Source organism: Agelaius phoeniceus, chromosome 17 (assembly GCF_051311805.1).
Source record: "Agelaius phoeniceus isolate bAgePho1 chromosome 17, bAgePho1.hap1, whole genome shotgun sequence".
Classification (NCBI taxonomy): Eukaryota; Metazoa; Chordata; class Aves; order Passeriformes; family Icteridae; genus Agelaius; species Agelaius phoeniceus.
This window is the reverse complement of record NC_135281.1, coordinates 13409566-13519567: the sequence shown is the minus strand read 5'-3', so window position 1 is coordinate 13519567 and position 110002 is coordinate 13409566. Positions and strand designations below refer to the sequence as shown.

The 110002-nt window shown below is 45.7% G+C and overlaps 1 protein-coding gene, 1 long non-coding RNA gene and 1 other non-coding gene across 4 annotated transcripts; 1 reads left to right on the top strand and 2 right to left on the bottom strand.

Annotated features, from left to right (window-relative positions):
* Positions 1–45085: 45085 nt before the first annotated feature.
* LOC129127825 (uncharacterized) lies at positions 45086–57479 on the bottom strand. Its single transcript, XR_013184575.1, has 8 exons — positions 56673–57479; positions 55963–56215; positions 53386–53519; positions 52401–52525; positions 51675–51822; positions 50288–50437; positions 48573–48693; positions 45086–47453 (listed from the first exon to the last, which is right to left on the bottom strand). It is a non-coding gene; the product is annotated as an uncharacterized LOC129127825 (transcript).
* Positions 57480–57514: 35 nt separating this feature from the next.
* On the bottom strand, positions 57515–91195 carry LOC143695418 (uncharacterized). 2 transcript variants are annotated; one of them, XR_013184578.1, is made up of 4 exons: positions 90985–91195; positions 75204–76078; positions 73736–73948; positions 57515–59843 (listed from the first exon to the last, which is right to left on the bottom strand). It is a non-coding gene; the product is annotated as an uncharacterized LOC143695418 (long non-coding RNA). The 2 variants fall into 2 exon arrangements; XR_013184577.1 differs by lacking the exons at positions 73736–73948; positions 75204–76078; positions 90985–91195 and adding exons at positions 61466–61659; positions 61766–61871.
* Positions 69125–76308, top strand: PCK1 (phosphoenolpyruvate carboxykinase 1). The gene is made up of 9 exons (XM_054644597.2): positions 69125–69393; positions 70768–70949; positions 71560–71763; positions 72100–72287; positions 73118–73280; positions 73400–73624; positions 73719–73850; positions 74564–74659; positions 75228–76308. Exons 1-9 carry the CDS (start codon positions 69170–69172, stop codon positions 75680–75682), a joined length of 1869 nt encoding a protein of 622 aa, XP_054500572.1. The 5' UTR covers positions 69125–69169; the 3' UTR covers positions 75683–76308.
* Positions 91196–110002: the final 18807 nt, after the last annotated feature.

Sequence of the window (110002 nt, the reverse complement as noted above, 5' to 3'; positions counted from 1 at the left end):
AGTCATCAGAGAAAACAAACACTGTAATGCTCACACAGATTTTTCAAACAATTTCAAAAATGCCCATGAGAGCAACTGCTTTTAAGTGTTGAAGAATGACAGTGGAGACTTTGCAGTGCTCTAAGGAAACAAAGCATTTTATACGAAGGGGAAATAGTCCAGGTGCTACTGTACCACAAGCCACAGCTCCTTGCACTGCACCTGGCTCACACCTGGCAGGGGGCAGGTGGCCCTGCAGAGACATGTTGGGATTACTGGGAAAGTCACACCAGCATCTCCTGGCCATGCCAAAGAAAATCATTCCATTTCCTCTGCCCTGTGCCTGGGAGGGGCTCGTGAGCCTCCCCAGCTCAGTGTCACCCAGCTCAGTGTCACCCTCAGTCTCAGCACAGGCTGTTGTGGCACACAGGACACACTCAGGTGAGTTCTGGGCTCACAGGGATGTCACCTGTGCAGGAGCCTGGGGTGCTGAGGAGCCAGCAGAGCCCACAATGGCCTGGACTCGACTCTGCAGGCTGGATGGGGCTGTTGGAGAGTTGTTTAGTTCTGTTAAGGGTTTTCCCCAGCCCCATGGCCTCACTGCCCTCCCTCAGAGACACCAGAAAAGCCCCAGGGACCCTGTGCTCTGGGGAGCAGCAATGCAGCACAGCTCAAAGCCTGAGGTGTTTGGGGCAGGGCTGTGAGGAAACCCCAGCAGGAATTATTGGAAATGTGACATGGACTGCATGGAAAAAGGGGGGTTCCCCCAGCAGGGCCCAAACTGTGCCAGCACCCAGTGAGGCAGAAAGGCTGCCCCCCCCATTTGACCATAGGGCTGCAGAACCAGTGGGAATCTTTCTGGTGCAGATCAAGGGCTGGTCTGAAGCCCCTTTTAAAAAGCTGATTCATCCCCAGCTCTACCCAGCCCTCTGTACACCAGAGTGCTGCAGCCCCCAAGGCCTTCTCAGGGGCATAAGGATGCTGAGGCCAGGGGAGAGCTCAGCTCAGGGGAAAACCACTCTGGAGAGATGCAAACCTGCCTGGAAACCAGGGTTTTACCACTCTGCCTGTGGGCAGAGTACAGGCAGCCCCACTGCCTTACACAGCCCGTGCTGCAGGAGCACGTGGCACAGGCCTGGCTCTCCCCATGGAAATGGCAGCATGGCATCACTGCCCACCTGGGAAAGGCTCAGCTTTGTCCCCTTGGTGCCCCTGGATGCTATGTAAATACTGACAGGATTTTCTTAGCAGCATGAAATGCACATCTGCTCATGCAAAGCTGCGGGGAGGTGGCCGGTGACTGGTGCAGGAAGGTCACTGCCATGCACGGGTGCCTCCCCTGCATGGGCCAGCCTCCCACCTCGAACTTTGGGCCTGAAAGGGCTTCCTGCACCCAAACCAGCCACCCCTGCTCCTCTCCTTGCCCCGAGAGCTGAGCAGGCAGCAAGGAGGCTGCCACAGCTCCTCTGCATCTCACCCAGGGAGAGCCCCCAGCCCTGCAGCTCTGCTGTCCCTGGCAGGCTCCAGAGGTGAGGCTGCAGGATGATCGCTTTGTGCTGTCATCAGGACAACACAAAGCCTGGCTGCTTCCAATACCGTTTTTTCCCCTTAATTGTTCTATTTCCATGCGCCTGTGCACACCCAGCTCTTGCCAGAAAGGCCAAGTGCTGATCATTGTCAGATGGTTCACACAGAGATTTCTGGTTTGTTTTGTTTTTTCAAGGATCCAAGAGGATAGGGGGATGGAGAGAACTTTGGTCCTCTGCTTAAAATAATCGAGCTTTCCACTGTCTACGCCAGGCTCGGGCAGATATTTGCATAACAAATGAGCTTCTCCCCTCACTTCAACCCTGGGTTACCCCTGCAGCAATTGCACGAGGTGGATCCATCTCCTTCTTCATCTGCAGCTCCATCAGCTCCATCTCCCATCTCAGCCCTGAATCTGAGGAGGGGAGGGCATGGGGAGGGTTGTAAAGTTTTGGCACATTTGTCAATCAAGGCTCTAAACAGCCTCTGGAACATTTCACCAGTAAAAACATTTGCTTGGTGACCAACAAATAATTCCAAGCGTCTTTTATCTTGCTGTAAAAATGCCACAAAGCAGCTGATTAGTGGAGGTTTCTCTCCAAGCTAAAACCTGTTGACAGCAGGACTGAACAGTGACTTTCCTGTTATCAGCAGAAATGGCCTCTCTGTGCTGGGCATTCTCCAGGCAGGGATGGACAAGCACAAGGCACTGCTCTGAGGGCCTGTTTGGGTGCACAAAAAACAAGCAAAGCCCTGAAAGTTTCACAGAATTTTTGTTTCACCCCTGAGACAGATTAACACTTTGCTAGTTCACATGGATAAATTATGCTATTGCTATTTAAACCAATTTCCTTGCAGGCTGCTCCAGAGAACACCTGCTGCAATGGCTGAGGTCACCATTTCCAGCCCAGCAAGAAGATAAAACTGCTGCCAGAGTCCATGGCCAGACCTGCTTTGTGCAGAGCCACACCACCTCAGCCTCTCTGCCAAGAACCATGGGAATTTTCCAGTTCCCATTCTCCTTCTGGGAGGCAGAAAGGGGGGGAGTAAAGCTTACATACCTTCATGAAGATCTGAGAGGCATCAGGAGGGTTTTCATGAGAAACTGGATGGAAGCAAATGCTATCAGAGTCCAAATGCCCCATTAATTACACCAGAATCTCATTCTGGGGAGAAGGGAAGTCCCAGCAGTCCTGCAAGAGCCTTCTCAGACAATGACTGAAAAAATGTTGCAGTTACTAATTTTGAAATGAGTTTTTGAAAGCGTTAGATTGTTCTTGCATGACAACACATTGTGGGTACACAATTAAAAAATGAATCCATGACCAGTCAGAAACAAATCATTCCTCCCTTTTTCATTTAGAGTAAAGTCTGAAATCTGCCTTTTTTTTTTTTTTTTTTACATAATTGTAATTATAGAGCAAACCTCCAGAAGCCTTTGCAACATAAACATCCACAGGTCCTTTCTGGGCAGCCCCCTGATAGCAGTGAGTCACTGCAGCCCCCACAGCTCCAGGTGGAGGGCACACATCCCTCCTCCAGCCTGTTTCCCAGCATGGGAAATGCTGCTCACAGCTCCTGGAAACCAGGCAGCAAATGCTTCATGTAAGTTTTGAGATTCAACCAAGCTGGGCTGTGTCTTTCCACAGCAAACTCAGAGCATCACAAAGTGAGGTGCAGGGTAAAACCCCAAAGAAACTCTCCTGAGTCATTTTTCTTGCCTCTGTGGGTTTGGGACTGGTTTGGGTGGACCCTATCAGGCTAGAGGCAGGTGCACCCCTCCTCCTGTGTGCTGTAGCTCTGTTGATGCCCCCAGAAGGAGCAGAGGAGCAGAGCTCAGGGCAGGCCTCTCCAGCGGTCCGTGGTGGTTTGGCTGTGCTGCCCTCAGCCCTGGGAGCAGGTTTGAGCTGTGGCTGTCCTGGCACAGGCTCAGAGCACACACAGCACGTGTCCCCAAGCTCCCCTGACCCCCTTGCTGTCTGACTGGTGTTTGGGATGCTGCTCTGAGATGCTGCTCCCTCCACTTGTATCTCTTGACCACAAACCATCCTCCTTTACAAGCAAACCCCCCCAGTCATAGCAGCTCCACCAGGCACTGGCAGGAGACACCAACACACTCCTGAACACTGGGGCTGGCAGCCTGAGCAGGGCAGGACAGGTCCCCAGGGCTCAGCATGGCTCACAGTCCAACCTGCTGGGCTGCTCTGGGTTTTGTTCAACTCCATCAAAGCCTCAGGGACACCAGATGGCTCCCGGGGATGCTCGCCTGCAGGATTTGGTTTGCAGCACAGGAGTTAAGCCTGGCAGAGGCTGCAGAGCAGCTCCCCCCACCCTGTTCCAGAGTGGCCTGGGGTGACAAATGGCTCTGATGGCACCAGGGTGTCCCCAGCCCACACCAGTGCCCAAAGCCTGGAAAATGCATTCCTGCTCCTGGCTGTGCTGTCCCAGGCACTGCTGTGTCCCAGTGGAATGGGGAAGGGGAAGTTCTGCTGGGTTTTTGGAGAGCCCTGGTGTGGGTTGGAGGCACAGGTGGGGATGGCAGTGGGAGCCAGGATGCTTCTCCTGGTGTCTGCTAAGAAGAGACCAGCCTGGAGCAGCCTGAGCTGCTGCCCAGGCCCCCGAGATGGAGAGGCCAGGAGAAGTTTGTCCTCAGGCTAAAAGAGCCTCCAGCTTCCTTCCCTCCCTCCCATCCCTCCCTGCCTTCCTTCTCCAAGTGTTCTGAGAAGCTCATCCCCAAGAGCTGGTCTCACCCTGGCTCAGCCAGGTGCAACCAGACCCCTCATCTTGGGGCACCATCCCAAACAGTGCACTGAGAACTGGGGAAACTGAGGCACCTACAGCCACAGGACACTGCTGCAGGCTGTTCTCATACTGCTTGGGAGGGACAGAAGGGACCATGGTGCCCTGGACCTTTGGTTTGACCTGGTACCTGGTACCTACCCCCCCGTCCCCTCCTCGAGCTGGTGCCAGCAGGTGACAAATCCTGCAGCTCCAGTACGTGCTGCCCACAGGTACCAGGAGCTGCTCCAACGGTCTCTGGCTAAAAAGAGAACAAAAACAGCAACAAAAGACCAACAAATAGTTGACTCTGTTCCCAGGCAAATAAAAAAGAATGGGTTTGATCGTCACTGCTGTCCCTTTGTTTACTGAATGCAGTAACAAAAACAGCCAGGAAAGAGAAAAAAAATATTCCCTGATAGGGACAATTTATTGTGGGTGAAGCAGGCTGCGACATGCCCCAGGGAAGGAGGGCCAGGCTCGGTGTGGATCTGCTGGGGACGGGAAATAAACGTGCTCAAAAGCACTTAAAAAAACCTGAAAGGACCAGCCCGGATTGCAGCAGTTAGCAGTGATATATTCTTGGCATGGAAACAAAAAGCAAATTCATAGCAGGTTTGGAGCTGATCTTACTGGCTTACATGGGATTTTATACTTAGGTAATTCTATTGTTGGCTGGAGCTACCTGATTTATGCCTGAATAAGGTCCTGATCCTGCTAACATTTACTGATGTACTTTAGTTTTACCTTTGCCCCAAGACATCCTACTAATATCCCTGCAGTGAGGGCAGTGCCTGTCTGCAGAGCTGGGGCCTTTGCAAGAGGAAAATCTGTGTTGTAATGCCTGAAAGGGAGAGGAAATTTCACAGTGAGTCACTAACTCCCCCAGCCCCAGGCAGGACACCCAAGGCTGCCAGTGCAGCCCCACAAAATTTGGGGGGCAGTGGTGGAACATCCTCAGCACCAAGGTGCAGCTGCTGCATCGAGCTCTGAGTCCCTGCAACACAAACCATCAGTTTAACACCAGTTTACTCCCATGACAGCTCTCTCCCCAGGGCAGACCATCCTAACAGGCTGCCAAACCCAGCAGAAGCCATTTGGACTGCTTGTTTCCATTCAAGAAAATGTCTTTTATTGTCAAAAACACCGTGTTTACCCTGTAAGGTGAAAGATGGATTCATCCATCAAACACTGTCCTTTGACAGCGAAACCTCTGGGTGTGCTGCAAAGGGAGCAGGAGAATAAAAACCCGTCTGAGGTGAGAGGAGGATGTCCAGGAGGAGAAGCTGAGAGCTCACTCACGGCAGAGAGGTGTCCCCGTGGCTCCCCTGTCCCTCACAGGCTGCTGAAATCAGAGATGAAACAAAACAGGGGCGCTGAGTCCCGGAGCAGCTGCTCCGCTCCCTGCCAAGCCTCGGAGCGCGGCTATTCCTGAGCCCGGCGAGAATTCATTTGCTTCACAATGGGCTGCGAGGGCAGCCGGGGGGCTGAGCACCACCTGCAGCCAGCCCCGAGGGTGCTGGGGAGCCCCCAGAGAGAACCCCCCCTGTACAGACCCCTGGGGACACCTGGCTGAGCCTGAACCCCCCTGTACAGACCCCTGGGGACACCTGGCTGAACCTGAACCCCCCTGTACAGACCCCTGGGGACACCTGGCTGAACCTGAACCCCCCTGTACAAACCCCTGGGGACACCTGGCTGAATCCCCCTGTACAAACCCCTGGGGACACCTGGCTGAACCTGAACCTCCCTGTACAGACCCCTGGGGACACCTGGCTGAGCCTGAACCCCCCTGTACAAACCCCTGGGGACACCTGGCTGAACCCCCCTGTACAAACCCTGCTGGCTCCTGGGGACACCTGGCCCAGCAGTGCCAGCCCCAGCCCAGCAGAGCTCAGGTGATGCTCACAGACCTCGGGGCACTGCTGTGGGATATCTCTCCCCCCAAAACACACCTGGCAAAGGGTGCCAGCAGCAGTGGCAGGGCTGGGAGAGGGGCAGTGGTGTGTCCAGAGCTTGCCTTCATCCCACAGTGCTGCTGTGCACCCAGGAATGATGGGGTTTATGTCCCATGAGCTCCAGGACACTGCCATGACCGCACAGACCATGTCTGCTGAGGCTGCAGGGCTGGAGACAGCACCCAAAGGCACCTCCAGAGCAGCTCCTCTGAAATGGGCTTTGTTTATGCTGTAGCAGCCTGGAGAAATGAATATTGCCTGCCCAGAAAGATTTAAATATACATAAAATTAGAAGGAGGAAGTGTTAGCTAAAATCTCATACTTGTGGAAGGCAGACGGCTCGTTAGCAGTACTTTAATGAGGCTCTAACCTCACTGCGATGCTTTTATTAATGCTTGTTGCCTACTGAGTGCCAAGTGCTTGGCTCCTCTCCGACAGCCCGGCTGGTCCACAAAGAGAGGGGCTGAGGGTCCTTTGATGCAGAACGTGAGCACATTCCCCCCCCAGCCAGGACAAACGACAGTTGGTGAGAGGAGACAGCCCCAAACTCAGCAGATGGTGCCCAGAGCAGGCGAGGCAGCCAGAGCAGGGTGGGCAGGAGGGTACACGGGAGGGAGCAAGAGGAGGGAGAAGATGAGGTGCCCCTGATGCCAGTGTTCCTGGGTCAGCTGAGGGTCAGGCAATGAGCAATGGCAGGACAGCAAGGATGGAAGGGCTGGAGATTTGGTGACAAGGGCAGACATGGGGAGGTGCAGGATCCAGGAGCTCAGCACTCAGCCTGCTCCCTCTGCTCTACTGCTGCAGGTGTCTCGTGTGCTTTGAGCCCAAAGCTGCATCCACATCTCACCTGCTTTGGTCAAACCAGAGTCCTTAATCCAACAAACTTCCAAACACCCAAGGACCACTGTGACCATGAAGGGAGGGCCTGTGCCTTTGAGGTGCTCCCAGCCCTGCTGTGGAGCTGATGCAGCAGAAGGAAAACCAGGAGAGGATGGAGTCCCTCCTCCAGCCCCTCTGCCCTGCGACGCCCTTGTCCGTGCTGCTGGCTGCAGAGGGGAGGAAGGGACACCACCTGCTCGTGGGGTGATGTCTGGCACCCTGAGCACACCTTCAGATGTGGCTGTGGAAGGACAGAAGGACAAGGATCACCCCAGCAGCTGCTGGGACACTCCCCCACCCCTCCTGGGAGCCGAGGTGAGCATATGCCGTACGCTTCTCCTCCTGTTCCTGGAAACACTCTGAATAGAGGGATTAAAAACCACCCCTCACAGCCTGAAACAACAGAGCCAAGGCTCTGGCTGGTATTCCAGCACAGCAGAGAACAGGTGGGCTGCTGCAGGAATGGGAACAGCTTGTGGGAGCCTGGCCCTGGCTCTGCCTGCAGGGCCACCCCTGCCAGGAGCGTGCCAAGAGGAATCCCACGCTGCTCCTGGCATCACAGCACAGGGCCAAGTGCAACAGGAGCTGGGCATGGTGTCCCACCATGGGCTGGTGGCTTCAGGGGCAACCAGAGGGTCCTGGCCAAGAAAAGTCCAGCATCGTGTCATAATCAGCTGAAACAGACGTTCATGTCGTTCTAGTCAAAAAAAAGAGAAGGGAAAAGATTCTCCAGAGAAAAAAGGAGGAAGCCAGCAGGCTGCCAGGGCACAGGGTGAGAGGTGAAACACAGGGAGGAGGAAGGAATGACCATGGAGAAAAGCTCATGTCCTCAGTGCATTCTGCCCAAACCACCAAACTACAAAGTCTCTGAACTAGAAAATCCACAACGTATTTTTTCCTCCATGTAAAACTGACAGATTCAAAGCCAAACATGGAAATACCTCAGGGTGCTGATGTGCATTTTTCCTGTTAAAGTTTCTCTGAAATCTGGCCTGCTTCTTGTGAAGGGGAAAAAAAAAACCAGAGAGAAAAAAAGAACCGGGATATTTTCAAGTAAAATTAGTTAGATACAGCCATTTTTTAAAGTGACTGCTATAGGCACTTGGGAAATTGGTAAAATAAAAATGCTTCCCAAGTATTTTTTGCCAAAATGCGGTGTGGCTGTTTGTTTTTGAAAATAAGATTTTCTGAATTCATCAGAATTCAGAATATAGCAGGTTCTAGAAATGAAAGCAAAACACAGAAAATAAAATAGGGCAAAATATGGCAAATGCTGTGAAATTTTCACCTGGAATTTACAGCAGCGCCTAAAGCCCACTCACACCAGCCAGTAAATTCTTTTTCCTAGCACAATAAAATAGCCCCATAATAACTCTTTTTAGTTTCTACTGGCCCCATCCAAAGCTTCCCTGCACTGACAGTGAGAACTTGCAGGTCTCTGGGGGCCTGGGCATCACTTTGCACATGACAGCAACTGTGCCAGCCTGAAACACAACGTCCTGAATCCCTCAGCTCCTGTGGCAAAACAGGAGAAACTTGGTGTTTAAAATGGACTTTATCCATGGCATAAAGCAGAAGAGTTTTGTCCTAGTGCAAAATGGGAAATCGAGGTAAAAAAATGAGCACAGCTGTAAACAAGATGCACATTGGCAGCCCTCACCACCCTGGCAAGGGTAATTGCCCTCGAGTTTAATCAAGGTAGAAGGAGGGGATTAGGAAGCACCACATCCATGGCACACTTCCCTGCTTTGTCACATCACACTGAACACTCGATAAAAGATCCCTTTGAAGAGGAGCCAAGCCCATCCTCACTTGAGGACAGTGATACTGCACTGGGTTCGCTGAGCTGGACTCCCACTTGTGCAAAGAATTTGTAAGAGGCAGAAAAAAGAGTAGGAGTGAGCAGACAGTGTTGCAGCTCAAGGAAAACTACCAAAGACAACAATTAATTATTGGGGTTTGCCCCTATTTTTTTGCTGGCAGTGGAACAAACAGACTCCTGTGTTAGTAAAATGTATCCTTCTCTATAGATTTGGATATGTGTCAATAAAGATTCAAAAACCACTTGCCATCTCCCCAAAATCACGAGATGGGTAAGAAAATAAATAGAATAAAAAACCTAATAGTAACAAAGGGTTTTCTTTTGTGTCTTTGTTTCTGAGCTGTTGCCCTGCCAAGCTAACTTCAATAGAACCATGGTTAAAGGAATATTAAAGAAGGAAAGGTGAGACTTTCCCATCATTACACCAGAAGGGTTCAGTTTCCCAGGAAAGCAAATCTGTAATGTGATGAGATCACTTCCAGCTGACAAATCTGAAGTTTGTTTTTAGAAGGCTAAAAACAACAACAAAAAAAGATAAAGTTAAAAAAACCCAGCACCCAAATGCAGATCACTTGGACATTGGGTACTTGGGCCCAGCCAGAGCGGGTACCGTGCCATCCTCCTGCTTCCCAGTGAGGGCAAAATTCCCAGGTTTCCTTAGGGAATCCAGCTTGGGCAGAGGTGTGAGTGGCGACTAATCCTAAAAATTAATATTAAAAATTAAATCTTAAAAATTAAATCTTAAAAATTAAGCCAGACAAGTGATTTCCCAGTGCCCAGTGCCGTTTGTGCTGTGGTGTGAGCCCAGCCCAGGCAGGAGCAGGAGGGGCTGGGGCAGTTCCACTCCAGGCTTTGCTCCTGGCAGGACAGAGGAGCTGCTGCCATGCAGGGCAGGGCAAGGCACCACTCACCAGGGCTGATGGAGGCATCCTCCTCCTCCTGTCCGTGCCAGAGCCCCACCCTGGAGCACAAACAGCCTCTGCCCACCATCCCTCTCCCTTCCAGCCCATGCCCAGCTCCTCCAGGTGTTGTTTGCTCTCCCAGTTCAGAGAGAACTCACCACAAAGGCTCAGTTTTGTTGCTATTGATTCCCAGCCCCAGCCTGGCTTTGTTGAGGTGACCAAGTGAGTGGCAGGTGGTTGGTTCTCCTGCTTATTTTCTGCTGGATGGGGACACCAAATATTTGCTTTCTGAAATATTTGTAGCAGCTCCACGACAATTAACAACATCAACTGAAATGCTCAAAAAGGGTGGGGGAGTGCTCCTGTGCCTTTGCTAAGATGGCACAGAAACTCCTGGGCTGTGTTGCTTTGCCATGGAGTGCACCTCACAGGCAGCACAGGTGATGGATTAACCTCTGGTTTCACTGGAAGATGCCCACAGGAGTGGATCTGGACTCCTGGTTTCTGATCCATACCAGACCACTCTTGGGGAGCAGCTTCCACTGACACAAGTACAAATGCAGAGCAGTTAAAGCACTCACCAAACCAATCCTATGGCAGCAGAACAGTTTAGGCCTTGCATTTCAGGAACAACAGAACTGCCTGAGGGCATGTGCTAATTACAGACTGCTCCTGTCATTGCAGTTTACACTGCAAGGCACCAACCAAACAACCAGCCAGAGGAAGAGTGACTTACCTTTGATGAGGGGAAGCTCCAGCTATGATCAAGCATGGATGTTGCATTCAAGGCAAATGTAGGGAAGGCTGAGCCAAGTCCTCCTCTGGAGGAGCTGCACAGACTGCCCAGTAGCTGTTGTCAGTAGTAGAATCATCAAGTGATGTGTTCTCATCTGAGACCTCCAGAAGTGCTGAGTTCTGGAGAAGTTCTCCCTCCCTCAAATCACACTCACATCATGGCCATATTTCAAAAATAGATCAGAAATCTTGGACACAAAATTCTCCATTGCTGAGATGTCCAAAGGCCTGCATGCTCCAAGGTTCTCACAATGCCTCCTGATGCAGCAGAGGGAGAAGGGTTTCCTCCAGGCAGGGACTGCTGCTGCAACAGGGATTCAAAACCACAGCTCAGCATAAGCTTTGCAGAAAGGAGACACCTACACAGACCACAGGATTGCTTGGGCCTGAGTGCTGCACCCAGAGATCTGCTGGTGAAATGCCACTGCCCGCAGGCTGGATGGCAGAGGATGGATTCATCCAACCTGGCAAGTCTGGGATAGAGACTCTGGTCAGTGGGTTCAAGCCATGGCAGCCTCTTCTCCAGCTCTCACTGCTCTTCATATCCTCTCCTGGATGAGAGAGGCAATCATTTAGGAGTGGATTTTTAGCTCAGTGCCATGAATCACTGATAGGATCAGGCCCACAGAGCATGCAGGCTATGACTCAGTGCTAAGCACCTTTTATTCTGCAATCTTCCAAGGCAGACAACATGCTTTTGGATTAATGCATTCTGCAATTTCTTTCTTTTCCTTCTTCTTTTTTTTTCTTTTTTCTTTTTTTTTTCTCTTGTAAAGACTTTGCTATGTCAGAATCTGTCAAACAACTCCTTGTGCCATGTTTTCACAAGAATCCTACTTGCTGGCTGGTGCCAAGCTCCCTTTTAAACAATACTCAGTGAAGCATTGCACTGCCTGTGCTCTGCTCTCGTGCCATATTTAGACAAAAGCCAGGGAATTCCCTGCCCTAGATGAGGGCTTGAATGAGTGTGCTCTTCTCCCACCTCAACTGAAAAAGCATGTGTTCACATCAGCCAGGCCTTCCACCCAGCTTTATTTTTAATTCATTCCGCACTTGGATTTATTTACCTTGAAATCTGAAGGGGAGGGAAGGAAAATTTAAAGAAAAGACAACAAAACAAGTGAATGCAACCACAGACACATGCTTAGTCCTGCTGGGTCCATTCCCAAAGAAACCAAAAGCAGTGGAATAAACCAAAACCCCACACTGACAAACGTGAGAAACACATGCAAACCCCACCCCAGCGCACAGCTGGCAGCAGCTGGATCATGGCCACAGGTGGATTTTGGTACATCAGCCCAGGGCAAGCAGACAGCTGACACTGCTGCAGGCTGCCAAGGGGGTTCTGGCAGCACACCTTGAGTGCACCTGAGCACTGGGGAGGAGAGGAAAGGAAAAAGGAGATAGGAAAGAGGGAAAAAGGAAAAAAAAAAAGAGGAAAAAGGAAAGAAAAGGAAAAAAAAGGGGGGAAGGAAAGGAAAAAGGGAAGGAAAAAGGGAAGGAAAAAGGAAAGGAAAAAGGAAAGAAAATAAAGAGGAAGAAGGAAAGGAAAGGGAAGGAAAAATGGAAGGGGAAAGGGGAAAGGGGAAAGGGGAAAGGGGAAAGGGGAAAGGGGAAAGGGGAAAGGGGAAAGGGGAAAGGGGAAAGGGGAAAGGGGAAAGGGGAAAGGGGAAAGGGGAAAGGGGAAAGGGGAAAGGGGAAAGGGGAAAGGGGAAAGGGGAAAGGGGAAAGGGGAAAGGGGAAAGGGGAAAGGGAAGGGAAGGAAAGGAAAGGAAAGGAAAGGAAAGGAAAGGAAAGGAAAGGAAAGGAAAGGAAAGGAAAGGAAAGGAAAGGAAAGGAAAGGAAAGGAAAGGAAAGGAAAGGAAAGGAAAGGAAAGGAAAGGAAAGGAAAGGAAAGGAAAGGAAAGGAAAGGAAAGGAAAGGAAAGGAAAGGAAAGGAAAGGAAAGGAAAGGAAAGGAAAGGAAAGGAAAGGAAAGGAAAGGAAAGGAAAGGAGCCCCTCGGCCAGGCGGAGGGGCGGTGAGCAGGGCGGCCCCGCACGGCCCCGTCCTGACGCTGCAGAAGTCAATGGGGCTGCAGAGCCTTCTGAGCGCTATTGAAACGCCGCATTCCAGAGCACTGCGCTAATCGCTCCCCGCCAGCCCTCCAGCAGCTCTCCACTCACTGATGTTTAAATTCTTTGCCGTACTTTTGTCCGCAGCCTTTGGGCCCCCCAGATTTTTTGCCATGTGGTCCTTCCGCTCGCTGCCAAGTCTGCTGGGAGAGGATGTCAGCCTCACAGCACCAACACAGATGCTGTCCATGCACTAACTCTGCTGGAAAAGCTTCAGATAAAGGCCTGTCTGCCCTCCTCCTCTGCCCCATGAACTGTAAAATATTCATTACATCTGCCCCAAGAATCTGCTTAGGAGAAAATTTGGATCCTGAAATTGAGAGTCAGAGCATTGTCAAGTACAGTATACACAGCCTGAACACATGGAATGAAATACTCTGAAAAACAAGGCAGGATTTGCACTAGATTATTGTTTCCATGTATATAAATAAAATCCATTACAGCTATCTCAAATATATCCATACTGCTGGTAGTGATGATGCACACAGGATGCAGACAGGCACCTTTTAACTGCTGTCACTTAAATCTGCTCAGTGTGGCTTGAGCTGACATCTTAACTGAGACATCACTCAAGCCTTGACTAGCCTGGTGCTTCTGGTATTATGGCTGCTGCCAGGAGCATTCTGGGGACAGGGAGAGAGGAAAGAAATGATATGGACAGAGCTGTAGAGTTATGAAATGCACCCTTAGGATCATATGTTCAAGAGCACTCAGTTCCTGTTTAGGAACCTAAATGAAGTTGGCAGGATTTCAGAAGTGCTTAGCATCTATCAGCTCCTACTGAGAACATGCTGAGCTCTTCTTAAAATTGTCAGAGAAAAACAATTTGAAGATAAGAGCCAGCTTGTGGCTAACAATTAACATCATTGTATGGGTCTTCAGAGCAGCCTGGCAGGAGCAAGAATAGCTGCTTTCACAGAAGACATTGTACATGAACTCACATCTCCAAGCACAGGGACAGGTCTGTAAGCACTCACCCCACTGGCTGCCTCCTGAAAGAGCTCTGCACCCCAAGGAGAATTTTCCACTTTGTGTCAGTGATGCCTTACAGTGTTGAGTAAGTGGGAGTTTGCACCTGACCATGCCAGGACCAACCACATCAGTGGAGTGAGAAGGACCAGAATGAGTGCTTAAAAACTCAGAACATAACCCACAGGGCTGCAGGCAGGGCAACTGCGAAAACATCTGGAGAAATGCACTAATTTGGGCCTAACTTACATTAGGTTCTGGCATATAATTAGTAGCAAAACTAAGTGCCAGTTGGTACCTTCTGTCTCTGAGCCCCAAAGTGCTCTTTGCTCTGAGATGATGTGAAAGATGTTTTCTCCCAGTGGTGACAAACAGCTAACGCCATGGGAACCTTCAACAGACAGAAAGATTTGTCAAATCTCTCCAAACACTTCCAGAGGCATCAATCCAGCAAAGAACTGAGTCAGCAGCAGTCTTGCTTGCCCTGCTGGAACCACTGATATATTTAAAAGGAAGGCTGTGAATTCAAATCCTCCCACTGCTCACAGCTCCTCCAGCCCTGAACCAGCTGAACCTTGGTACCAACACCAAAAAAACCCCAAACCAAGCACAGCAGCATGTGCCAGGCTACAGCTCATCCAGGGACATATTATAATGCTTGAAGGGGGCTAAGAATGAATTCTTCTCATCAAGATCCTCTTTTTCACTGTGTCCTTCATCTTACATTGAGATTCCAGCATCTATATCTTCCAGGTAGGAGCAGCTTGCTTATCCTTGCTTCCCATGTATTTCAGGGGTCACAATGTCTGTCTGCTCCTTGTCTGGCTATGTTGCTTGGTCTAATTCCACAGAAAAACTCCAGAGATTCCTCTGGGAGCAGCAGGAGCTGAAGGATCTCATGAATCTTGCTACCAAGAGGTCCCTTGACTCACCTTGGTGTTGAGATGGAGCTATAATTTAATGTACTTCCCTATATGAGGGTGCTACACCTCAACCAGAGCTGCCAGAGGACAATACCCCTCATGGTACCAGGACATCACAACTATATTTTTTCTCTCTTTTAGCTTAGGAGAAGCTTCATGTTTTCTCAGTAACAGATCAAAATCCCTCCTGTTGAAGGTAGAATCAAAAATATTGATTCCTGCTCCTACCCCAGCTCAAGGACCCAGGAGAGAGATTAAACATCATGCAATCAAGCAGTGCCAGACTTTACAAGCTCTGACCATATTGATTTATCTCCTGACATCCTGACACAAAAGCAGAACAGCAGAAGAAAGCATAGCACTATTTTCCATTCTGACTGAAACAAGTAGTCCTAAACATGCATGAATTTAATTTGTCACTCCTCAAATATAATGACTCATTATGATTCATTACTCCCAAGTATTCTAGCTCATTTTCTACAGCTAATTAACCTTGTAAGCAACAATTCACCCAAGAGAGGATCACTCTATTGCCATGGGGAGGCTGCACTCTGCTTTCTCCTGCAGGAGAACAGAAGTGCTTGCCATGGTCTGGCCAAGGGGCACTGCTGCCCTTTCTCTCCTGAATTTGCTGAACAGGGACAGCCTGAGAAAACTCATTTAGAAAAAAATGGAGAATTCTCCATTCCAGTGAGCAACACATGCTCAATGCAAACACAGTCTCCTTGGGAGCAGGGAAGGGCTGGTTGGCCATTGCTGCAGCCACTGAAGGGTGACAAATACTTGTCCTTTGCACAGCTGAGCTGAGCTCAACTAGGCAGGAGAGAGCAGGGTGACAAGGCAGGTAAAGATACTAATGCTCATCTGGAGCAGTGAGAGGAATGGTGGCTGCTGCAGCTCCTGGGATGATGCCCTGTCCTAGGGAAGCCGTGGGCTCACAACTGGGTGGAGCTTGGACAAGACCTTTCAGTCTTTCTCTTGGTCCCTTTTACACCCTGCTCAGATTTAAACATCCTCTCAACTTCTCATATATATTTAGACCAAAGAAAAACACCATTAAAATGCCAAGGAGGCTTTCAAGACGATTGTTATATTAAACTAGCTTCAATCCTAAACTCTGCTCCTGTGAAATCACTCACTGGACAGCCCACTTTAATCCTGAATTACTAATTAAGTGCTGCTGTCACTGTCAGATGATTGCTGCTTTCACAGCTCAACCACAGCAGGAAAGGGAATTTTAACAAAACACTGCCTGACCCCAGGGATTTACAGGCAGCAACTTTTGCATTAGGCACCAGGGTATAAAGTCACAAAATCTGCACTGCAAAAGTCCTCTTCATAAAGCAGCAGTGGCAAGAGCTGAGCACTGCTGCTGGTTGTGGAGCACCAAATGCCATTTCCCTGGCGTGATCCCATGGCTCTGCTCCCACGGGCGGCCGAGTGTCACCCCGTGAAACCCAAGAGCTGTGGCCGTTTTTAGAACCAGCCTGCCCGAAGATCTGCTGCATTATCTGGGCAACACGTAAGGGAACAAGATGAACTGCAGCTCCCCCAGCCACTTATTTACCTTCTGTTTAAACAGAGCCTCTGCACTCCCCGCCCGTGCTCCCACTTGCTCAGCACCTCGCGCAGGGCTGCTGCTCTATTTTTAAGGGCATGCTGCTGGCTTTCCTCTGAAGCTGCCTGGGTTTTCTTGGTTTGGTTGTTTTTGTTGTTTTTTTTTTTTTTTTTAGCTCCCATACTCTTTAAACTGATTTAAAACATGGTGGCAAATGAAGGTGGTGAGGGGAGACACAGCAAATGCACCATGGTTGGTATTGCAAGTTGAGATTAAGGCAAAAAGTATAACTCAAACAGCATAAAAATGAACATTTAAACTCATGAACATTTAAACTCAATTATTAGGGTCAGACAGCAGGAGTCCTTGCTAAGGGGACCATCTCCCATGTATTTGGAGTGGGAATCACTCCAAATTTGAACCAACTCATTTGAACCAAGACTTTAGGGTTTGTTCTGGCTGCAAACACGCCGGGGTGCTCACAGCACAGCGAGTGGCAGCTGTGAGGAGTCCTGTGAGGGAATGTGGTCCCTGGAACACAGTTTGAATATTCTGGGGAGTCAGAGGCTCTGCTGAGCCCAGCCCTGAGCCCACATGAGCAGCAGTGCCTTCAGTGGCCTTGCACAATCCCACAGGTGGAGGAGGCGCTGCTGAGAGTCTCCAGCATTGTGGGAAGGTGGAAGGGTGCCAGAAACACGTGGCATGAAAATCCAGTGTCCCTACCAGTGGCTGTTATCCCAGGATGAACTAAACACCCTTGGACAGGGAGGCTGTTCAAGCTTGACCCAAAACCCTCAGCAGTAATTAGAATAAAAGTGTCGAGGCCATGAACACTGACAGGTTGTCAATAGGGAAGATGGTTGACTACACTGATACATCACCAGCAAAACAAGAAACCACTTCCAAACTTCACATTTTGAGAGCTTGGAGATTTCCTAGCCCATGTCTTTGGTCTAGAATTTTCTCAGATGTTCAGGTGCCAGCTCTGTCAGCACTGCAGAGCTGCCCTGCTGATGGTCCTGGTATTGCAGACACTCACCTGGCTGTGCTGCACTGGGCAGGCTGAGCTGGGCTCCATTTCAGATTCAGGACATCTCTGAGAACTGGTTGAAAGAGGACTCTCTAACACTCCCATCAGATGCTGATGGGCCTTTTTGTGCCAGGAAAACGGATGTGTGCAACAACAGCAAAAGTGCCTGGAAGCGTCCCAAAGCCTGAGTGAAATGGGGGAATGTTGAGTGGCATCAGACAAAAGGAGCAGTGATTTAATCTCCACAGATGGGGAGGAGGGAGCAGTGTCAGGAAAAGCAGGAGGATGAGATTAGCTAGGCAATAAAATGAAAATGAGCAAGAGGTGGAGAGAACTGTGCTGAGATAAGAGGAGGTGGATTACAGGGCTGGCAGATGGAAGGGGAGCAGGCAGCCAAACAGTGAACAACAAACAGGTAATAAATCTGTAAAAATTGTCATCAACAATGTTAAATACCATTTTCAGCCCATTTTCTCCAAGGAAGTAAGTGGTTATGGCAGAGGGCTGTGCTGTGCCATCCCCTCAGGGTGCAGTGATGCTGCCTCCAGCCCCAGCCCCTGCAAATGGCCAGCAAGGTGTGTTTGCTTGGCCTCTCAGCTCCTGCAAGACAGCCAGAATCCTTTCTGACACATGGATAAAGCAGCCCTTTACACAAAAGGTGAAAGAAAATGCTTATTTCTGGAGGGCCTGACCATCCATTTGACTCAGCCTAATTCAGGAAAGCGACACCTTGTCTCCTTTGCTGCTGAAAAGAGAATTTCCTCCAGCCTTGCTGGAGCACATTAGGCTGGGTATCTCAGTTCCGGGTGATAAGACAGCTTTTATCAAGAGACTTTCATTAATGCAGTTTAACTGGCAATAGACAATTGATAACAAGCAGACATTTGACCACAATTTAAGTCATTAAGCCCTTGACCACCATGTTTTTGGAAGATAATCTCTAGAATATCTTAATCTGTGTCATTTTAACTGCAGCTTTCCAAATCTGTGAAACCCCCAGCCTTCCATTACCCAAGGCAGGTCAGTGCCTGCTGGCAGCACATCCATCTCAAGAGGTCACTTAAAATCATTTATTTTTCATTGCACTTTAAGTCTGGGAGAGGAAATCAGTGGACAAAGAGAAGCAATTTCCTTGTGAGTCTGAGACTTCTTCAGGGCAGGGACACCTTGTTGCTCTGTGCCTGGCCCAATGGGGTTTGGGCAAAAGAGCAGCAGTGGTGGCTCATATGTCATTGCAAACCTCTGTGTGGAATAATAAATACCTGGTTTGAGCTGAAAATTTCCCACCCAAATGTGGGGCAAGGTCACATTAACCCTGTCTCTGCTGAGTTGGGTCACATGCCTGCCCCTTTATTCCCCAATGGATATCTCTTCCCCCTCTGCCCCTTTAGCTCATTTAATGTCTCTCCAACCTCCAGCACAACCAGGAGAGGACACAAACAGATCACAGGGTGCTGTTGGGGGAGAGGAATGAGGTCAGGGGGAAGGCATGGAGAGCCTAGGTCAGAAGTTCCTCATCCCAGACCCTTCTGGAAAATCACATTCTTCCCTATCAAGGATAAGAAACATTTCTACCATGCTGAAATGAGTGCATTTAAGAGCATTTTTTTCCTAGGAAGGCACCGTGGTTAGGCAGTTCTTGGATAGACTCTGGGAGTTAAGTGCAGGAAATTCAATGCTCTCTGTTATACACCAGAGGTCAGGCTAAGGGTCCCTTCAGATCCAAACCATACATTTTGCAAACCATTACCAAAAAAGCCCCTCCAAAACCCCCTCCAGTCTTCCACTCAGCATCGAGAAAACCTCTCAATAACAAGATCTGATTGCCAAATGTTAGCAAAGAGGGCAAAACCATCAGGATCCACGTTTGACTCCAGTTTTTGGGGCAGCCAGGGAGGCTCTGGAAGGAGCATTCCCTAAAGCAGCCCAGAGCTGCAGCCTGAGGGCTCCCAGCTCCTCATCTGGCCCCAGGAGCTGCTGCATTTCCCAGCTGCTCCAGGCTGGGATCAGGGCTGGCTCATCCTGCTGGAAGTCAGAACTGAGAGCAGTGTGTGAACACAAACCTCTGCTGTGCCCAGAGGGGCAGGGAATGGCTGGGCTGAAGGGGACCCAGGAGGGCAGCAGGGAATGGTGGCTCTGAGGGAGGTTCTGCAGGAGGACAGCAGGCAGAGAAAGTGCCCCACCCTGGCTAACCCATCTGGGATATGCCCAAATCCAAAATCCAGCCCAGGAGGCTGCAATGCTGCAGCTGAAATCGGTTGTGTCAGGTCCTGGCAGCAGGTGTGAGGAGGAGCTGATTTCCACCCCAGGATTAGCAGCAGGATATACAGCACATTCTCTCTGCAAAAGTGGGATCATATCAAAGCTCCATCTGTACTCAGGCTGGAGCTCAGAGCTATTAATGACTGCTGGGGGAGAACTAACATTTTTTTCTTATTACCAGTTAAATAAGCTTCCCACACCTTGAGAACTAACCATTCCTTTTTCTTTAAAGACATGTCCATACATACCTCTTTCTTTCAATACAGATAATCTACACATATCTAGGGAGAGGAACAATTGCACAGATTTTAAATCCCAGAACATTTAAAATGCTGTGTTTATCCTTTTTTGTTTTTAGAGGAGCTCAACTGTTCTCAGCTTGGATGCAAATACACATACTTCCACTCTAGGTATTTTTGGTGAGGAGGAAAAGATAAATAGATAGTGCATTTCAAACATCACACTTTCAGCTGCCTTTATCTAACTTTGGTCAAGAATTTAAAGCTTTGCACTGAACACCAGCACATTTCAAGCTTCAGCTGTAATTCTCTTCTCCTGACAAGAATTTGCTGCTAACAGAGCCTGTCTGTGACATGGGAACCAACAGGCTGAAGCTGAAACCAAGGCTGTCAAGCTCACTTCACTTATTAGTTATGAAATGGGAAAAACCAGCGAGCAGTGGTGTCACATGGAAACATGAGTGCAGCAGTGACACTGCCTTTCAAACAGTGTCAGCACTAAAACCAGGCTATAGATTATTTGGGAAGTAATAAACACTGACCTCATGATCCTATTCTGGGCTGCTCCTGTGACAAAAAAAAAAGGGGAAAAAAACCCCTAAAGCATCAAAACAAAAGCAGAAGCTGCCAGCCCTGAGCAGTTGGCACCAGGGGTGAGGGCAGTGCCTGGCTGTGAGCAGGGACACCCAGTGCAGCCCTGGGCTGGGGACAGGGTGATTTACATGGGGACAGCTGCTGCAGGAGAGGGGCTGCTCCCAGCCCCAGGGCACACAGCAGCTTCCAGCTGCCTCCTCCCTCCCTGTTTTTTTTTTTATTTTTAATTTTAAGGCGAATATCCAGTGCCAGGCTGCCCTGCAGGTTTGCCCTCACAGCTCAGAGATGGTTTCACAAAGAGGGGAGCTGCTGTTGTCCCCCCAGCCATGCCAGGAGGGCTCCCATGCCCAGGATAACACATGACTCCCTGAGCCTCCCAGCCCTGAGGTCAGTTCAGATGCTCGGAATGACTTTTCCTAATCTTCAGCACGTCAAACCTTATTAGTTGATTTTATTAAATCTCTCTCCAAACATCTCTGAAGTAACACTTGGTGTTGCTGTATCCCAAAATAGCCTCTCAGTCTGGGTTTTTGGCAGCCAGCACAGAGCCTGGATGAGACCCTGGAGAGTCGGATTCAGAAGGAAACTCGCACCCAACCCACTTGGCCTTTTGACTTGCTCAGCCCCTTCCCAGCCCCACACAACCCCAAACCTCCTTTACCTTAGGAACTCTGCAAGCATCTCTGCTTCTCCAGCTGCCTTGAGCTCCAAACTGGGCCCAGGACAAAATCCTGCTGGCAAACAACTCCAGTTGTAGAAGATCTGCACTGATGGTGCAGCTGCAGGAGCCTTCCACCAGATCATTACTCTTCCTGTTGCAACAGGCTTTTATTTCTGCTGTCTGAGAGGTGAGATATCCATGAGACAGAGGTACAAAGCCCCTGCCACTGTTAATTATTAAAAGCATTTATCACTGAATCTCTAGCAATGGGCGGGTGACAAATCTTGGGTGAGCCATAATATTTCCATGAGAGGATTTTACAGGGGAAAGGGTTGGAGGAAATCATCATGCATTTAAAATGTAATATGAATTCATATCAGTGACTGTTTTGACACAGCTTTAACCTCTGACTGCAGGGGTTTACAATTTAAAAGACATCTGGTAACGGACAATCTTGCAAGGTAGACAATTTAAAAGACATCTGGTAACTGATGATTTTTTCAAAGCCAGAAGTCCATTACATACATTCAAATGAGCTTGAAAAAAAGCACGAGGCACATCTGGTGTGATGAGCAAGAGCTCGGAAAAATCCCCATTCTCAGTGTCAGTGCTGCTGGTTTGGGCAGCAGTGAAAAGCAGCAGGGACAGGGTGGGCAGGTGCCCTCCTGGGCTGGAGTTCTGATACCGCAGGTCTGTGCCTTGGTCCTCATCCTTCCTCCTAGAGCCAGCTCAGCAGTCCTGGCCACCTTTCCTCATCCTGAATGTCACCTTTCTTCTCCCACCCATAGAATTATTTACATCTTTTCTGTAGGAGGAAAATGGTCAGATTCAGCCCCGAGCCAAAAGATCCTCGTTTGGCCCTGGATGTGTTGAAAGCATGGGTCACACACCAGAGCTGGAGCACAGAAAACCTGGCTGTGTAAGCACCAGGGAATTCTGCCAAAAAGACCAGGGATTTTGTCTGTAGTCAGCCCTTGGAGAATGCTTTCTTTGACCAAAAAAAAAAAAAAAAAAAAAAAAAAAAAAAAAAAAAAAAAAGAAAACTATATAGAAAAACTCCATCTCTTGCAAGCTTATGAAAGCATGGCCATGTGCCACAGAGGCTAATGGGCTCCCCAGCAATGTCCCCCACCATAATTCAAATGGCAGGAGCAGACTCTAAGTTCCTCACTCTCTCTTCTCTGTCTTTTTTTGTTTTGTTGGTTTTAAATGAAGCCATTAGACCCTTGAAAAAGCAGCCATTACAAACTGTGGAAAGAGTTTTCCAAACAGCAGCTGAGGGTGCTGAGCAGCCCCCCACAGAACCAGAGGAGGGTTTTCCACAGAGAAGTTTTCCATGTTCTCCCCTGCACTGAAAAAAAAAAAACAAAAACCACTGAGAGGGAAAAACTCTGCCTTTGGAAAGGGAAAAAGTTCTGTTCCAGTCTCAACTGAGCAAGGTGTGAGCTCCATCTTCCTCCCCAAAGGGGATAAACTGAAGATGCCACTTCCCTCGACCAGAAGTTTTGCACATCCCACCTGCCTCTGTTGGCAGAGGTGCCCCCAGGGCCAGCCCAGCTGCTCTGAGCTCTCTGCAGTACAAAAGTAACCTCAGTCTTTCCCCCTTCACAGGGACAAACCCTTCAGGCTGAAAATCCCCTTTCCCTCTCACAGTCCATTCCATCAGCTGGCCAAAACCTCACCAACATCAAGGCACTGGGTGTTGTCTCCTGAGCAGGCTGTGCCAGGACAATGACCTGAAGCCCATTCTCCAGGGTCTGCTTTTCTTCTCTTGCATTTAATGGGAATTCTCTGTCTCCAGCAAGGGGAGGCTCAGCCCTGAGTTCCCCATCTGTCACTGTTCTCCAGGGTTCATCCTTGCTGGAGGTTTTCCTGAAGCCAGCCTGGCTTAATTCCAACAAGTGGGAACGAGCTTCCATTGCCCCTCTTATCACTCCCTGCCTTAAACAAGTTTGACCTTTTGATTGATTTGAACTTTGGGCAGCACTAAAACACTTGTTCTGGCAGATGAGGTCAGTCCCTCAGCTTTCTGCTGTGTGTAATGGGGCACTTAATGGCACACTGGTTTTAAATCATGGCATATTCCCAGCTGTGAGGACAGGGAAAGAAAACAAACTCGCAGAGGTTGTCCCCTGACATCAGGCTGGGCCAGGCTCGTGAGCAGCTCCAGCAGATCCCGCTCATGGGTACTTCTGGTTGCACACTTTGCAAAGAAAAAGAAACCTTTGAAATAGTAGAGAAAAAATTCCTATCTCTATGTTCCTCTCCTCTCCATCACCCCCTCCTGACTTCCTGAAGCTATCCATGCAAAATCCCTGAAAATGCCTCCTGCAAAGGATTGTTGTGTCACTGCTGACCTTGGGCAGAGGTTTTTAATAATCAGCAATGACGAGCAAAACCTTGGGAGCAAAACGTTTCCATGGCATTTAAAATGGACTTGGAAGGGAAGATATTTTGTCCAAACACATAAATATTCCTCAAGCTGTCACAGGTCAGAATTTGTAACATCATGCTATATGTCAGACTGGAAAGGGGGGAAAAAAAACCCAACTGGAAATGGATTCCAAAGAGCAAGTTGAAAGAAATGCAAAACCCAACCACACGGGGAAAACCACACTGGAGCAAGCCCAAATCTTTTCATCACTGCAGAAGCATTTTATGTTAACATGAAGAGGAATTTATTCTTTTATTAATGCAGGATTTTTTTTCCTCTGCCATCTCTACAGGACTCAACAAAGACAAATAAAAGCCCTGTCAGTGACTTCATTGCTCTCAGTTTTATATAAAGGGGTTGGACACACACACTAATGGACACTTCTTTGTGGCAAACAGGAGTTAATAATGGGCATTTTTTTCCATGCTTGCAGAAGAATGCTGGTGAATTTAATACATTTTATAATGTTTGCTTATTTACAGTTATGGTTGTAAAAATTACAAGAGGAAATCTTAGTCGTAAGAAGGAAATTTATAGAAAAACCTAAGCAATGAGAAAGTTTTTTTTCAGAGGGTTGTTTCACAATAATCTGATTTCTCAGATTATTAGGGCACACCCAGAGGGAAGGACCCTGTACATCATCACTTCTGAGGATGCTGTGGCCACCACTTAAGTAGATGGGTTGCTGCATCCTCTCTCTTAGTCTATAGATTGAATTTTAGGTGCAATAAATTCCAGTCAAAATGCATGGAAACCTGGAATATGCTCATATTACAGCATTCCTCTTCAGAAGTACAACCCTGGGGCTAATTTCCTAATTACTCATTTCCTGCATTGCCCCAAAGCTCTGCAACTGCCATACTCCTTTACTTCCTGCCAGCTCTAGTGAAAGAATCTGGAGTTACTTACCCAAGCCATCATTTCTGCAGGGAAATAAGGCTGAGCCTCAGGTCTGAGGGGTCTGATGGCCAGGGTGCACCATGGGGTCACAGCAGAGTGCTCTCTGCCCAGGGTATCCCACAGCACCTCCAGGAAGGACACAGCCCTGCCACACTGACTGCATGGGAATACAAAGGGAGGAGAGCAAGAACATCACATTTCAGAGCCCATCTTTCAACACTCACACTCAGAAAATCCCCTGGAGCCCTGCAAGGGCCTGAACATCTGCCAGCAGGGAGAGGAGAAAGCAAGCAATACTTTATAGATGTAATTTTTAAAACAAGCACACAAATATGAGTGCCCATAAGTTATACATAGCAACATTCTGTCCTTCCCAACCCACTCACGTTTGAAAAGTTAAATAAAGCGAGTTATATTGTAAAATATTAATCAAAGTGAGCATTATATGGGGTCCCATGAATCACTTTGTGCTCAATATTTGCAGTGTCACCATGGTGAGGAGCTGCACCTAACAAGTGCTTTAGTTATAAAGACCAGTGAGCTCAGCCATTGCTACTGGCTTCCCAAACCATAAACCTGTCATCTGAACTAGGACAGCTCAGAGAACATAAAGTGAGGCTTCAAAATCAGCATCCCTGTTTGAAGTTAATCCATGGCTCATGCCAGCTGTAAAAGTTAAGGTTACAAACACTGGAATGTCTGCAACAGGAAAGTACTGACTGCTAAACACTGAGATAAAATCCAAGTGAAGATGGGGCCTTTCACTGAAACCCAGCCAATGAATTAATGGGATAGAATATGAAGTGTGAGAGCTTTAATGATCACAAGAACAAGAAAATAAAGTCATTTGAAAGCTCACTACTGTGCTGTCTCCAGAGATTTTATACAGCCCAGTCTCAGGGCTCTGGGTCACTGGGGAAAGCCTCCCAGATTCCATTTCTTGGGAGGGGCTCTGCAGAATGTGCTCCTACATCCCCACAGACCCAGGGGCTGCTTACAAATACCCAGTGTCCTATGAAAAGCTGTGCCTCATGCCCAGCAAAACTGTAATAATAGCTGTAATTTTAGCAAATTTAGATCCAAGTACAAGGTAGGTGTAGGGTTCCAAATGTGAGTGAAGATGGGGAGATGAGCCACTCGCACACAGTCTCTGCCACCTGGCAGCCAAAGCATTGAGCACAAAGTGCCTCACGTGGCCACTCAGACACTGAACATTTCTAGATTAAATCAGCCACAAAAAGAACAATTTAGAATTGTTGAGCACGACATCTGGATCAGACCCTGCCAAGGCTGTTGTTTTACAGCCTGGCTCTCCACTGGGGGGATGTTTTTGGTCCCTCCCCTGCTCTGTGACGAGACTGAGCCTTTCCCTGGCACTCTGTGTCTGCCAGACCAACCACAGGGCACAGCAAACCTCATCCCTCCTCCTGCCCTGCTCCAGCCCCCCATTATCTCAGCTCATCGGTGCTTTGGGTGAGCCAATAAACAGGATTATGCTCTCCCGGTGCCTGTTAAGTCACAGCTGGATGGTGATCCTGTCAGAGGGTGGCAGGGCCAGGCAGGACATCAGCTTTTGCTTGCTTGCTCTGTGGAGCTGAAAACAGCACCGGGAAATTTTTAATCTCCATGAAGGGGACACTAGAGCTCACAGAAAGAAAATCAAATTCATCTTTATTGTCCTTCTCAATCAGCTGCCTCGCTAAAAAAAAAAAAAAAAAAAAAATTCCCGATTGACAAAGTCATAACCTCCCTTCAGTGATAGGGCAGCAGATTTGGGATGCCAGTGAAAAACATCTTCCATGCACTGCCTTTTTCATCCCAACTGATCCCAGGATGCTTTACAAGTGCTGCATGCAAATGGCACGTGGGATTAGCAGCGCTCTGCAGTGCTCTGCCTCTGTTCCCACTGAGGTTACAGGCAATAGAAGTGGGACTTGCTGCTGAGTAAAATGTGAACCAGGCTGGAAACCAGCCAGGACACTGAGATCAAGACTTGCATTCATTTGGAAGCTGCTGCTACAATGGCCCTATTGATCAGGACTTTGGGTTTAGGTCTTGTCCAAAACAATGCAGCAACCTACAGTGGGGGATGAAATGATGCTATTTTAAACCTGTTGGTAATTCATCATTATTTATTTTTCAATCCTTCAAAGATAAAAATATTGAAAGAGCAAGCAACAGGGGAAATACCCATATCTAAATTAAAATCTTCTTACATAAACTATCCAGATTTTAACACAGCAGCGTGCAAGCAAAGCCAGCCAGCTCCCAACCCTCTCATGTACATGCACACAGAAAAATAAATTCCTTCAAAAGAAACTTTGAAGATCATAATTAAGCATGAAAGCTACCATACATTAAATTATACATCTACTAAAAAAGAGTCATTAGCCCAACAAATGGGCTGTTAATGATTTCAGGTTTGCCTAAGGCCACGAGCTAATAAACCAGTGATTAACCAGCATTTCTGGGCTGCTACTGCTGAAGGCTGCAGCCTGGTGTCACAGCACTCGCCCTGGGCTTGGGAACTGCAGAAAAACCAAAACCAAAGGAAAAACCAAAACCAAAGGAAAAACCACACTGGATCTGGGCCATAGGAACAGTCAGATTGCAGGGCCTGCTCTGAGGTACCCTGAGCTCCATCTCTCATCCAGATTCTTCACTTCCACCCACTGGGATGGCAAAACTTGGGACTTCCCCCAACCAGGTGGGGTAGCCATGGGACATTCCATGGGACACTCTCCAGGATGTGTCCCAGCACAGACCAGGATGTGTCCCAGCACAGACAGGTGGGGTAGCCATGGGACATTCCATGGGACACTCTCCAGGATGTGTCCCAGCACAGACAGGTGGGGTAGCCATGGGACATTCCAGGGGACACTCTCCAGGATGTGTCCCAGCACACACAGGTGGGGTAGCCATGGGACATTCCATGGGACACTCTCCAGGATGTGTCCCAGCACAGACCATGCCCAGGAGAGGCTCCCTGCCACTCAAACACCTCCCTGCTGCTCCTCACCTTCTCCTCTCTCTCCTCTGAGGCCACACTTGGCTGACCCTGGCAGTCATTTATACAGAAAGCAACCCCACCAGAGCGTGCTTGGCAGCTTCCCGCAGACATTTCTTAGCAACTGGTAATAAAAATTTAAAAAAAACCTCCAGCCAGCTCTCCCCAGAGCACCTGTACTTACCTTCCTCCTCCCAGTTTGAAGAGCTGAGGGTGTGGGAACCAGAACTTGCACAAAATTGTCCTTTCCAAGGCTGGGAGCAGCAGGAGCAGGGAGGATGGTGCCCACTCACTGCTCTCAGGGTGGCACCAGAGCTCACAGAGGGGTTCCTTGCACAGGGCAATGGCTTTGAAATTAAGACCTCCACACAAGTAAGGAGACATTTGTTAAAAAAAATCCAGAAGAATAAAACACTTTTCCACCAACACACAGTGCACCAGGTAGCATTATAAGTCCAAAGAAGTAAATAAATGAAACACTTTTCAGAGGATGGAATTACTCAGCAGTTTGAAGCACAGAAAGGAAGCACTAGCCATAAAGTGAGGAAAGTTGTTCATCCTCCAACCATCACCCTCAGCAGGTTCCAAGCCCCTCTGTTTGCAGTTTCTGTGGGTAAGGGACCTGCATGAGCTCCCAGAACCTTGTAAGAGGAAATGCCCATCCACAGACATCATCCAACCCACAGAATAATCCAGACCTGGAGATTTGGATCTCCAGGGGCTGAGCCAGCCTGGGCTGCTGGTGCAGAATTCCCACAAAGCTTGGGGAGGTCAGGGATGCTCCCAGAGCCCAGCTCAGCATCCCAGCCCTGCCCAAGAGCCCCTGGCAGGCTCAGCTGCTCCTCTCAGTGCCAGGGCACCTCTTCTCTCCTATGTTTTTAATGAACTAGCAGTTTGATTTTTTTTTTTTTAAATAAGAAGAGAAAATGTTTTCCTCAAATGTTCTTGCAATTAAGGTCCAAGATTTATACCTTCACATAAAAAATAAAGAAATAAATTGGATCCTGTTTCAATAGAGACCATGGCAAAAACTCCCACTGGCTGCAGTTACCAACTGATCAAGGCCCATGCACAAACTTTGGATATAAGTTTTTCTGAAACTATTTACCAAATACTGCAAAGAGTTCACAAATATCTTCTCATTTTCCACTTTCCTTTCAGTGACATTTACAGCACAACCTCAGACATGTTGTTGAACTGGTTTTTTGAAATCTACATGGCTATGTCATGTAAGTAACGTGCATTTCACCTGATTTTTCATATACATGCTGTATTTTTTTCCTTATTATTCCTACAAAAAGAACATAGATGAATTTCAGCAGCAGTTGCAGTGACTTCAGATTAAATATAGCAGTTATTGACTTTCCCTGAAATTCAGACACTTCTGAAAATAAGCTTTTTGGCACCCACTAAGGAACACACTGAACATCTCCTTTAGTTACCAGCCCTCAAAATAAAAAATACTCACGAAGTTCTTACATTTATCTCTAAAAATTTGATCTGAGATGTTATTTAACTCTCCTTGTAAATATTCAGGGCTGGTCCAGCTCTTGCTGAAGTCAGAAGATTTTCAGTGCAATCTTCATGAGCATCACAGCACACAACTGGACAAGGTAGCAATTAAACTGAAGAAATGAATTATTCCTTTTAACAGCCTCACCTTTCCTTGCAGGGCTGTACAACTGAGGGCATTTACAGAGCACCTCCACAAGATCTGAGCTCTAAACCTCCCCAGCACACACAGCCCTGCCCTTCAGCCACAGCCCTTAGCGTTCAAAAGGACCTTCCCAAATTTGTTTTGTTTTTAATATATTAAGAAGTCTTTCCCACTGAAGTGGGTAGATTTTCCAGTGAACTCCAGCACTTAACCCTGCAGCATTTTGCTATTTCAAGATTAGAGCACGGGTTTCAAAATTTGCCCTGCACAACAAATATCTGATGACGTTGTACTGAGACTCAAAGCCATCCTGGAATAGAAAACAATCCAAGCAACAATATTTGGCTCTGGATAGAAATTTTCCCAGAAGTTCAGGAGTCAATGCCTCCTTTCTGTTAAAGTGACAGGTAATTCTGTCTGGGCTCCTGTGCATGGCTCCTGAGGCCAACATGCTGTATAATGTGTCAAAATTAAATATTCCATCATGAATCATTTATATTATACCTTTCCCAAGTATTTCAGTTCTAAAGATGAAGGGGCATAGTCCTGAAACAGTTTTACCTTCTGTACAGACCTTGTGAGGTCTCCAGCCTTTACCTTCACAGGGAACTACAACAGATTTGCATTATTTCTGATTGAAACCTGTTTGGTTTGCTATGAAAAAAGCCCAGCTGGAGTGTTTTACTACCACAGCTGACCACAAGATGGAAATCCTTTTCCACAAGATGTCTCCTGATTAGGAAAAGTACTAATGAGAAAAAAAAAAAAAAATACAGCCTCTTTCCAGGAAAATGTTTTAGAGGAAGCAAAGGAGGATTCTCATCCCCCCAGCAACCTGCTTTGGAGGCTTCATCGATTTTAATTTGATCAAACCCAACTTCTCCTGGGAAGTTTTCCCTTTTCTAGGAGGGCAGCTCCACCCAGGAATCATTCTGATGAAACCCCTCTCTACTCTGGGCCAGCAGCTCAGGCACAGGAAAGCACCAGGGAAGTGTTCACTGTCACATTTGGAAATGTGCAGGATAAAGTAAACTCTTCCCTCGTTCCACTGCAGGTTATTTTTAGAGTTCAAAAGCCCTCTGAGGAGCAGCTCCAGCCACCTAAAGCCTGGCATGGCAGAGCTCAGGGAGCTCAGTGGGGTTTTACCCAACCTGCTGCCCTGCTCCCTGCACAGCCAAAGCCACCGGCCTGGGATCTGAACGCTAAATGTCATTTATTTTTGTGATTGCTTATTTACAGAAGCGTGCAGAGGCTTGCACTGGGATGGCACTGGGCATAAACAGGACCAAAAGGCCATTCCTGTCCCCAGGGGCAGGGGAAGGGTTAGGGGAGGAGGCAGAGGGGGAGATGTGTCCCTTTCCCACCTCTGTGGGATTTTCTGCAGCCCCCAGGGCAGGGATGCTGCAGGGACCCTCACAGCCCCCAGCCAGGCTCACTCCAGCTGCTTTTGAACAAACTATTGCAGCCAAGAGATGAAAGAGGAGCTCCCATGATTTTCATTATCTGATGGTGCTTTCCACTCCAAATCTAATTGAGCAGCAAGCAGGGAGCTGCACTTGGAGACAGACAAGACATTTGCATCTGCTCTGCTGATTACAGGAGCTGCACATTGTACTTTAAACATCAATGGGTTGCAACTGCTATTCAAATGATATGGAAATTGCTACTTTATACTGAAATGTCCCTTAAGCAACAAAGCAAAAGATTAGCACAGGGCTTTGGTTTTTATCTTTTCTCTTCTTTTCATTTTAATAAAACACTGTGGTGGTAGTGGAAAGCTCTTTGATGGCTCAGGAACAACACCTGTATCTTTGAACATTTTATTTGTACCAAGCTGCAGAATATTTGAATTCCTTTTGTGCAACTATTATGACAACAATTTCCAACTAAAATGTCATTCTTTATCTGAGACACTGAATTAACTTAATTTTCACAAGACTGCTTCTACAGAAAAATAAACACACCCAGGCTATGTGGATAATAGTTCAAGGCAATGAAGGTCCCACCACCAATTTATGATTATTTTCACATTCAGATGAAGCTTATCTGCTGGATGCCTGTCCTGTTCCCACACACCCAAGAAATATTTCTCATATGGTCAAGCTCACTCAAGACTGAATCCTACCTGTTTCTAGCAGTATTTAGTAGAGTCACTGCATATAAGAACCAGGCCACAGTGGGAATTTTTCCCACTGAAGCTCTCATAAGTAAAACCAGTTGCATTCCAACAGCTTTCAGGACTGATCTTTTCATCCCTGCCCAGCTCTGCACCTGTTTATGCAATCCCAAAAGAGCAGCTTTGCAGTGAATTTTAATGGTAAACTTCACTCTGGGCAGAAGAGGTAAGGGATGTATAAAGGCACAGCATTAGACTCCCCAAAATCAGCAGATTTTGAAAGTTAGTGCAAGTTACTGATATACCAGAGAAACATGAGCAAAGGGGTATCATGGCCTCTGATTACCTTAAGGAGATCTACCAAGGGGAACATCATCCTTGTCCCCTCTCAGCAGGGCTATGCTGAATCTGGAGAAAAAGGTAAAAGCACATTACAAACAAAATGATATTTTAAAAAACCCAATGCAGACACATTGACAGAATTAATTTGTAAAGCACTCTGTCTAAAGAGACTGACTCACATTTGTATTCTGATGTCAAAGATTTGAGGCCTTGGGGTGCTGAAAGGTGGGAAATTATCCACTCTTGACCAAATCAGATACATTGCTGTTCTTGACATTAATTATTCTAGAAAGTAAAACACTGAACTCAGCCTGTGGGATTTGTGTTCCATGAGCATCTAGCACAGATCTGGAGAGAAACTTTCAATTCTTCACGAGCAGGTTCAGGACAGAGATGCAAACAGAATGAGCAAACAGCAACTCCCTTCTGTCAGGAACAAGTTTCAGTGCATCACCCACAAGAGACAGCACTGCCCAATTCCCAAACTGCCCACATCACCCAGGGCCACAAATCCTGCTCTTACCCACGTGCCCCTGCCATCCCACTACCTTCAGGGTTTTTTTCCTCACAAATGTAAAAATAACAGCATTATTCCAAAACAGTCACACTGCATTCATCACTCTGAACCCAGCACAACACATCCACACAGGAGCTCTGATAACCACACTCACACTTTTGGTTCTTTTAGCGCCATTATGAATAGTTATGAATATTTATGCCCATTTCCAGGCTGTGCCCCCTGGTTTGCACAGGGCACAGGTTGTTTCAGCAGCTGAAGCATTTCATTAGCATCTGACAGCTGCTGAAAGAACTCCTTGGGAGCAAAGAGGAGGTGCCAGGCATTGTGGAGCTGGCAGGTGATCACAGCATTGTTACCAGGGACAAGGAGGGCTCTTCTGCACTGCCCAGACCTGCCTGGTGCAGGGGAGATTTAATGATCACCACCAAATGGGCAGGCTGGGGAAGGTGAAGAGCTGACAGGAGCAGAGAGGGGGCAAGCACAGGGCACAGCTGGCAGTAACCACCCTCCAAATCCATCCACGCTGGCTGGAGCAGCAGGAGCTGCTGCTCCACACACAGCAAATGTTCAGGTGGAACTCCAGAACAAGGCAGCAGAACCTCGTTCACAGAGGATGCTTGGGGTGGGGTGAGCTCAGGGAGGAAACTGGGATTTCACAGGGAAAATCTGGGAGCAGAGAGAAGATCCACAGAGCATGGACAGATACCGAGAAGGGCCTGAAGGAGAAAATTCCTTGGCCTTCAACCCACCACCATCCTCTGCTCCAGGACCTGCCTCGTGGATTTGATTCTCAGGGAGGGAGAGTGGATGGGCCAACAAACTGTAAATGTGCTCAGAGGGAGAGGGAGGTGAGCCTCGTGCCCTGGGTGGGCAGGGTCCATGATTTTCCACCCCAAGTGGGCAGCCATGGGAATCTGAACAACACCCCACTCACATTTACCCCTCCAGGTGGAACAAGGTGCACACACAGCATGAAAAAGATGCTGCTCAACTTTTGCTCAAGTCATGGCACATTGCTTGGTCAAAAGCAAAATAAATGCAAGTGTTGGGATGGTCAAATGCAACAGAATAGAGGTACAGCCCTTCTGAGATGCTGGAAACGCTTGTCCTCATATCTCACTAATGAACACAATGATTCCACTCAAGGCAATTACATAAGTTATTTAAAAAATAATTCTGTAAAAGCAGGAAATGTCAACGTGCACATTACTTCCTTTCAAACCATTTTCTTGGCAACCAACCCATCTGTTCAACCTCAATCTTCCTTCCAAAAGAGAATTAATGTTCATCTTCATCAGCTTAACATTTGAGGAAGTTCTGAAATGACTTTTACCTACACAGCATCACCTTCCTTGTGTTGCTTTCACCATACTTGCATTCTTTTTTTGCTTCTCTGTGTGAACAATCATTGTAAACACATTTATATACCAGTTTTCAAGAGGGGAAAAAGGCCATGCTCAATAGCAACGTAAATGTGGGTTGTAAATTGCCACACAGCACAGTCACATTGTAAACAAGGCTGTCCATGTACAGCTCCACTGCCTTTGATGCCCAGCCAGAATTGGATCATTTCAACATTTTCTTATTAAGGATAAATTACAAAACAAACCGAGCGTGCTCGAGTGAGAGGCCTTGATGGGAGCAGTGTCCAGGTGCCAGGGTTCCTGTGTTAGATGTTGACAGAGCCTTTCAAACACTGCAGCCTCCTCTCTGGAGGCTCAGAATCCACGGTTTTAGTAAAAACACCATTCCTGGATAATGTCCACCTGAGGAGAGAATCCCACCTTTTGATTTTGCCTGGGCTCAGAAGAAGGGTGGCAGAAAAGGTGTCTGTGTGTGCATTGTGCATGGGGAGCTGCTCTTCAGTGCCCATCAGCAGCTGGAAGGCAGAAGATGCCCCTGGGACAATGCCCTGGGTGGATGCTGTGCCCAGCCCAGGGAGCAGCTGCCAGCCCTGCCTTGGGAGGAGCATTTCCAGGAAAGAGTGAGGCCTCCCTGGGCCAGGAGCAGCTGCTCTCTGTGGGAGCAGCAGGACCCTGCTCCAGCTCAGCCCCTCCTGAGCCCAGAGGGAACCTGCCCTGGCTCTCCCAGCAGAGCTTTCCCCATGTTCCCTGTACACACTTGCTGTTATGAGCACACTCACGGGGAATGTTTGTGCAAATCACCAGCTCTGAATCTCAGCACTTTATACATCTTTGCTACTATTCTCAATTTCACTTGTATTTTTGGAAATACACCCCACTTTCCTGGAAGCAGATGCACAATTCACAAACCTGGGAGCCAAGAAGAGCAGCAAATTTCAGACGCTTATGTCTAAAACCATCAAAGTGAAGAGCTGAGCCCCGTTACCCAATCCCAGGGCTCACAAAGTGCTCACTGCTGCCTGTTTGTGCAATGTATTTTTAAAGCAGGCAGTGTTTAAATTATGCACAATTAATATTAACAAAGAGCTGTGGTTCTCAGTGCAAGGAGCTGGAACAAGTGCTGCCTTCTGTCTGCTGTGCACTGACCTTTGGATGTATTTTTAGGCACTGTCCTATAAGTAATGTGTCTTGCACAAATTACTTCTGCTCAGATATAAAGCAACATTATCCAGGGGAGGGAGAGGGAAATATGGGGGGGAATTTGTGTTTACTAAAATTGGGAAAAAGAGAAAAGTACCAGGTTTTATAAGAGGATTTTAAACTGAATTTTATAGGACCATGGGCCATGGATAAAGGTATTCACAATGGACTGAAGTGTGTGATTCTCCTATTTTTGAGTAAAGAATGCAGCAATCAATTCCTTGCAAGAAAAACAGAATTAATAGAATCAATTATACATTTAATTAGAAGTGCTCGTGTCTCCCAGGGAGGACAAAGTTTAATTTAGGTAACTACTCAAAATTTTCAATCTTCATAACTTTAAGCTAAGAACTAAAGTAGAAATCTGTGTGGAAAAATACTGTTGGAAGTGAATGCTCCCCTAGCCACAGGAAAAATCAAACTGCACTCGCTGTGTTCTGTGGTATATAAGTGGCTCACACAGCTGTGTAGCAATATATATCAATAATGGACAGGTCTAGGAAATTACATGAAGGATTAGGACAATATAAGGTTGAAGAAAACAAAATAAGCTTTATTTAGCTGCCAACTAAAAAAAATGGGCTTGTCTGTGTGGTTACCCCACAGACAAAAAACTGATGTAACTGTTCCTCCCCACTTATAATTTAGAAAAATCAATGTTAAAGATTAATCCTCAGCATCTGAAGGATGAAACATGATCTAAGTTGGCTTTTTTTTTTTAGCCAAGATTTCTGAAGCCAAAAAAAAAGGGGGAGGGAAATAATACTCAATATGGAATTGCCTCTGATGCAGAGAAAAGAACCAGGGCAGGATTGCACAAAGGATCACTTACTTTAGGTGACACTGTCAGACAATTTTCTCCCCTGGTACATCACCATTAGGCTCCTTATGAAGCTCATTTCTTTAAAACTCACCCACAAAGACCCCATGGCAACAAAATGACTGGTTTAACTGACACCAAACTATGAAGAAATTTAAAAAAAAAAACATTAAATCAGATTGAGAGGTGCAGTCCATAGTGGTTTTTCATTTAAGACTTGGATAATAAATTCCTCTGGTGTAATGGTGCCACCAGCAGATAATAGTTAGAACTGGGTTTAGTTGTAAAACCTACACAGATACAAATTTCTCTGTGGAGGTTATTTAAGCTTCCAAGAATATATCCATTCATTTTTTAAAAACAACATTTTGATAAGAACACGGAGCTAAAAATTGGTTCTAAATGTGATCTATCAGTAGATAAAACTTTGGATTCATAATCCTCAGTGTAAGGTGCTCTGTGATTTATAAAGATGGGGAAGTGCTTGGGACAGTGTGGGGGTTTTTCCTACAGCAAAAAATGGTGATTTTCATGCCCAAAAAATCACCAAAACAAACATTGGAGCAGTAACAGCAACACTAAACTGTGGGAACTGAATGACTGGAACTCCTCAGTTTTGCCTGTAGGAACACTGACCTGGTAAACACTGGATATGGCAGTGGAGCAACTCCTCTTGCCACAGAGATCCAGGATTCATCACTTGTGCTGCAGAGGGAGAACTGAGAGGATTTGCTCCTCCAGCCACTGCAGAGTTGACATTCCCAGCATTGCTGCCACCTTTTTATCTGCAGCACCTCCATTACATTTAAAATGATCACTTCTCGTTCATATTTACTTAGAGGGTTTAGGAATTTGGAATATAATCACAATGGGAGGAAATCCCTGCCATGCAGGTGTGGATTTCCTTTCAGCCAAGGAAATGGGAGTTAGAGCATGGTGCAGCAATGCCACCAAACTAAACTCAACTGCTCCAAGAGTTACTCCAGACTGAAATATAAACAGGGCAATAGGAGAAGCAGATCAGTTCTCAGCAAGATCATTTTACAGATGTGGAGTACAAGGATATTTGTAGGAAACACACAAATTCTGCAATCCTTTCCAGCCACAGCCTCTCCCTGTGCTTCTCTCAGGTTTACTGGAGCTGATCTGGAGCACTCCTGGCTGCCCTGCAGGGCCCCCAGGGCTCAAACTCACAGCTGAAAGTCACTGTCCCCCGTTGTGCACTCCCCCTACTGCACCTGCATATTTTATTTCTCACACAAAAGGTCAAAAGCTTGCCAGCAGGCTGCCTGCCTCCTCAGACACACAATGCGTGCAGAAAAATAACTCCAAGGAGCTGCTTGCTGTAATTTCCTGCCATTTAAGACTATTTATTTTTAAAAGTTTTGCTGCCAACCTCCCCATCCGACTGTCACCCTCTTGCTGAATTTCACCATCAGAACACAGTAATTTATTAGAGATCAAATCCAACCGGTTATTTGACTGTCTTGGTTTTAAATACTACTCAGGCTTTTTAGGCTTTTTAGCTCTGAATCCTTCTGGCTCTCTATAATTAATGTTCCTTCAGCAGAGGCAGTGAGGGCTGGCTGTGCACAGCCCCTGTTAACCCTTTGCTGAGACCACCATAGCCCACAGTGATGCAGTCTGCTACTCCTTCTTCTGGCATTTGGGATTGAATCTTCCCTGGCAGTGGGATGAGTACAGCCACCCTCCACCCACATGGTGGGAGCTGCTCTGCTCTTGCAAATGTTCACTAACAGATTGTGGGGTCACAGCCACACATATGGGGTTTGGGGAGGGACTGCAGCTTCCACAAAGCTTTGGTGGCAGCTGAAGGGAATTGAGATGAGAGAAGGGGATGATCAAGGGGATGGATGGCTGCAGTGCCAGGTGTGTACACGGTGGTGCAGCACCAAAGGTGCATGTGAGAGCAGGGATAAGACAGAAAATTGACCCATTCCCTGTGGAAAGGGGGCCAAAAACTCAGTTTGAGTGACCAGGGAGCTGCTGTGGCAGAGAGCCCACAGATGCTGGGCTGCTCCAGCAAGGGAATCACCAGCAGAGATAAAATCATCACCACTCCACCAATGCAGCACTTGTCAGGCACCACCTGGAACACTGGGGTCAGTTTTGGTCCCTGCTATGCATAAAAAAGATGTGGAAAGGGTGGAGATAGTCCAGGGAAGGACCTCAAAGATGATCAAAGAACTGGGAAGATGCCCCACAAGGAAAGGTTGAGAGAAGTGGGGTTGTTCAGCCTTGAGAAAAAAAAGGCTGAGGGAGATTTCCTCATCATGTTCCAGGCTACAAAGAAGATGGAAATTCCCTTTTTACAGGGAATATATTTTACAGAAATCTCCCCAGGGGACTCCCCAGTGCTGGACACTTCTAAGATTCAGCTGGGCCATCCTATCAAGGCTGTGATTTTGCCTAGAAGGGTTCAGTCATATGATCCCTGGAGTCCTTTCCAACCTGGTATTCTATGGCTCTATGAAAAATATTTATGAGTAAATATTGAATTTATTCCTACATCGAAAGATAATCTCCTGTGCTCTTTAGGTCAATATTAGCATAGCCCAGAGAGGTCAAATAGCAGATATTTGGCAAGAAGCAAAAACCACTGCACAGTAAAATGAGGTTGACAGTGAACACATTTTCCTTTAAATTTTAGCATCTTGTTACCATACTTTTTTTCCTCCAGCTCTGACCTATAGCCATGAATGGCAAAAAAATTAAGTCAAGAATAGGAAAACAACAATATTAATCAAGGTCTACTCTCAGATATATATTTTTCCTAGTGAGTATTTCATAGTTAGGAGGGCTGAATGTGACCTCGAAACATTCCAATAATCCCTCCTAAAACAAATTCACAGAAAAATTACTATATTTGATATTTACTTATTAGAAATTGCAGCTGCCATTGGAATTCTGAAGGGGCTGCCCTAAGAAAGCCTTTCTGGGTGAACTATTTAAGGCAGTATCCTTGACTGAACTTCCAGCATTTTAGCTAATTTGACCATGTTTGTCTTCTACCCAAAGCACTCCCAGCAAAAATAGCTGAGAGAGCTCCTGTGCAGCAGTTGACTCAAGAACTCTGCTTTTTGCAGTTCTCTTTTGCTGTATTTTAAGAAGATTTTTTCCCAAGTCTCTTATCAAATAGCTTTTAGTAGTGACAGATATGTTTGGTGCAAGCCTGTTGGTTTCCCACGAGCACGAGCTTCAGGGGAAATTCAAGAGTATATTTCAATTATAGACACTGAATGAATCATAGATAAATACCAAGATCTCTGGAAGGCACAAAATACTGTTTTCTGTTTTGATGAATAAGTGGCAAAAGGCATAAACAAATGACCATAGTATCAGATTATAGCTGTTATTAACTAATGTAAAACATGTAAAATTCTATTCTGAGCCACACTTTTGTTATCTCAAAGGAATTTTCACCAAAGAAAGCAATTTTTCAGACTGCATGCATATTCTACTGGAGTCTGAAACCTATAAACAATTTGTACTAATCTAATTATAAATGTACTAATCTGTGTTGGCACAAGACCATGCTACTACCTACTTATTTCATGATAGTAAAGACAAGTTTAAATTAATACTTGCAGGAGAGGTATATGATGCAAAACCATTATGTCTCTGACAGCACAGCTTTCATCAGTGTGGAAAACCCCAGCAATTTCACTGAACAAAAAGGAAACCTGACTGGATAAATTGTAAGAGGAGAGCAAAGCTTTGTTGCTACCCCCACACTGGGGTGTAGTTCAGAGACAGCTCTTCCCCATCACACTCCCTTGGAGCCCATACAGAAAAATCCAGGAAGGAGGAAATAACAGCAGATTCCAAACCACCAAAGCAGCTTCCAGAAAATGTTCTCCTGGCCCTGCCTTTGTGTCAGTGTGGGTCCAAAGGAGCCTGCCTGAACCTGCCCCAGAGAGCATCAGAGAGGAACCAGCCTTTGTTCAGAGCAGTGCTGGTTACCCTGCACTTCTTCATTCTGTCAGCTCCTGGAACCACAGAAAGTGAGACAGGGCACACAGAGCCTGGGAGGGGAGTGAAAATGCTGCTCAGAAACAGCCTGGGTGCTCCCTCACCTTCCCACCAGTGGCTGGGTAATCCCGATCCTTTGTGGAGCTTTGACAGAAAACAAACTCTGCAGCCTCTTGCAAAAACAAACATTTTGCTTCCCATCCCTTGGGCCTCTCTGGTAAATGAAAAATTCCCCTATGGGCAAAGAAACAGTCTGTTAAAATAGGAAGTGTTGTGTGTTATACACAACATTCAGACAGTTTGAGGTAAAAAACACAATCTGATTGTTGTGTTTGAGGTAGTTCCTGCCTTTTCTATTCCTTCTTACTGAGCACAACCTCTATTGAATATTTCTTATTCTTCATATAATAAAGTCCTAAGTGCTAAGGGCTGACTGTGATAATGATGTTATTAAACATCATTAATTATTTAATATTAAACATATTGATAATGGTGTTATTTCCCTAGTTCCATTCAGCAATGCAACCACAAAGTTTTTGGATTTCTGGGCCTCGTGAAGGGGTATGAAAAAGCTAATTTTGTGTCAGGACTGTTGCTTGTGTTCTGTTACTGTTCACTCTCCAACAGAAAAGCTTTTTGTATTAAATTGTGATGAAGTCACTGGACAAACTCTAGAAAAATGAATCAATCACTGTAAGAAAAAGATGCACTTTCAAGTTAAATATTATGAATTATGTATAGTCATTCATGCTGCTTATTGATATTTGTTGTGAAGTAACAACAGCTTGTGTATTCATCAAAGGGTTTAACACTAAATGGTAATTTAATGTTTAAATCCCAATTACTTCCCTGTTTCACAATGCAACTATTTCCTAATCACCTGCCAACAGGAGGAAAAAAAAATCAAAATCGCTTTCTCCATTTCTATCTGATGAAGGAACTTTTTTGACTGAAGCACAGGATGAAGTTCACAGCCGAGTACAGATTGACCAGCAGCCACTGCCTGATGCTCCGTGAGAGGAGCTGCATCCTCAGGGTGCAATTACAGCAATTATCTGCATGGATCTTGACTCATGCCCTACGAGCTGTCGGGCTCCATCACAGATGGGGAAAGCACTTTTATTGTTCCACCATCAGCTGCTGCTGCTGAGAGGGAGGAACCCCCGAGGCTCAGCATCCTGCATCCCTGGCAGGACCAACCACAGCATCCTGCACACTCCTGCATCCCTGGCAGGACCAACCACAGCATCCTGCACACTCCTGCAGCCCTGGCAGGACCAACCACAGCACCCTGCACACTCCTGCATCCCTGGCAGGACCAACCACAGCACCCTGCACACTCCTGCATCCCTCACAGGCATTGGGAGGAAACAGAAAAATATCCCTTTGTGTCCAAAGTACAGGTGCATTGCCTCATATTAAAAGGTGGGGTTTGTTGGTTTTGCCTCACTTCTTGGAAGTTTGGCCCAAAAGAAGACACAGCTGTCTCACTTTGCATCTAACTAGAATGAATTTACTATCTGTATTTACTATAAACTTACACCTCTGCAAAAATGGAGCACAGTCTTACCCTAACACTATTATGACATTTATTATCCCACAAATTTTACTGGAGCAAAACTGCATAAGTTTTGTCAGAGGACATGGCCTGGAGGGTACAGCTCGTGTAAAACTAAACAATTTCAATTCACAGTCAGTAAAGCTAAATGGTGAAAGGATAAACAACTCCCTTCAAGCAGCAGGACATTTAAAATGGGATTGGCAAGTAGCAACTATAAACAGCTTCACAACTTTCACTTTGCAGTGAAACAGCTGATCCTATAACAGAACAAAAAATCACCTTTGCCATAAAGGAACTTGAGCTTAGTTCTCTCAGCTTACAGCTCTTCCAGAAAAAAGGATGTCAGTTCCAGGCTTAATTATAATCACCATTAGCTGCTACCTACCATTTAATTAGTTGGTAATAAAAGCAAGTCTCTTTCTTATCAAAGCAATCAGCAGTACCACTTCTTTGCATTCCTCCCATTAGCTGCAAATGTTATGTGGCAGAGCAGGGATAGAACCAATAATAGTCCAATTTGGGAGAAAAAAAAAACCAACCCCAAAAGTTAAAAATAAATCAATTTAGAGAGGCAACTCAAACAGTCAGCTACCAAAGGAGATAGAAACTAAATTCTTCATTGTCAAGTGCCAATTCAAAGTGAAAACAGATTGAACCAAAACTGTCCAAAAATGCTTTCCCATTTTGTAATGCTCACACCCCTAACGCCAGACAGAGCCCAGCTGTTTCTGCCACTGACTTCAAACAATAGCTGGGCTGTTTAAAAGTTTAAAAGCTGTTTAAAACAGGGAATGATGTTTGCCTGAAGACATACTTTATTAATGCAAATTGCTTTCAAATGCACATCCAGTTTCTTAAGCAAAACAAACCCGAGATTTTAAAGGCAGTGGAAGTTACTGCTAGAGCCATGCCCAACCTGTCAGCCAGAACTCAGTCACCCATTAGGAGTCAGCTTGCATTCTGCAAAAGGGGCCCCTAAGGTTTGTACCAAAGGAAGATGATTTTCATTTCACTCTTCCTACTTTAGAAAGGCCTTGAGATTTCAGAGTCTGTGTCTCCTTTTTGGACTTCCAATTACCAACAGATTGCTTGTCCAGGATGCTGCACTCCACTCGTGCCCATGGCTGTTAGCCATGCTGCCACTGTGCCTTCCTATCAGCTTAAGCACTGACCTTTAAGAAGTTATAAATGTTATTTCAGCTTTAATATTCTGATTTTAATGTCTCTGGAAGTGATTAACAGCACTAGCTTTATGTCTTTAGGTCCTTGCCTATTTGCTCACCACCTTCTGCTAATGTAACTTAATCAGCACATGCTGCAGCTCCCCAGGTTTCTATTTCTGGTTCAGTGAGATTGAAGTAGTAATGAGCAGAGCACACTGTGGGTTTCATTGCTCCTGAAAGCAAGAGGATTAAATCAGAGATTCATTTTGTTCTGTGTGTCATCTTTCTCATCTGTACAATGGAGACAACACAGCTATGGCTGAGAGACAGAGAGGCTTCCTCACAACAACAATTAAACTCCCATCTGTTAATTTTTTGTCAGTTATCTTTGCAGTATAGTTGTGAGATTGTTAAATAACCAAATTCATGTAACTAACAAAAAAGTAATCATGGCAAGGATCTCCAGGAATGTGCCGACAGACAGCAGACAAGTTTCCCTGATCCAGACTCAGCAGTCAGCAAAAAAGATTTGAAAGACAGGAAAGAGACTAGTTTGGATACAAAGGAGAGGATGGCAGGAACGTTAAGATGACAATTCAAGAAAATTTCTTGGAACAGTCACAAAAATGGAAATCAGCTGGAAATCCATCATTTCCTTGTATAGCATACAAGAATAATGCTCAGACAGTGAGTAAAGACCATCTCATGGTAAAATGTTACATCACAGCATGAGGAGTCCCAGTCCTCGTGGTGATGCTGACTGTGCACCATTTCCACATCGTGTCAACCCTTACCTTGGAGAACATATAAAAGAAATCTACTGGACTTGACAAGCTCCTCCTTTATCAAAGGGCCAGGTCACTCCTCATGGCCCGTGCCCACTTCACCTCACCTTAAAGGACTTTTTAAAATTCACCTAACAAATGTGTTGCTTGTTAAAAACCCTCACATCTCTTTTAAGTAAAGAGTTCTTAGATAAGCTGCTTAAATTATCAACAAACATTAACTTTCTTGATATATTAAAAAGATTTATCAGCAACAGAAAATACATTAACATGCCCTAGTGCAGGCTCCCTGCACCTGCCTTGCACTGGTGCCAGGGACCTGACCTCCCATGGAGCCAGCTCAGCCAAAGGGAAACACAAACACAGCGAAGGCACGAGCGGGGCTGTCAGTCCCTGAACCAGCTCAGCCTCTGTCAGTCCCACCGGGAGAAAATTCCAGTTCCAGGCACAACAAGGCAGCCCCAGCCCATCCCAGCTGGGCTTCAGCAGAACACAAGGCAGCAGCAAACTCCCCTCCCTCTCTACTGGATGCGGTGACAACACTTGGTAGCGACATTAGGACTTAGGAACCTGCTAAAGGAAGGAAAAAGCTCTTTTTGTATCGCCTGGACACGGCCAAAGCGATGGAGGGAAGGGCCGAGGGAAACTGAGGCAGCAATTCCAGAACCTGGGAGCGGCTCCCCCGGAGCTCCCGCGGCCCCGTGCTGCCACCTGCGGGCAGCGCCGGGAATGACCGCGGCCAGGAATGACCGATCCCAGATCCAACACCGGGAATGACCGAGACCAGATCCAACACCGGGAGTGACCGAGACCAGATCCAACACCGAGAATGACCGAGACCAGATCCAGCACCGGGAATGACCGAGACCAGATCCAACACCGGGAGTGACCGAGACCAGATCCAACAGCGGGAGTGACCGAGACCAGATCCAACACCGGGAATGACCACGGCCGGGAATGACCGAGACCAGATCCAACACCGGGAATGACCGAGACCAGATCCAACACCTTGAATGACCACGGCCGGGAATGACCGATCCCGGACCCTGGAGTGACCACGGCCAGGATTGACCGAGACCAGATCCAACACCAAGAATGACCGAGACCAGATCCAACACCGAGAATGACCACGGCCAGGATTGACCGAGACCAGATCCAACACCGGGAATGACTGAGACCAGATCCAACACTGGGAGTGACCGCAGCCGGGAATGACTGATCCCGGACCCAGGAGTGACCACGGCCGGGAATGACCACTGTCAGATCCACACCGGGAGTCACCATGGCCAGGAATGACCGATTCCACATCCAACACCAGGAATGACCACAGCCAGGAATGACCAGCCCAGGACCCAGGAGTGACCATAGCCAGGAATGACCGATCCCAGATCCCCACCGGGAATGAGCGCGGCCAGGAATGGCTGATCCCAAACCAGCACTGCCCCTGAGCTCTGGCAGGAGCTCCTGCAGGAGCACCAGAGCCGACTTCCAGTCTTGGCTCCGTCTTCTTTTGTCCAGGATTCTTTTGAGGTCAATTCTTCCAAATTTCAGGATGCAGCTCATTCTAATTGACACATCACTTCCACAAGGTCACCTCACATTTTGGTGTCATTGAAGCTACTCCTGTGTCACGTCTGTTTTATTACAGAGCCTAAATTGTAAAAAATGTATCCAAAGGCCTGGTTTTACTCTTTCTCTGCATTTTATCTGCTGGGTCTGTGCAAAACTGTATTTCCTCACACATTAACTATTTAAAGCATAGACAATTTCAGCTTGCAGAAGAAACTCAGAATGCAAGTTTCCTGTTCTTTCCCAAATAATTGAATTATCTCAGAACACTGTTACATAATGTTACAGAACACTCCAGTATTATCTGTTTCAGACATGAATAATTCCTGTGTATTTAACAACAGCTCCACAATTAGTAAATTAAAATATTTTAAATTTGGCATCTGTTGAGAATATGCATTGCTGTAAAAGATATTAATACATATCTACCAGTCCAAAATATATAATAAAATGAAATCAAATTATCTTTGTAAAATATAAATCAGAATAGTGATGCAAATATTTGCATTTGCATAGTTATGCAAACTCTTAATCATGAAGAACAATCACTTCTGTTAAAAAGCATAAGGCCACCAGGAATGGCTCCTGAGGAGGTCAAAGCATTCTTTCTTGATTTCCAAAATGACACATTCATAGCTTCTAACTACTGAAATAATAATTTGAAAGTTCAGAGATAAAAATATCTTTTATTACTACATTCACATTCCACTCTATGTAGTCTGATTTTTAGATGTCAGCACAGAATGAGTCAGCTTTGTTATTAACAATTCAAATGAACAATATATATTCAGCAAATTGATCAAGGAATTTAAACAACTTCTAAAATTAATTTTAACCAAGCAATCTGCTGCTTAGAATTTATAACACAAATGGAAACAGCTCAACAAGAATAAAGTTAACAATATTATTTAAGCAATTATAATGAACAAAAGTATTCTTAAGTCCTGTCGCTTGTAAGAACAAATGAACTTCCTGAAATGTTACCAGCATGAAAGCAGACACAGAGCAATCAATATGAAACTTTATGAACACTGAAGTAACAGATCTGTAATGGAGGGACAGAATCAATAAGGAATCTCAATGAATTCAAGCCCTCTGACTTTTCAGGGTTTGCTACAAAACCGAAGGAGGTTTCTGTTACCAAAGTGGCAATTCCTGTTCATGTGTTTGACTGAGGTGATTGATGAAGGTCTTGGTGAGGCCTTTGGTGTGGTCTCTATAAATGGGATTATTTATTTAAAACTGCAATTATCTCCTGCTAATCCCAACATCATCCCTTATCTGCTCACTGAGCACAGAGATACTGGGGACAAAGCTCCTGGCACTGCTCTGGGTCACAGAACAGCTGCTGAATTAAAGAATTTACCCTAGAACAGGCATGTAGACATGTCACTAAGTACAGGATAAAGGTGCTGTGTTAATAAACTAACTGGCAAAAACTTAAAGTTTCATTGTTTCACTTTTCAAAGTGAAAAAAGTTAAAAGTTGCAGTGAGCCTGCAGCTCACCTGGGTGCACAGCACAGGAATCCTCTGTCCCTGCCCACATCAGCAGAACCTGCAACCACAGCCTGCCCAACCTCCCAACCCAAACCATCTCATACTGGTCAAATCCCACACCATAATGAAGTTCAACACAGATGTTCATCTTGAAATTGGGATGAGGGTTTGGCATTCCAATTAAATTCAGTTGTTACATGACCTAATATTATTAATATTTGTTAGTTATGCTGGTGCTTATTTATAATGAAATGTAACATAAGAATAGCAGCATTAAAAATGAATATTTAAAAAGTATTTAAGATTTTATGAGGCTTCCAAGTATTAATTATAAATGACAAAAAAATGTGTGAACAGTGCATAAATGGCAATTGTGATCATTGTAGTGAATCATAAAAATTAATTGTACTTACTGTAATGACTCTAGTAATTATTAAGAGTTAAACCCAGTAGTCCCTATAACCTAAGGAAAGTCAGAGAATCGTATTTGACAGTTAAATTATTTTCTGATTTTTAAGTGTACTATAAACATGAACTTTCCTAAATAACACAGTTGTGCTTTATTGAAGATCTAATTAATTGGGTGTGGAGTGGATCTGGTGCTAAATGGAAGATCAAGAACTTATATGGGAACACTTGCAAGGCTGGTAAAAGAAAACAGATCCCACCTGCACTCAAAAAAGAGTCAGCTTAAGGTCACAGAAGGTTTCACATTCCCAGAATATGGGGTCTTCCACACTTCTCTGCCACCCTGCTCCTGCCTCATTTTGGCCATGCAGTTCTGTTTCCCCAGCTAAGTGAGCTGAGAAAAACTCAGACAAAAGATTAGTTTCTAATGACCAGCAAGTATGAGGCATAAAAAATGGTGCTTCCCCACAAAATTGTGCCATGCATTCTATTGCATCATGAATTCGATTAGAAACTAAAGTGTTTGCAGAAAGGAGATTTAGTAAATGTACCTTGTACTAAAAAATCATTGCCTTTCATGTGCTTACCTCAGCAAAGTATAAGCACTGAAATTCAGTGATACTGAGGGATAAACTTGCCTCAGATCAGTCTGCAATTCTGTGAGTAAACCTGGAAAAAAACAAATGTAAGGGGAAACACCCAATCTATTATTTAATAAATAACCCTGAAATTAGCTGATTTTTGCCATTCTGTTATTACCTGTATGTAATAAACCAGGTGAAAGTTGCCTCTAACTTTCACAATTTGCAATGGTATTTAGGTCACACAGTAGAAACTGCAGCAGGAAGAAACATGAGCACAGAAGGGCTTCAACAGCTTCCAACCAGCATCTTTTCCACCTTTCTGACTGGAGGTAGTTCCACACTTTGAGTTCCAGCTGCTGAGAACAAGGATGACCAGTCTGCTTGTGCATTATTTGTCCATCATGCCGAGGATCCATTCCATGAGTTGCTTCTGCTCTGTGTTCCCTTGGAGTTGCTGTTTCTGTCCCATCTAAAACAGGAACAATCTCACTGGCACAATGTTCATTTTTCACAGTAGAGTCATCTGGGAATAATTTCAGGGCAACTTTGAAAAAAAAATTAAATATTGTGATGATTAACCAGAAAGACAAGTAAATATTTCAATAAATTTAACAAGTATGCAATTTAATTTAGTGGAGAAAATGCTGCCAATATGTAACTAAAGCACATCTTTTATCTTGCACTTTACTTGGGGAATGAATTTATCTTCTGTTGAATATTACATTACAAGCCGTGTTACTGAGTTTGGTATTCTCATCAGAGGAAAACTAAGCATTTTTTAACTGGAAATTTAATTATCATAGGCATGTCTTTTCTTTTTAAGTATTAGCAACAGCAAATCACTGACAGCCCCAGTCTCACAAGTCATCATCTGCAAAGCCACACTGAGGGTCCCACAGGCCCCTTCAAGTTGTACAAGTGGACAGTGATATATAAATACTTGCAAATGTCAGTTTGGGGGAAAAACCTTCTGGAACAGCACAGAAATTTCTAGGTTTTGTGTGAGTCAATTAATGAACTGAATATTTGCATGAACAACATCTGAAGATACATTATCACAGCCCTAGAAAATCAAGCTTTCAGATGAAGGTATTTACAAGATATCAAAAAGAAATTGTTTGCATGTAGGAAAACATTAATAAGCAGCAAAATCTAATTACTGCAAAAACATAAACACTGCAGCTGTAACACTTCTCTCTAACCATAGCATTACAGCCTCACCAGTGAAAACAGAAGTGTCAATGCTAATGTAAACTCAGCTGCTGATATATATTCATTAGATTCAGAAAAGCTCCAACGTTTCTTCCTCTCACCACATCAAATTTTCTCTCAGTGCAGATACAATCTGATACAAAGGGTGAGCTTTAGGGACACCTAGGCCTAAGGTGCATCTCCATTCTTGTCTCTTGCTCCACAAAGATCATCTGAAAGCATTGCTAAAGAGGGAGGTTGGGAGCAGGGAACAGCCCAGGATGGTGCCTGTACAGAGACCCAACTCACATGACAAGAATTTCTGACACACAATAAAGCCTATTCTCAAGTATTCTTCCATTATTAGCTTCACTGTAAAACAGCAATTAAGCAGCAGGGAAGATTCAATGCCTTAGCCTTTTAGTCTTGATTCTAATTTACATGATTAAATCCTAACTTAGTCACTGATTACCTTCTGGCTTAGCACGCTTCAGGTTCTCATGGATTTTATTTTTGCTTTTGCTTCCTTTTCTGGGTGTAGCAGTTTTTGCCTTCACCAATCCAAGATTTTCAGCATGCTTACACATATTAGTCTGTTAGCATAATGAAGAACAAATATATCAATCAATTCTTAATCTGTGTAAGCAATTTAACAGACACAAAGCAAATATAGTTCTGACAGACAAATTCTGGAACACTAAGTGGAAGACTGACTTAGTTAACAACTTCCATAAAACTCCTGAAGATTTTCCAGAATATATATTAAAATTCTGCTTTAAAAGAACATTGCCATTTGGTGGGTATAAAATAAATCATTTTCTGCTTCCTGGAGAAGCAATAAAGTAAATCTGTAAAATGTAAAATCTGTATGTGGAAAAAGGGTCACATTTACTTTAAAGTGTGCACAGTTAAGCCAAAATGAGAATATGTTCTCATTGCATATGGTTTTGAAGTGAATAATAATTTCTTACTTTCCTTGCTGAACAGGTTCTAGCTATCCTAAAAGTACTCTTTAAAATAAATTTTTCAGTTCAGACTGAATTTATTCTGCATCACCACTGAAAATCACATTTCAGGCTCAAATGCTACATTTTGTTCTTTATCACAACATCCCTGAAAGTGACTGCTCTGACTTTATACTTCCAAGCAGTCCACATACAAAAGATTTATCAAGAAGACAGACTCGTCCTTCCAGCATATCAATTTCAATTTGTGAAAGATTTACCCCAGAAATAAGAACCACTACCCTATTTTAGTTGGACTGCAGTCACAAAAGTTTTTATTTTTTTAAGCTAACTTTAACCCCAAACTCTGTGCGTGTGTCAAGACCACCACCAGAGCGAGCAGTATTTGCCCAGGAACTGAAATAAATCCCTGGCTGGATGTGCAGCTGCCCTGAGCACACCTGAAGCTGCTCTCACTCCTGTGAGCCCTCCTGTGCTGCAGGAAGGTGTGGAAAGCTCTCAGCCCCTGCACTTCACTGCCCCTTCCATGCAGATTCCTCAGCTGGACACCTGGACAATTGTTCCAAACAACTCGTTTTAATGGCATGGTTTTTATTTTCAGAGTTTTGAACAGGAGCTGGGTTGTGTATTGCCCTGAGTAATGCAAATCTTGTAGAGGAAAACGCCAAAGAACCTTCCATGCCCTCGGCAGTGGGGTAAAATAGACAAATAAGTTTAAGATTAAACAAAAGCTGCAGCAAGATGTACCTTCCCAAAGAAATCAAGCAGATGTAAACCTGAATCTTACTGATTTCAGTGGAAATCATTTAACAAATCAAATACTTCAAAAAATCCAGTTTTAACACAGAATTTTCATGTACTTCTGGAAACTTAAAATTATATATAGGTTTTTTTCTTACTGGTCAGCTCTACTGCCACCAACACTTATTCTGAAAAATCAGAGGGTCACAGTGCCACAGGTATAAAGCAAATAATAAAACAGAAAAAGCGAAATATTTGCTACGTTGCATTTTGAACAAAAATTAAAACATCAACCACAAGATGTCACCACATCTCCTTGCAGGAGGAATTTACCTGTAAATTTTACAAATACATTTTACTTAAAATATTGTGTGATAATATGAAATCAGCTATAACATATTTGGTGAAATTTTGTGAAAATTAGAGATTTCACCTCTACTTATCTCTACATTATGTTGTCAGTGTTTTCCTTTAGACTCACCCAAATCACTTTTTCGAGAAAGGAAAGTATTACAATGTGGACATTGGTGTTTTGGCATATTTTCTCCACGTTTCTGTAACACATGGATTTTCATGGTACCACTCTGAGTGAATCTGGCCTGGCAAACATAACATTCATAGCGTTTTTCACCTATTAAAAAGAAATTAAAATAAGATACACTTAGAAACTCTACTTATTTAATATAAATTCAAATTCCCACAGAATTCAACATTCATGTCCTAACGGCAACAGTCTCCAGATCAACCAAAAGTTAATATTAGTTGACAGTGCACAAAAGGCCAAACAAGTCTCCAGAAGTTTATGTAACTGATTGCAACACAAAATCTTGGTTTTCTGAGTCCACAAGTCAAACTGTTGAAGCATAAAGCCTTTCATATAATTCTAAACTAGGAATTAGGAACTATTTTAAATTGTCAGCTATTCTTCCTTGAATACTTCATGTACAAAAATGCAGAATTATCTTCAAATATGCAAGGAGAGAAATTCAACAGCAGTAAAACATCATGATAAGAGTGACACACCACCAGCCATTGATAATGGTGGGAAGGGAAACTAGGAAATTATTTTCTTGCCTTTCCTCTCCAAAAAGCCACATCAGGTGTGAGTACCATTAAAAATTACATCAACACTGGCAACTGGCACAGCTTTGAACCAGCTCCAGACTGGTTCTGTGGAAGAAGCCCCTGCCAGGAGTGGGTAACACTCTTGAACTCTTCCAGTTGGACTCTTGTGGTTGACTCTCATAAAAAATAATTCAGTTTAATTGCACCAAACTGTCTCAAGATATGAAGCAATGCGTGACAAGTGGGGATATTTGGAAAATTTGATTCAAACCACGCTGTCACACTCTGATTCAACCTAAAACATTAATCAGAGCACAAATTACATATCATAATTGAGCCAAGTTAAACCCTGAAGTACAGGATTGATACCCACTGCCCCTGAGATGACTTGCATGTTGCAGAGCTGTGACAAGAACACACTGCTTCCAATATTAAAGCAATTTAATTCTTTGTTGACCAAATTAGTTGCTGGCAATCTGGGGTCTCAACAATATGCATGTTCTGAACACATAGTTAAAAATCTCTCATAGATACCTCTCCATGTAAAATCAACTAATTGAGAAATAAAAGTGACGACTTGATCCACAGAAAATGAAATCTTTCTCTAATAGAGAAGAAGTTTAGGAGGAGCAGCAAGACTAACTACTGGGCTTCCAACTGCCAAATCCAGAACACTGAAAGAGAACATGTTTTTACTCCAAATCGCAAATTCAAAAAGGGCCAATTTTGAGCCTGAATTAAGATTGCTCTATAAATATTAAGGAGTGGAGGCCCTGGACTCGATCACTAGCCCAGAATCCCACCTGTGTGAGTTAGCATGAGCCCTCTCAGCTCGTAGGCATCTTTGCTGCTGCACAGGGGCAGGGTAGGGCCGCTCTCCCGTGTGCGAGCGAACGCGGGGTCTCATCCTGCTGGCCTCGGACAGAAATGAGAGATTGCCTAAAGCAACATCTACATTAGAGATACATTTAATTAAAATATAAGCAATTTGACATGCTGCACCTACTGCAATTTTAAACTTTGTATTCATCCCAGAATTAGCGCTCTCACATCCGTGGTTTCCCCTGCACAATCAGCCTGTTGTGGCTTTAGGACATTTCTGCACTCTTTCCTCATATTATCTTACTTTCATATTTAGTGCCCTCATTAGAAAAATGGCAAATTTTATAATAAGAACAAAAAAGATAAAGTTTTAAAAAGAGGATATCTACTACTGTCAGGCTACTTGGATATACCAAGCATAAAATTCTTTGAAAACACTCAGGAAAATAAATGAAAGACCAAACTCATTATCCAGAGTCTATTCACCTTCAAGTCCCAATGAAGCACCTTAGTCACAAAGTTTAATTCAATTCTACTTTTTTATGCTGTTTTTTCTGATATGTTCTACATAAATATTGTAGGTATGTGATTAGGAGTTATCAAATGTTCAGTTCCTCCATTTATGAACACTATTAATGAATTCACTGCTAGATTCCTTCAAATCTACACTACTATTCATTTAAATAAAATTAAACATAACTCCCAACCTTTGATACACAAAAGTCAAATAATCTGCATGGCAGTGCTGGAGAGCTCTTTCAGCTTTCTTCATTCAGGTAAAGTTACAAGAATGTGGGTTCTGTAACAGCAGCGAATGCTGAATAGCTCCTTACTGAAACAAGGGAAAGAAGAGGGTAATTTAGTATCAGCTGTCAGGCTTTTTAAAGATGCAAGCCATCAAAAATCTAATTATTAAGATAAGGTGCATGGAATAAAGTTCAGGATTGCTTACAGCTTTAGATCTGGACACAGCACAAATTCAGATATTGAACATCCACTAAACTGTGACAGTGATTCAGTGCACCCTTAAGCAGACTCTAAGGTATTTTATTCCTAATGAAGAAAATTCTAGAACTGCAAAAAACCCATACATCATCAAATATATAAACACAATACATGAACTTCCTTTTAGACATTAGCTAGTATTGTCCTACAGTACATGGAATGTAGTGGAAATGAGGACCAAAAATGCTTTTGTAGGACCAAAATCACACAAACACATTGTCTAGCACCAATTTTAGCATTAAAAAAAGAGAAAAAGCTCTTATAATGCAACTAGTTCTTAAACTAAATAATTGTATGAATATTAATTTGGAGCAACACATTTGCAAATACTACATGGACAAATAAGGGTTCCACGAACTCAGGTTACTTGTTCCTTTTTTTGCAGGATGATGGGGTTGAAAAGATGTGCACACAAATGAAATGTAATGCAGTGTAATGAAATGAAATGTAATGAAATGAAATGTAATGATAAATGCATGGTGCCACAAAGTTGTAGCCATCAGCCACCTTGCAGTAACACTGCAGCACCATAACAGATAAACACAATCCATCAGTGTGTCCAAGGCCATCAGCAGAGCCTGGACTTCTCATGGTTAAAAAATCTGGGCAAAAATTGTATGTACATTAAATTCCTGGCATGTGAAAACCTTCACACCCTCCCAAAAGATTCAGTAAGGCTGTACTTACTTCTACATGGGAGTATTCACATATTGTGCACTTGAAAGGCTTCTCCAAAGTGTGCTTGTACCTCCTGTGTCCTGCAAGTTCCCCTTGGGTCACAAAGGCTGTGTCACACTCACTGCATTTATGGGGTTTGTTCCCTGCAACAATACATGTGAGACTTTTATTCAGCACCACAGCAATGTGATTTGTCTGCCTTACATCAGCATGCAAAATCTTTTAATAAAACCGTTTCCGATTTTCTGATTTTTTACATACAATAAATCATGGAATGATTTGGGTTGGAAGGGACCTTAAAGCTCATTTTGTTCTACCCCCTGCCATGGGCAGGGACACCTTCCACTGTGCCAGGCTGCTCCAAGCCTGGGTCAACCTGGCCTTGGACACTTCCAGGGATGGGGAAGCCACAGCTTCTCTGGGCAGCCTGTGCCAGTGCCTCACGACCCTCCCAGTAGAGAATTTCTTCCATATATGTGTACACAGAAAGTTTATTGTAAACACAATTTATCACTTTGCTTCATATGTTTATATAGCTAAATGAAAACATCACAGGAAATTCTATTCTGCATGTAGGAATGAAGCACAGCTGAAGCCACTGTTCAGCTGACAAGAATCGTTACAATGGTACTTAAAAAATAAACACACACACAGAGTTCCTAACTACAGACCGTGTCTTTTCAGTGCACAACGCCACAGATAATCAGAGGAATTTCTGAGCACAAAATGATCACAGAACACAGCTCTAAGGCAGAGCCACTTGCCTGCTCATTCAGTTTTGAAGCCAGTATGTAACACAGTGTTTTCGAGCCTTGGGTACCTGTGTGTGTGTTGACATGGCTGTGCAGCAGAGCTGCTGTATGGAAGCCTTCGGGCAGGGGTGACACGCGTGACGTTTCTCATCCGAATGGGTTTTCAAATGACACCTAAGACTCCATAACTTGACTGAGGTGAATGTGCAGTAAAAACAGTTGAAACTTTTCTTTTCTCCTGTTGGAACAAACTCACATTTACGCCGTACGTGCCACAAAATAGTGACTTTACTTTTTCAAAAAATGGTACCAATTTCTAAAGAGTCCCTCTAGTCTGGGTAAAACTACTTCGAACTTCTACATCAAAGGATTCATTAAGACTTAAGTGATTTGCTCCCAAATTTGTGTTAATTGCTGGTGATACAGTTTAGAATCTAATCCCAGGAAACCTAACTCCTACCCTTGCCCTCACCACCAAGACAGGATGAGATTTCCTCTCTAAGTACCATCTTTAAGACTTACAACCTGTGCAATAAACTTCTTGATAACAACTGTGTAATTAGCACTAATTAAATTTATGCAAAGATTTGGAAATGGCAGGTTAAGCTATTCCCAGCTTTCTGGCGCTCCTGAATCTGTAAAGTGCATACAAAAAAATCATGATGTGAAAGCCTCTTTAAAATCACTGGTTGAATTTGAGGGGAAAAAGTCAGTTCTGTGGAGAAGTCATAGATTAAAGTTCGGGGCACAAGAGTGATGAATTTCTTTTGAGAGTAACAAGTCAAGATTAAATGTGCAACACTTTTAGTTATGAAGAAGATCTGAAACTGTGAAATGGCAAATACGTCATATTTGAAGAGTCTTTCCAGAACAGTTGTCTCAGCTCCCAAGTGTGCTCTCTGTAATGATTTTCATGCTGAGACCAAAATGCATTTCATACATTGCTTTATACCACACAGAGATGTGCAGATAACACTTCACTTCAGTAAAAGCAAACAAAACCACTTTATTGTCATTTGTTCATTGTGGATTCATGCCCACACAAAGGAACATTGTTAGCTTTGTTAAAACTGCTCAAATGTGCTTCCTATAAAGGCTGTAACTGAAACAGGGGACATTAACAATTTGTGCAGTATCTACAGAGAACCCCAGCCAAGATACCTTAACTTCCAGATCCAACACACACATTTACAGACTCAACATCATTGATGTCATCCAATTTTTACAGTACACACACAGTTTCTAGGGAAACAGATGCTTATCTGTTCTCTTCTGAGTCAGTCCTTAACTTCTGTAACATACTTTTATGTTTCTAACATCTTAAATCAGCCATTTTCTGTTACTCTTATTTAGGCTTTGGGAAAGGCTTTGCTAACAGGTATTGATTGATAAGTGCCCACCACCCTCTGCTAGCAATGTGGAACCACTCTAAGCTCAACCATACACCCTCAAACAAGCACATTTTGAGGCTGAATGAGTGGATCAAGACACTAAATAAATTACTAGGTTTATTCAAAGGTACTTATACAATATTAACTTTGAAATCTCCCTGGAAGTTTCAAATACCACACTCTGTTCAAAAGACCATCAATTTCTAAATGCCATCCAAAATGTCTCTCCTGAACACAAGGCAGATGACATCAGCCTGAACAAGATCTTTGAGCACTTAGAGCTGAAGGTATTATTTCTTCTTCCAAATTTCCTCAGAATGTTACTTAACCTAATCTAAACAATTACCACTGTGAATATTTAATGCAAAACTTCAACCTCAGTTCAAAATCTTACTTAACATGCCTTATTTAAAAATTAACTACAAAGATTATTAACTTTTTACATTTTTCCTGTTGTGGAGCACAAGCCTCAAATTTTAGATTCTTGAGATTTCTTACAACTGTTTGCCCTGATGCAGATGGATATTCCTGCTCTTTACTTTCATTGAAAAAGTCTGACAAATCATCATCCCCTTTGCAGCTCTGACTCTTTGTTTCCCCAACAGTGGAAAAAACTTCCTTTCCTTCCTCCTCTTCAGATGGACTCAGTTGCTGGATGTTATTTTCAAATGCAATGGCATCATTATCTCTGTCAATCTATTAAAAAAAAGAATATGTTTTACAACTTTTTCAATTAAAGGCAAATCAACTGAGCAGTCAAAAAAATGCAAACCACTAATTCGTTCTGATTTTCAGTCTTAGATGTGATGGACAAAATTTGCATTTGGCATACAGCAGCCTAACTGGTAAGTTACAATTAAGTAAGAATAATTACTAAAATTATGCCCTCCCTCTTCAAAATTTTATATAAAATATCAGAGCATCGTTTTGAGATTGCAGCACTGAGAACACAGAAACATGTATCTTTGTTTTTTAAAGAAAATATTTAAAATTTCATTTCAGTCCTTTTAAAAGGAAATGAGAAGTACGCTCTGTTTTTTTAACAAATTTAGGACTTTTGCAGGCTAACTGTAATGCCTTCTTTGTCATATACCAGTTAACCAGGTTGTGATACTTCTTGCATTAGCTAGACTCAAACATGGCTGCTTCTCACCTGTTAATTCCCTCCAAAACACAAAGCCCCGAACCCGTGGAGGTTTCCCTCCCAGTGCTCCAGGTGCCCGGTGCTCCTCGCTCCCGTACAAGGAGCGAGTCCTGTCGGAGCAGCTGCCGTTTTCTCACCCTCTGAGATGATGAAGATCTCTGGGCCTTAATTGTAGGCCCTTAACCTTCTGCTCCCACTTGGCTGGAGACCGCGGGGCTGAGCTCAATTGGTTTCTCCACTTGGGGAATATCTGAAGCACTTGCTGTGTTTCTGTGACAGAAAGCCTCCAGCCGGGAGCTCGGCGCTGGAGTGCCGCTGAAGGGCCGCCTGATGCTGCCGCCGCACAAGTGTTGTACAAAATTGGCTCAAGTGGCTTTGCAGAGGCAGTGGAGCGATGTATAAGCGTCGTTACACTCTACCTTGGGCCAGGATTGGTTATTCAGTGAGAACAAGTTTAAATACTTCTTTCTCCAAAGGCATTGTGAAAATGTCTTTGAGGTAAACTTGCACAGTTTGAGTGACTTAACATTTAATCTTGTGTACCCTTCTAGACTAGTAATTTCCAGCCATCAAACATTCTGTAAAACCCACTTACTTTGAATACTCTATTATATGTCAGTGCAGACGACAGATTTGGAGCTTTACCTCTAAATATTAGCTCTGTGCATTGCAGGGTGCAGTATAATGCACAGGGACTGCAGCCCAGTGTGGTCTGGATCCTGTTAAACTGAATTACCAAACACGAATCAAAGCCCCAGATGAAGTGGTGGCTTTCCTTGTCTGTGGAAGTAATCCAGTACAACTGGCATTTGTGAAATCTCTGTAGCACAAACAGCAGCCCACACCACTACCCTCAGATGAGGTGGGGTGATTAGACCTCATCCTCAGAGTCATCAACTGAAAATCTCATAAACACCCTTGACAACAGCCACTCCTATCCACAGTTCTGTAAAATCTTAAATGGAAAAATAATACAAGATGTTTACATTTAACAACTGCAGGTTAGTCATAACTATTCTACTGCTTGGAATCAGCACAAATCCAAAGCAATTATTTGAGGCTGAATATCTATTCCAGCAATTTAGTGCTGATATTTTGGTTAGACACCACATTATTCATCATCCACAAATCCACGGGCTCTCAAAACTAAAGAACAGGATGCAGAGTACACAACATATTCACATAATTAGGCTGCCAGTAACTGTGGCCAGAGATTTTACTTCTTACACATTTCTAAATCTTTTCAAGTTGCTCTGTATACTGTGCAATTATGATAGTTGAAGGGCACTGTAGGAAAAAAGTTGTTATAATAGTACACCATCCTTTAGCTTGTTTTAATGAGGTTTTCTGCACTTCAGCAGTCATCAACTTCTAAGAGCTGTCCTGCCTTGCACTTCTGCATTATTAATACCAGCACCATCCACGCAGCTACAGTAAAGGTCTGTCATTATTTCCATTATTAACCGATATTTCCAAGGATTTATAGCTCAAATGCAGAATAGCCCTTCAGTTCATTTTTTGCTGAATTTAAAGGAACACTTGGATCAGCAATCTACGAATTCAGCCAGTTTCTGAGTAGGTTTTGACACACCAGAGGTTAACAGCTCCATAATGGCCATTATGGTGTGTTGTGTGAACAGTCTCCAGTTACTGCTGCTGCTGCTGCATTGTCTATCTCTAGCTGCAATCAAGCTTCTACCCACTCCTCTGGGAGTCTGGTTCCTCCTAACACATCAACAGCCCGCATGAAAAGTCTATCACGAAAGAATAGAGATGTATTTTATATTTTAAGTCATAATTATACTTTGGGGGGTAAACGTTCAAAATGAATTATTGTTTGTTAGGAGTATTTCATAAGGAGCGAAAGGAATTTAATGTATGCACATTTTCTTGTGCTAAAGTAACATTACATAAAGAAACAAAATTCAGCCACAAAATTGCAGATAAATTACTGATAAGAATCTACCAGTGCATGAAAGTGAATACATGGACAAGTAAAATCCTCAATCAGCAGAGTAAATTTCCTTGGCTGCACTAAGGAAACACAGCAAACTTTGTTCTGATCTGTGGTTTTCCACCCAAGTATAAACAGTGCAGCTGATTTTTTAAAGTAAAATACTGGGTTATCTGTTCAGATTGTCAGTCTTAAATCTGAATAATATCTTTTATAATATTTAAGATGTTTAATGTGTGTTAGGTGGAGCTGATTTTTTAAAAAGCTCCATTACCAAGTACATAAAGCATATTTGACGTTGAATGTAGTTCAAGGTTTGCTTCCCTTACTGTGTTTCAGAAACTCACTTTTGATGACTGCAGAGGCTGTTTATCCATCCTCCCTGGTGATGCTTTGCACCTCCATCACAGGTTCTAAACTGCAGTCCTCCGATGCCAATGGAAGGATTGCCATCAATTTAACAGGGCTTGGAATTAGGCCCAGAATAGATAACTATGTGAAGCAATGACAGTGGGATTTATTTACACATTTTTGACCTGTCCACACACTGTAGAGTAAATCAGGAATGCTGCAGTGCACTTGAAAAAGAAAAATGAAAAAAAAAAAAGAGACCAAAGCATAAAATCCCAAAACAAATAGGTTCAAATTTAACCTCCAATGTTCATAATTGTTCCATTTATGATACTCTGCCTTGTAGCTGAAACCTCCATTCTTCTCCAGAACATGACTCCTGTTAGTCTAGGAGAAAACCCAGTCTTTGTTGTGACTTATTTTGACAGCTTTAATATCATTTTCCACCTGGCATCTGGAAAGTTTTCCATTTTCACTTTCCACCAATGTCTCACTTTTGTTTCCCAGCATGTGTCGCGTTCGCGCCGCACCTGTCAGCGGTGTGTGCGCCTTAGCACCGCGCTGCGAACGCGCGCGCCTCCCCTCTCCTCCCGCCCCAGGGACAATCACTGCCTTCAGCACCTCTTTTGCAGTGAGATATTGCCCCTCTTAATAATGACAGCACCAGATAACCTCCTTCACGCCATCACCTGCCTCGGAGAGAGCGGAGATACTTTTACAATCTTCTAATTCATCTGGCTCCCTGAAATGTTGCTCAGGTCTTGAAGCTGTCACTAAATGGTTGAGGTCTTTTTGCTGTATTTTTTGGTGCTCCTTGTTCCTTTGGTGTCCCACTTTCACAAATATGAAGCATTTCTTCAGAGACCACCAGAAACCTTAATTAAAAAAAAAAAAAAAAAGAAAGCACATCAGCTAATGAGTGAGATAAAAAGTTATGTTCTTTTTGATGCTGTTCTAAGCAACTGAATCTTGCAGATTCAGAATTAAGTCAGTGCTTCAGTGCTGGCCTGGAATATTCTCAGGAGAAAATATACAGTTTGATCACTTGGAAAGAAGAATATTATCAATTTTTTATTTTTTCCCCCAGATCTCTGGTTCAGAGATGGAAGCTACTGTTCATTTTAGCAGACATCAACTTAGGATTTAGATCTGACTTGGATTTCTTGCCTGCCCCAAAGAACACAATTCTCTGCTCCCTATTGCTGCAGTCATATAAAAAAACTAGTCAGACCTCAGACCCAGGAACATCAGAACATACAGTCCTACTTGTTTCCTTGCTGATTCCCCAAAGCAGAGAGAAGATGGGAGCAGAGCAAAGCAAAGCCAGATGGAAATCATGCTGGAGGGTATTGATTGACTAGTGTCTAGGCAGGCTATAAATTACCACTTCTCATGCAAAGAGGAGGGTGAGCAGAGCTGCAGAGCTGTCTCAGGGCACAGTGCTTGGACTGTGCTGTTCATGCAGGATCAGCTAAATTCGGGTTGTGCCTAAGGCACAGGGAAAGCCAGGCTTTGCTCTCTCTCCAGTGCTCATCTTGGAGGAGACATCATTTCTGGAAATATGAGTGATTCTTGCAGCAGAACAAAAGCAACTCCTATTAAGTCAAAAGACTTAATGCTTTCAAGTATTGTCTATGCTCTTAAAATCCTGCTCCATACTCCATAAATGATTATAATTATATAGCATGACAAAAAACCAAGACCTAATAGATGTGGGATATATAAAAGGGGAAGTATTCAGCATAAGCTTATTGGAGCTGAAAGTACCAGAGATGATTGATTGCTTAGACACAAGTCAGGAAAGTGGTCTAAAAATTATTAACCATAATTGCAATTTGTCTATTAAATGTTTCATCTAACATTATGATATATTTAGAAACAATCCTGCCATCCACTAATACACAATTTGCTCCTTGTGGCAAACAGCAGGGCTGCGTGCCTGGATCTGTTTGGAAGAAGGATGTTTATTGGGAAGCATATCACTTATTCCATTTCAAAAGACATTAGTGTGATTATACACTTAACTACACCTCAGTGACTTCCACTGTTTTTACAGAATACTCTTTAATCCAACAGATAGCAAAGAAAGTTTTTAATACAACTTGCCTTAGTTAGTTATTACAGGTTTCTGTTGCTGTTTGTGCAAAGGTGGAAGAGTTAAAGGTTTAAAAGGCAGAAAGTTTTCCTCTTGTTTTGACTAAACTAGGGGAAACGTGCTGGAGCTGTGCAGAATTTGATTGCCAAACACAGATAGAAGATACACAGTGAGAAAAGATAGTAAAGGTTTAACCCAGCTGATGTAAGAAACAAACTCCAAGGATGCCCATGTTTCCTTCTTTTATCAAAGCACTGTTAATCTTTAATCAGGAAAACAGTTCTGAGAACAGCTCTTTGTGCACAGCTGAACAGACACCAAAACTTGGAAGTTAATAGGATCACTGAAGAATGAGACTATTAAATGATTGTCCTAATAAATCTGTGAGTGAGATGTACAAACCCAGAGGAGTTCAAATTCTGCTTCCACGTGGATGTGCAGCAAGTCCAGGTTAAACCTTGCAAAATCAGCAGTAAGGAGGCAGTTGGGTTCAGAAGAGCATTGGGTTCCTGTGCACTTTTTTCCAGCTCAGATAACAAATCCTCTTGGGCATTAAAATTTCTGAGGAGTCCAAATCAACTTCTTAATTCAAAAATCTAAAGAAATCAAGAAAATTTAAGGGAGTATTTAACTACTTGTACATTAATGTCGCTTCATTGAACAGCAGGTGATGTAGTCCATGATATTTATCAGCAGAAATACCTTAAATCTTAGTTTTCTGCACTGCTACAATGTCGAAACATCACTTAAAGTCCACAACCAGCTAGCCCCAGGCCTCTCCATCAGGAACTGGTAACGGAAATATAGCATAACAGGCTTAGTTGTACATCTTTTCTGCTCCTGTAAGAAACAAAGTCAATTTTATAGACCTTGTAACTTAAACATCAAGATGAGGCAGTGTCTAGAAAGCAGATGAGAATACCTGGGTGACACATTTTGTGAATCACAGTTATTACTCCATTCAGAGCTGCCTCTACAAACTGAGTCTCTTGATCTGTCATTCATACCCATCTTTTGTTTAAGATTTTATGGGCAGAGAACATCTATGCTTCACCTAAAATAAAAAGGTACTTAGTGCTATTTAGAGCAAATATCTGAACCTTAAAAGGCTAGCAAGTGCATGGGGGTTTTAATTTTATTTGCAGAATGCAAGATGATTGCTGTTCATTTGTACATAGTGGTCTAAGCACCCATGTAAAAGCTTCTCTTTACATGAAGAGTATTGATATACATATATATCTTCCTGAATCAGTAAATTTGGAGAGATTTACAGAAGGTCAGTCAAAGATGCACACATAGCAGTCAGAATTATGTCTTCCTAAGAGCATAAGAAAAAAACCCCCATGATTTCCAGGGTCCAGTTGAACTCCTGATCTCTCTACTGAGGGTTGTTTGTAGAAATAATCATAATTGTGGCATTTGTCTAGTAAGAACCATTTACAAAAGTGCCTTTACATTGAAACAATCCCATTGTTGTCCACTGATGTTGCCTTATGCCTCTTAGAATGGTGCTAAGCAGAAATGTACAGTATGTAGGATTTCACCTGACCTGTTAACACTTACATAAGAGTTTTCCAGTAAACAGAGGATTCGTTACAGGGATTATTGGTTTTTGTGCAATGTTGATTTTCCTCCAGCTGCCAGGTTCAAGAACCAAAAGGTATGTAGTGCTTGACATAGGCACTTTTGGCTTCTGACCTTTAGATGTAGCTTGGCTTTCATTTCTGCATAATCAGCTTTTCTATCCTGTTGTTTAGCTTTTAGTGTTATAAAATGCTTGAAATGTTAACCAAAGCTGTTTTCCTGGGGAAAGAGTATAGAACAAATCTCACTTGAAACAGAAGACAAGGTTTAGCCCACGTTGCTGCTTTTGTGCTGCTATTGAAGGAGAAAACAGTTTCTAGTAAATGCTTTTCATTTCAATTAAGAACTTACTATTTCCATTACAGTAACCTAGAGAGAACCCAGCAGGGACTGTCTGTGGCACAGACAAAAATGAGAAGAGATAATGATCATGTTTAATTAGCTTTTAAATTTCTCTAGCTGGGAAATATCAACCAAACTAGGAGAATTCATAAGAACAGGGAGAAATTGTCACCTCCCAGTCAACTCCCTAGGAGATGATAAAGGCTTGGGGATGTAGTTACACGTCCAAAGTCAAAATGGGAAATCCATAGCAGAGGAAGAAACAAAACCTAAACCTTCAGAATCTGCCCCCACTCTTACTGGTTAAAGCCATCCTTCTTCAAAAGAGTCAACTCAAGAAGGATGTACAGAACTGTGACCAGTGGGTCAGACTGCAAGTAAAAAGTGACTGAAATGTTGAGGGAGAACAAAGGTATGTGGGAGGATTTAAAGAAAAGAGAAAAAGCCTGTGGCACAGGTAGAGCTGGGGAACCCTGATGAAAGGACACCTGCCAGCACAGTGCTGCTAGCAGGCAAAGCATTGCAGAGAAATCATGAACAGTGTGCAAGAGGAAGGAGCCAGGGGAGCCAGGGTTGTCCCATCCTACAAAAAACAAACAAATTTAGAATATAAAAAGGTGCTTCCCTGTCATTTCTTTATGCCTGAGGAGGTGAGGTCTCTGTAAAGGGGCACAGCTAGCAGAACACCACAGGAAGCTGAAATTCTTGAACGAGAAGTGCTTGAACTCACGTGCAAGGATTTGTCTGTTCCCTACTCAAGTAGGAAGCAGGAAGTCCTTGACAGCTGCAAGCACACACCTCTGTGGTAAAGAGATTTCACTCCAGCAAGGGTAACCATTTCTATTTGCAAACTGGATTTGGAGCCATCCGGGCTTTGTGGGACTGAGTGGAGTAGATACTGAAAGACAAAGGGAACACAAACCTTTTGCTGGCTGTTTTTCACTCTGGTTAGTATGGTTTGTCCCCTTTTCTTCTGGCTGTGGTTCTGCTGTTCACCCAGCAAAAAAAACCTGCAGTAACCATGCAAAAATCATAATTCTGTTGTGGCTAGGGTAAAGTTGGTCAAAGTCTTGGTGGGCCCAAACTCTCCATATGACTGAGACTTTCTGCAGTAGATGAGAAGAGCTCCCAAGCTAACAGAATTACACATACCTGGCCACTGGTCAGGTACCAGTGGCTACAGAGCCCATTACTCACATATTCACACTGAAACTTGACAGTTTTTGGGTTTTTTTTAAAGACAGTATTCCTTTAGGGAAGAGTCCGCAGATTAGAGTCACAGCTCAAGAAATGGCTCCAGAGGAGTGACTGCTTATCAAAGTTAAAATTTCATGTCTCAATCCCATCTCCAGAGCTGAGCCTGTGAAAGTGAGCCTAAAAATAAAGTAATAGTAATAACAATAATAACTATTTTATCTGCCAAAGCAGAACAACAAGCAATAAACCAGTGTGCCCATGGTGTAATGTCAGCCTTGGCATGTACTGTGGCACAACCAGGACTTTCCCTAAAATACAGCTCAGGATTGATCACTTGAGCTGATACTAAACAAAGTTGGTGACTTTGTTTAGAGACTTTAAACATGCACCGGTGCATCTTCCTGGCTGCTGAAATTTGCTTCCATTTGTTTTGAGAAATCTCTATTGTCAAGCTGAAAATGCTGGACAGGTTAATGGAAGTACAGTCTTAATCATGATAAATCTGGATATTTTTTCCCAGTCCTCCACCATCAGAACAAGCCACTTCATTTTGAACACGGGCCAAAAAAATCACATTGCCTTTTGTAAGGATCCACAAACAGCATATTTTACAGTCTGCCCAATCCTGCATGGATTAGGGTTGGAAGGGAGGTGAGCAGGAGGTAAAGCACGGTGCCCCCAGCTTGCTGCTACCTGTTGTGGCTGGTGGCAGAGGCTCAGTCTCAGGGTTCACACGTGGAGGGGAGCGTGCAGCACACGTAGCAGGGCCCCCAGCCCTCCTGCAGATGGGTCAGTGCTGAAGAGCTGCTGCAAGAGAGGGGCTGTGAGGTGGAAACGTGCCCGGCGCCGTGCAGGGTCTGGAACGAGCCCTTGGCTCACTCACAGGCTCTTTTGCAACCTCAGGCAATTTGCACGGTTCACGTTTTCTTTTGGAAATGGAGAGAACGATCCCTGCCCTGCTCTCTCTGAGCTTGCAAGGGCTGCCCTTGGGTCTGGACTCTGTGGCATCCAGTCCAGCAGCTGTCAGAGAGTGCTCAGTGTCAGCTGAGCAAAACACCACAGAAATAGCAGTCCAGAGGCAGTGCTCTTCCGTTAGTAGAACAGCTCAGAGAATCTTTAAAAAACCTACAGTTTTATAGCAAAATACCCAAGTGACAAACTCCTTGGAGGTGACAATATGTAGGAGAACTAGCAATGGGAAGGAAGTAGAATTTCTGAGTGTTATTATATGCCATTAACAACTTTCAGATCTCACTGTGAGTGCTTTGTTGCACCTTGGTTTGTAGTGATGAGTTAAGCTTCCTAATGACACTTTTTCTGAGCATCTAAAAAACCTTTACATTTATTGAGTTCTAGTAAGTCTGTAAAACCTGAAGTGCTCAAAAACTTCTGTTTTGAGCAACCTGAATGGTGTCCATCAAAGCAAAAATCCTAAAACCCCTCCTTTCAAGGCACTTGTTGAACACTGTCATCTTGAAATGTCAGATTCACACACATTTAAATGATTTGACAGCTTCCAAGAAGGCACCTGATAAGCATCACATTCAAGTGTCAAGAAGCAGAGAGAAAAAGTGCCAAAAAAAGTTCAATCAGAAGAAATCGTATCAGCTATTAGATGAGCATTATAATGCAGCTACTACTAAAAAAGACTTCTCATTTAAATGGAAAATAAACTTTACATTCAAGACAACTAGTTTTTAAAAGGCCTTACATTTCCCCATACCACCTCCTATGTTTGCCATTCCTGAAATCTTCCAGAAACTGAATCCTGACAGCAGCACCCACTGGTACTGGGTGACACCTCAAGACCACTGTAACTGAGCCATTGGAAGTGCTACATCTGGGTTTTTGTGTGGGAGACAGTGGGTGTTATGAGAATTCACTAGCTTCACATAAAACCTTCAAGGCCTTCTGTTGGCTTTCTAAAAGCTGAATCTCTAAATGAGAAGATTCTTGAAAAAAATCCTGGCCTTGATTTGCATATGCTCCAGTTATTTCACTGCACCAAATACTATGTGTGTTTTATATAGGGGCTTGAGGCTTACTGTGTGTTTGTGATATGCTTTGAGATCCTCTGATGGGAGGTGTTACCTAAATACAAGTAATTTGATGCTGAAGTGTCTAGAATTCCCAGTGGACATCTGTACTCGAGCCCTGCTGCCATCACAAATGAAAAACATTTGGAATCCTTAATGTGATTTTTAATGGACATATGTTCATAACACAGTGCCACCAATTTGGCATATTTAGTGTCTTCTCAAGAGAAGCCCACAGTTTGTATAGCAAGATTGTGGGAGGTTAGGATTGCAGTGCTAGAAAATTTGCACAACACCTGCCTGACTGTAATTTAATTGGCAGAAATTAATGCTCTGGGTTTGGGAATTTTTTTATTCCTCTCAAAACCTAGAGACACGAGGACTGATTCTGCTGTATTACACCGTTGTATGTAAGATTTTATTCTGATTTTACTTGGGCTGCAATATGATAATTTCCTGGTCAACTGTCTTCCTGACAACTGAGCATTGCTGGCTTACTCTCAGTTATTTCTATGTACACTGACTTACCTGGCCAACAAAAAGCACTCAGTATTTTTGTACTTCTCTGAAAAAGGGCTCTGCTTAGTATTTCTAAAGATTATGCTCCATTTTATTTTCAATGAAGGTACTTTATGACATGTTTTAAAAGGAAAATATTTCTCATCAGCTCCACCAGCAAGACAGTATGTGGACTCTTAAGACAAACACCAGCTTTGCCATTATTAAATTGGTTTTGGATTTTATCTTTGCTTACATCACAGCCCTATCTGGAGCAGTCTTTAGCACCTCTTATCCCATCAGATTTTTGTTTTCCTTTTCAGGAATGTTTGGCCTTGCCATGCATCAAGGACAGCCCCTCTTACCTCACTGTTTTCTTCCCATATTTACAAAACACAATAAAAGGCTTTCAGGGGAGATAGAGGGTACAGTCCCAGAGGGTTTTCCTGCAGAGAGAGAGTCAGCTCTGCAGTATTTTAGACTTGCAGGTGGGAAGGTGAGCTTCAATCCTGATCCCTGCTGCTCTGCCAGCCTGGCTTTTTGGGGGGTTGCAAGTCACTGCTTGCTGCCCCAGCAAGAACCTTGCTGGGAACATCCAACTGCCTCACAAACCTGAGCAACAGCTGGGTTGTGAACACCCTTTATACAAGATAAGTCAATTTTGTTGCTTTTCAGAACTCCCTGAAACCTAGCTGGGAATCCCAGATTTCCTGTTCTGCAAACTACCAATGACAACCATGGTAAGAGCCCCATCAATACAAAAAAGTCTCAAGTTGGCACAAATGCATTACCTTATCCAGGCTCCAGATGCTTTGCTAAGACTGAGTATAAATAGAGGGAGAGCAAATGGCAGCAGGGCTGTTTCTACAGTTCTATTTGTCTGAAATACTTCAATCTTCACACACCCAGACTGCATGGACAAACAAACTGATCATTCTTTATGGTCACAATTGTCTAAAATGGAATAGGGGAAGCTAAAGACAGGCCTGCAGAAACAGGAACAAGAGCTCAAAGTGTCTGAGATGACAGTCAAGTGCCTGATATCACACTGAGATAACCCTCAGAATTATAAGAGGAGTAGTGGCTGTTGATACCAGATAGTGCCACATCTGACACAGGTAAAGACTCAGGTCTGTGTACATGCACACAGTGCACTTCACCCACAGAACAGCGTGCAGCCCCAGTCCTAAGCAGTTCTGTGCTTTTGCTCTGAGTACAAATTTAGGGATGGGTTAATATTTTATGACACCTCGCCCCCACAGAACTCCCAGTAAAATAAAACATAATATTTGAAAGAGGAAGTTAATTATTGAGACAGTTGCTGCTCTGCCTCTTCTGAGGTTGTAGCAATAGCAAATAACTGTTTCATTTGCAGAAGCCTAAAACAAGCCATAAACAAAAACTTCCTTGCCTGCACTGAAGGAACCCCAACACTTAGATTTATACTGCTAGCGATGTTTTTAGAACTGCATAGACAAAAATAAGAGCTGTGGGCCTTACGTAGTGGTTATTCAGGCCTGTCAGTGCTCACTGTTGAACTTTATACCCAGATCAGGCAATGTTCCCAAGGTGAGTAAACACTCCTTGGACGAGCCTCCACTTCACAGCCAGCTAGTGACCATCTGCCTACAAAATGTGCCAACTGCACTTTGCCTCTGTGCATGACCTCCGTGTTCCTGGTTCCAGAAACTCTTTGTACTCAACCTTTCCCACACGCCGAGAAGTTATGACGTTTTTGATTTCAAAGCCAAAATGGATCAAAGTTTGGTTAAACTGCTAAATTTTGTAACTGCTTCAAAACAGCAAACCCAGGGGCTAAGAACCTCCGCTTTCAGCATTCATTAATCAAGCCTGTTAAATGATTACCCTGCCAGGGCTGCTTTGTTGACAACTCTGCATGATGACAATGTCAGTGGCACTGTCCCAAGACACATCCAGTGGTGATGTAAAGGCCAAGCCTCCTCCACCTCAACTGGTGGGATGGACACTACCATGAAGAATATTTAAGGAAGGAGGTGCATCCTTGGAAAGCAGCAATTGCAAGAGAGCTCCAAAGCAAGTGAAACGGGCTCAACTGAAAGGTACAGCAAAATCCTCTCTGGCATCCAGCTGCAGCTTCCATAGACAGTAAGTAGAATGGCCGCTATTTCTTCCATCTTAAATTAGTAGAATGGCCTCTATTTTTTCCACCTTAAATTAGTAGAATGGCCTCTATTTTTTCCACCTTAAATTAGTAGAATGGCCTCTATTTTTTCCACCTTGATCCAAATTCCCTGCCTAGATTTTAAAGCAGTACATAATCAAGTCCATTGCAAATTCTTTGTATTATACGTTGTTAGGCTTTGTGACACTGGTTAGAACGTAACTAAGCTAACACACCTAATCTATTTGATTTTAGATTGTGATCAGTATTTTACAGCCATCAACGAGATCCACAGCAGCTGCAATAATGCCCCCACAGCTGAAAGCCGACATGAACGTCATGCCCAAGGTTGTGCAGGGGGATTGGGAGAGTCTGCCTCCTGAAGCAAGGGATTTCATCGAGACCAATGCCAAGCTGTGCCAGCCTGAGTGCATCCACATCTGCGATGGCTCGGATGAAGAGAACAAGAAACTTCTGGACATCATGGTAGAACAAGGCATGATCAAGAAGCTGAACAAGTATGAGAACTGGTGAGTAGCCTAAATGAAGTCAAGTATCATCTCAGAATTGGAAAATTCATTTTCTATCCTGTTTACTTTAAAAACTTCTTATAACTCTCCAATATTTGCTTTCCATGAACATTTTGGAACTTTAGCTTACATAGGTAAAATACTCAGGAAAAGCAAACTTTTTCCTCTAAAAATTAGATAAAACACATTATTCAGTTGGACTATCAACTGTACATTTTCTCTGTTGATTAGTTACATCAGGGAACTGAAATAATGTCATGAGACTTAGGCAACTTATCATTAGCAACGGCTAAATATTATTGAGCAAATCTTCTTTTGAAGAATTCTACTATTTTAGTCAATTAGTTTATTCATCACATACTTTCTTGTGGCATTCAAATAGGTCTGTGGGTGTTCAAATATTATTCAGTACAGGCATTATTCATATCGTGCCGATGAGCTTTGACTCTAATGTATTCTGCAAATACTTTTTTCAAATATTTCATAATTTCTCCCAACTAACTGAACGTGAAAGGAGAATATTAACAACAAGTGCATACTCGAGAATTACGTGCCAACCACGAGATCTTCATGGGAGAAATCTGCAAAGACTTTTGAATAACTAAGTGCAGGAATTTGGCAATCTGTTTGCAGACTATTTGGGAGAGAAAAGGGCAAGATTCACCAGATAAATTATTCATTGTTAATTATATGCTTAGCTGTAGTGATGATGGTTATGACAGCCCAACTAGAACATTTTTATACTCGTGGAAAATTTCGATGCACAGAGGTGAAAATGTAAAACAATCCCCTCTATCGTAAATAGATGGCAAAAAATTCCTTAGAGGGAAAAAAGAATCCCCTTTAATGAACTCCTTCACTTTTAATGATCGTGCTTATACTCAGTATTTCCTTTGTGATGCCTCTAATTTAAGGGACTATGCCAATCCACTAAGCTGGGTTCTGATCCCTCTGGCACTTATACCAACACTTAAACTACTTTCCTTGGCATCCACTTAGCTTGAGGCATCATTTTGTGGTCCCCATACAAAACAACTTCACACTGATGAGAATGAGAATTAAACAAGATTAACTTTTCCCTGAAAGTTAACAACAGAGAACAAGGCTGCGATTAAGAGGCAAAGGAGTATTAAAATGTAACAAGAATTTCCTAGGCCATATGATTTTTATTATTACTGGAAAGTCTTAAAGCAATTTTTATGAGAGAATATATCTGACTGATTTTTGATATTATCCATTATACTGCTTTGTCACTAATTTTTGCCTTACAAAGCATTATTTTAGCAGCCTTTTGTGCTAAAGTGGACCCACAGAAGGGTAAAAATGCTATATTGATAATTAAAGTCTAATTTGCTGATTTTTGCTGAAATGCAGCTGGTTGGCTCTCACTGATCCAAGAGATGTGGCGAGAATTGAGAGCAAAACTGTCATCATCACTCAAGAGCAGAGAGATACCACTCCAATACCTAAAACTGGAACAAGCCAGCTGGGCCGCTGGATGTCTGAGGAAGATTTTGAGAAAGCCTTCAACACCAGGTTCCCAGGCTGCATGCAAGGTAGGCAAGAAAAAGATAATTGACACTGAACTTTCAGCAATGCTGAGACACTTACTACTGCTGCAAGTTACTGAAAATCTTTGAAGAACAGTTTCAGCTGAAGATTTAGCTTTATCCCTCTGTAGTCACTTCACTGGTTTTATGCAGATCTTTACCATAGACCCAAATACCTGGGCAAGGACAGTCCTCAGTCTCTTTCCAGCACTCTTGTTTTCCTAAAGAGTGGCAAAGTACAAAAATTGACGTGACTTGATTCAGGAAGTCACATAGCAACTGAGGAGCAGATAGGAAGTGAGATGAGAATGAAGGTCCTCTGGTCCACAGCAAGAATTTCAGATTCAGGGATTTACTCTAACAGAGAACTTGGCCTTCACCTCCCCTTACTCCTGGCTAGACAAACTGTCTGAACTGCTGCTTTCAGCATTTAAGATAAAACTTCTTGCTACACAATTAGACAAACAGAAAGCTGCAGCTCTTTAAACATCATCAGAAGCTGTCATAAGACAAACAGCTTTTAAAGGACTGAGAAACAACCTCCATGTTTATAAAGGTTACTTCAAATGTTCCTTGTTTTGCTCTTGGCCACATCTTGCTACTCCCTGTTTTCCAGGACGTACGATGTATGTCATCCCCTTCAGCATGGGGCCCATTGGGTCACCTTTGTCCAAGATTGGGATCGAGCTGACGGATTCACCCTACGTAGTGGCCAGCATGAGGATCATGACACGGATAGGAACAGATGTTTTGAAAGCCCTGGGCAATGGGGAGTTTGTAAAATGCCTTCACTCAGTTGGATGCCCTCTGCCGCTGAAAGGTAAGAGCCTTACCTTAAAACCCTAGGAGCCATTAAAAACCCCTGGAAATGCCCAGGGCTGTGTTTTGGAACTGAGTGCATGTCCTCAGCACGTGGGACACCCTCACCACAGAAGCCCAGGGTGGTTCTGTAACAGCACTAGGTACAAAACTCAGTTCAAGGAATCAAAGCTCAGCGAGAGTTTGATGGAAAGGAGATCATTATCCCTAGTATTTACCAGGGATTTCATTGAAGCATATGCTTTGGGTTGCTGTCAGAGGCTCAATGCTGATGAAACAACAGCGTGATCAAGCATGGGAATTGCTGCATTCATGACTACAACATTCTGTTCTGCAGAGCCATTAATCAACAACTGGCCATGCAACCCGGAGCTGACGCTGATTGCTCATCTCCCGGATCGCAGGGAGATCATTTCCTTTGGCAGCGGCTACGGAGGGAACTCCTTGCTGGGGAAGAAATGCTTTGCTCTCCGGATTGCCAGCAGACTGGCCAAAGAGGAGGGCTGGCTGGCAGAGCACATGCTGGTAAAAATCTATGCTGTTAAATCTCATGTGTTTGAACAGCCGTTAAACCTCAAATTAGAGCCACATAAATCCATCACCCGCCTGGCCATCAATGGAATTAGTCTCATATGGATAGTCCTGTAACTTTAGATAGGAATCTGTTATGTGCCAGGCTCATGGGGAATAGAAAACTGCTTGCAAGGCCAAGTTCTAAACATTTAAATTAAGACTTGTCATGGTATAAAGCAAGCAAGGTTTGGAACTTCTGAGAGTGACTTCTTGTACTCAAAAACCTGCAAATATCAGATTTTCTAAGGGAGTTGTGCTGTGTAACCTTCCTGGCTTTAATTTCTGCAGTCCTTCAAACATTCTACCACCATAAAATACCACTGAAAAAAAGAATTTCAAAGTGCATAAGAGAACAGCCTTAGAAAAAAAAAATCTGTGGTCTTTGAGAAGAGCAGAAGAATCCATGCACAAAGTGCTTTCCTTTCACTCCACTTGTGCCGCCAAAAGAATATTGCCTGGTTTTCTTCTCTCTTGACAGAGAAACACAGATGTATATGGTCTTTAATCAGCAAAATAAAAAGAAATGTTTATTATATACAGACTTAACATTTTTTAAAAATATAAGAATTTCTTACAGATATTCTAATGGGAAGAAGATTTGACTCTGATTTAAAAAATACAGCCTGAGTTATTTGTCAACAATATTATGTTGTGCTTCTTCTGTAGGACCAAATGTGCATAATTAAATATTTTATCATTTCCACTTGCTGGGAGACAATCTCCAAAATGAAAAGTGCAAGAAAAAAAGGCTGTTTTTAACAGTTGCATTAATTTTTCAATAGATCCTGGGAATTACCAATCCAGAAGGTAAAAAGAAGTACTTTGCTGCAGCATTCCCTAGTGCATGTGGAAAAACTAACTTGGCCATGATGAACCCAAGCCTGCCAGGATGGAAAATTGAGTGTGTGGGTGATGATATTGCCTGGATGAAATTTGATGAACAAGGTATGGAAATAAAATTGGAATGTTTTACAGGTTGCTGTAAGTGCAGTAAGACATGCTACAAACTTCTGGATAGAATTAAATCAGTATGGTTCACTTATATTTTGTCATTTAACTTCCAGGCAACTTAAGGGCAATCAATCCTGAAAATGGCTTTTTTGGTGTTGCCCCTGGAACCTCAGTCAAAACAAACCCCAATGCTATTAAAACCATATTCAAGAACACCATCTTCACCAACGTGGCAGAAACCAGTGATGGAGGAGTTTACTGGGAAGGCATTGATGAGCCCCTGCCAGCTGGAGTGACAGTGACCTCGTGGAAGAACAAGGATTGGACCCCAGACAATGGTACCTGGCCCACCCCGTGGCCCTCTCTTTGGCTTTCTTTGGAATTAATGAATAAATTCAAGTTAACTCTGTTTTGCTGTGTTGTTCTGTGCAGGAGAACCTTGTGCTCACCCCAACTCCAGGTTCTGCTCCCCAGCCAGGCAGTGCCCCATCATGGATCCAGCCTGGGAGTCGCCCGAAGGCGTTCCCATCGAAGGGATCATCTTTGGAGGCCGCAGACCAGCTGGTAAGAGAGGCAGCAGCCACATTTCCAGGCTTGTGGCATTCAAATGCACAGAAGGGTTGACACATAGCTGGGCATGGCCACAGGTTTTGCTTTCACAGCTGCAAAAGCAAGGAAATAACCACGTTAGTCCAATTCCTCTGTGTTAGCCTTTGGCACACACGCTTCCAGCCACTGGTGTTTCAGGGTCTGAGGTGTTTGATGTTAACACAAAACAGGTAATAATAATAATAAAGGGCTGGAGGGAGATCAGGCCCCATTAACATGGGTAGCAGACAGATAGAAAATTGCTACAATGGTCTCAATTTGCCTGTAGTTTAGTTAGCAAATGGTTAGAGAAATGAATCAGTTTTAGACAGTTTAAAGATAAATTGTTCTGCTAAAGGCCACCTCAAGTTGGAAAAGAAATAGAAGTAATGCTAGATCTGAACTAATATGACCACAGGATCAGATTCTATTTCCACTAAAATCTGCTGGAGATTCTGATGTCCCATATATCTCCCACTGGATGAGTTCAGTAATCAGGAGCCAGTTTTGAAAACATTCATTCAAACTTCTTTGCTGTATTAGAGCAGGAAATGAACTGATTAAAAAAACCCAGGAAAAATTAGAATACATTATCCAGTAACATGCATTCAGCACTATGTCAGATGGCAAAACCTGTCATAAAAATGTTTCTGGACCTCTAATTACTGAAGTGATTTTGTTCTTTATAGGTGTCCCTCTTGTCTATGAGGCCTTTAACTGGAAGCATGGAGTATTTGTAGGAGCAGCCATGAGATCTGAAGCAACAGCAGCTGCTGAGCACAAAGGTAAATCAAAATTTAATCTGCCTACCTGTATTAAAAGCAGGCCCCTCTGGACTGCTTGCCCTCTCTTTCCCCCTGCTCTTTCACATTTCAGTCTTGGCAGCTAATTTTGCAACCTGTGCATTTTCACAATAGAAAATATTTGTACTGGAATTAACGGCCAAATTCTCTGTAAAAGTCAAATTAAGCAAAATAATCCCTTAGGTGGCAAGCATACAGAACAGGATGCAGGCACAGGGTTGCCAGAAGCCTTGACAGAGAGTTCTTGTTACAGTCTGGGATAAACAAATTTAAATTTGTCTTCTGCTAGAGCTCAACATAAATGCATGAATGATAGCCATCTCTTGAGAATCTTCATTTAAGCTGCTTGACCTGAGCTTTAAGAAATTTAATAACAAAAATTAATTTCACTTGTACCTTTGGTGCATCAAGGATAATGCTTGTGTTGTTTCTTAAAGCTCACAAGGGTGGTGAAGGGATCATGGATAAACCCTGGGAGGATCTGAATCTTTGTGCTTCAGAAAAAAAGTGCTATTTATTCCCTTACCTTCTCCATCTGTGCTTCAAACAGGCAAGGTCATTATGCACGATCCATTTGCCATGAGGCCTTTCTTTGGCTACAACTTTGGCAAGTACTTGGCGCACTGGCTGAGCATGGCCCATCGTCCAGCCGCGAAGCTGCCCAGGATCTTCCACGTGAATTGGTTCCGCAAAGACAGCCAAGGGAAATTCCTGTGGCCTGGCTTCGGGGAGAATTCCCGCGTGCTGGAGTGGATGTTCAACAGGATTGAAGGGAAAGCCTCTGCCAAACCAACTGCCATAGGTTACATCCCCACTGATGCTGCTTTGAACTTGAAGGGTTTAGAAGACATCAACCTGACCGAACTGTTTGATATCTCAAAAGAGTTCTGGGAAAAGGAGGTAGAAGAAATCAAGCAGTACTTTGAAGTGCAAGTTAATGCTGACCTGCCCTATGAAATAGAAAGGGAATTGCTTGCCTTAGAGATGAGGATAAAACAGCTGTAAGCTGGTCAAACCCACAAATATTTATCAATTCGCACACACTAAGACAAGGCAAACACATTTTACCAAATCACCACTGGAAGCATAACAGCACACTGATGGGCAGGGGGTTATAATGAAAGTAGGTCATAGCTTAGTTAGGGTATAGATACAGAGACATTCTAGAAATAACTCCAGACCTAATGATTTATAACTACATCGGTTGTTGTGAATAGGTGAGCAGCTGTGGGAGTGCACGTGCACAGGGTCTGAAACCCCTGTTCTGTCACTTACATGCACACAGAGCCATGATGGGTGTAAATTATTTGCCTAGTTCTGCATATGCAATCCAAACCAATCCAGCCTTCAAGTTGTAGCACATTGTTTCCATCACAGAAACCTCTGGAGTCTCAGACTCCACTGCAAAGAGGAGAGAAAATTAGATGCTGTATATATGTATTACCTAAATATATTTCATGTCTTAAATACTTTTTAGAAAAATGAAGTTGTAACTATCAGAGTGAAAGATGACTTTATATTACTAATGCATATTTAAGATATTGCTATTATATATTACTCATGTTCCTGTGATTTCCAGATGTTTTGAATGGCTTGTTCTTAAACTATAAAATAAATGTTTATACAAAATATTACCTCATTTCCAGTATTCTTGCTGTTTATAAACTGCATGCACATAAATCGAGGCTCCTGTCAATACCACAGCACAGGCAGAGATGCACATGTGGAAGTTAGATGTTGACTGGAGTTGATCTGCTGCTCCTGAGCCAGCTAGTTTAAGCCCAATACTGTCTTTGCAACTTCAATTCAAGCCAAAGGAATGATCCAAAAATTATGATACCAGCTGTGAGCAGTCATCCAGACGGTGACACACTCTCCATAACTGGGCATTGTTAGTTGCTGCAGGCATTTATAAAATAAACTACCCTCTAGGAAAGCCCCATATTAGGACCTTGCTCATTTGTTAAAGTCATAGGATTTGTCCCTGTTCCACAGCACCTTGGCTTTTGCAAGAGTAATGAGTGAAGCTGTTGAAGTAAAGACATCTTGGGAAAAAGTTTTCCAGATTTGTCAGGATGCCTAAAGCCTTAGAGCTCAATGAAAATCAGGGCAGGAACCTGTGCTGGCTTCCTTGTAGAGCCAAGACACTAAAACCAGCCCATGTTCTCCCAATTAGAGGTGTCATTTATGTACTTCCCACATCCCTGGCAGGTATCCTGCTTTTTCACTTTGAATGCTTGATCTCCTAAAACATATTGCAAATATTTGCTTAGCAAAAAGAAAATCACTTACATTGTGTAATAAGCCTTTTTACAGACTTGCTTCCTTGCAGAGCAAACAGTGCCAGGGCTGGTCAACAACTGCCCTTCAAAGTTTGCTAGGAGAGGTCACACAATCTGAAAAGGCTCTAAACTACCCCCTGACCCCATGTTTAAGACTTAACACAAACATCATCAGTTCTGAAGTGAATAATAGAGCCCAAGTCAATGCATAGGTCACACAAAGAACAGGCAATGAAAAGCTGTGAGGGAAGTGGAGGAGAGGGGTGCAGCCCCTGTGGAGATGATCAAAATCACATCTGCATCTCTTATAGGGTCACCTCTATGTGTCCTCTTGAGTGGGCTCCAGATTAACAGAAAAATCAAGGTAGAAGTCAGAGGAAGTGAGCCAAGGAAGATTGGAATGTACACCCCTCAGATTCAAACATTACTATCAAGTGGATAAAATAAAGTTGTTAATAAAGTAATTCTATAAATAGCTGATGAACAGCCTGGGCCATCCACAACTGGTGTGACAGCACTGGGCTGGTATTTGGATAGGTCTGAGGAGAGCAAGGAGAGCTGAGAAAATCTGTCATGGTGATCTCAGAGTTATGGCCAGTTACAGCCCCAGGGTTTCTTATGGGCCTCAGGAGAGGCTCCCAGCCCTGAGCAGCGCAAACGTGTTCCAGGCACAGCTTGAAATGTTGCCCAGGAGTTGTACAGAAGCTTGGGGCTTTCCAGAGCTCCTGCTCTGCCTTCCTAAACACAACCAGGCTCAAACGAGTGTTCCAAAGAAATGGCTCCTTCTTCCTGCCAGGGAAATCTGTGCCAGGGCCCAAGCCCAGCAGGCATGGGGGCATGGGAAAACCAAGTGACACTTCTCCCATAAAATGCTGCTCCATTAGGAGATGGGGATTACTGGGGTGCTACAGCACACGCCCAGCTCTAGCATCACTGGTGTTATAAAGTGCTAACTACCTTGAGAACATCTTACCCAGCCCAAAACACTGGCTTTCACATTCTGACTAAACCCCTGCTTGCTCCTCCTCACCCCAAGAAATCAGGGAATTTTCCTTCCTTTGCCCTCAGGTTCTGCTCTGGGTGTTTTTTCCCTTGTAACACAACACAACCCATGGACAGTGCCTATCACGAGCTCCTCTGGAAAAAAAATATTTAAACCATTTGTGGTTCTCCCACTGCACACATTTTAACCACATGCACCTTTTCAAACACTGCTCAGAGACATAGATCATTCCAGAAACCAGAAAATGGGGGGAAAAACCTGCTGTACTGTTAAGAATGAGAACAAGAAAATGAGTTTTTGCGTGAGTCATTCAACAGCTCCTTTGTATGTAAATATATCCTCAACCCATCAGCATCTATGGGGAGTACAATTTACATTTTGAATGATCAAAATGTTTAGTATTGGCAGAGAAAATGTTTAAAAAGGGAGAAGGCGGTGGTTTAAAATTTAGAAACTTAGTCAACTGTGCCAGATTATGATCTCAACTCTTCTTCCTCCAACAAATACTATGCTCCATAAAAACAAAATGCTTTTAAATTGAAATTTAGAAGTTCCCCTGATTTTCAAAAGAAAGAGGGGAAGGCAACAAATGCAATAAATTTCAACAAATTAGTAGAGAAATATAAAACTTGGCCTATTAAATGCAATTCAGAGAAGGGAAGCACAGGCAAGACTAACACATGAAGTGCACAGAGCCATAACATTTGCAACAGCTGTGTTATGAAATGCACTTGGTATTCTGGGAAGTGAGAAACAAAATACTTTGTTAAAACACTTGTGGATGTACCGGTGGCTTAGAAGAAGAGAGACAAAATTAAAATCACGGTTTAACCATTAATGGTTTTGAGGATATGATCTCTGGTACCTTGTTTGTGCTGTGATTCACTGGACAAGAACATTGTGATGGATGCACCACATCCAGGGAAGGCTGTGCTCAACTACCTTAAATTTAGCCCAGTCCCTTGGGTAAAAGTCTGGCCTCAGTGCCAAGTGCTCCTGTTAGCACAGATAAATCCAGAGCTCAGACCTAGACCTTGGCCCAACCCTTGCACAGGTTGAGAAGCCTCCAAGCCCGATGCCATCGTTTGGACTCATTTCTCATGTTTCAAGGTCAAGTTTTGACTGTGTTTTGTCTTGTTCCTTCAAATCCCCTTCTCAGATGTCAGTCTCAGCAGTAATTAGCTTGAGCATATAAGATATCCATGCACCTGGATTCTGTCAACATCATGAAGGTTAAACCAAATAAATAAATAAACCTGAAAAGCAGCGTCCAGCTTGCTGTAGAACTCGTGTTGGAAAACAGTGAAATCCAACTTCAAACCTCTCACAATTCTGAGATAATATTTTCAGGAAAAGAAGCAAAATTCAGAGAAATGGCATTTGTGCTTTGGGAAATGCTGTTTTCCAAAAACCTTGGCTACCATAGTAACATGATTTATTCCATACTTGCGGCAGTATAGTCAGTCAGCTCCCCAACTGAAAGACAATTATTGTAACTAGAGATGTACCTGGCTGGAAGACTGTGGGAATGCTGCTATGGATGGCAGAGCAGAGCACTCTAAACTCCAAATCAGTAACTGGTAGTGTTGATCGTGGAGGACATTTCTGGCAGAGGTTTAACCTCAGCAGTACAAAAGGGCACGTTGGTCAAATGAGTGCTGGCAATTCCCCCTCACAGAGATTCCAAACCACGTCCTGCCCCATCTGTGTGTCCTTATGCAAAACAGCTAGGTGGGGAGAATGGGAAAGAAAAAAACCCTAATTGCTATTGTATTGCTTTCCTGCATTCTGCAGCCACCATGGATACGTTGGCTGCAAAACTTTACCAGAGAAGGATTTTGTGAGCAAATTGCAGAAATCCACATATATTAATGTGCAAAATTCACATTTTGTGTCTGATCCTTGCAAACAAAAACGTGGTTATGGTGCTTTTGCTGTAAGAGGCCATGCAAAAGACCTCTGAGTTGTCCCTACCCAGTGTGGAGGGCTTGGTTCTGCCTTTGATGCCATCAGTGAAAATCACCTTGAAATTTCTTTTGCTCCTCCTCACACTGGTGCTTCTTTCCATGCCTTTTCTCCAGTATACATGTAACCAGACATAATTCTGAGATGATTCTGCCTTCAGCTCTCCTTCAAGCTGATAAGCTGCAAGCAGAACATTTTTTTTAATACACATCCCAGAAATGTTCTTTGTGTCTTTTTGGAAATGTCAGATGCTGGCCATTGGAAAAGGGAAAACATCTGGTTTAATCCTCCCGAAGGAACATATCAAAGTTTTTGTGTTGTTTTTTTATCCATCCTCAATGCCTTTTATTCATCTAAAAAATCCCTTTGTAAACTACGGCATTTCATTTTTGTTGGTTTTGTTCTTTTTCTGAACCAAGAATGTAGTTTTTGTTCCTTTTCTTGTAAAGCATCACAAGGCCATTTCCCAGGTTGAGATGGCCAAGGAACAGTCCCTCCCAGAAACCTGATCCTGATAAACAGCTGTTCTCCAGCACAAACTAAGCTCATCCTCCACAGAAAATAGCTCCTAGGCTCACAATAAATAGATCTTACCCCTGCTGTGTATAGATTTGTGGGCTTTAAACTGAACTGATAGTCTGAACTTGTCATCCTTCCCATCTCATCAGATATCCTAGAAAGGGCCTGTCACCATGGTGGAGGCTGGCACAGCAACAGCACAAATGCCAGCTCTGAACGTGAATAGAACAACAAAACCTCGTTTTACCCACTGGAAACCATCACTATATTTATCTGTGTCTTCCTGAACAGATGAGAAACTTCCCATGGTGTTCTGGAGCTCCAGATCCTGAGAGCAGCTATGAATAGCGGCTTTAAATTTATCCAGGGTTGGAAAGAGACCGAAACCCAAAGCTACAAGATGATGGCAGTTCAGCTGGCTGGGAAACCAGCAGAGCCTTGCAAGGGGCATGGAGATAAATTCCCACCCACAGGGTGAACAACACCACCACCCATGTCCAGTAATGCAGTGGAAGTGGGGTGACTTTGAATGGCGTGGGATCATGAGAGGTACAGCTCTCCCAGGAGTTATTCCTGCTGGCAGGAGACAGAAAGGTGGTGAAGCCATGGGGAGCTTCTGCCTTGACCCTCACTGAGCACCCTGACTCCCCTATTCCTTTTCCTGTAGCTCACTCAGGTCTGCCCAGGCTAAGGTAAGTGTGCCTGGACTTTCGTTCTTTTGTTCCACCTCAGTCCCTGGATTGTCTTAAATTACAATTTAATGGAGAGCCACATGGCCAGGATAGTGGAGCTGGACATCAGAGCTTTGGTGGTGTCCAAAAGAATCTGCACAAAAACAAACCCCAGCAAAAACCCCACATTCAGCCTGGTTTTGCCTATCAAAGTGATATTATACCAACAGTTATGTCAAGCTCCCAAGGTAACCAATAGGGAAAAACAAAGCTATAAATTAGCCATAAATTTAAACTAGGACAAGAGTTGGGAAAGGGAGGGGGAGGCTGTTTGAAAGCTGTGGGTTGAGTGGTGGTCTTAGAGTACAAAAACAATAGCCTTCTGACACTAATAAGTAGAAGCAAGGCTTGGATTCTGTGGCGTTTTCTTGGTCTTTATTCTATAAAGACAGAAATCTGGCTCTATTTCATCATAGTTATCTACACTCAGGCACCCCTCCACCCTTGAAGGAGATTAGTAGTGATAATGCATCTGGTACCTGCCCCAGCAATAACAGATCTATGTGGAGAAGATTACAAGAAATTGCTTGGACTTTTGCCCAGTCCTAGAAGTCCCACTGAGCATTTCCAAAAGTCCCATCAGTTTTTACGGCTTGTCTCTCAAGAAGGCTGCAGAAACCTACATGAGGGAGAGACTTTAAAAAGATTTCTGCAGACATTTATTTCTGGCCAAATTATGATTGCTTGGAGGAAAAAGAAGCCACCATACAAATCTTGTTAGAGACTTCAGCAGGAACTCACAAACCCATGCAGAACCAAGATAAGCTAAAAAAAGCAATTGCATCCAGGAAGGAAAGACAGACCAGCCAGCCAAATGCAACTCTTAATTCCAACCCGTGACAGACCCCTGGGGCAGCTCCAAAGCCACTTAGCACAAGTGTGGAGCTGGGCCAGGAGGAGTCGCTGGCACCAGGGGAGCAGCTCTGGCAAGTCCCCGCTGCAGTTTGGAGATTTGCTGAGGGGGACAGACTCAGACAGGCTCGGTACCCTCAGGAGCACTCCCCACCCCCAAAACCCCCCAGCTGACAGCTGCAGGGACACTGTGATCCCTGAGCTCCCTGCACATGTGGGACAGCAGAGGAGCAGCACATCTGTCAGCAGCACGAACACCCGGCAGCGCTCACTGCGGCTTGGCAGGAGCCCGGAGCAGCCGTCTGCAGTCCAAGGTCTAAAGGGCAATCTGCCTTCCAAGGCTCCTGCAGCTCCAAGGACCTGAGGCCTGGGGCAAATATCTGTGACTGGGCAGCCCAAAGGTCCCTGCACATGCCCTGCAAGCACCGTGCCCACTTCATGCTACACAGGAGGTGAATTTCCAGGGAACCCGGGGATAAAACAGCACAGAGAGCATCCCGAGAGGCTAAAGGTGAATCCCTGTGCCCCTCACACCTTCCAGTGGACCTCACCAGATGGGCTGCTCTGCCAGCAGAGGTGGAGCACATGGCACACCAGCACAGCATTACCAGGCACTGGGAATATTCTCTACAGCAAGGAAAAAGTGCTTTCTTTTCAGGGACACAGTGCAGAGAGCTGCCAGGAAGGTGACTGAGCTGATTATTCTTGTGCAGGGCTGTGGGACTGCTGGCAACTGCCTGGCCTGGGGGTCCCCAGGCTGCACTGCTCTGTAGTAGGAAGGTAAAGGAGAGGGACCAGATGGTTTCTAGCAATGACAGCTACAAACCTCCCTGTAGGCTGTGTCACATCACTGCTCCATCTCCAAACAAGCAGCTCTCACATACAGCTACACCTTAGACAGTGGGAGCTGGGAGCTTCTTCTGTTCCAGTTGCTGGAGAGCCTCTCCCAGTCTCCTGGTCCAGGTGAGGGTGTTTGCTGGATGCTGTCCCTGCTGCAGGCACAGCAGGAGGGCCCTGCTCCCAAGACATTTATGATGGTGCCAGGCTTTTTTAACTATGAATTTGAACAGAAGTCATGTTGCACCCTAAATGTCACTGCCAGGCAGAAGGGAAGTAATGAATCTCCAGCAATATTCCCAGCATCATGATTTAAAGATAAAATGAATATACACTGCAAGAACCCCTACAGCTGTGGCTGCCTTGGTGAAGCCATTAACAAATGCAGTTTAACACGTCCAAGTGCAGCCAGCCTTCACTGGGGGCTGCTGGGTCTTTCTCCCATCCTTCTCCCCCCACTGCTCTGCTTATTGTTTGCTTCATTGTTAATCCCACCTAATTTAAAAATAGGAAATTGATTTCTTATGTATCCATTACAAACAAAATCATCTCTTTATTACAGCGAGGATCATATTTCATAAGCAAGTCATGGAAAATTAAAACCATGCCTGTTGCTTTGATGAAATAATGGAGAAAAGTGCTGGAGGGGAAGGCACAGACAGCTGGGGGCTGTCATGCAACCAGTGGTGCAAGTTAACTCTTTGCTGTCACCCAGGGCTCCCAGCACTGCCTGTTCTCCTCCCCCAAGCTCCTGATTGGAGTGCTAAGAACTCCCTTAGCCCTGAACCTCCAAAGCATCTCAGAGAAGGAGTGCAACCCCTCTGAACAAAGTGGGGCAGTGATTGTGGAGCTTTTGTTGTTAACAGAAGGTTTGCAGCCTGCCTGTGTGCAGAACCAGATTCCTCCCAGCACTGACACTCCTGAAATTCAGGAAATCGTTGCTGTTGCACAGTGTGCAAAACAAAGAGGGACAAACACCAGCCACACTCAGCCCAGGAGTGCTTGTAGCAGAAATATTTCCAGTCCTTGGGCATGTCAGACTTTGTGCTGTGCTGCTGGGAAGGGGCTCAGGCTGAAGGGGAGCCACAATTGCCTGGAGAGATCCCAGTGTCCATTTACACACAGGTTATGTCAGTGCAGCAGGCACCACAGCAACAGCAAGTTAGCAGTGTCCTGTGGGGTGGATTGTAAATTAAAACAAAATCCTTTGTGTGCATTGCAGAGGATTTATGGAGTGTTCTCTGAACCTCCCTGTGGAGCAGACAGGACAGGGGTCCTCTGAAGAGTAATCCAGATAAGTGCTACAGCCCGAGGACATTGCAACATCCAACCCAAAGTTCATTGGCCGCTTCATTAACGTGTTGATCTCCAGGAATTACAGCCAAAAACACCCTCTGCAATGTCCCCATCAGAAGCAGAAAGAACACTGAGCTATCACTGCAGAATTCTTTTCATAATGTATCATCTGTAGGTGTGTCCATATAAAAATGCCATTTTTGAGGACAAAGAATAAGCAAAACTGTGACAACAGACCACAGTCAGGCTCCATGAGAGTGAAGGGCAGCAGAAGAGATTGCTTTAGAGCAGTAATTCATGTCTGGCCTGTTCAACTCTGAGCATACCTTTTTGAGCAACTATTTAGTTTCATTTCTTTGGGGTAAGAGTCTGCCGTTTGGAAAAAATACCCCATTTTACAGTATCTTGTAAGTCTGTGCTGCTCTCAAAGCCTCCCATAGAATCATTCAGGCTGGAAAAGACCTTTAAGATCTCTGAATCCCCATGGACTTGTTCTTCCTCAAGTCAGGACCAGAGATTACCATCCTAAAGCACTTCTCACACCAGGTAAGAGGCCTGGAAACCCTCACATGATCCTGCTCCAGCCCTGGGAGGAGCCCAGCCAGCAGCAGCAGGTATTTGCCAGTTCACCACAAAGAGCTTCCTTCCAAGTGAGCCAAGGGAAGTCCTTTAAAACTCTTTATGTTCCCTTTGTGCTGATGATTCTCAGAATAGAAAAACAAGTTTTGTAACTCAGTGGAAGTGAAGGAAACGAGCTCTTTCCAGGAACATCCTGCAGTGGCCCTGCAGCCCCCAGCTCCCTCCAAAGGGCTTCTTGGAAGCTCTGAGACTGGGACATACCATGCTCCTTTCTACCAGTTTCTGTACCGGCTGCTACCATGTTCCACCAGTTTATTTATGCAATAAACAGCTCAAGAAATAACTGCAAGTTATGTCCAAGCAGCTCCAAGATCAATTTAAAGGGTCAAACTCTCAGCCTCTGTTCTCCTACATGAGAGGCATTTCAGTTTCCTCTTAGGGGGTATTGAGTTTTAATAATTATCAAATACACGATAGAATTATTTTCAAGAAGTTTCTTCTCTGGTCTTACCATGTATCACCCAAACAAAATACTCATTAGAACTCCTGGAGGAAAATTTCAAAATGATGCAATAAGTCACCAAAAAAAATTCAGAAATTCAGAAACATCCATTTGCACTTGCACAGCAGAGCCAACTCGCCAGGCTGATATTTTAATGGAAGCACTGGATGTTTTCATTAGCTGCATTTGCCACAATGACAGCAACAATAACTCCCAGACAGAAGTCGAGACAAGACGCAGTAATTAGGTCAAACCTTGGGGATAGAGCTGTCATCACAGACATCAATGTAAGTTACTCTCTCACTGCCCAAGCTCTGCAAGATGTGCTGCTCACTGGGTTGTCTAAACATGATAAAGAAGGGGAAGAAATGAGGGTCATCCTGCCTTTTGCTGTTCTTCACAATTACCCTGTGTTTAATTGATCTTGATTAATTATTTAAGGTAAACGGAGCTTTCCTGACCTAACGGCAACATGTAAACTGATTAACTTGACAAAGCCAGCAAAATGATCTGCACGGTGAGATCAGCTCTTGTAATCCATTATTGAGGCCAGGTTATCCTGGGTCAGGGCCAGGGATGTGCTGCCAGACAAGGCAAGGTGGTGGAGGTGGGATGGGGTCCCCTTGGGAGGGGGGGTCAGACTCCTCCAGCCCCTTGGCACTGGGGAAAGGGAGGAGGAGGAGGAAGAGGAGGAACTGCCCTGAGCTCTGGTAGCTCATGGTGCCTCTGGGGGCTGCACCCATGTGGGCTTGGGGGAAGGAGAAGAGATGACACCCCCTTTCCACGTGGGCTGGGGGCTGGTGGGAGGTGGCAGGGCAGTGTCAGGGGATGAGGCAGTGGGAGGCAGGTCTGAGCAGCCCAGCAGGACCCAGCTGCTCAGGGACCCAGCCCTGCAGCCTGCACAGCCCAGCCCCAGTGGCACATGCACACTGGCCCTCTGCCTGGCCTTATTTTGGCTGCCCTGGCTGTAGCATCACCATGGGTTACAGGGCAAAACCCATTTATTTGGTGCAGATAATGCCTATCTGAGCTGAAAATCAATCCCAGATAAAAGCTTTCCAAGAGATCCTGCTTAGATTTGCGTGGGGAGCAGCAGTGCCCTATCCAGGCTGATAAGCAATCTGGTGGCATTGATTCCTTGTATGACCCAGTAAATTATGCATATTGGAAGAAAGTGATTTGTTTGGAGATCTACAGTATCCTCCATCCCTTCTGGCCAATCACTAAGGCAGGTACACAGATAAATGAGAAGAAAACACTCGTCACCACTTTGGCTTCAGGGCAGAAGCAGATAAGGCTGATAAGGCAGCAAGTGAAATTCCCCTGCAGGCTCCCAAACAAACAAATACCTACTTGGGCAGAGGCTGCTCAGCTGCAGCAAAAATTCTGCTCTGGCTGTTTGAAATAGCAGCACCCCCAGGCACAAATAGAGCCATAACCTCCCTCCTCCATCAAAAGCTCCTTGTCCAGAGAACTTATGCTCAAAAGAGGTGAGATGGAGCACCTGGGAAGAAAAAGAGGCACCCAGAGTCCTGCTTGGAGGCTGGGGATGGGTGGGAGACCCCATCCAGCACCCCAGGGAAGCTCTGTGTAAGGGTGAGGATGCTCTTAGGTCACAAAACACAGAGGCAAGAGAGACGTGGGCACCACAAGCCAGTCCCACCACTGAGGTGCCCATCACTGCAGGCTGAAGGTGACAACTCCCATCAAAGCTGTCCCTGCTGCTGCCACCAGCCAGGAGGAAAAGCACAGAAGTCAGGAACATCCCCAGCCTGCAGGATAGACTAATCCCTGCCAGCTGTGCACAGAAACCCCCAAATCCTTCAGTCAGTGAGAACTTCCTTCATGATCTGGCTGTGCCACCAAAGGCTTTGACACCACCTCCCTCCTTTTTAAACAGAGATCCATGAAGTCTCATAAGTCATATTTAAAAAAAGGGGAAAAAAAAAGAGGCTTTCTGCCAAATTGCTGATACTTCACTTTTTGGGTTTTTTTTCTTCCCACCCCAGTTTCTTTTACATCTCATCAGTTCCTTGCCTGTATTCATTTCTATTTGGTTTTCTACCTCTGGGAGCAGAGCAAGCCATCAAACCTGGATTAAACATGCCACAAAAGAATTCAAGTCTTGACATGGCCAAAATATTGGTTTCCAATGAAACAAAACAAAAGACCAGAGTGAAGTAACTATTTCAGCAGCTTGTGCAGCCATGTAAATAGATGTTGCCAAGGGAGACCGAAGAGAGATAAAGATCCACCACCCTTCCAGAGCTCACAGAGGAATTGTTCAGATCCAAACTCCATTTCCCAGCAGCATTCACCAGTCCAGCTCCAGCCAAAATGGTGGATAAGCCACGTTTTAAACAATAAATGCTTCGAAAAAGGACAGCAGTGTTCAGGCTTCCCAGCTGGGCACCAGGAAAGCATTTCCTCTGGGGCAGGTTTCATTTCTGAGCTGTGGGACATCTGCAGCCTCCTACCTGTGAGGAAGGGGCTGAGCAGACCTCAGGGCTGACCCGAGACAGCAGAGTTTGTTTTTTAGGGAAATATGGATTTCTTTGGAAAAACACGTGTCTCACTGGCAAGCCCCAGAGCCAGCAGGCGGCCTCAGTGCAGCTGCTGCCAAGGCAGGGGGGGCTGGCAGGGCTGGGAGAGCAGAGCCCATGCCCTGGGATGGGCCAGGGGGAACACCAGGAAAGTTTCTCCTTTGGTGAGGGTTGGGGCAATGCAGTGAGGCTGAGGGGGCTCTGTCCTTGGACATGCCCAGGACGAGGCACAGCTGAGCCAAACCAGCCCTGGCAGCAGCTCAGAGACCAGACCAGAGCCCTCCCGAGGTCCCTCTCACCCAACACTTCCATCAGGATGGCAAATCAGTGCAAAAAAAGGTGAATACAAGACTGACCACAAAAATTCAACCAGCAGCTCCAGAAAAGAGGCAGCTCTAGCACAAGTGACTTTATCCCTGCAGGTTAATTAATGCTGAACCTGATAAAGCCTAACTACCCTTTTGTTTTAATGAAGAGAAGGGGCCCCTTGGCAGCTCCCTCTCCATCCCAGGGACCCCCACACCGAGCACAAACACTGAGGAATGCAGCTCCAGCTCACTGCTGGTGTAATGTGTTTGTTGTCCCAGTGCCGGGCTCGGGCTGCACTTTGCTCCAGGAACATTTCACCTGTGTGCACAGGGCAGCCTGCAGCAGGGCAAACACTGCTCCCAGAGGGCAGCACACGCCATTTGCTCGGCAAACCCACGGACACATCGACTTTGTTTGTGCTCAGCCTTTCCTGCAGATTGCCAGGGCAGGCTGTGCCAGCTTGGCAGAAATCAGAGGGGCTGTGCTGGCCTGAGGGGCCTTGCTGGGTGAGCATGGGCAAACCCTGGAGAGGCTGGAGATGCAAAGCATCCAGCAGCACCCCAGGCTCATGAGCTGCCACTGCCCCAAGAGCAAAACCAGCTGACTTTAGTGGAGGTCTGGGTTTGGAGGAGGGAAGGGCAGGGCTGGCTCAGGCTGTGGTGAGCAGGGACAGGCAGCCAGCTGAAAGCTCCTTGGCAAGAAAGAAATGCAAGCACTCGTTAGTCCATGCACTGAAGACACATTGGGAAATGCTTCCTAACACATCAGATCCTTCCCAGGATTGCTGCCCGTGTGCTGAGGGGTGGCACAGGCCCAAAGGAGACTGACCCAGACACTGCACACTCTGCTGAGGGGTGGCACAGGCCTCTCCCCAAAGGAGACTGACCCAAGCACTGCACACTCTGCTGAGGGGTGGCACAGGCCTCAGGGAGTGCAGCCCCAAAGGAGACTGACCCAGACACTGCACACTCTGCTGAGGGGCGGCACAGGCCTCAGGGCGTGCAGCCCCAAAGGAGACCGGCCCAAGCACTGCACACACTGCTGAGGAGTGGCACAGGCCCAAAGGAGACTGACCCAAGCACTGCACACTCTGCTGAGGGGTGGCACAGGACCAAAGGAGACTGACCCAAGCACTGCACACTCTGCTGAGGGGTGGCACAGGACCAAAGGAGACTGGCCCAAACACTGCACACTCTGCTGAGGGGTGGCACAGGCCTCAGGGAGTGCAGACTGACCCAAGCACTGCACACTCTGCTGAGGAGTGGCACAGGCCTCAGGGAGTGCAGACTGACCCAAGCACTGCACACTCTGCCCCGGGTGAGTTTGGTGGTGCCCAGGACTGTGCAGGGTTTCACAAGGCTGCCAGGAGCCCTGTGCCTCCAGCAGAGAACAGAACAGGCTCCAGCCCAGCCCAGCACAGAGCAGCACAAAGTCCCTCCTCAGGAGCTGAGCCCAGCCAGGACAGACCCTGCACTGGCTGGTTTGGTCCCTTGGTCTCAGCTCTGCGTGACAGCAAGCAGGATGTGGGGCTCTGTCTTTAGCTGCTTTGTTTGTTTGTTTTACAGGGACATTTTCACAGAGTGTTTCAGGTAACCACTGAAGACAGAAGTCCCCCTGTGAACACCTGAGGCTGCAGCTGTTCAGGAGGGCTCACACTGCTGGGATTTCAGTGTCCCAGCCACAAACCCTCTCTTGGCATGGTCTGCACAAGCCTGAACCTCCCTCACAGGAGGCTGAGCCGCCCCAGCACAGCAGCAGAGCTGTTTCTGTGGCTCAGCTGCCACGTGCCCTAAGCTGCAGTGCCTTGGAGCCCTTCTGGAATCCATGTCTAACCCAGGAACCCCACAGGACACGGCACAGAGGTGCCTCATCTCTGGATTCCTGCCCAAGAGTTTGATGCAAGCCTGAAAAGACTTCATCTCCGAGGTGAAACTGGCATCATCTGCACTCATTCCAGCCAGGGATCTCCTCCCACCCAGGCACCCTCCCAAGGTAAAGCTGTCCCAGTTAGCACCAACAGCTCCAATTCAGCACAAATTGTCTGATTGTTTACATAATATGCGGCTTATCTCTGACTGTACAAACAGAGAAAGCAGGGCAAAATAACACGGCTCTCTACTCCCCTCCTATCTTAAAAGAAAAGGACAAACCAACCAGAAATTCTGGATGCAAAAAAAAAAAAAATACTCTGGACTGACACAAATTATGAAGACAGGTCTGCAGGTCAGGGTGCCCTGGGAGGGGCACTGGCTGTGTGTGTTGGGGCACTCATCCCCTCCACAAAGTGGCTCTTATAACCATTCTCATGTGTCTCAACAGAGCAGCAAAGTAACTGCTGTGCTGCTGCAGGTGAGGGGGCTCTGCTGCCCCAGGCTTGGCTCTGGAGGGCACAGAGCAGCCAGACCCTGCTGAGTGGCAGCTGTGCCAGTGCCACCCATCCCCAGCACTGGAGAGCTGTTCCCAGGGCTCACATACCATTCCTGTGTACACATATTTAACAAGAAGCCCTTTTAGTTCCTGTTCCAGACACCTCTCCCTGTGGAGCTCTGAGCTGGCTTCCACAGGAGACTTTCCCTGCAGAAACATCCAGGGGGAAGCAGCTTTGCTGACCCTTTTGCAGACTGGGGCAGGTGGGAGCCACTCTCAGGGATGACCCAGACCCTCCTGCCAGCTCAAATCCAGGCAGGAACAGAACCCCAGAGCCCAAAGCTGGGACCTGTGTGCATGCACAGGAGCAGGGCAGGGCAGGAAGGAGTCACAGAAAACAATCAGATGAGCAAGATTTCAGCCCTGCTGATCTCCATCATCCTGCTGATCATCCCCACCTCCCTGAAACGGGGCTCACTCAGAGCCTCCCCATCCCCAGGCAGAAACAGCCCCAGCACTCACCTCCACACAGCAACATTCTCCAGCAGGGCCAGGAAAATCCCTTCCTCTGGCTCCCCCTGCAACTCCCAGCCAGGGCTCCTGCCCTTGCCCATCATCTCAGGGCCTGCCCAACCTCCAGGTGCCCCTGGTTCACCCCTCCTGCCTGGCTCTGCCGCCCTGCCCCAGCTGCAGTGGGTCACCCTGACAGCAGAGGGGATGGAGAGGGCACCATGCAGCCGCCCTTCCCTGGAGCCACCCTTCCCTGGACATCCAGAAGCTGGGCATAGGCAGGGCTATGAGCAGCGCAGAATCTGTTGCCACGCTCTCCCGAATCCTGCTTGGGAAACTTCGAGCATCCTTGTTGCCGCCCAGCCTGGCCGTGGATGTGCCCGTACGTGCTGCCCACCTTGCCCTCATCCCTGGCTACGGGAAACGCGGCTGAGCCATCCCGGGAGCCGAGCCCCGCTCCCGGGACAGCCCTGCCAAGAGGCTCCTTCGCTCGCCATCTCGTGGTGGCAGCAGGCAGCCTGCCACGGCCCGCGGCCCGGATCCCACATCCCGCATCCTGCATCCTACATCCCACATCCCATATCCCACACCCCATATTCTACATCCTGCATCGCACATCCCGCATCCCCCATCCCACATTCCCCATCCCGCATCCCCCATCCCGTATCCCGCATCCCATATCCTACATCCCCCACCCCGCATCCCACAGCCCCAGAGTGCACTGGGGGTGGGTAGGGGCTGGGCCACCACCGTGTCACCACCGTGCCACCATCGGCATTGCTCCATCCCCCAGAGTGGCCCCAGCCCCGTGGTATCAGTGAGTTACACCTATGAGTTACACCCGTGTAACCCAGGTGTAGCTTTGGCCCTGCAGTGTCACTCACTCACTCACAGGGCTCAGCCCAACCCCGGGAATTTCCCCTCATCCCCATGGGAGTGCACCAGGAGTTAACACACATGGGGTGATGATGTGTTGGACATGCAGATATTTCATGCTCCCAGACTTGTGACAGACTGTAAAGGTTTGGCTCCTCACACCCCCAGCACACCAGGACTAGGCTGCCCACCCTCAGGCACCCCAAAATTGCTGCAGGTGTCACAGCCCCGGCACTCCTCCCAGGGAGTGGGAAGAAGTGCCAGGAGAGCTCTCAGTGACAGGGACACCAGGGCAGCTTGGCACTGGCACAGCTTTGCAGGATCCAGCAGCATGGCTGAAGAGCTCCAAGGCTCCCATCTCCAACCCTTTTTAACACCTTTTGCCATGGAGCCACTGCAGGACCCAGAATTGTCCCTCCACCCTGTGCAGCCCCAGGCTGCAGGCTGAGCTCTGCCTTGGTGTCACCCTGTACACACTCAAATTTCACCCTCGGCCAAATGGTTTTCTTTAAACTGACACAGGGAAATTTGCCCCAGCAAGAGCAGATGCTTGGAAGCCCTTCCAGACCTGGATACCAAAGCAATGGCTTCTGCAAGGTGCCCTCATGCAGATTCCTCCAGGACCTGCAGTGCCACCCCAGCCCCCCCTCCAGCACTCCCAGTTCTTCACCAGGCTTCCTTTTTCTGGTTTTCCCCTCTAATTTGGGTAGAACAGCACAAAGGGAGCAATTTTGCTCCCCACCCCCTTTCCATCCTCCCTCCTCCCCTGTCTGGCAGGTCTGTGTTATTATTAAGACACTTGAGATTATGGTTGTCTGGAAGTCGAAGAATGACAGGAAAGAACCAGATGCCATCCACTGATAAATTACCAGGGCATTATGTAGAGGCAGCTGTGCCATATAAAAGCTGGGTTTTTATACCAGGCCATGATTTTCCATGTGGCATCGTATGGTTCCAGCATCTGGGCGTCACCCTCCATGCCTCCCATAGATTTTGCTGAGCACTGTCATTATGATAATGAAGAAATTGCAGCAGACATTAATTGTGGCTCCTGCTGGCTATTGAGAGGGCTTGAAGGTATCAGAGTGGGCTGGCAGGGCCTCTCTCACCTCACAGGGGGTTTCTCCACTGTGTTGGCAGTGGACAAGAGGAATTTGGATGGCTCTGAGTGCTGTGAGCAGCATCCAAGTCCTCCAGGGGCTGGACCTGATCAGGGCTGGCTGGTGCTGGTCACGATGGTGAGATGAAGTTTTAGGTGTTTGTACAGAGATTTGTAAATCCATTTGTAAATCCACTTCCCCCCCTTGGTTTCCTCATTGTTAGCACAGAGCAGCCATGGGCTGTGCTAAAGGATGGATGGCACAGGGGCAGGAGGATTTGAGCCTCTGCTTTGTTGCCCCATTGCTCAATTCTCATCTGGCAGAGCTGTTCTACAGGTGGTCCAGCCCTGGGCGTGGGGACAGGGACACTCAGACAGCCCCTCACACCCTGGGGTGAGTCACATTGTGATATCTCACAATGCTCTCTCTGGGGGATGGTTTTGGTGCCTCAGGAATCCACCACAGGTATGTCCTGGAAGTGGGATGAGGATGGGCAGAATTGCTGCCCTGTGAGTCACTCTGGGAAACCTCTGTCAGACAGAAACCTTCTTCCTGCTCCAACCCTCCTGTTCCAGCCTTCCTGTTCCAAACTTCCTGCTCCAGCCCTCCTGTTCCAGCCTTCCTGTTCCAGCCTCCCTGCTCCAGCCTCCCTGCTCCAACCCTCCCGCTCCAACCCTCCCGCTCCAACCTTCCTGCTCCAACCCTCCCGCTCCAACCTCCCTGCTCCAACCTCCCTGCTATCTTGCTCGACTGCCCATGGCAACAAAAGCCTCATACCCACCAAAGAGAAGCAGCCCCTGCATCTCAGAGCCAGGGGTTGGATCAGAACAGCCTAAAAGCCTTCCCTCAGAACTCCACCAAAGCTTTTATGAGTTCCCAAAGCCCACAAAAGCAGGTACCCCCACTTTCCCCTTCCTGACCCCTGCCAGACTCATGTTTCTTTCTGAACAGCTCTGTAAAGACACAGGTGGGACTGATGCTCTGCCAGGGCATTGATGGTCAGACCAGCTCAGGAAATCCTGCTGTTTCCTTTCCAGCTCTCTGCTGAGGAGCAGGAGCTGGCAGCAGTGTGTGCCTGTCCCTGTGCCTCCAGCTTGGGCCCCAGAGTGTCCCAGGGCTCCTCTGGCACCCCTGGGATGTCACTGCCAGCTGGGAGAGCTGGCCTGTCCTCAGCAGCTGCAGAGCTGACTTGGGAAATGAGCTCATTCCACCCTCCCCACTCACCCTGGCCTGTGGCTTCACAAACCAGCCCTCAAGAAGCCCTGCAGCAGGGGGGGCTCCTCACTGAACCCTTGTGCCAGGGAAGAGCTTTGCTTGAAGGCAACAGCCAGGCACACCACACAGCACTGAGCTCTCCCTGTCCAGGGGCAGCTCTAACACAGCTTTTTCCCCCAGTGGAAAACAGGAGGAGTAAATGTAGATGGCTGCAGCTTCAATGGAAAACTCCTTTGGGGGCCTGTGCGTGGTCATCGAGCTGTCCCATGAGATGCAGTGTGCCAGACTTCAACAGAAACACAAAATTCAATGTGATCCAGGAGGTGCAGTGAGATTCCCAGGAAAGGGACAGAGGATTGTCCTGTGCTGATGCTGCTGACACTGCCAGTGAGGAGGGGGAGCTCCAGCAAGAGGGTGCTTTGTTCACTCAGCTCAAAACATTTGATATCACACTGGAACAAAAAAGTGTTTGTTGGGATCAAACAGTGTTTGTGCCAGCTTTGTCCAGCCTCCAGCTCCCAGGAAGAAAAGAGCTAAGATGACCCCTGGGCATGGAGAGCTGGAGCAGGACCCGGGGGGACCCTGGCACAAGGGTGGCACTGTCCCAGTGCTGCTGGGGCACTGGGAGTGTCCCTGGCTAGGACCAGGATAGTGACAGCAGGGTCTGAGCCTCCAGTCCTGCCCTGCCCCACATCTGGGACCTTTGGAGGTGCCACAGGGTAGCATTTCCAGTGACAGCTCCTGGATACAGCCCTGTCCCAGGGAGGGCTCTCAAGGAACTTTCTCTGAAGTTTCCTCTTTGCTGTAGGTGTCAGTGGGCTCCTGCCAGAAAGCCACCACTCAGCAGCACTGACATGGGCAATTCTATGGATGTTCAGCTTTAAAATCTCCCCTACCCATAAGAAAATAAAAGGGCAGCTCCTCACTTGGGTGTCCCTGTCCCCAGAGAGGAGCCCTGGCAGGGAGAGGGGAAATGTGCCACCCTTGGAACACCAGGGCAGCAGCTGTGGGGTCACCCATGATGTCCAGAACTGCCTGTGTGCCCTGCATGGTCTGAGATGCACAGAGCCCCACAGGCTCCCACAGAAGCCATGGGCACAGAGCAGAGCCATGGGCACAGAGCAGAGCCATGGGCACAGGGCAGAGCCAGGGGCACAGAGCAGTGCCAGGGGCACAGAGCAGTGCCACGGGCACACAGCAATGCCACGGGCACAGGGCAGAGCCAGGGGCACACAGCAATACCATGGGCACACAGCAGAGCCATGGGCAGCCCCTCATGGCTGGCACTGCTGGGTGTGGGAGCTCAAGCCATGCCAGGCCAGCATCCCTGCACAGAGGCTCCATTCTGGCAGTGCCAGGAGCTGCCCCCAGTGCCCACGGTGTGGGGCAGGCACATCCAGCAGCCCCCCATGGAGACCCCACCTTGGAGGACACTGGCACGGGCTCCTCGTCCTTCCTGGCAGATGTCCTCAGCAGGAAGAAAAACCCTGGGGAGCCGGGAGAATTTCCTACAGAGAGGGGGAAAAAAATAAAGAAAAAAAGATAAAGAAAAAAAAAGAAAAAAGAAGAAAGAGGGAGGCAGCCCATGGCAGCTCCCTCTGCCTGGCACCTGTGTCCCAGGGCAGGCGTCCAAAGCAGGCGCGGTGCCACGGCAGCAGATGGGCACCCAGGCACAGCCCCGGGCTCAATCCTGCCACACCAGGGAGGGGACGGCTGTTTAGGGCAAATTTCCCAGCTGAGAATGTCAAAACAGCTGCCAGTCTGGAGTTTATACACCTATAATTAAGGGGGTATGTGATCTCTAATCCAGCTCAAACGGAGCTGGATTAATTGGCGGACCTAAAAATAGCATGGGTGACCATGTAAGGCAAGCTTTTGTGTGAGGTTTAAATTAGGAAAGTGGGCTCTGGCTGTTTGCAGTGAGCTGGGAGAGACAGAGGCATCCAGACAGCCTGCAAGGGCCTGATCCTGTTGAGGGACAGGGGGAGGCTGCAGCACACTGAGCTCCCCAAAGGAGCAGCCCAGAGCCAGGGAAGGAGCCAGGGCAGCACCTGAATCCCAGGATGTGTGTCCTGGAGAGAGGGACACTGCTCTGCTCAGTGACCCCCTGACAGCCTCAGCTGCAGCTCCTCTGCTCTCCTCCCCACACAGCCAAGACCCAGCTGGTCCCCACTTTACCCTGTCACATCATTCATAAGAGTCCACGGCAAGTTTGCTCTCTCTGTTTGTGATGCCCAGAGGCTTTACTTGGTGGGAAGGGACTTTGTGAATTACTGGAGCCTCCAGGAGACACCTCCACTTTCCCACACTGCTCCTGGCCAGCTTTGCACCACCACGATGGCAGAAGAACCCCTTTGACTTGTGGTCTGTGATCTGCTCCCCTTCTCAAACTCCTCTACCCACAGCCAGACTGCAGGGTGAAATTGCTGGTAATTTTTGTTTAATTATCTGCAGTGGCACAAATAACTAACAGCATTGATTTGAACTTGGCACACAAAGGAAGGTTCCAAATGGCAAAGCATATTATGAGATCGAATTATTAAACCTAGCTAATGAGAAAAATAATGATGTGATGCCAAGCTATAAAAGGTTCTACTTTAAAGTTGTCACAGTTCATGAGCAAGAAAGATTTAATCATATTCTTAATCAAATATTTATATGATAATGTGTTTTAATCAGAATAATAGCAATTAATTTGGAAAGGAATATATTGTACACTTCCTGTTCATGCTTTACAGAGGTTTTTGGCGCTGAGGTTACAGAGCACATATTTCCTTACTCAACAATAATTCCATCCCAGTTGGAAGGTGTTCCAGCTGCCTCTGATGGGGACAGGCTTGTGGAACAGAGACCAGGAGCTGTGGGTGCCCTGCTGGGCTGGGCCCTGCTCCATCCCTCCCTGGGGCTGGGCAGAGCAGAACCACGCTGAGCCCGGGCCCCTCGCTCTGCCTTTGGAGCTTCCACTCTTCACAAATGATTGAGCTGCTGCCTCTTTCCCTCTGAATCCTGCCAAATCTCCCAGCTCCCCTTGGCAGCTGATGCTCTTGCCATGATTTCCAGCTGTGCAAGAAGCATCTTGAAATGGCTGCTGTGCTGGAGCAAGGATCCTCTCCTTCCCTTCTTCCCATCAGGGCAGGAGAGCAAAGGGACATTGTCAGAACTGTCCCCCTGCTGTCCCTGCTGCCCCTCCTGCCCTGCCTGGCAGAGCTCAGGGCTGCAGCTGGGTCCTGAGCAGTGAGTTCTGCTCTGGGCTTTTGGTCTGGTGTGTTAAAGTTATAAAAACAGGCAGTTTAAAGCAGCAACAGGGTTTGATTCTGAATGCTGCAAAGAGGGGAGGTGGCTGTCCTGCTCACCCCTGCTGAGATACCACCTGTGGACACCACAGAGGTTGGACAGAATGTTTAAATCTGCCAGCTTGGTAAAAAGGAAATATCTAAAACCTTTCCCCAAAACTCAGAATGAAGTTGGTTTGGAATTGAAAGCAGCCTGGAGGCCTATTTCCAGCAGGCACTTGGCAGCCAGAGCACCATGAGAACACATCACCTCTGAGGGAGCTCACTAAAGTCCTTCCAGCTGGGTGAGGGAGCACCCACAGAATCCTGGGATTTATTCGAATGGAGCCTCCAATCCACCAGCATTCATTAAATGTGGGAAAAGCACTTCAAAACACCCTGCAGAGTGAAAACTGAAGGGGAGCATCCCTCACCCCCAATCCCCAGTGAGGAGATTTCACCACTCTGTGCACGGCTCCCACAGAGCTTTGGAGAGGGAGGGATGAGGGAAGGGACAGCAGTGACCCCTCAGCCACCACAGAGACCCCGTGGCACAAACCTCACCTGTCCTGGGTGTGCTGTGGGTGCCCCAGCCTCACCTGTGCTGGGTACCCCCAGGCAGGGCCACACGGTGCTGCAGGAGCCCCTCAGCATCCACAGGGACACAGCAGCCCCGGAGCCACACTGGGAATTCCATCCAAATCCATCCAAAACGCCTGGGAATTCCATCCAAAGCACCCTGCCACTGCCCCAGCACCAGAGCTGCCCCTTGGCACACACCTCATCTTGCCCCAGTCTCTCCCTCCTCCTCCTCCTCCTCCTCCTAGCCCTGGGCTGCGTGGATGTCTCTGCACTTCTCCCTCTCTCACTTTTTGACACTTCATCAGAAGCTGGAATTTTATATATATATTTTTTTTAAGTGCTAAATTTGCTGTTTCTGTTGGAGTCGAGATGAAAAGCTTTCACTGAACCACCTCTGATTGGAATCACTTCTGTTGCCTTCAGTTTGGCCAGATGTTTCCTAATTACTTATCTGTCAAAACTTTTTTTTTTTTAAATGCACAGACATTTCCTTTAAGTGAGAAAAAGTGTAAGGCTCTTGTTTAGTGTCTTTGCCCGAGTGAAATAAGCCAGGCTAAGCTTCATCATCAAGGCTGGATTTTATGCTTGAACATGCAATTTAACATCAAAAGCTTGATCTTTTTTATTATTCAGTGCTGCCTTTTTAGACCAACTTCAGCAGGAGCCAAATGGCACATCCTAACTTGGGATTTAAAACTTTTATTTTTTAAATCTAGGTCTGAGTCATGCAGCTTTCTCCTGAGCCTGAGATGGTTTCATGCAATAACTCAGGGCCAGAATCTGCCACGATTACTCACGTCAGGGAAGGCTTCCTCACATGAGCAATCTGATTGAACAGGTGCTCCTTGGGGTGAGCAATGATTACAGAATCAGGCCTCATCCTTCTCCCTTCACACAAATATTTTTGCTGCTTTGAGTCAGTTGCTGGGGCCTGCAAGGATGTCCTGTCATTGTGCAGAAATGTGGGGGTAGAAAGACAAAGGAGGAAACCTTGAAAACTTGAATTCCCCACACTGACCTTGGCTGGTCCAGCAGGGATCCTGATCCAATCTAAGGAAGCAGAGCCTGTACATGTCAGTCATTCAAGACATTCAGCATTGATTTGCTATTGGGCTGCTGTCAGAAATCTTTTATTTTGGGTAAAGGTGCAGAGGATCCTGAGTTAGTGCAGGAAGAAAGGGAAAACCAGGACTGAGCCTGAATGACTCCATGGGTGCTTTAAAGGCTTTGTTGTGTCCCTCTCTGAAGAGAAAACAAATAACCAACGCCTCTCAAAGTGAATAATACACCAATACACCAGAAGGGGACTGAATAATCCAAAAATAAATCCATATAACAATTTTTCAAAAGCTTGAAATGTCTTCAAAGCCAAGTAGCATTCTTTAATGAAAGCAGGATCAAGCCAGAAAAGCTTTAGGAGTTTAAAGTTATTTGATAGCTAGTTATTTTCCTTCAAAAGAGACTGAGTAAACCTCTGCCTGTAGCCTTCATCACTCCACCAGAAATGCTTTGTCAGGGTATTTGTGACAAATTAATTATAGCGATAGAAAATCTCAGTAGAAATGAATATTCAAAAAGAATTTTTTTTCTTATTCTGTTGACTTCAGGGAATGCTCTCCTGTTTCTAAAGCTGTGTGTTTTCCTCATTAGCTCTCCCCCTCCCCCAGTTCTTTTCAGAAACTTTCAGAAGTGATTAGAAATGGTTTTATTTTCAGCTCGCCTGGGGAATGGCATTTGCAGTGGAACAAACCACTGATGCTGGAGTCTTGCTGGCAACAAGAAATGGCCCATCAGCAAACTTTCCAGAGAAAACATCCTGAAATTACCATCCCAGTCCTGACCACTAACACACAGCAAGATGCTGTGTGGGGCTGGCACACGAAGCCTCAGTGCTGGGGGAGTTTGTCCTCACAGCAGCTCCATCCTCAGTGGGTCCTGGCCTGATCCTGCAAACAAAGGGCAGAGCTGGGGCAGACCCAAGGTGCCCCCAGTGTGGCTCTCACTCCCTGCAAAGGCTCTGGCAAAGCAGAGAGCTCCTCATCTCTTGCTCTTGTTGTCTGTAAATCGCAGAGCTTTCTTGTCTTAGGCTAAAGGCATTTCAAGGAGCAAAATTCCCATTTGTGCATCTCATCAAGACTGAGGAAAGCAGGAGGCCACTGCCATCCATCGTCCCCCACAGCTCCAGGCCATCTCCATGCCTCTGTCCCCTGGGTACCCAGGTCCTGTCCCCATGCTTACCCCTGCACTGAAATGTTGGGCTGCAAGTCCTGGAGTCTCTTCTTGAAGGGTGGTTTTGGGCTGCCAATAAAAAGAAATAAATGTAAATAAAGCTCTCCCAAGCTGTGACTGCCTGACCCCACCCAGGAAGCTCCCAGGACCAATGTCCCCACATGGAGCCACATTTCTGGCTCTGCTACAGGAACTGGGCAGGAAAAAATCCTCCCCTCACTTCCCCCTGACAACTCAATTAACAAGCTGCCTCATTAGTATCCTATACTTAATTAACAAGTTGAATTAATAAGTAGCCTGGGTTGCTTAATTAATAATTCATTAATCCTTGGTTAATAAGGACAACAGAAACTAGTTCATAAGGGAATGATTCAACAGCTCACAGTGAAATGAGGATCCAAGGAGAAGGTGGGGAATGGCTGCAAGGAGCTGGTGCTGGGCCCCACCCTGGCACCCAGAGTCCCTCCCTGAGTGCAGCTGTGGGCTGCCACCTTCAAAGCCTTGTCTGCCTCCTCCTGCCCCAAATCCAGGCTGGAAGGGTCCAGGATCCTCATTTGGTTCTTGCTTGCAGCAGTGATGCTCTCCAGAGGTGTTCCCCTGACCAGCTGGAGCTGGGGTTGGTGTCTCACCTGGCAATGCAAAAGGAGGGGCATTACCTGAAACCAGCAATAAAAAAGGGAATATGCACAAAACACCACCTAAAGCATCCCTGCCCTGCCCTGGTACAATATTTTCCAGGGAAGGACTCTGAATGTATTTCAGTTTTCAAGTTTAAGCCTGCTCCAACCAAGCTTTGCTGGGGCTGGGTGAGCCCTGCCTGAGCCCCTGCCCAGGGCCCTGATCCCAGGGGGAAATGCTGTTCCTTGGGCTCAGGCAGTGCTCAGCTCACACCCAGCTCAATATGGTGCCCACATTTGGCAACATATATTTGGCAATTTTCACTAGGAAAGCGTGAAGAATTATGTTGATGTTCCCTTCTCATCTTGATACAGCAGGTGTCTTGTTTCCATATGAATGATCTCAAGGTGTACATACATATATATCCATAGATTAAAAACACTCATATTATCATATAACATTTCAAATTCAGTTAAATAGAAGCAGTTGATTTTTCCTGATGGTATTGATTTGAAATTCTCCATCCACAGACCATTTTGGAATCCCAAACAAAAGAAAAAGGAGAGTTAGTTCCCACACAACAGATGCAGTGCACCGATCTCCAGGAAAATGACTTTTTAGTTTATTGTTGCTTTTGGTGACTTCTGTTCATGACTGGTTTCAAAGAAGATATTGAGCATAGCAACAAAACAGGTTTGCAGACAGATAATTACCATTATTTTCAATTATAATGCTGTCATCTCCAATCCAAGTGTTTCAAGACTGGGAAATACAAACATTACTGTTATTGCCACATTGATAAATTATGTTGTTGGTTTATTCCAAGAATGACAATTAATGGTGCTCAGTTTTGTTCCCAAATTTGTTGGACAACCTGAAATGAAACAAAACATAAATTTGTTACTAACAATCACAGTAAGGAGAGGGCTGGAGAGGGAAGGTATTTGTTGATGAAACACTCCAGACACAGAATCTAGAAGCAAAATTGAACTGGAAATTCAGTTTCCTTGTAGAAAGATGTGAGATGGTGCTGCACTGCTTTGTACAGTGGAAATCAGTGCTTCTCACACCTCTTATTTAGATTTTTTGTATCTAAAAAAAATACAAATCTGGTGTCTCAGTTATTTTCCCCAGTGTGCTTCATGCAGCCAGGACATGGTGCCTGAATGTTCCTCATCACTTTTACAAAAAGTGAGGGACAGGTGAAGCTTCTTGCTCAAGGTTCCCAGCAGGCCAGTGGCAAAGCACAAATGCAGCACATCCAGCAGGACATTTCTCATGGGGGATCCCTCTCTGTGTCTGCACAGCCCACAGGGTCCCTGCCCCTCTCCTGCAGATCCCAGCAAGGGCTGGATGGGGTTTGTGCCCTGGCCAGGCTTCAGCTCTTCCATACACCAAGCAAGAAAGGATGGGAAGGGAGAAGAGAAGGGAAGCACAGTTGACTCCATTCCCCCTGGGCTCCAAACAACAAACTGAGCTCGTTGAGGCCGAGGGCTCCTGGAGTGGGCAGCATGGTCACAGTCTGGGAACAAAAGCCTGCTCCCAAATGCTTCCCACTGCCAGTGCTGCAGGAGCTGCTTGGAAAGGTTTTCAAAGTATTCCCCAGTTGCTGAGTCTGCTCCTGGCCTGGGAGTTCCCTCTGTTGTCTGCACAATCCACTACATTCCTCCTCTACTTCACCTGCTTTTTGTTACATTCCACCTCTGGGCTGCTGGCTTTGCCACCTGGATGGCATTTGGGGAAGTTTTGGCTTATCTCAGGTTGTCCAAAATCCAGCAGTGATTACCCTCAAAGCCACTTAATATTTTCTGTATTGCAGCAGAGATTCCCACTTCCTACCATCCTCACCCTGAATTTTGCCTTTAGGTAGTTATGCAGCAGTGATTACAGATTTGGGAAAGAGCTGCAGTCAGAGAAGGCACAAACTGGAGGAACAAACCACTCCCATCCCCCTGAGCAGCTGGGAGCTGCAGACATAACTGTAAATTCCTGTCCAGTGAAAACTGAATTTACTCATCCCAAACAAACACATGTGCATCCCCATGCTGAGGGCTCTGGCTCCTGGTTTGGAGCACAATGGACCTCACTGATTCACACACCTCTGAGATGCCTCCCCAGGAGCCTGGGCTTGCTGATTCTGGCCTTACAGACACAGACTTAGCTCCAAAGAACAAGCAGGAGACTTTGCACAGAGCCCTGAGCCTCCTGGCTGGTGGTGTCCCATGAGAATGATCACAGCATCCTCCCCTATGAGGCTGCAGTTGCTGATTCCAAGACTCCTGATTTTGGATCAGACATGGTGTGTTTTACCCAAACTTAACCTCCCACAGGTGCAGCAGGGCATGTGATAAAGCCTGTGACTGATTTTTAACCTTCTTGTTCTATCTTGACACATTTCCCCCTTCCCCCCACCCCTGTTTTTCATTAAATCCAGGCCAGCAAGGAGGAAGGGAGAGTTCAGTGCATCTGTTCATCACTAACATTGACAAACAACACGTAAAAGCTTTGCTAACCTGAAAAGTATTGGCATATCTAACCAAAACCCACTTGATTTCCCCTGGAAAGCAAAAACTGTGAGAGGCCATTACTAGCAGGTTGCCCTTGCATGGGAAGTAATTGAATCTGGAAATGGGAAATATGAGGCAGGAGAGGTTGGCTGTCATTTTACAAAAACAATTAAATGCATGAAATGTGTCTTAATGATATAATTAAGGCAAAATTCCAATCCTCCATTAGTGGTGGGATTAATTATTGCAAGCACATTACATTCAATATCACTGGAATGATGAAATCCTTTGTTATACAGCTTTATTAACAAACAAATAAATAAATAAAACCTGATTATCTGCTCCTCAACAGACGCTGTGATGCAAAATTACTTTTGAACAGACCTTGATTCGTTTTGCCTGTTAAGGCTGATGGTACCAGAGGTCAAAGCACCCCAGGGAAACTCCTGTAAAGCACTGCTGGGACCCATTGTGTTACTGGAGCAGGCAAAATGGATTACTGCCATCCCACTGACCCCACAGCTCCCCTAAAACACCCCCATTTACACAGCAGGAATTGCTCCTCACCCTCCTGGAGTGCCTGGAATCTGCTGTCCCCCCCAGGACCAGGTTTGCAGCAGGGCAGGTTCTCACCTGCCTCTGACACGAAGCAGTGAATCACAGCCTTTGGGTTTCACAGCTGATTTTGCCCTCCCTTCCCTTCCCTGCTCCCATTCCCTCGGGCTGCCAGCTCCCTGGGAGGGTCCCAGGCTTTGGGCACCTGGTTTGGCACAGCAGAGCCAAATCCCTCCTGCCTGCACTGCAGAGCCCATCAGCTGCTCAAAACTGTTTTATGTTCTGGGACAAATGGGATTACTGATCTCAGAGGTGTGAAGGTGTAAAATACACCTTTCCATAGGAGGAAGGCAACTGTAACATTCCCTCATCGTACATGTTTGGGATTATGAGCAAATTCATTAGATATAGAAGCCTCTTTATAGTGATTTTCAGTGTTCAATCCAGCACAAGGAACAAAAATTGGAGAAATTACCCCCCTCCAGCCAGCCATGTGAGCCCTAGGTGATGTCTGCCAGAGGACAAGCAAACACATCAGTTGAGTGATTATGTGGATACCTGCTGAAAGAGGGGGATTTTCAATTATGCATGGTTGAATTTGTACGTGTACAATTCCAGTTATAGAGGGGAAAATCAATTAGTGAGAGTCATTTGTTTCTGAACACACTGGTCGGAGAGAAACATTAGTTCAGAAACATTAATTTCTGGACAAATGTTTACAATTAAAATGCAATTCTGATTCCACTCGAGTTCTAGCCTGTCACCCTGTATCTCAGCCAGATCTGGAGAAGAAATTACAATCTCCAGGAAAGGCAGGTTGGGGATCACAGAGGTGGAAGTGTCAGCCCTGGGTTTGCCATGGAAACCTTGGGATGCACTGGGGCACTGGGCTGTTTGTGCAGCTGAACCTTGGCCCTCAAGCCATGGGCAAGTCCTGGGCTGACAGGGACCCAGATGGGGATGGAGCATGCAGAGCCTCAGGTGCAGGCAGGAATTCTTCTGTGTGAGGCTGATAATGCAGCATTTCTTTAAAAGCAACGTGTACCTGTGCTGGATGGCATTTGTCCCGCTTGCCCAAGGCCTGAAGCCAGTGCAGAAGCTGAGGACCAGGACAGAAATCAGCAGCAGCAGGAGAGTCCTGGGTGCCAAACTCCCACACACAGAAGCAGCGACTCTGGCTGTGCTTTTACCCACACAGGGAACTGAAAGCCAGGGCACAAAAGGAAAACCACTGCCTTTTCCCATAAACCAGAACCTTCAGAGAAGAGCTCAAGCCCATTTTCCAAGCTGACATTTGGTTCCAGCAATTACTCACATGCTGTTACATTTGCTCATGACTCAGTCCCAGATCTTGGTTCTGAGCTGAAACCTCACTGAGGGCTTGGGCATGTTCTGATGAATGGGGAGAGCTGAGTAAACTTGAACACATTTTTTTGTGTTAGTCTGCTTCCTTAAAGCCTTCCCTCATACCAGCCTTTTCTACAGCATGAGGAATCTCAGTTACATTCCTTGGTCCTGCCCCTCTGCTCTCTGACACAGCTACTCAAACACCACCCAAAACTGGGTTTCTTTTGAAGCATTGCCAGGCTGTGGGCACCACATCCCCCTGCAGAGGGAAGGAACAAATGTGCTGGAGGTGCCTCACCTTCCCTGAGATCCACTGCACATAAAGCACCTGCCTGCATCACCTTCCAGAGGGGTTTTCTGCAATCAAAGCTGCTCCTCTGCCACAGGTCACTCATCAGATCTGGATTCTCAGCAGCAGCAGGGTGGGAGTGCATCCAGGCACTGAGCAAAGACACAGGAATTGTTTATATAAATAGCTTATTTGGGCATTTACAGTAAAACCTGGCCTGGAGAAAGTAAATAGAGTTCCAGTTTCATGCCACTCGTACAGCATTACTGTAAATAGTTGGTGTTTTTTCCTTCAAGTGCAGGAATTGTGCACCCAGCTGACCTTGCACTGGCACAGGAGGGAAGGAAGCGTTCCAGACCTCCTGTTTGTAAGGCAATAAAACATAACAGGGCTCAGAGATCAGAGGGAAAATAAACAGATCCTCTCGTTCAACCTCCTCCAACTCCCCCTTATTTTCCCCTGCACAGCTTATATTTAGCTCAGGCTCCTCCATGGCCACAGAAGGGCGGCCCTGGGAGCAGGGAGGGAGAGCACCAGGGCCAGGCTCTTGGAGAACCTCAGGCTTTCCTCCTCAGAAAGGAAAATCAACAGACCTGCTCAGCAGAGCAGAGAGAAGCAGCAGCTCTCAAGAGAAAAGCAGAGGTGAGATGGGCAGTGGGGCCCACCAGGGTCATTCAACATTTGTTTGTTAACCTGGTTCTGCTCATCTGAACCTTGCAGAGCCTGGGTTTGAGATTCAAGGGGAAAAAAAAAAACCTCAGTGTGTGCACATAAATAAATTGTCTGGAACAAAGCTGAGAGTGAAGCCCATCATCTCCCCTGGAAAGCCCCTGGTGTGCACTGACCCCAAGTTAAACCCAACCCAGATCCTCCTCACAGTCACACCAGCTCTGCTGGTCACCCCAGACCTGCGGAGACCCCCCCAAAACACCCAGAAGGGGCTGGTCTGGCAAGCTGGGTGCTTGCCTGACTCCTTCAGAGCTGGAGGGTGGATACCCTGCTTATGCTTTTGGAAGCTTAATTCCCACCTCAATGGCCCCAAATAGTAGAAATCAGTGAAGACCTCGTGCAGAAGGGCAGCTTGGCTGCTCTGCTCCTGCAGATGTGGATTCAGTGCTGCTGAAGCTGTGGCCAAGCCCATCCTTTGTTGGGAACACAGAGTGGCAAACTGGGAATTCCTGGATTTCCAGTGGAAACTGGGAAGAGTTGGATCAGGACAAACAGGGAAAATATAGAGACAAAAGAGGAAAAGAAAAAAAAAGTGCTTCTATGAGGTTTAAATTCTCTGCAGTTGGAATTTGCACTGTGGCACTGCAGGGGCTGCCTGGCACACACAGCCAGAACCTGGGCCAGGTGCACCCATCTTAAAGCCTTGGAAGCAGCTCCTGTGGTGGGAGGAAGCAGGACAGGACACCTGTGGCACAATCCCAGTGCAGCAAAGGCCACTCCTGTGTCCTTTCTGTGCCTGAGCAGCAGCAGGGCCACAGCAGGAGGGACAGGGATGCACAGAGGTGTTCTCGTGTTTGATGCTCCCATCTCCAGCCTCTCTGTTTCTAAAGCCAGGCTGCCTATTAGCAATGCACAGCAACACCCAGCAATAACTTTGTACTGCAGTTACTCTCTTAATCAAATGCAGCTTCACAGAGCCAGGCTGATCTAATTGTTCAGTGTCCAGGTTCCCTGCCTTTGCAGAGATAAACACTCTGAGGAGCTGCATTTTGACTGGCATCCAAAACTCACCCCTGGCTGCTGTGATTGTGATTTATTGCTGCAGATAACAATCAATCCCAAGGCAACCACGTGCATTTGAAGTGATTCAGGACTGAGCAAGGGGGGAATGAACACCCACAGGGAGCTCACACCTGATGAGCCCTGCACTGGATGCTCTCCCCCATTTCTGCATTGCAAACCCCACTCCAAGCTCACTGCATGGAGGGCTTCGTGTCACCTCTCCCCTGCCAAGTGCAGAGCCATCAGTCTGCTCAGCCAAAGCTCTAAATTTCATTGATGCACCTTTCAGCCTTACCTGACAACAGGCTCTCTGTGGGCAGAAGACAGGGAGAAAGCTCCAGAGTGGTGCAGCCACCAGCCCCAGCTGCTGGGTACAAGGGGATAATCTCCAGCAGAGAGCAAGCTCTGGCAGTGTGTGGCTCCAGGACAACCTGAAACCCATTTCTGTGCACCCTTAAAATGCCTTAAATCCCAATCTCAACTCAAGAAAAGGTGGCTGCTGTTTCAGAGGGTTTATCCTTTCTTCACATCATCCAGGCAGCTTCAGAAACCTGGTCAGGAAAGATTCTCTGCAAAACCTCCTGTGGCTCTGACTCAGCAGAAGAGCAGTGAAACCCCCAGAGCAAACCTCCACCTTCCCTGGAGCTGCTTAAATTTGCCTCCTGGGCCTTGGCAAAATTGTGCCCACCTGGGCCACATCCCCCACCTGGCCAGCTGCCCATTCCTGCCTGTCCCTGCTATTCCTACCTGTCTCTGCCCATTCCTGCCTGTCCCTGAGCAGGGCCCCTGAGTCTTCCTGCACAGGTTCCAAGGAGAGGGCAGAGCTGTCTGCAGGGCTCCTGAGAGGGGAAGGAGGGAGGGGGAATCAAGTTTGACCCCATCAGATGTTAAATGAAGGGACCCTTGGGCAGTAGGGCAGTAATTATTTCCTCTTCTCTCCTGTCTGCTCTTTTGCTTTTGCTAATACTGTTACACAGCCCTGTTTTATGCCAAAGCAGTGGGAATTTGTTCACTTTTTTTTTTTTTTTTTAATTTTTAAGGGATAGCAGCAAATGTTTGGAGTAAATTCCCATTACATTTGGGAGAGTCAACAGCAGGATCCCTGTGAGAGCACATTGCTTTCTTAACAAATCTCAGTGAAACCCATCACTGCAGGGAGAATCTGCTTCCAGCCACTTTACTCAGGGTTTCTATCCCTGGTCAAGGCTTCCCTTCCCTCAGTGGTGAGACAGGGCTCTGCCTGCACAGCACGGAGGAAAAAACCTCCAATAAATCAACCCAGGGAAATGCAGCTTGAGCAGGCTAAAAAGCGAGAGGCTGATGCCAGGTTTCACCCTTCCCCACCCCAAAGCACCCCAAGCCATCCCTGTCCTGCCTGGGAGGGAATTGCTGGTGGGAGCATCCCTGAGCACCAGGACTAGAGCTGGGCAAGCCCCAGAGGAGTTTTGCTTCGTGCCCTGAAGACACAAACCAGATTAAACACAGGCATGAGCAATGAATCATCTGCCAGGAGAGCAGGAGCAGGATGGACAGCACTCCCAAGGATGGCAGAGAGGCAGAGCTGGATCAGGACAAACAGGGAAAATATAGAGACAAAAGAGAGAGGGGAAAAAAAAAAGTGCTTTTATGAGGTTTAAATTCTCTGCAGTTGGAATTTGCACCTTCCAGCCAGGGCACCATGGAGCCCACAAGAGCTGCAAGAAGAGCTTCAATGCTGGAAGCACAGGGAAAATCTGAACCTGATTTCTTAACTCCCATTCCACTTGCAGCACAGAAATCTGTTTAAAATCAAAGGCTTTGTTACCTGTGGTTTCCAAAAGTCACAAAATTGTTTCTTCCATTGAGCTGAGAAAAAAAAAAAAAACCCCGACTGAAACCCAAAAATTTTAAAATAATCTTTTGCCAATCAGTGGTGCTGCAGTGTCCCCAGATCTCCTCAGCAGACATGGAAAGGTAGCTAAGTAACAGCTACCTCTGCCCATTCCCACGCACTGCACTGGTTGAACTTGATTTTTTTGTCATTTAAAAAAATTCTCTTTTGGAAAATGTGGTTTCAGCTGAGCTCTCTTTTTCTGTGGGAAGATGTTGGTTTCAGCTGTGATTCCAAAAATGTAATTTTGAAACAGCCATTCAAACCAAACCCTGCCCTTCCCCTGTCTCACCATGCCTGGGGCAAGGTGGATGTATTCCACCTGGATATTTGTGATCCTGGGGTTGGGGCAGGGGCATTGCCTGCTCTCAGAAATTTTGTGTTTTGGTGTTTCTTTGGGCATGAGATGGGAAAGAGGGTTTGGAGCTGCTCAAGCCAGCGCTGGGGTCACAGCATTGGCACAGCCTTAAAATCATCTGACTTCCTACCACAGGGAAAAGTGTTGCAGCCAAGGCCAGCTGCTTTCCAGCCCTGTATCTGCCTGGGCTGTCCTTCCAGCAGCAATGCACAGAGGACACCAGGAATCCCACAAACAAACCTCAACCAGGAGGTGAAGGGCTGGGTTCCAGAATCGGAGCCAGAGGGGTGGGTTTGGGGTTCTCCTCCCTGCTTTCATTCCTTACCAGAGATATTCTCCCAGCTGACCATCAGCTTGGGGCTGTGTTGCAAATAACTGGACAGGCAGAGCATCCCAGCATCCTGCTGAAACCCACAGGAGCTCCCCGTGCCCAAAGCAAAGCCAAGTGTCCACCACTTGCCCATCCAAAGCAGCTGGAGGA

Excerpts from the sequence above, each read along its gene's own strand:
- PCK1 (XM_054644597.2), top strand. The coding sequence starts at position 69,170 with ATGCCCCCACAGCTGAAAGCCGACATGAACGTCATGCCCAAGGTTGTG. Across the intron at positions 70,950-71,559 it reads GTTCCCAGGCTGCATGCAAG|GACGTACGATGTATGTCATC; the intron begins GTAGGCAAGAAA and ends CCTGTTTTCCAG. Across the intron at positions 72,288-73,117 it reads GGCTGGCAGAGCACATGCTG|ATCCTGGGAATTACCAATCC; the intron begins GTAAAAATCTAT and ends ATTTTTCAATAG.